Here is a 139,511-nt window from a genome sequence, read left to right as displayed (position 1 = left end):
ACTCCACAGCAACTGCAGCACTGAGAGATGTGGGAGGTGTCACACACGGTTTGCTCATCACCCCATTTACTGCAGAAGCAGCTCGTCACTTCTCCCTGGAACGAAAGAGAAGGACAAGGGCACCTCAGGTAGAGGATTTGTGTGGCCTTGGTGACCTGGGCTGCAGCAGTGGCCACCGTGCCTCTGGGGCCAGCCAGCAGGGGAGGGGAGGCCAGAGCATCTCAGCCCCCCAGCGGCCCAGGACCTTCAGAGGACCACGAGGGGCCGAGGGTCGGTGGCCCAGGACCTTCAGAGCACCCCAAGGGGCTGGGGGTCAGTGGCCCAGGACCTTCAGAGCACCACGAGGGGCTGGGGTTGCTCCTGGTGCAGCTCTGAGCACACCCACCCCACAGCTCACAGCTGAACTGTGCTTGGAGAGCCCAGTCCTGTGTTCTGCAGTGAGCAGGGGGGCTGTTCACAGCATCCTGCCATGAACTGGCTTGAAGTGGCCCCTTGAGCTCTCTCAATTAATTAGTTTGATGAGGAGCTGGGTTAGTTACCAAGCACATAAGCCTCAGAAGCCAAGTTACAGAGCAGCTATGAACTGGTTTGTGCTCCTTGGCCAGCACAACCAGGGCTGCTCTGCATCTCCCATATGCTTCAACAGTCTTGTGCCCTTTTCTCTTTCTTTCCTATCAAATCCCATTCCCTGGGCTGCTCTCCCTCCTCCTCCAGTGCTGCAGAGGACAGCTTTTCCCACTTCCCGTATGGTTCTGCACAGCCACTCACCTCTCCGGGTCAATGTGATCTGTGTTACAGAGACATCAAAGCACAGCATCCTCTGGGAAAAGGAGAGATGAAGGGAGAAGAAAATGTTCCAGAAGCTCTGACAAGCAGGAGTTGTGCTCAGCCCCTTTTGGAACAATAACCTCCCGAAGGCGTGCGGGCACTCCAGCAACGCGCAGCGGGAGCGGCCGGGGCTCTGCGCAGGGTGATCTGGTCGTGCTGTTGGGATAGGAAACACAGCTTCCTGCTTTCCACCTCCTAGGAAAGAGATTTATTATGAAAATCAGGTCCCTGCCTCAGAGCACATAAAAAACAGTTGGCTTCATAACCTTGGGGAAAAAAGATAAATAAAGAAATCCCATGAGACAGGTGTGAGAACTGAGTAAGTATTAAGACATATGTTGGAACATATTGATCCCTGAAAGCCTCCTGCAGCAGACATGAATCTTTTTCATTTCCAGCCCCAGTGATGGTTTAATGAGGATGGTGTGTGCCACTCACCTGGATCAATCATTTTTGCAGATTCCTGCCAAGCCCCCAGCCCAGGCCCTGTCTCAGCACACCAGAGAAGACCGTGCCATGTTTCAGCTGAGCCGTGTCAGACCCCTGCAGGGAGCACAGCACAGCCCTGGCCAGGCATCGTGTCTCAGGCTCCAGGGGCTGCCACCTTCGTCAGGTCAGAGGGACGTCCGAGGACCTTCGATTGACCTGTGGATCAGCATCCCTCCTGCTAGATCTTGTCCATGGTAGTGTCCCAGTGACACCTGGCTTGGTGTGAGCAGAGTGCCTGAAATGGACCCTTTTACGCCTGTGCCAGGTACACCAGATTTTTCCTTCTTCTACTCTCAAAATGTATGTGTAATAAATATAGCACAGGCCTAGGAGGATGAAAAGATGAATCACAGCCATGAAAATATTTGACTATATTTTAAGCAGGACTCCCAGCAGGTACAGTCATAGCCATCTACCCTGACGTGCTTCAGAGGCATCAAAAGACTACTTTTTCCACCACTGAGTTACCATTAATTATTCTTAAAATAAAGTGCTACCATGCAGCATTAATTCAGAAGAAACTGTAAGTTCCTTGCTATTTTCTACAGCTTGTTTTCACAATGAATTAATGGGAGTTAATTTAGCAGTTCACAACAAATGGGACCACTGCAGGAATACAAACTAGGTGTTGCTTCCTGAATTCTTCCTCCCTCTTGTTAGTGCTCCTCTTCAACTTTTTTTAGATGTAGTGCAAAAGGTCTTAGTCTGGCAGAGTGTAAATTTGCTGGAAAGGCAAAAATCAGGATAAAATACTGCATGATTTTCTCCTCCTGTGGACATTAACAGTTTGGCACAGATAGATTGCTCTAACAGTGGAAAAGAATGGTAAAAAATGGGCTCTAATTCATTGCAGTATGTTAATATTAGTATCTGTGAACCGTGTTGGTGTTGTCATGTCTGTGTAACATGTCCTTTGTCCAAGATTGATCCCAGTTTTCTGGAGCAAGAACCATTTCAGCCCACAGGTGGCACTTTGACTGTCAATCACTTTCTCTAAAAATGCAAGAGATTTTAGTCCTCACTGAGATGGAAAACTAAAATAAGCAATTTGGAAAGCATTCTGCATCTTGGAGAGGCTTTCTATAATTTATTCAAACTCAGCTTGAAATAGAGAAATGGTTTTACCCCCAGAAGCATCCAAAAATACATTGTGTCAGCAAGTGCATTGTGTAGGAAAATCAACAACTCTTCAAAAGCTGCAGGTCGAGGTCCCCTGTGCTAACAAAGGGCTCATTTACAGCTGTGGCTCCTGTGGATGCCTGTGCAAGGAGATGCTCAGCAAGTGCTGGGGTCCAGCTGGTGTGTGGCCAGGAGGGTCTTCAACCGTAATGTCCCCACAGCCAGATATGAATTCTGGGATCCCCCTTAGCCCCTCCAGAAGCTGTAGGGGTGCACAGAGGTTCCTTGGGCATTCCAGGAGAGTAGGATGCTCTTGCCTCCTGACTCAGGCTTCTTTCACTGTGGTACCAGAGATGGGAGTTAATTTCTACTGCAGCGGGCATCTGCTCTAGAAGGTCACAAGGGATGGGAGGAAAGTCCCAAGCTGTGTCAGGGGAGGTTTAGACTGGATACTGGGGAGAATTTCTCCATGGAAAGGGTGTCCAGCCGTGAGCAGATCACCCAGAGCAGTGGTGGAGTCCCCATTCCTGAATAGGTTTGAGAGACATGCAGGTGTGGTGCTTAGGGACAGGGTTTGGTGGTGGCCTTGGCAGTGCTGGGGGAATGGTTGGACTTGGGGGTCTAAAGTGTCTTTCCACATCATTAACTCTATGATTCCATAAAGCTGTTGCTTCCTTTTTTTCTTGGAAGGTGCTTCTGTCCTTCTGGGAGACCATGAGTAGAGCAAGTTGGGGTTTCATTTCCATCAGGAACAAAGCAAGTCAGTCCCAGAAATGCTGCCTGTGTGGTTTTAAAGATCTGTAGCAGCAGTTGTAGAGACTGGGGGTGGGGAGAATGGCACACAGAGAAAATTTCATTCAAGCAATTAAGGAATCACCACACTTTCATGATTAACTTCTTGTTCCCAGGCTGAATGCAGAAGCTGTTAGTGGGGGCATTGCTATTCCATACCTGGCACGAACAATGGGAATATTTGTTCTGCCCAGGAGGATTACACCTTCCATTAATCTAAGTTTTATTGAAAGTTTAAATAACAGACAGACAAAATTTGATCAATTAGCAGTGTAATTCCAAGGAGATGTCACAGTGAAATTAAATCTCAAGCATTTTTAATGCAAAGAAACCTAGCAGCTCCCTCCAGTTTTCTTTCTCAGTACGGTGTTTAGATTTTAATTGAAAGTTTATTCTGCTTTGTGCATCTTCTAGTAAATTTTAATTTCAGACTGTAATGAGAACAATTTTCTATTACAGTGTTTGTAGCATTTCACAGATAGACCAAAGATGCCTCATAAATGAAGAAAACAAACAGATTGTGTAGGATCCACTAGCCATGGAAATCTCCAGGAGAAAAGAGATTTATTTGGGGAAAAGGAGAAGGAATTGATGCTGTGGTGAGGAAGGATGCATGGGGGGAGCCAGGTGGCTGCAATTATTGTACCCACGTGCTCAGACCCTGGGGACTCACTCGGGGCTCCTTCAGGTCCCACCAGTGCCACACAGCCAGGGCTGTTCTCTTGCTCACCCCACCCCAGACAAAAGCTGCTCCCTGAGCCCACCTCAGCACTGCTGCTCCTCTGCTTCCCAGCTGCCGTGGTCCCCTTCCTGCCATCCCTCCATTTCAGCTTTCATTTCCTTATATAATTTCTCTGTCCCCAGTGAAGTGTTATTGCCGTCATTACTGCTGCACATGTCTTCCATTTTTCTTATCATAAATGTCATTCTCATACTGCAAATACCAGAAGTGCCACAACCTTCCTGTGAATCTATCTCAGTGCTATCTTCGGAGACATACCTCATCTGAAAAGAAGTAACACTGGAAATAGCTGTATATTTTTGGATGTGTATTTTTGTCTGGATGGATGTCAGGGATCAGCTTATCGGGCAGCTGAAGCAATGCAAATCCCCAGTCTGCACAGGTCTGGTTTGCTTACACAATAAGAGTTTCTGGTCAAACCTGGGCCTTGATACCTTTACAAAAAGCTTCCCAAAAGTGACTCCAGATTTAACAGAAGATACTGGAGAGGAAAGGTTTCTCAGCCATGGTGGAGGCACAGAACACAGCAGCAGGGACTGAGCTGCAGCACACGGCCTGTGATGGCAAATCACCCTGGACTGTTCCCCTGTCAGTCACCATCAGATGAGCAGATAACAGGAGAAACTGGTGCTTGTGAAAATTAATAGACGTGGCTGCACCTTGCTGACGTCTGATTATCTGTAACTGTACCTGCCAAGCCAATCTGTTTGTGAATCCTGGGGCACCAGGCAGCTACAGCCCTGGCTGGGGCACACCAGCTCTCTGTGGCATAATCATGCCTGGGAGGTGAGGATTTGGTGTTTCTCAAGAAGTAATTTTTCTTGGCAAAAGCAGTGATTAACCTTACTTCAGTCACGAGCAGCAGTATTTAAAACAACAACAAAAAAAAAGGCAGCTGAGAGCTGCCTGCAGCTTGGCTCGGGCAGCCGCTCCTCCATATGGTGTGTGAAATGCCAGCACATGAAATTAACTCTCATAAATAAGTAATAGGGACTGATTTGCCCAGATCTGGATGGGCTGGCTTGCTGTGGAACACAGCCCTTAACCGTGGCATCGTTATAACTGCAGGTGTTGGAGGCCACAGGGTTCCAACCAAACGTGTATTCTAGGGAGAACTTGGAAGGAAAAAACCAATTTGGGAAGGGGCCAGGATTCCAGCCTCATTCCAGGATTCTCAAGGAGGAGTGCCTGTTTGTGTTTTCAGAATTGAATGTTTCAGTTTTCTGACATTTTCCACAATGGAAAGGCTCAAGTGAAATTATATTTTGTTCAAACAGAGCCTTTGAAGTAACTGAAATTTTCCCTCTTCCATAGGACTCCTTGTATGGGAGTTCTTTTTCCTCTCCAGAACGTGAGAAAATTGAAATAATTAAACTTCCTCTAAAAAATCAGAAAGATTTGTTCCACATCACATATCCCATGTAATCTTTCACCCACAGTACAGGGGGTTCAGACTGAAAGCCCTATTCCTGCTAGAACAGAAATTCAGGATGCATGAAGGTGGCAAGATTTTAAGTAGAACTCTATGACTTAGAGTTGCCCATCTCTGACAAAAAAAATTAAACACAAATAGTCAAGTTCTCACAGACCCTGGGGACTTGAGACAGTAGTTTATCAGCCCATCTGCAAGAGGCCTTCCCAAGTGCCTGGTGTCCACTTGCAGCAAGCATTGCTTCAGGTTCTGACCCAGCTGAAGGGGCCAAGCACCAGAGTCTGAATCCCCCTGTCCAGCAGCACCATGGGTTCCTGGAGGCCTGATCCTGCAGAAGCGATGGGATTTTTCTGCAGTCTCCATCAGTGAAATGGAAGCAGTGTCCCTGGGAGCTGGGGGTTGATGAATGGACCCTGAAGTGAGGCAGCACAGTCTGTCAGGGCTGAGGTTAATGGGGAATGGAGATAGCCTGAGCCTGCACAGCTGACAGCACCTGCTGAATTAGCTGAAAACCAGCTCGCAGTGTGCTCCTGCTCCTCTCTTCCCTGTCACTGACCCCAGTGACCAGCTGCAGCCTGGCACTGCCTGGGATCCACTGGCAGCTCCTGGGGCCTGTGTGCTGGGCTGGCACTGCCCGGCTCTGCTGTGCCTTGGGCATCACCCGGGGGCACTGCCGTGGCACAGGTCACAGGGTGACCCTGCCCTCATTTCAGTGGGACACCAGGCTTGGCTTCAGTTTGTCTTCAGCCACTTCTGGGGCACAGAGAGGGACTCACAAAAAAGGGGGAGATCCCACTCAGAATTCATTCCCTTGTGTTGACAGAGTGTTGACAGGGGAGACTGTGCATCCCTATCACTTCTCCAGGGTCTGGTTCCTGGTCAGAGCTGGTACCACTGTGGCCTTCAGAAGCAAGCTCTCTCTCCTCCCAACTGGAAGTGCTTGAGAAATGTTCCAAATGCATTTGGTACTCCGCCTGTTCTGGAGACCAAATTAACCCACAGCTGAGAAAATGGAAAACCAGGAATTTTATTGTTTAATGCCTTCAAATCCTTTACTACTTAATTCCCATTTATAGCATAAATCCTGAGGAAAATCAAGGTATTTAAGAGGAAAAACAGATCCTAGTTTCTGTTGATGTCTTGTTCTCACCTTACAGGAAGAAAGGTACATTCAGAGGCTGGGTTTGGCTCGGGAGGCACCACTCTGCAATGAGAGGCTCCAGCTCTTCCCACAGGCGTGATAATTCACGGTTGAAATCAGTTTTTTTCTGTCCTGAAGGTAAAATACAACACTGAAACTGCCAGGAGCAGTTTTTTTGGTTTGTGGTTGCAGCATGGCCTTTTCTGCCCTTTGGACATATGCCATGAATATCGCATTTAATCCCGGCAAGGGTTTTATCTTAAACAGATGCAAAGAAAGATCTGAGAAGCAGGTCAGGGGACATTAGAGGCTGTTTGATTCATTGTGAATTGTGTGCACAGTATGGCTTTCAAGCCTGGAATGTCATTACTTGGATGCAATGAAGCTGTTGTTCTGTTTTAGAAAATAGTCAAGTGGATGGTTAGTAGGAGAAAGGAGAGAGGAGGGACTGGGTTTCAGGGGACCAAACCCAATTTCAAGCAGGAAACCACCACTACAAGCAGGTGCTTGAGCTTTGTGGTGGCAGCAGCCCCACCTGTGCCAGCAGCAGGGACCAGCAGCACCCCAGAGGGTCAGGGTGAGGCTCTGGGGTGGCAATGGGGTTACAGACATGAGAACAGGAGAGCTGCAGCTGTCCCCTCTACTAGCAAAACAGTGCTTGGGGGACACTCCTGAGATCCTTTCCAAAGTACTGATGATATTTTTTTCCCCCCTCACAGTGTTTTACCACCCTGTGTCTGTCCAGGGTGCAGAGTTTTCATTTCTTTTAATGGTTCTCAAGAAATTATTGAGAAATAAAAATGCATTTCAAAGTTATCTTCAAGGCTTACTGTGGTTCAGATGGTTTCTTTAAATCCACAGTGCATATGCTATTTTTCAAAGCTTTACTGGTACCCAAATGATTGTAATGGCATATTGACTGGCTTTACTGGGGCCTTGGGAGTTTAGAAAGGAAAGAAGTAACTTAGCAAGGGAAAACCCTTTAAATATATATACAGGAAAGTTTTTAAAGTTCATCTAATCTGTCTCTAGTTTTGGTATTTATAAACCAGACACTGTCATCAAGGTCAACAGCACTTTCCTGTTCTGGGAATGTTGCAGCAGCCAGTTGACTGGAGCTCCTTCATGCCTTAAGAAAAAGAAACCATCCATCCCACAGGGCTGGTGCACCCCTCAAGCTGCTGAAATCGCTGCCAGGAGCGAGAGCTTGGCCTCACAGCACTTCCCTGCAACTGCTGGAGAGCCTGGGATCCTGAAATGTCTGGGTAACAGCATTGATTCAAGATGGATGTAGCTCCATACCCTGGATCTGCTTAACCTGATAAATAGTTTCAGTTAATGGACAGCAAAAGGAATGATGCTCAGTAAATTTGATTTTATGAGCCTTTCACTTATTTGCTGTGCCCATTAGGTCGGAAGTTAGGTAATGGTGAGTGTCCATTAGTGCATTAGCTCAGTGATGAGGGAGCTGAGTTGGAAAAAAAAGAAAATGGTGGAAAAGCCCCTGAAGCCAGGTGTATTTATTAAACCTTTGTTTGTTAGTGGTGGCTGTAGTGGACACTGAGCTGGAGAGGCATTGGAGTTTGGTTCAGGTGGGAAGAACAGCAAGCCCTGAATCCCCTTCCTGCTCCCACAGCACTTGGTCCATGTTTCTCCTGCTGTGGGGAGCCTGAGACAGCCACAGGGGCTGGGGGGCAGGGATGGGGCTGCTCATGTGCTCCTGTCCCAGGAAGGTCTGTGTGCAGTGCTGCTGTGATGGGCAGCCTGGGGCTGCTCCTTCCAGCCACGAGTACATGACCCAGCTCGTAACAACCACAGCAACCATTTCACTGATAACCCTTTCTTTTACTCACTTCCTTTGAATTTTTTTCTCTGCCCAGGCAAATTAGTTTTTTAAATCTCTTTACCCAATTTCTTCATTACCCTGGGATTATTTACACAGCACACAAAAAGCTGTTTACTCTTCTGGGTAATTCAATGAACATTCACTTGCTTTGAATTAATATGCAGCGTTGTTCCGAGTCCTGGCAATTTAGTGGCAATTGGAACATCTCCTTACTCTGGAAAAAACATCCAGCCTCCCAAGTTAGTTTTCACAAGTGGCATTAATGCAGCAAGAGAGCTAAATTCCCTTGTTTATGTGCTAGCAAGGAAATATGGGGCTTGTTAGCAATTACAAGGGGAATTTTCTTCCCCTGCCTCCTGATGGTGCTTCCTCTGTGGCTGTGAGGGCTGTTCAGGTGACTGGAGCCTGTGTCCCACCACTGCCAGGGCTGGGTGAGTCCCTGCTGTGGTGATTAAGCAGTTTGCCCATGATGTGTTACAGGTGCTGGAAAAGAGTTTGGCAGGTCAGAGGGGTTTGCAGCAGTGTGTGGAGGAGCAGGCCACAAAGAACCTTTTCAGCAGCAGTTTGATCTCACCTGGATGCACATCAGAGGTATGTGTTGTGAGCTATTTGTGAGCCAGGTGAGCCCTGCAGAGAGCTTTGCCTGCAGGATTTGGTAGGGATGTGTGTAATTGCAGAAGCCCTCACTCAGCTGGGGATTGAGTGCCCTCAATAGCAGCGTCAGCCCCCTCAGCAGGCATTTCCATTTCAATCTGCTGGGTGCACTCTGGCCACAGACAGGCCACGGCTGTGATAGAGACCTGTCTGTGAAGCTAACAACCTGACAGACAGAAAATGAAATCTGTTTGCTCTGCTCTGTTGTCTGCTCGCTTCCCTAACTTGGTTCTGCTTACAAAGGCTACTTAGGATGCTAACCCTTCTCCAGGGGTTCCCCAGCAATGGAAACAGCTTTGTTAGGGACTGAAGACAGGGAAAGAGACAGTAAGTTGCATTTGTTCGACACAGTTTTGAGGTCCCAGCAGGAGCACTTTGAATCTGTGCAATCCAAAGTGAGGGTTCTGTGCCTCTCAGAGCCTTTTTCTTTCCTTAAACTTTTCACCCCATGTACAACTTCCTGCCCAGGCAGGACATCAGGCTCTGCCAGAAGGGAAGACAAAATGTTCTGGGGTTAGTTAAACTCCCAGGTAGGGTTTGGTGCTGGATGTGGCTGTGAGAGCAGCCCCCTGTGGGATGACAGGTCTCAGAGCAGCAGGGCCCTCCAACAGCCTCTCCTGCTCTCAAGGCATTCTTTCTCTCATCACATTTACTGTAGAACTGGAAAATGTAATTATGAAAATAGTTTTGTTGATTTTTATGCTCTGCTTTTGACCTGTGAAAATGTGTTTACAACAGGGTTTGCATTAGCACCCTGAGAATAAACAAGTGTGAATATGGCACTGATCATGCTAGCACAAAAATTAATGTTGCATATGCAACATTAAATGCCGCTAAAGAATTTAATTTAATTAGGGAATCAGTCCTTATGGAAGCCAGCAAGCTGACAGCCCAGAGAGCTGAAATCTTCTGGCCATGGCAAGAGCTGAGCACACAGGATGTCACTGGGAGCTGCTGCATGAGGCCCCCCTGGCCCTGCTGGCAGGGGAGCAGAGCAGGGTCCATGTGCTGCCAGCCCTGTCCTTCTCTGCAGGAGCAGGGACTGGAGTTACAGAAACCATCTTTAGGGACCCAGTTTGGGACAATATTCAACTCCACAAATTCTCTGGGTGGAAATGACTCCCAGTCACTAGAACCGACCTGGGGACAATGTGTAAACCCACAATCTAGAGAAGAAATCCTTCAGAACCAATTAGAAGGCTCTTGAGCTAACAAGTACACTCCAGACTCCTTGACACCTGCTCACTGAGGCACCAGAGCTCAGGGGCTGCCAAAGAGGTCTTCTCCATCCCCTCCTGCTCTTCACAGCCCCTCTGCAGGCCCCCAGGGGGTTTGTGGCCCTGTTGGCAGCCCTCGTGCTGCCGTGGTACCGGCTCTCCTGCACGTGGGGTGCCTGCCACACCTGTGCCTGGACCTCAGCCCTGAAGAGGATGTGGGCTTGTGGGCAGTCCCACACAGCTCGGATGAGGAGCTATGTCCTCCTCCCCCCCAGCACAGTCCTTGCTCCCTGAGACTGCATTCACAAAGGGTGATTGATGCAGTCTTCAGGAGAGCACATTGACGGAGACATCCTATTTACTGGGAGCTTCCTAGTGGTGTCCTCGGGAGAACAGGGAGCCAGACAGCATAGTGTGTGTTGTTAGTAACGTAAAAGGAAACTGTTATTTGTATTGCATCGCTGAACTCCATCATGTCTTTTATTCTCCTTGTTTCCAGGACAAATGCAGTTCCCTGTGAAGCCATGACCAATTGGCACCCACTGGCAGGTCACCAGTGCAGGTTTTATGCCACAAAGGAAACAGGCTGCTCTGAATCCAAACAGTGCATGGCTTACAGTGCCACTGACCCAGCATGAACCACCTCCTCAGCTCCCACAGCAGCCCTGGCCCTCACTGGCCTCCCTGGGCACTGCCAGCAAAGCCACCTGAGCTGGCAAGGACAGGGATGCCCAGGGATGGGGGCACTGGCAGGACCTTGCTCTCATGCCAAGGTCTTTTTCCTCTGCCGGTTTTCGGTGGAGCTTTCCCCTTGCCTGCTTGTTGCTAGAGCTTATCACAAGCACGGGGGTCTCTGTTGGTCACTTGGTCCCTGTCTCCTCCCAGAGCAGGTCCTGGCTGTGGGGCCATCCCTGGGGGCAGGGCTGGGACCAGCTCACACACATTCCTTGCAGGTCTCAGGTCCCTTGGCAGAGCTCTGCAAGCAGCTGCTTCCCTCTCTCTCTGCATTAAGATTAATGTTTGAGCAGCAGTTGTCCCATCCATCTCTCTGGGAGACTTCCTCCAAACAAATAGCAGGAGGAGGTGGCATCTATTTGGGAATGACAGGGCTTCAATCTATTTATTCCACAGGTAAGTGCTCTCTCCTGAAATGTCAGATTGACTCTTCATCTTGCAGGAGCTGGGTGCGAGTGCATGTGGCGGGTACGGGCTCGCCTCCCTTCATCTGCAAGGAAAAAGAGTCACTGAGACTGATTGCACAATTGAATATGCAGCATGGTAAACAGTTATTTGGAAATTATTGTTTGTGTTTAATTATGATATACAGAAGTTTAACAGTCATAAATTTTTCATTGGAGTTGGAATGCAAATGTAAGCTTTAACATGCATCAAGGAAAGACACAACGCAGCACTTTCCAGAGCACATCACAGCTCTGGGGGGCACACTGCTCATGGGCATCCCCCTCCTCGGCACCGTGGGCCAGAGCTGTCAGTGAGCTGGGAGTGGCTTAGAAACCAGAGATTGCTTATTTCTGCTGGGTTTGTTCTCTGCATAAAGTCCTTAAGGCAGAGCAGAGGCTGTAACAGGCAGCCAGGGCTTCAGTGCCCCTTACGCGTTTGGGGTGCAGCCAGGGTGTGGGAGGGCCTGTGGGTGTCACTCCCATCCTGACAAAATAGCAAAACTTTCTGGTTTGATGAAAGTGCCTTGTCAGCACTTTTGCTGCTGGCAACAGTTCTTTCCAACAATTATCAGATTCATTTTGCCCATCTTTTCTCTCTTTTTATTCCTTTCTTATCTCTTTCTTCTCCTTCCCCTAGCACATGCACATGGACACATACTGCAGCTCTTGGCAATTGAAGAAAATGAAAAATAGATATGTAGAGGGAAAAAAGTTTAACAGCAAGAAAAAATATGCTAGAAAAGAGGGTGGTAATAAAAGAATCTAATTAAAATGGAAAATTTCTGTGGGAAAAGGAAGCAGTGTTGGGGGAGGCAGAGGTAGAACATTGTTTCTATCCAGCCTGCTCTTTTTGGGGAAGAATCAGCATTTCCCAGCTGATTGAAAACTGGTATGATAATGACAGTTGAGTATTTTTCTGTCTTTGTATTGCTGAAGCAAATCTCTCGTGGGACAAAACACATCACTCAGGGAGTTGCATAATGTTTAATTCTGTATTAGGCAAAGAACAAACTGTGTCTGTATTGTACAGTTCACACGTGAGCAGAAAGGTGAGCACATATTTTCTGAGCACCCACTTGTGCCTCCAGAGACAACAGTTTGGGGAGGATTTTAGGGAGGGACAGGAGTCTTGTGACTATTTCAAGGGTTAGCAGATGGGGTATGGAGGTCTCAGATGTGCAGAAAGGGCTGACCTGCAGCTGAAGGATGTGTTTGAGCAGTGCTGACCTCATCATCCAAGGCTGAGATGAAATATCTCCCCAGACGAGTTCTGTTTATGATGTTCTCAAGCTATTTTAATGACCACATTGCAGCCAGTGGAGCTGTGATTTACTCCACAATGGCAGAGGTGGCCTCGGTGCCCCTGCAGGGTGGGGGAGAGCAAGGGGTCACAGCACCAGGGACGTGCCCTGCGGCCAGTTCATGGCCACGTGTGCTCTGATGCCTGAGCTGTGGCAATAAGGGACTCACTTCTTCCACACAGAGTGGCCCAGACACATCACAGTGGGGCAGGGGGTGCTGAGAAGGTGGATAAATGGCACTGGGCTGTTTGTATTTCTGCATGTTGTGACTCTGTGTAGCTGTCAAATGACCCACAGCTAATCTCACTGGTTTAGGCATTTCTTTGTTCCTTGACTGATTAGGGTGACAGGGGAATCTGTGGCCATTGGGACACAATGAATCAGTTCTGGGAAAACAAATTCTGCAAAGAGGAAACTGTCTGTGGGAAGTTGGGTGGGAGTGCTAAACCAGAGATGTGGCAGTGGGAATGGCTTTCCTGGGCTTTGCCTTAGGATTATTATTCCTTGCTGTCTGTCACTTCTCGGTCCTCTTCCCATGTTCTGGTTTGAAGGACACCTTTGAAATGAGGGATGAGCCATAATGAGAAAATAAACGCAAATTAATCAAAGATGACACTAGAAATTATATGAAAGATAATTTCTTTGTCATAGTGTTCCAACGTAGGGGGGGTCTGTGTGTGTGTGTGTGTGTGTACACAGGCACACAAACATGAGCTGTGACCATTCATCGTTACAGTGCTCACAAAAGACTTTACAAACATGAACACTAACAGCTTCCACACAGAGGTGTGGGTGACCTTCACCTGGGGCTCTGGAGCTGGATTCAGAAGCCATTGGTTTGCTTGCTGTCTGTCAGTTTTCCTTTGTGGTTTCAGGTACAATCATGAGTGGAAGCAGCAGTGGTAGTGACAGCAATTCCCCAGTGAGCAGCAGAGCCTGAGGACCAGGAGGGTAATGGTGAGATACACCTGAGGTGGGCTGGGGCAAGAGGGGGGACAGGAGGAGTAATGTGGTACTCAGGCTGTATAGCTGCAGTGGAAGGGAAATGCTGTTAAAGAACTGGGTGCGGTTCGGAAAATCCAGACTGGGGGTATTTCATCTTGGAATGCAATTACATTCCTGTAAAATCTTTCACTGACATGATGCTGGCTGTGGAGGTGAGCACCAGAGACCTTCTGCCCACGACTTTGCAGAATTTAGTCAGCTTGTGAGTGAGCAGTGATGCATGAATAACCAAGAGAGAACGTGTGTCCTTTCATGAGCATTCATGCTAGATCTGTGTCCTGAGAGGAATGCAATGTTTGGGTCACAGGGCAGAACCTTAAATCCCACGGGAAATAAAAATGAAAGAAGCAGTGATATTGAGAACTTCCCCAGTCAGAGATGGTGTATCACAGTTGTTCTCTGTTATAAACACCACCTTGAGCTCTTGCAGGTCCAGTGAAGAGAAAAGTAAAATGAAAATGTTGTAATGGGTTAGAAAATGCTGAACGAGACAGCTCCATTCAGCGTCAGTCTGCGACATGTCAGAACTGGCAAAATGTTTCACTGTGCCAGTTATTAAAAATGAAGGAATTGTGTACAGCGTGAGGTGTGATGGTGATGGATTGTGTGCTCAGAGCTCGCCAGGTCAGCCCGAGCCAGGGCATTACCCACGCGGTGACACGGCAGGAGCCGCAGCGATCGCTGCCACGCTCAGAACTGTTTTCACTGCTCTGCTGAAATAAATACCTCAGTTCTGCCAAAACATATTAAAGGTAACATGAGTCACCACTAAGACAAACGGAAAGAAAATTCCCTTCAAGGAAGTGAGCACAAACATAACTAAAAGCAGTAGGTTAAAAATTGAAATATAAACTGCAGATGACAGACAAACTTTTTCGTAGTGATTTTCCAAAAGAAAAGCATTTATTGTGTATTTTTCACTGTGCACTGTGCCTTCCCCTTGCACACTTCACACTGCCCTCACAGCCTGAACCCTGAGAGCTCTGAGCCTTTATTTGCCAAAACTCCATCCCCACACCTGCTGGGTGTGATTATACCCATACCCATATAAAATGTGTGTTTCTAGAACAGTAACATGCTTTTGCTTTTTTGTCTTTTTTTGGGGGCGGGGGGGGTTACGTATATGCACATTGCATGCAGTGGGCAGTTAATGGGCTGCCCCTGCAGTCAGAGAGGTGCAGGGTGAGCACACGTGGGCCCCCTGCTCCCAGGGTCACTGGCAGTGGTGGCACTGTCAGCGCCTGCCAACCCCGCGGGCTCCGGCTCCTCTGTGCCATCCTGCCAGGGGAGCCCTGGCTGCTGAGTCACTCCTTCCTGGCTAAATATCAGGGTAAAAAGACATGACATTTTCTGGGCCGTTCTTCTGTATTAATAAGATTCCAACTACAGGGTGACCTTTTCACAAAGGATTTGTAAATGCCAAAAGCTGCATAAAAATCTCTCTTTCTCAGGCAAACAGAGGCATCATAACTTTGCATTTATTTCTTAAATGGTGTTTTCCTGTCTCTTCCTCTTTGATCATCTCTTTCCCCTGAATGGATGTAGTGACAGCTGTACCTCCAATAACAGCTGTGAAAGGGAATGAGAGAAGATCAGTGATTGAATCATTGCCTGCTCAGGGTATCATTCTGCTCAAGGGGCTGAATGAATGAAAACAAGACAGGGATGGTGCCCCAGCAGGGAGGGATCAGTCCCTGCAAGAGAGGGACCACAGAGCTTGGGCTTGGACATGGGGGAACGCTGGGTGCCACTCCTAGTTTGTGTAAGGAGGGCTTACACTGTTTCCTGCCACTGAACCACATTCACACACAGAGAACAGGAAAATCAGTACAAACCAACCACCCAAGGCTTTTATGTTACATTGCGTTTAGGGTATCTGATTTATCAAATAAATGCTGCCTTTGCAGCAGGCTTTACACCCTCTTTGGGTGTTATTTCCAACCTCAGGAAAATAATAACAGCCAAACAAATACCCAACAGTACAAAGGGCTTATAACGTCACGGATGGAAAGCTGAGGCTTCATCGCGGAGCAGGGCACTGGTTGTCACCACCACCACCAGCCTGCATTGTGCCAAAGGCCCCCAGGGCATGGGCCTCGAGTGAGCTTGGAGTCGCCCTGACAAGCACTGCATTGCCTTAATTAATACATTGTGTAAGGAAACTCTTGTACCTTTTTGTTTCACCTCCACGGTTACCTTTTTCCTTTGTCCTCTTTCTGCATTTCTCATGTCTTTTCATCACCAACTAACATAATTTAATTCCTTCTCCCTTTTGCAAGAGTCCAGAGCCTGCACTTGTCACTGGCAAGTGTTCAGCTTTTCCTAAACTGCAGCTTAAAAAGGAAAAATTGAGGCTGGATTTGAGTCAAATGCAAGTTTCATACTTTAATCTTTTATCACCTCAAAATATCATCCTGCTTTTAATTTCCTGAGTGATTCTTGTGCCCAGCTCAGCAAATGCTAATACACTCCCCGATTCCCACTCTGGTTCCTCCCAGGTTTTCTCCTTTACCCTCCCACCTCCATGAGAAGTATGTGATCAAAAGGAGCAACAAACTGTAGGTGGGTTCCTAAGGTATCACCTCAAATATTGAGGGCTGATATGAGAGCAGGAAATATATCCACAATTGAATAGGAGTATATGCCAGGTAGACATGAAATCAGCAAAACCTTATCCCTAACGTACTGGTGAATTGCCCAGAAGTCTGCATCTCAGTTGCCTGAACCCTAGACCAGGTTCTTCAGTCAAGCCAGGACAAACCTTCCCCTGATGACTCCTTCTGTGGTGTTACCCTTGGAATTTTTGCATCACAGTCCAGGTTTCCCTTCAGCAGCACACAGCATTACTTCTTGTTCTGCTGCACTGACTAATGAGAGTAATTGGTCTCTCTCCTCTTCATAATGTCCCTCTAAGTATTTGTAAAGAGTTATCATGGCTCCCTCCAGTACTCTTTTCTCTTCACGTAAAGATTCTCAATTCATTTTAATTTGTCCTCCCTGACCCTCCCTCCCACTCCCACTTTATATATCAAATAATGGAACCCAATTACCTTGCAGACATCCCACATTTGGCAGAGAGAATGGAGGAGGGGACAGCAGTTGTGAGTTCTGCAGTGGCCAGCAGCTTGCCCTGTGTGTCAGCCACTGCTCAGGCTCAGCAGCTCTGTTTGGATGTAGGAGCTCTGCAGCACTTCCAGTCTTTCTCAGGTGCCTCACTGGGCACTGCTGAGCACTCTGTGCCACACCAGACATGCAGCACTAGGGTATGCAGAAACATAAGCAGAGGCCCAGAATCCCCTCCTGCACTCTGTAACATTCAGACGAGGGTTAATTTGGATTAGCAAAATGGAAATGTCACGCTTCATTTATATTCTGGCACCCAGTGTTAATTACCTTTCCCTTTTTTTAGTAACCATTCTTGTGTTCTGTTTCCTCACTTAAAACTGATAATAAGCTGTCCATCTATGTAACCGCTCTGCTGACACAAATCATGATGGATATGGAAAGAAATAAAATGAAAATCTAATGAGACATTGCTCAGAATGAGACAAAAAAAATTGAACCACGTTCTTTAATCATCAATGTGCAAAGCCAACCAGAATGAATCTGTTTCAAGGAGATCTCATTTATATTTAAATGTAAAATATACAGAAATGTTTTAAGAACCACAGAAAACTCTGGATTTTGGATGAAAAGCTAAGTATTAGCCTTGTAATCCCAGCCAAAAAAAGCCCCATACCAACCAACAAACAAATTCAATGCCCTGGTGCTGCAAAGAGGCCAATGGCTTCTCTTTACCCAGAGGGTAAAGCAGAACTCCTTGGACATAAGTTCACTGTAAACTTTAATCACTCATTTGCTCTGCAGGACAAAGACTCATCAAATTGCCAGCAACATCATAAATACTGATAGAAAAAGCCTAATTCTGACCTGATGCTGTTATAAATAAAAATATCATTGCATAAAGTCAATAAGAGGTCATGAGCATTTTGAAAGGTTCAGTCCTCTAGCCTTCCTCCTTCCTTCCCCCTCCCTGTTATCATATTTTCCCCCATTTGTGTTTGAAGCTGCATTTCTAATCACATCCAGTGCAGAATGAGACACACTGCCTGGCTATAGCACCCACTTCACTGCCGTGGTCCAGGTGTTTCAGAGCACATTCCAAATGCTGTATCAGGAAGAGCTAATAAATTTAGAATAATAAAGTGGTCTTTGAGAACAAAGAGGGTCTTTGTTTACCTTCTAAACAGAGGTTTTCAGAACATACTCAGACCTTATCCCTCTTCTTTGGGCATATAAAAGAAAAAAAAATTAAAAACTCATTAAGAAGAGGGAGCCGGACTCCCAGTCCTGTGCTCAGAAAACAAGGCTTTAATAAGCATCAGATGTTGTGGAAGCCCGCCGTGAGATTTGTCTGAGTGGTGTGAGGAGTGTGAGACTGGATGTCTGTTCCTTGTGCTTGCTGCAAGGGGAAGGGGCGCCCCTGAAGTCCCCAGGCACTGTGTAATTAAATGGTGAGCTGTGTGACAGCCAGAAGGATGAATGGGTTCAAAAAGAGATTCAATTAATTCAGAGGAGAAACCTATCTGTGGCTATTAAACCCCTTGTTCCCAGCACAACTCGTGGCTCAGCCAGTCTGTAATCTGCTAATTACTAGAAAATGAGAGCCTGATTTGTAGGCACAGATCTGTCCAGTTCTGCTGGAGACAGGGTACTGGCTAGGTGATTTTAGATGCTCCAATGTAACAGGACTTTTGCTTGGGTCATGTAAAATCATCTCCCCCGAGCCTCGTGGTGCCCTCCTTGTCCCTGCTCCCCCAGGCTCTGAGCCTGGCACTGAGCTGCCTCAGCCCTGCCCCTGCAGGATCCTGTGGCACACCCAGTAGAGCTCCAGAGGATCCCAGCATTATTTTGGGTTTCATTTCATGGTCATCTGCCCTTTAGGTTTTTGAGGGCTATTTTTCCCTTCATGTTTCTTCAATTATTTGGATGATATTTTATCACTGCAGTCAAGTAATTGCACTGGCACGATATGAACATTAACATTTGCAGTGTGAGTTGAGGAAAAACGCCATCTTTAAGCCTCTACAGCAGAAATGCTCCTCAGCAACAAAGGAAGGTGCCACAGCCCAAGCTTCCCTGCAGCAGAAATCCCTGCTTCTCCTCCAGGACTTTGAACTTGAACACCTCCACCACCAATACCACTATCAAACAGCAAAGTCAAACACTTTTTTCTCAAACAGACACCCAGTCCTTGTGATTTCAGATGTGATTTTGTTTCCCGATTTTATCTGCATGAGCAGTTTGAATGGTTTTATAATTTGCCTGTGCTTCCATTTTATCACATCTGTCTCCCATCTGTTATTTTTATGGTTTGCATTCCCATTCTCTCCTAATGCCAGCAGCTTGACTGTAAAGCTGATGGCACATCCTAGAAGCTTATCACCTCTCTCAAAAAAACGTCTTGTGTAGGATGGCATAAGAACCACCTGGAGAAGGAAGGGTGGATTTGCTATTAATGATTTTCTTTAGCAAGAGCCCCCACAATCACTGTACTTGGTGCAGGTGCATGTTCTCTTCTCACTGCACCTTGCAAAAGTCCCACTGAATGAAGAGAAAACAGATGTAAACAAAAACTTAGTGATTCAGGGGTGTTTATCTGTTCTATCCCACTGCACTGGGAACAAAGCAGGAACAGAGTGAGCACTCCGGGGCTCCAAGCTCTCCTCCAAGGCTTATCCCAAAAGACAGGGATCTGTGGGAGCAAAGAGCTGGTCCCAGGGATGTTTCATGAGCTGCCCAGGGCTGCAGAAGGGAGGGGGAAATTAAACACCAGCATCTGGACCCCCAGGCTGAGCAGTTCCCTGTCACACTCAGAAGATAAATAAGTAATTTGGTCACTGTATCATGACAGCCATCCTCCTCCTGAGCATTGCAGGCAGCACTGGGTAGGGATCCTGCCACAAAACATCTTTGAATCAATGTCAGTTTGCTGCAGCTCTCACAGCCCTGGCTCTGGTCTGCAGAGCCCACAGAAGAAATGTGAAAGGGGCTGCAGGACTTGTGCACTGATGCCAGCTTGGCATCAGGTGGAAAAACCATAACATGCAAAATAAATACAGATTTCCCCTAACGTTGTCTCCAATACTCAAAGCTCAGCCTCTGATAAACAACAGATGAGTCCCACACGTGCCACAGGTTTGGGCCAGTTAAAATTTTCACTTATTTGTGGCAACACAGACTTTTTCTCCTTCTTTTCTAATTTTCCAAGCACATGTATAATTGGCTCTGCCCTGCTACCAAGAGGTTTATTAGAGCAGCAAGGGATGAAACTAATGATTGTTAAGAAGATCTAATTCCAAGGATACCGAGTTGTTGATTACACATTTATGGCTGCTAACCAGCAGTTCTCGAATAAGGGCCTGTGGATTTGTTTACCTTGCCAAGGCACTAAGATGTAGCCAGTCACTAAAATTCAGAGGTTGAGGCAGAAATCAATACAGAGCTGCTGAACACCCTCCTTTGCAGCTGGGAGAGACTAATTGCTGATGAACCTATGAGTCCAATAAAAATGTGCATAATTTAAATTGTATTAAAACCATAAGCTGCTAAAACATCAATATTTAAACACCATCCCACCATCCCCTGCAGTGTCACCAGGGATCTTACAGGAAGAACAGATATTGCTGAACATTAAAGCAACAAAGGCGAAAGAATTGCCTGAAATATTTCTTTCACCAAATTTCTGACATGGGTTTGAATAAAAGTGTCTCACGGAAGAATTTGGCCCCGGGTCTTCTTCCTCTTGGTGCTAAGAACAGGTGCTGGAGCTGCAGCTGTAGGAGGAGGCTCACTGAGGGCTGACCCTTCGACAGCAAGGTCCATTCTCAGTCTCTTGACCGTCGTGGCACTACTCAATCCAGAGCTCACCTGCTGAGAATAATGCATTTATCACCAAATTTCTACCTGTCTGTGCTCTACGAGGTGTGCACGTGGCAAACCTCCATCATTTTCTCAGGCACTCTGTGATACATACTATGAAATTTAACAAGGTGTGTCCTATACAGGGCTGTAACACTGCAGCTGTGTGCACTAATTAGATAGCACTCATTATTGTTTGTTCAATTTGCATTTGCAGAGGCGGTGCCAGGGCTGGCTGCCGGGCCTGATTGATTGCTCCCACTTTGCATTCATTAGGAAGGTGGCCTCAGCACAGTGGTTTTACAGCGTGTTTGCTAGCACTTAACTGGATGTGCCAGTCAAATGCCTTGAACTGTGTCTCTTGATTAACAATATTTTGCAAATGCAGTGCAGGCTGTTCGAGCAACCTGACAGGCAGTGGTGGGGCTGGGCAAGCACTGCTCCCACTCCCTGCAGAGCCCCCCTTCCTGCAGAAACACCCCTGTGGCAGCTCACCAGTACATCAGTGTCATCAGTGACCATGTCCGCTGCTCATCCCCTCCACTCAGACGTGACTGACAGAAATAAATGGGCCTGTCAGAGGGTTTGTCTTTGTCAGACAGTGCTGAGCCCATGAAACTGTGGCACACACAGGTCTCAGTGACCTCTGTGATTTCTCCTTCATGTCCCCTCACAGCTGCAGAGCAGGGTTTTCTCTGGTCCATCTCATCTCCCCCTCCACTCCAGGCATCACCTCGGGGGATCAGTGGAGCCAGGGACTCATCTCTTGCCTAGGTTGCTGTAGCAGCAAACATCAGCCTGGAAGCACCCACTGCCCCAGCCCAGGGACCTCAAGACCCTCCTGTCCTCCCCAGCCCAGCCCTTTGCCACCAGTCACTCAGACTGCCCAAAGGAGGACACTGGGCTTGCAGGGAGCCTCCTCTCAGCACATCCCATGACATGGGACAGCTGCTTCCGTGCCAGAGCAAGGGCACTACATGGCAAGGTGATGCCATTCTGCTGGACTGATTTTGGGGGATTTTTCCTCCCGCTCAGTGTTGCTAGGCTGCAGACACACAGCAGCTCCACAGCCAGCGTGTTCAGCAGATGAACTGTCGCTCCAGCTCGTTCCAGGGTGAAGCACTGTCACTTTTCCCTTTTGCATGTGCAGCATGCACTGGGGAGTTCAGGTCTGTGCACAACAGATTTATTCATCAGTAATCGTTTCATTTCTGCAAAGGAAATATGTTCCACTGCAGCTGACAGGCTCTGGCATCAGTTGGAGGCTGAGGCTCCAAAAGGAGGCAGAATATGTTTATGGGATGAACCACAGCTGTTTGCAGTATTCCCCTGCCCCAGCAATTATTTTAATAGAAAGAATTCCTGGAGGGTTATTTGGCTTCACACGGTGCATGTCGTGTTCACAGTCACTAGTTCAGGTATCAGGCAAGAGAACCTCTGTAGACAGTTCTGCTCCTGTAAAGCATTTTTTAAAAAAAGGCAGCAGGTTGAATGCTGCAGCCTGCTCACACACCAGAAAATACTTGCTCCCATGGGTAGCAGAAGAAATGATAGGAAAACTGGTACATTTACATAATCTGCATTATCAAAAAGTTGTTTATCAGCATCACTGAGCTGCCCAGCACTCCCAGGGTGTGAGGAGAGATGGTGCCCAATGCTGTCTAACTTAAAAACACAGAAAAGGTGAGCAAGACACATTCCTGCAGAAAATATGAATCATCTGGCTCCGCACATTTTTCCCTGAGGGAGAAGAGGCAGGAGCTCCCCAACTTGTTCGTGGTGCCATGGTTTCCATGGGTGCCTTTTCTGCCCCTGTGGAGCAGTTCCTGGAGGAAGAGTCTCTGGCCAGGCTGGCTGCAGGAGTGCAAAAGGGAGTGCTTGCTCCACAGCTGTATTTCCACAATAGACTGGAGTCCATTAAAAATTCAGCAGCATCATGTGAACGTGTTGCTGCTTTGCCTCAGAAATAATCAGTCAAGACAGTCCTCAGACACTGCTGCTCATTAAATAAAACACCCGGAGTCCTCCCTGAAGGGGAAGGTTCCTCAGGGACTGGCAGTATTTTAGCCTGCTTGCCATCTGAGGGCTTTAAAATACTTCAGAAGCATTAATTAAGTCTCAGGACATGCCTGTAAGATGGAAGATTAGCATTTACTCAGCAGTGAGCAGCACTGGGGCTGCAGGCTGGGGATGCTGCGGGACTGTGGAAGTTTGGATCTGGTGTTGTGAGTCCCAGAGCATTGCTGGTGCCAGCACAAGGGAGAAGAGAGTTCCCAAACTGCAGCTCCTGCCCTGACCCACTTGTGGGGCCAGGGTGGTGACCTTGGAGAGGAAGGTGAGTCCCCAGGTGGGGATGCTCGGCTCCCACAGCTCCTGTGCCAGCTCAGGTGGCTGCCAGCCTGGCCCTCCCAAGCCTGCAGTTTTGATTAGCACTGGCAAGCATCCGTGTCCTTCACTGAGAGCATCTCACACAGACACTGGGATTTGGTTCAGGTGGCTTAATGAGAAAATGAGTAAATCCCTTCCTCGGTTTTTATGTTCAAACCAGCTGTCCAAAACATGAGATATCTGAATTCCTTATAGCTTTAGGATGTTGGACTCTGTTTTCTCTCTGAAAATGCCCATTTTTCAGTGCACAGGAGAGCTCTAGCTGTTCATCCCACCAACAGGACTTTAGTCACACACTTATGAATGCATAAATGGAAGCTAAATGCTTTAATACTTCTGTGGAAATAGATATAAGAGAGGAAAGCACGAGGAAATAAAATCTGCCAAGTGATGGTTCAGAAAATTGTCCAGAAAAAAAAAAGAAAAACTGAACAAGTATCCTGTAACCCAAAGGGAAAACGGGTAAGGGTCTGTGCCACCAAACAGTACTGTTCACATACAGAAATGCCATTTCTTACCTGGAGATTTAGATGAGAAGCTCAGTGATTTTTATCAGTGCCTTTAGTTTCTCTGCAGAGAATATGAGCACACTGCTACTGACAGAACATCAATAATGAGGGAGGTAAACACTTCCAAAGCGTAAATTCTCTCAGCATTGTGAGATCCAACATATGCATCATCACTGTGCGTCAGTGAGGGATAATGTGAGCAGGCACCACAGTCTGAAACACAACACTGCAATCTGCTTCTGAAAGAGATTTCCATGCGGGAACAGACAATGTTTCAGCAGTTTCCCAAAACAACACCACAGCCCGAACAGCTCCTGGCTGCTGGAATCTGCCTTTGTCACAAACAGCTTTGCAATAAATGCCCCTGGTGTGGATGAGCACAGCCCTATGGGCCAAGCACTCAGTAGCCATGGGAAGGGAAAAGGCAAATGGGAAAATCGAAGTCATTGAGCTATCACAAACCGTGCAAACTCACCCTGAGCAGCACTGGAGGCAGCTTTCCCTGACTTCCCAGGGCAGACCTGCACTTTGGATGCCCCAATCATTTAGGCCTTAAGAATACTTAATTCCCCACTTCAGTGCCAAGTAGCTTTCCCTTACTGCACTTCCTTCACCCCAGAAGGAGGTTAGAGAAAGCAAAATTATCTCCTGGACCATCCTCTGGTCACAGAATGTAGGCTTCTGTTTGGGATCATAGTGTGATCTCTGACTCTCTAAGAGCTGGGGAAGAGATTGAGCCATCTATGTCTCTATCTGTCTTCCATATGTTTATCCAGGACACTACTAGATCTGGGCAAATGATTATGCACAAATATCTCTTAGATGTTTTTTTAGTCTTGACCATTTTCTCACTTCTTTTACATGGGGTTTTCACTTCTGTGAGTTTATTCTACCAGCTCTGTTTAATATCAAAGTATTCACTAAAGCAGCAAATTATACATGATTATTGGAGATTATTCACTGAGAGTGAAGTGATAAATGAATAATTAATTCTCCTTATTAGCACTGTCTCCCTGTTGCTTGAGGCCTCAGTGAAATCAGGACCCCATTGCTTTAGGCACTGTGCTAGCAAATAGGGACAGGCAGTTCTTGCTCCCAAAGGGCTCAGCCTGGAGAGGTGACACAGCCCAGGGGAAGGGCAGAGAGGTGTGCTGGGCTGGGGCAGCATTCCAAAGCCCCGTGGGTCCTGCACTGAAAAGGCCCCGAGGTTCCCTCGTGTCTTTGTGTGTGGGTTGAAGGACGCTGCCCCTCCCCTGCTGAGCCCCACAAACACCAGGACAGCTCTCAATGTCCTCCCACTAACCAGCCCCTCTCACAAGACTGATTTTTCTGTGGCCTTGTTATTTCTTTGGCTTAGAGGGTTTTTGAGCCTCAGCTCCACTTTCTAAGTCGGGGAGGTGAAACACAGGTGCTGAAGCTGCTAGGGAGAAGGCAGGAGGAGCAAAAACCCCACGGGGGAAGAGCTTCCTCCCTCCTGCCAGGGCTGCCGTTTGCAGAACGTGATCAGTATGACGCATAACTGTGGAACTCCCCCAAAGCACACACAAATAAAACAGGGAACAGGCTGTAAAATATGTTAGAGCTAGAAAATGAATGATCTCTGTCAACTATTTAAAAGCAATCCAGTAATGTGAACAATCAGAAGTGAAGAAAAATCAATACACTTTTCATGCCACCGAAATGGAAAATAAGTGGGACTTTACTGTGGTAAAATCCATGCAAACAAACCCAACAAATTAATTCTGCTAGCCAATGAATATGGTCATGTCTTCAGCAGCAACAGCACCTCCCAGAGTGCTGTCTTCAGCCCCAGCACTGTGCTGGTGGTGCAGCAGAAATCCCCACTCGCGTCAGGGGTACATGACAGAGAATTGTGAACCATTGTGTGTTATTCCCAACACATTCAATTTGTTTAACAAATAATTCCTCTAGAAAGGCTTCAAGGAAAGCAAACAGAGCACAGCACACAGCCCAGCCCCTGCTTCTGCACACAAAATTCAGACAAAGCACCAGAGTAAAGCAAAGCATCACAGTCCCTGTCAGACAATTGGTGGCATGATTAGAGTGGCCAAAGTGGCCATTTCTACACTCCAAATGGCAGCCAGCTTCTGACCTCAGGTAACAGAGGGGAACAGCCTTGAGGATACAGGAAGAAGCTCCTGCAGCAGTCAGGAGATGTGGGGGCCCCTCCCAGAAAGAGCTTGATGGGATTTGGAAGGGAGAAGGATCCAAGGGAGATGGATCAGTGGGTGGAGTGAGGTCTTGCAGAGCTTCACAGAGCCACTCAATTTCTCTTGCAGGTCTCAGTGCCAGGCATGCACAGAGATACATCTATTATTTTCCTTTCCAAACTTTCCTCTCCTACCGGACACAAGAAATAGAGCCAGAAACAGCACAGAAATTTAAGACCATGGCTGTAAGAGAGCTGCCAGATGTGCAGCCAGTTTCTGAGCCTTGGCCAGACCTGTGTTTGGCACTATAAACTTCACAGCTATTCAGAAACCTTCCCTCCGCATCCCAGCAGCAAAGGTCGGGGCTGACTCCACCTGAGATGGGACTTGAGGTAACACAGGAAGGGTTTCTAGCAAACCCAACTCATTTCTTCTCATTGGGACCGACGTTCTCTAAACTAGTTGCATTTGGCAGAGTTGTAAAGGAAACACTAGTAGCACTATGAACACAAACACGCCTTTTGCAGCTGAGCTCCCGGCAGCAGCTGCTCCGTCCCTAAGCAGGAGCTGCCGTGAGACGTGAACGCGAGCTCTCCTGCAGCGCCCCCAACACTGCAAAGAAAGAAAGGTTTTTCCCATTTACTCAAGCGTGTAAGCTCTAAGCTCCTACGAGTGCGGTTATTTATTTCCAGGTTACCTCCAGAGCCGACGCTCCGCAGCCTCGGTTTTGCCTCGGCCGCGGCGCTGCCGCCGCTCCGCGGTCCCGGGCGAAGCTGACACACGCCAGGCTCGGGTCCCCTCCCGCCCCTGGCATCGCTCCTGCCGCCCGCAGAGCTGAGAGCGGCCGGAGGAGCCCTTCGTGCTGCCGGTGGGGAGCTGGGCTCGGCTCGGCGCCTGGGCTGAGAGGAGCCTGCATGGAGGGCCCGGCGCAGGGAGCAGGCGGCTCTCGGCGGCGCTCGGCGGCGCCCGGCGGCGCCCGGCGGCGCCCGGCGGCGCCCGGCGGCGCCCGGCGGCCCTCGGCGGCCCTCGGCGGCTCCCGGCGGCCCCCGGCGGCTCCCGGCGGCTCCCGGCGGCGCTCGGCGGCGCCCGGCGGCGCTCGGCGGCGCCCGGCGGCGCTCGGCGGCGCTCGGCGGCGCCCGGCGGCGCTCGGCGGCCTGGCCGGGACCCGAGCGCGCCCGGCTCAGCAGCCGCCGCTCCCTCCGTGGGAGGGGTCGCGCTGCTCAGCGCTCCGTGCTAAGGACTGTCTCTCTCGCCGTCCCGAGCGTTTGAGCTCTGACTACTCCCATCAGAGCCCGGTTCATCTGGGGGGCTCCCGCATTTCAAATGTGTTCTATGGTAACTGTGAGAGACACCTGGTAAATTAACCCTCGGCAGGAGTCAGAACGGGACCTCACTGCCCGAGACAGAGAGCACTCGTGTTCCCAGGTGTTCTGACAGGTGTTAGCCAGACACCAGCCTGTTGGTAAAGGCAAGCAGATAGATGATGACACTTCATTCCTGTATTTCCAGTGCCACCTTCTGTACAGAAGGGGAAACCTCTGAGCTCAGCAGCTCGGAGGAATGAAACTGGAAAATTCTTCCCCCACCCACATGGAAAAATTCAGTCATTATTGAAATTAAACACTGAAGAATTTACATTTTCAGTAGCTCAACAGCACACTGAGTTGTGTGCTAGAGACACCCACAGGTGCCAAAACCTTCTAATTTTACAAAGTAAGTACATCAGCCTCACTTTGTGTTTGTCATAAATTTGTGCAGTTTCTGGGATGGGATGTAATTGGTGAGAGAAATAAACATCCACTATTATAAAAAAAAGTAAAGCATAAGTCTGGCTATAAATATCAAAACCTCATGTCAAATAAATTAATGGGGCTGTGATTAAAGTATATGATCAGGAATAGTTGTTTTTCTTTTCTTTGTCATCCTAAGCCTTTCCCAGATGTTTTCAGCTTGGGACTGCTCTGGGGCTGCAGTGTCCTGGCTGTGCCATGGAACACACCCCTCATCCTTGGAGACCACACTGCATCCAGGCACACGGACAAAGCACTGTGGGAAACATACAGCTTTTTTATATTGCAACATGAGTTTGAAAGCGTTAAATCCAAAAACAAAAACAAGTTGGATTTTCTTGTCCCTAATTTCAATTTCAAATACTAAGAACAAAGCAGTTTTTTACCAGTTGGTGCCTTGCTTGGTTGAGCCGTTGTCAAAGCTGGATCCAGAGCAGCAGCTCTGCAGAGCCACATCCCTGGGAGCGCTCCAGGCCAGACTGGGTAAGGCTTTGAGCACCTGAGCCTAGTGGATCTCCCTGCCCTTATCAGGGGGTGAGTAGGTGATCTTTAAACTTCCTCCTACCCCTAAGCATTCTGTGATTTCATTCGTCCTTCTACTTGCCTACAGTGCCTAGAAAATTACTTGATTACTTGATTAATTACATTCAGGAGGTTTTCCACTAAGCACTATTCAGCATGATTATCTGGTACCTCCAGACTTCCATTAAAGAGACAGACAAGGTCTTATCATCTTCCCTAATAGCTGCCCCATGCTGCCCTGCCAGATCTGATAAGCTCTCAAGATGATTTGGAACAGCCTTAGAACATCCAACCACTTTTAATTGGGGTCAGTGTCTTCACATCTGCAGATGCTCCTGTCACAGAGTGATCAAATCACTCCTCTGTGGCCAGGACAGGCAGTCTGTGCCTCAGTGGGGGTCCCTAGGAGACAGAGAAGGCACTCAGGCACTGAAATCATCCTCCTGTGCCTCTGCACCTCAGGCAGGTCCACTCTGGGCAGCACCGCTGTGTCCCCAGCTCTGGCTCTGGTCACAGCTGCCATTTGCTGGTAGAATCACTTGGGGACGCTGCTCTGAAGGCTGTGGAAAGCTGGAACCAGGTGAATGAAAGACTCTACACTAACTCCTCTGGAACCTGGATTTAGGTTCTTGTTTCCACAACACTCATAGTTTGTTCAAACTGTAAAAGTGAGTGAAGCAATTCTGGCTGAGCAGCCTGTTTTAAGTTTGTTTTCCAGTTGTCTGCAGTATTTGAGTCTCCCTCCCACCAAACTTAGGAGTTCAGATTCTGTGGGAAACTTTCCAAATTCTGGCTGGAATACTCAGCCATTAATTCCTAACTCGCCCATCTGCCAGGTCTAAAAAACATTTCTTTAAATCCTTTAAAACATATGTCTAAACTGCTTGTTTATCTGTCAACATTGTCTCACACTATTTAATTTTAAAGCTTAACTTTTTGAACCTCTCAAGGCTGACCCTGCTCTGAAGGGGAGGTTGGGGTCAGTGGGTTTGCACCATGGAAGAAGTGCCTGTGGCACCAGACCGGCTGTGTGCCCACTGACTGCACACCGAGCTGCTCAGATTCTCCCACAGCAGCCTTTTCCCTAACCCCTGCTAAAACGTTAAAAAAAAAAAAAAAAAAAAGGATTGAAAGGAGGCCGAGGGGCTGGAAAGAGAAAATGCAATTTCCTTGTTAGCTTACCCGGCCAGCCCAGAGGCCTCATGCCCTGAGGGGAGCTTGGCTGGCACAGAATTGTTGCCACATGAGCTGGCTGCTGACAGGAACCAGTCTATATGGAGCTTTATGGGACAGTAATCTCAGTTCTCTTGGCTAAATGGCTGAGTGCTTGCAGAAGAGTGGCTGGCTCCTCCTCCACTGCTCCAGTCCCAGAGCTGGGAGCACCAGCAGAGATTTCCCTGTTTACACATCGCTGTGCTTCAATATTCTTCTGCTTCCACTGCCGGGGAGTTGGACTCCACGGGAGCTCCCCCAGGCTCCCACTGCCACCGCTCATCCCAGTTCCATGCCCACACCTGGTTTTCAAAGGAAAGTTCCCAAAAAAACTCCTCTAAAGCTGCCACTAAATGGCCACACACACAGAGCACATATATGGACACAAAATATGTTATTTATTGTGAATTTTGCAAAGACACATTTAAGCAACAAAATATACATTTGTGAACCTTTAGTTTTATACATAACAATCTGCTACCATAGCAATAAATTAAATATACACTATTTACAACAGACATAGGTCACCAGAAACTACAAAGCACTGCCTCTCTACATCAAAAATAAACTTTGTCAGATACATTTCTCCAAGATTTATTTTCACTCTATAAACTCTCTTCACATTCTCTGCTATAAATCCAGCATTCCCTTTGCAGGACATCGGCAGCGCTACATTCATTGAAGCGAAAGCATGCCGGGGCTGGGGCTGGGGCTGGGGCTGGGACAGGGCCGGGGCTGGGGCTGGGGCTGGGGCTGGGGCTGGGGCTGGGGCCGGGGCTGGGACAGGGCTGGGGCTGGGGCTGGGGCCGGGGCTGGGGCTGGGGCTGGGACAGGGCTGGGGCTGGGGCTGGGGCTGGGGCTGGGGCTGGGGCTGGGGCTGGGGCTGGGGCCGGGGCTGGGGCTGGGGCTGCAGCCGCAGCGGAGCGGCGAGAGCGCAGGCGGGACCCGCAGAGGTGCCGGGCTCTGCCCCGGCTTTGGGGCGGTACCGGCACCGAGCACCTCCCGCAGCCAAGTGATCCCAGCCTCAGGCACAGCCCTCGGTGGCAGAGAGATCCCTAAGCCCCTCGCCTGTCGTTCTTGAAGACCCTCAAAACTCTGGGAAGAAACGGAGTTTGTGCTTAGGATGCCCTGCTTCCCTCAGAACAAGCAACTCCGTGTTGTGCTTTGGCTCTGTGGGGTTTCAAGAAGATGCAAGTACGTGCCAAGTGCTTTCCTGAAGGGAAGCCCAGCCAGGGCAGCGCTCGGGCAGCCCGGGGCAGCTGCGCACCGGAGCCGGAGGGAGGCGATGCCGCCGGAGGGGAAAGGTCCCGGCACAAGGACTCGGAGCCAGCGGCGCCAGGTGTGCAGCTGCACCTGAGCTGGCCTGAGCCGAGGGGCTGCAGCACGAGCAGGCAGGACCCAAACCCGGCAGAGGGGGAGCACCCCAGCAACAGAGACGCCTCTGCAGAGGGGCTCAGAGACCCCCAGCAACAGAGACACAGCGGGGGCTGCCTCATCACCCCCTAAGGCATTTCTGAGCCCCCTCTGCTCCCTGTGCCAAGTCACTTCTGAGGAGGGCAGAAGCAGAAGCTGTATGCATGGAAACAGTGGAATCAGAAAGGAAAATGCACCGCCCAGTACTTCTAGTGTCAGTTAAGGATCCTTTCCTTTATATATATAAATATATATATTTTATACATACATATATATATATATATCCCTTTTATATATGTATAGATGTGTGTCACTTATAAGCACAAAACATTTTGCAGAATATACACAGGAACACCTCCGCCCGCCGCTGGAAGCGCGGAGGTGCCGGGATGTACCACGAGCCCTGCTGAGCCCAGCGGCGCCCGGGGCGCTCCAGGGCTGGGGCGGAGCGGGGCAGCCAAACCCAGCCGCTGGGAGGATGCACAGCGCGTTCCAGGCTCTGGCGAGGAGTGCTGCTGGAAATGTCCCGCAGGAGCCAAACCTCGTGCCAGAGCCCGGCCCCATCACTGCTCCGGCGGGCTGGCAGAGAGACAAGCCCAGAGCACTGCAACTCTCCCTGGGGCTTCACACTGTTCTGCCTGTTAGTCCCATTCGAATAATTCCCAAATCAATCTAGGTCAAAAAGGAAAAGCACAGTTTCAAGTGAAAAAAAAAAAAAAAAAAAGCAACATAACAACCAAAAATGGCAAACCAGCTGACAGTAGCCACTGCATCATCTGCTGAAAGATCTCATGGAGATCAACACCCACGGAATGACAACATCTACAGAACCGAGTGACTTCTCAGAGGGAAAAAACCCAGAGCAGACCCTGGGAGCAAGTCATTGCACCAGTCAGTGTTTCACTGTGCAGCCTCAGGAAATCAGACCAAAGCTTCCAAGAGGAGAATTGGGGGTGGGTTTGAAAGTGCTACTGAAGCATCATCAGACCAGTGCTGAACACAAAGTGTGTGATCCTGAGACACCTACAGCTACAGGCTGGGCTGAGCACACTGCATGCTCCTCTTCCAAAGGAAACTCAAGGCTTAAACCCTATTGAAATGCAACTGGAGGGAGCAGGAGGGAGCATCCCCATGGGAGTTATTGATATTTACTAGTCTCACACAGCACTTAGGGCCGGTGAAACTGTTCCCTGCCTTTTCACAACTGTTCTCCTTCTTTAACCTGGTTCCCCCCTCCATCATAGCTACAGCCTTGCCCCATGGATTAATTCCAGCAGCTGTGTGAACCGGGTTGTAAGGCTCGGAGAGCACCTCCCTGCAGGACCAGGGTGAGCACAGCACGTCCTGCTCAGCTGGGCTCCTCTCTGGCTGGGGAGAGGACAGGGAGGAGGTCAGGGGATGGTTGAATCCTATAAGCACTTGCCCCAGAGAGAGGGGAGCCCCAGCCAGGGCAGCTGCCCAGGGCTGCTCCAGGAGCTGCTGCCCTGCCTCTGAAACCTCTGCCAGGTACTTTGTGCCTCTTGGAGCACCCACTGGGGGAAGGTGGCTTTGGCACTCAAACTCCTGTTTTCAGTAGGAACCACAAACTTGAAGAACTGTGTTCACTTGAGACTTGGAACCTGATTTCATGAGGGTGTCCAAAGGTCACAGGCTGGGGGCACAGGGGGGAATATCTCTGCAGCATCATGGCCTATCTTCCAGAAAATGGGTAAGGGAAATCTATGAGCAACCTGAAATTTACGGACGGGCTTCTGGAAACTTCACATGAAGTTCCATAAAAGAGCAAAAGGATTTCTTGGCATGTTGAGAGAGGTATTTCTGGGAAAGAGCATTATGGGAAAGTTACCTTGCAGAATCTATAATCCTTTCAGAAAAACAAGAGCTTGCTCAAAAGCAGCAGGACAGACTCTGTAAGGGCTGGAGCAGCCTAATGCCTCCCAAATCACCAGAGTTTTATGCATTTGCTTGCCTGGTGATCCAAGCCATAGGGCAAAGCAGACCCCACCAGGTAAATCCCCTCTGGTTCCAGTTCTAGTACTAAGAAAAGCTAAAGCTGTAATACAGCACAGCTTTAGGTCACCTTTCCCAGGCCTGTGCTCAGTGTCAGGCGGGGACAAAGCAGGGAGGATGAACCTGCCAAGGAGGATGAGCTGGCTGCTGTCCCCAGCTCCCCTCCCTGGCCCAAGTCACTCACCTGCCTCTTGTGCAAGAAACTGAGCAAGTCTGGGGCGAGGGGCTGCCTCGGCCCCAAGAGTTTTGGGGTGTAGACAGGAGCTGGGGGATGGCTGGAGAGGCCCTGCAGACTCCACTCCAGGGAGAGCTGCCCAGGACCCCCCCAGGGAGGTTTTGCCCCATTGTCCCCAGAGAAGAGCAACAGCAAATGATGGTGGAGGGCAAACTGCCCCAGAGCCACTACTGCCTAACTTTGGCCTGACCCCCCACCCTGCAAAAAACAAACATAAACCTCTGTTTCCCCACTGATAACTGCAAATAAAGCATGGAAGGACCTAAACTATGTGGAGGTCTCTCCTGCTGACCCTCTGCCCAAAAGGAGCTGCCAGGCAGCCCAGGACGGGGGGAATGGACGGTGCCCACCAGCTGCAGCACCCTGGGCAAGCACAGGGTGACCCAGGAGGGGACATGGCCTGGCCACGTGGGTGCAGCACAGGCAGGGACACGCTCCCCCTGCACGCAGAGGGGGCACAGGGCGTGGGCTGCACAGGGGGACAGCGAAGGTGAGAAGGTGGCTGGTCCCTGTCAGGACAGGACTGCAGCAAGGTGAGAGCTCTTTTCTGGTGTGGCAGGTGAGGGCACCTCGCTGCCCGTGGCCGGGGCCTGCCTGCGTGCTCCCATGGGGGGTTGAAGAGTTTTCCCTTTGTTGAAACATTCTGTGCAAAGAAGAAAAGGATAAAAGTCAGGAGCGTGGAAGGAGAATATTCCCACCCCTGAGGTGATGGCTATGAAGCACCTGTCCCAGGGAGGGAGCTGAAGCCATGGCAGTGCCCTTCCCCAAAAACACCAGGCCACCCATCACTCCCTGGTTGTGGGAGAAGGAAACCCAGTGTTTGGGTGAAAATTGCAGCTTTTTGAGACCCATGCTTTCAGAAATGTAATTTTCTTTCATTTCAGGTTCTGTGGGCTCTTCTGCTCAGTTTGGATCTTCCTAATGACACCCTTAATTTCACAGAACAGAAGGAACCCAGTTAAATCCCACTGAGTTCCCTTTACCTCTGCCCATGAAATCCATCTCGTGTATCTTCCATTTCCCCTTGGATTTTTGGAATGGGTAAGGGCCTGCACTGCCTTTTCACCCCAGTGCTCAGAGCACAGCACAGCAAACCTGAAGATGGGCACCAGTGTTTGACAGAGGTTAACAGGGAAAAATGCAACCTGCTGGGCAGGGGCACCTGCCCTGGGAGCAGGTGCAGGAGCAGGGTGCTGCAGAAAGGAACAGCAGCACGGGTGGGTGCAGACTGCCATGGCTCCCTGCCCTTTCCCTCCCTCCCCTACAGCAGCACCCAAGGTGTTGTAAGGCACAGGATGGATCCCATAGCAGTAACAAGCAGAGTGAGCAGCTGTGGTTGGCTGAACACAGCTGGCCCCCAAACAGCCTTTTTGACAAAACAAAACACACCAACACTGACCTGTGACAAGCTCATGACTTCCTCCTGCTAGTGGCCCTATGTGAAAGAACAGAACACAGAGTGGGTTGCAAACAAAGGGGCAAGAAGTGACAAAATCCCTTCCCTTTTCTCCCTCACGGCCCCGGAGCCCAGACCCCCATGCCAGGCAGGGGGGACACGGCTGACAGCATCCCACCAGAGAGAGCCCTGGCACCTACCATGCTGGAGCTGCCATGGCTGAGCTTGTCAAAGCGAAACTTCAGGTTGGACCTTGGAGAATTTCTGTTCTTTAGATCTGCTGGAGGGAGAGGACAAACAAAGAACAAAAATAATAAACTGTGAACAAAAATATTTGCTGTTGTGCTGGCTGCACTCGCCCAGCTAGGCACTTTAATAGGCTGTCAGGAGTGCTACCAATATTTAGTCTGCCTTGGCTGAATGTTTGGCAAAAGCTGTACATTAAGTGGTTGCAATGGAACAAATTGAGGCTTAATTACATTTCACAGTCTTTCTCCTGGAAATGCCACTGAAAAGGCTACGAGGAATGACTGATCCATATAATGTAAGGGTGGATTTTCCTGTTCTTGGCAGGAAAAATACAAAATAAACACTTCAAGCATTAAAAGGGGCTGGTTTAAGGGTTCAAAAAATCACTAATGAAGTAAGGAGGAGGACCTGTGGAGTGCTGAGACACAAAAAGCCTGCCTGCATGGTCCCATGGTCCCACTTTGCCTGCAACACTCCCAGTTACAGAGCTGTGTGGGTCTATTTGTGCTTCCTGGCTGTTTCCAAAACAGCTCCTCAGCTGACAGTGTGTCTCCACGTGGCTGCTGGTGCCTTGTGGCAGGCTCTCTGTGGCTCGAGGAACCAGAGCCATGGGGATGTGTGGGTGAGGGGTGACTGTGGCGTCCCCCATCTCACTGCACTGTCACCACAGGATGGGCCAGCAAAGAGCTTTTCCTGCCTGTTTGGCCCTCTTGAGCTGCACCTCATTGTGCAAAGCATCCGACTGAAATGGACGGAGTTGGTGAGCGGGTTGGCAGGAGAGGAATGGAGCCAAGACCACGGGAAGCTGATTGTTGATTAAGTAATTGTGAGTCATAGCTCAGCCTCTGGAGACAGAGTTTCCACGACTACTGCACATGCCTGTCAGGGGAGACAGAGGGAACAAAGCCACAGCAAGAGCCACCTCTGCACTCTAATGGAGAAAGGAAACAAATTCCCCATGGAAGTAACTACAGCACATGGGGCCATCTCTGCAGAGGAGCCCTGTCAGGATGGGGCTGCCCCACACCCCGTGGGTGCCTGTCCTGCCAGGGCGAGCACAGCTGCTGCTGCAGCCTGGGCTCCTCCATCCCAGCCCACCACCACAGGGACCCAGGGGCTTTGCCTTGGGGTAGCTGCAGGAGCGAAAGGCAGAGCCGAGCCTGCGGGCTGTGACCCACCTGTGGGGCTCCTGCTCATGATGACCGGCGTGGCCGCGGCCCCCGCGCCGGGGCTCTCGCTGCCGGGCGCAGCGCCGTACACAAACACGTCCTGCTTGAATGGCGACGCGGTGGAGGGCTGGCTCCCCTGCTCACAGAGACAGGACATGGCTTTTCCTGCAGCCAGGTCTTCCCCCACACCCTGCCAATGCCCCACTGCACCCGTGCCCACTGCAACCACTGGCCTGGGTAGAGTGAGCAGTGCCCAGGGCATTCCAAGGCTCAGTGGGGTGCCACAGAATCAAAGAATGGTTCGGGTTCTTGGTTTGGAAGGGACCTTAAAGACCATCTAATCAGACCCTCCCTGCCATGGGCAGCGACACCTTCCACTGGAGCAGGTCGCTCCCAGCCCTGTCCAACATGGCCTTAGACACCTCCAGGGATGGGGCAGCCACGAGACCCCAACGTCCCAGCAGGCACACCAACCCTCCTCCTCCCCACAGCCAGAGATGGGCTGAGCCTCTCCACCAGCAGTGAGGAGGCACCTGGGGGCTGGCAGGCACTTGTCCCCCTCAGAGCCTGGAGGTCTGGAGGCAGCAGGGAGCCCAGGGGAGTGGGCAATGGGCCACAGGGAGGGTTTGGTACCTACCACGCTGTCGTACTCCTCCAGGGTCTCGCTCTCCCCCGCCGTGCTGCTGAAGCTGCTGGTGCTGGAGGAGGAACGGGAGATGTTCGACCGCCCGTTCTCTTTCAGCTTGATAAAAGGCCTAGAGAGAGGCGGAACGGAAGGAAGGGCGCGTGGCTGTCACCAGGGAAGCGTGTCCCTTGGCCTGTGACGGGGGACAGACCCTCCTGCACACCCCCGGAGCAGAGTGCTGCCGTAGGAATGAACCTTTGGGGTGCTTCAGCACATAACCACTTCCAAAGGCGTGGGAAAAGGCATTGGGTGGGTGCCCAGCAGGAAACCCTAGGTGGAGCTGACTTCGCCTCGGCAGGGAGGAACAGGCACAGCAGCCTTCCACGTCCTGAGGATTCGGGCAACCTCGGTCAAACGCTGCTCTTTGCTCTTCTTTGTAAAGACCAAAAGGGAGCTGGGCTCAAGAATCACCAGAATCTTTTCTCCCTTAATATCAAACTTATTTACAGTAAAATTTAGATCTGGTTTTGTTTGACAAATTCCTTGACGTCTGCTGAGCTGTGGTGGAAGGAGGATGGGCTCCTCCCGGCTCACCTGTCTTTGTTGGGGCATATTTCAGGGGAGCTGGGGTTGGATGAGGTTTCAGATTTCATCTCTTGAGAAGAATGTCCCAAATCTGGTGTCTTCTGGGCTCCAGAAACACTGTCACTAGGGCACAAAGAGACAGGTCGCAAGAGTTATACAAGAGACTTAAAAAGGATGGTCAAATTGTACTACCTGACACCAGCTATAACCTGTGAGAGTGGCAGAGGCTCTACAGGCACCAGCACAAACTCACCACCTCGTCCTGCTCTCCGCCTGGCTCTCTGACGTCGTGTGCAGGCGAGGGAACAGCCCTGAGCGGCGCTTGATGGGGCTCCTGGACTGGTTCTTGGCAGCAACAGCGGGGACAGGGGGCTGGGAGCAGAGAACAATCTGGGTTTGAAAGCACAGCTCTCTCCTGGAACTTCAGACACTAAACATCCTGCGAGGAACTGCGCTGCCGGCGCATCTAAAAACCCCATAAGGCCAGAACTTCTCTTCTATCTCCTTTCACTCTGGGGCCAAAACCCCAGGAAGCTGATCTTTGGTTCTTCCACAAAATTAGCCCAACTTGAACGAGGCAGCCAAATCCACAGCCTGCTCAAGTCGCCCCCTCACCCTGACCCTCGCTGCCCATGCAGGGGACTGCCAAGCTGCATCAGCGGCACGCAGTGACCTGTCAGGCTGTGGAGGGGTGGGAAAAGGAAGGGACAGAGGGACAGAGGGACACGTGGAGATGCTCACCGAAAAGGTGGTCTTGGTCACCTCGCCGCTGTTGTGTGCAATGCCCCCGCTGAGGCTGCCTGGGATGCCACTGCCATGGTGCTTCTTCTGGCTGCTCACCATGGTCTCCATGGAGTGGCTGCGCACCCGGATGGCTCTCTGTGGCACAGGGGACAGGGGACAGCAGGTCATCACCTGTGGGGCGCTGTCTCCAGAACTCCTCCCCAGCTTCAGGTCTTCCCCAGGCACAAGGGAGAGCAACCTGTCTGTGCCTCCCCGAGAGCAAGCACACCCCAACAAGAGCACGACTCGTGACAGCAGCCCTGGCAGGTGCAGCTGAGCACGGGCTACTCTCGGGGAGCCCCACAGCCACCACAGGATCAGATTTACTGCCCATTGCTCTGTGACATCAAGGACTCCATCTCTGGGACCAGGAGATGCAGACAAAAGCCCCAAGCCCTGCCTCCTGCCTGGCCACCCTCCCAGACCCCTCATCAGGAATGGGGACCACAGCCAAGCCATAAGCCATGTTTGTGTGCATACCCTCCACAATTCTGCCTGGGCTCAAGAGAGGACAGATCCTCTCCTGCCCTTCTTGCACCTCTCCTGCACCTCTCCAGCCTGTCCCAAAACAGCCCCTGAGCTGGAGGCTTCACAGCCACATAAAAGTGCCTCTGTTCTTCAGCAAGTGACTGCTTGAGAATACATTTAGCCTGAACCCCTGCTGTGGCTTCTGGTTTGGTCTATCTACCCCTGGAAGGGACTGGAGGTGAGCTGTGCAGCACTGGCCCCACGGCAGCCACAGGCTCTCCCTGCTCCCGTGGATCTTCCTTTCTCCACGTCCCTTCCCTCACTCTTCACATCAGCAACCTTCTCCATTCTCCTCTCAGCTATTCCCTAAGCCATGGCTCCTCCAGCCCCTGAATCCCAGCCCAGGCTAAAGGGTAAATGAGCCATGGCAGCCCAAATTCCTGCGGGTGCCAGCACTCTATCTGCAGCATGCAGGCTGTTTGCTGCTGGCTCTGGGGCTCATGGAGCCACAGGTGGACCTGTACCAGGCTAAGAGGAAGCTGCAGCCCTGAACTCTCACCGAGCCTGCAGTGCTGAAAACCACAGCCCCAAGAGCCCCTCCTGCCCAGCCAATAATGAACATCAAGCAAGAGTCCATCAGACTGAATTTATTTGGGTCAGCAGCACTGACATACAATTAGAAGTTGTTCTTATGTAAAAGTGATCAGTTCCTTTGCTGCAAAGCAGCAGCCACAGGCACTCACACTCTGCAGGCTCCTGTCCAGGGCTGTGGAACTCTGTGGGGTTCCCCAACACCCCAGCCCTGAGGAGAGGCTCCTGTCCCCACAGAAGAGGCAAAGGCGCCTCTCACTCACTCAGAGCCCAGCAGAACTGAGCTCTGCTCACCTCTGAGAACTGGTCCCCCGGTGGCCTGGCCAAGGGGATGGGTCTGCAGGCTGGCTCTAGGTGCAGGCAGCGGGCAAAAAGATACGGTGGGGACCAGGTGTGAGCCCTGCAGCCCTCCTTTATGGTGGGGACCAGGCGTGAGCCCTGCAGCCCTCCTTTACCATGGGGACCAGGCGTGAGCCCTGCAGCCCTCCTTTACCATGGGGACCAGGTGTGAGCCCTGCAGCCCTCCTGTACAGTAGGGACCAGGTGTGAGCCCTGCAGCCCTCCTGTACAGTAGGGACCAGGTGTGAGCCCTGCAGCCCTCCTGTACAGCAGGGACCAGGTGTGAGCCCTGCAGCCCGGGCCAGGTGTGAGCCCTGCAGCCCTCCTTTATGGTGGGGACCAGGTGTGAGCCCTGCAGCCCTCCTTTACAGTAGGGACCAGGTGTGAGCCCTGCAGCCCTCCTGTACAGTAGGGACCAGGTGTGAGCCCTGCAGCCCTCCTGTACAGTAGGGACCAGGTGTGAGCCCTGCAGCCCTCCTGTACAGTAGGGACCAGGTGTGAGCCCTGCAGCCCTCCTTTACCATGGGGACCAGGTGTGAGCCCTGCAGCCCTCCTTTATGGTGGGGACCAGGTGTGAGCCCTGCAGCCCTCCTTTACCATGGGGACCAGGTGTGAGCCCTGCAGCCCAGACCAGGTGTGAGCCCTGCAACCCTCCTTTATGGTGGGGACCAGGCGTGAACCCTGCAGCCCGGACCAGGTGTGAGCCCTGCAACCCTCCTTTACCATGGGGACCAGGTGTGAGCCCTGCAGCCCTCCTTTACCATGGGGACCAGGAGTGAGCCCTGCAGCCCTCATTTACCGTGTGTGCTCCCCGTCACTCCCAGAGCACGCGGTGCAGGATGTAAGCCAGCAGGCAGCCCAGCAGTGCGGGCCCGAGGTGCCCCACACGGACCATGGGGCTCACCTCCCACCCCAGCACTCCCTGCAATGCCAAGAGAGCACGGTGTGTCTCCTCACACACACAAAGTGGGCCAGAACATCACTGCATAAGCTCAGCATTGAGAGCCTGACGTGAACGCTGGGATGATGACTGACTGCACAGCAGTGCCCTTCCTACACGTCTCACACTGGAACAGGACACATCTGAGCCTCCACAGAGGGGTCTGGGGAGCTGTGCACCCCTCCTCCCCAGCCTCATCCTCCAGGTACTCATTCACCAGTCTCACTTCTCTGTGCTACAAAAACAGCCATGTCTGAGATAGCAGGAGCTGTCCCAGCAGGCACAGCCAGGACAATGCCCAGACAGTGAGAGCCACCCAGCACCAGCCCCCTCCGTGCTGCAGGGCAGCTGCACCACAGACACCTGGCAATGGTACCCTCAGGTGCTGCCCCTCCATCTCGAAGGGTGTCCCTGCTGCCCAGCCAGTCACTGTCCCTACTGCCAGTGGCTGCTCAGAGTTTCTCCACAGCACTTTACCCATTCCTTTTCCTCCAGCCCACATCACCTGCTTTCCCTCCCACTCACCCAGTCTCCCTGGCACACTCAGCACCACTTCCCCACTCCACACCCAGCACGTTCTTTCTATCTTCTGTTTTAAGTACAATGACCACCACCCCCACCCGCTTGCTGTGGCAGCTGCCCCAGGCACCCCTCCTGATCCCTGCCCCACAGCAGTGCCAGCCAGCAGCCAGAACACGAGCAGGACATGTCCTGCCACAGCAGAGCCCAGCTGCAAGCACACTCTGTGGCAGGGGACTAGGCCTGAGCTGAGACCCCTCTGGGGACACAAAAAATGCTGCAGCACGCTGGTAGAGAGGTGCTCAGGAGCTCCGGAGAAGTCACTCCAATGGGGACACTAATCAACAATGCAACCATGCCAGCTTCTGCTTGCTCCCTCTGGGACCAGCTTGGGCACTTGGCAGGCTGAGCAGGCAGTGGTGGCAGCAGCCCCCACCTCCTCTTGCCACCCTCGGGGGACATCTCTTGTCCCCCAACGTGCACTCTGCCACGCCCAGGTGCATTTTAGCCCCGCTGCTGGCAAGGGCAGGGCTTTACCTTAAAGGACTCCAGGAAGCCTCCATGACCCCCATTCTCCAGCTTGTCCTCCTCGGGCCCCAGCCCCAGCATGGTCTGGGTGTGCCCATGCAGCTCGTCATGGAGATTGTCCAGCAGGGCAGCCCGTGTCCGGTCCTGCGGGAGAGCCACGGCTCAGCCCGGGCTCCAGGGAGGAGCAGGGGATCCACGGCTCAGCCCGGGCTCCAGGGAGGAGCAGGGGATCCACGGCTCAGCCCGGGCTCCAGGGAGGAGCAGGGGATCCACGGCTCAGCCCGGGCTCCAGGGAGGAGCAGGGGATCCACGGCTCAGCCCGGGCTCCAGGGAGGAGCAGGGGATCCACGGCTCAGCCCGGGCTCCAGGGAGGAGCAGGGGATCCACGGCTCAGCCCGGGCTCCAGGGAGGAGCAGGGGATCCACGGCTCAGCCCGGGCTCCAGGGAGGAGCAGGGGATCCACGGCTCAGCCCGGGCTCCAGGGAGGAGCAGGGGATCCACGGCTCAGCCCGGGCTCCAGGGAGGAGCAGTGGATCCATGGCTCAGCCCGGGCTCCAGGGAGGAGCAGTGGATCCATGGCTCAGCCCGGGCTCCAGGGAGGAGCAGTGGATCCATGGCTCAGCCTGTCCTCCTCGAGGGCAGAGCCGCCCCACGGTCACCACGCTCTCATGCCTGTGAGCACTGACCCAGCTCAGCAAGGAAAGGCGGCTTTGGGGAGGGTGGGACAACTCCTCAGAGCTGCTCCAGGCAGGGACACGTGGCCAGCGTTACCTCCAGCTTGGCAAACTTGTCGGACTTGCAGCAGGCATTCTCAGCATTGATGAGCTTGGTCAGCAGGAACTCCCGGAACTCGGGGCTCTGCAGGGACAGAACCGAGGCAGAAAACACCCACCGTTTTAGGACTCTCTGTATCTCTGGTAGTACAGCTGTACCAACCCAAAACACAGCACCTGGCAGTGCCTCCAGGTGGGGAAGCATTGGTGGAAAACCCCAGGTGGGTTTGAGGTGCTCGCCTGCACCAACACAGCGCCTCAGCACCAGAGCTGCTGCTGCTGCCTTGCTCAAGTAATGCCATGCAGTGGTGCACAGCCACTCACCCTACCATAAACACCAGGGGCCTCGATGGAAACCAAAATTAACACAGGTCAGTTCCAGAAGTGCTGTTTCCCCCATGCCGGTGTGCTTGGAAACACCTCGGACACGCCCATCTACATTTTCACAGTCTGGAACACGCCTCCCTCTCAGCCCCTACCTTCTGGAACACCGGTGGGCTCGGCAGGGGTGGCCCAAAGGAGGGAACGTCTTCCCGGGCTGTGACTGACACCTGAGGAGTCAAGAGACATGTTATTGCCACGGGTGCAGCAGGATAACAGGGCTCATGCCACCTACACCCAGGTGATATGTCAGACTGTTCCAAGGCACATTCAAACGCTGAGGATCATCAAAACTCTTTAACAAATGAGCTGTTTTACAAACATATATTTTATGTATTGCTGTCTGTGTACACACACATTATGTCACGGTGCATACATAACACACCTATGTGCACATGTGTGTGTGCTCAGCACACAGGTACAAGTCTCCACCAGGCCTAACACTGACTGCATCGCTGAGCACAGGGTAAGTGCCCAGGGCAACCTGTGCCAGGGCCTCACCACCCTCAGAGGGAAGAATTTCCTCCTAATCTCTAACCCTACCTTTGCAAGTGGGAAGCTGTTCCCCCTTGTCCTGTCTCTGCATGCCCCTGTCAAAAGATGCTGAAGCAAAACGGGGTGGGTGACACTGGCACTGCCCCCACCTTGTACGCCGTATTGTCCGCCTCGGGGTTCTCCACCTGCACCACGATGTAGGCGTGCAGGAAGTTGGAGGCAATCATGTCTGGCACAAATGGTGTGTTCTCCTCTTGGAAGATAATTGCCACAATGTCGTTGCCAATGTGCCTCTTCCTCTGGAGCTGAGCCGGAAGGGAGAACGCTGGGTCAGTACGGCAGGCAGCTCTGCTCCTGCAGGAGCAAGTGCCAGTCCCGTGCTGGGGAGCCAAGAGCCCCGTCCCACGGGGCCAGGGCTCAGCAGGGCCACGGCCCTGGGCAGGGCAGCATCAGCACATCCCCACTCACACCCCTCTGTGCAAGCAGCCCCGTCCCACGGGGCCAGGGCTCAGCAGGGCCACAGCCCTGCGCAGGGCAGCATCAGCACATCCCCACTCACACCCCTCTGTGCAAGCAGCCCCGTCCCACGGGGCCAGGGCTCAGCAGGGCCACAGCCCTGGGCAGGGCAGCATCAGCACATCCCCATTCACACCCCTCTGTGCAAGCAGCCACGTCTCTCTTACTTGTTGTGTGTCTCCTTCGGTAAAAGGCAGCTTTGTAGAGACATGAAACATTATCTCCCTGTCCCTGAACACCGTGTACACAGACTCCACTCCCGTCTGCCCATGGCTGACATCCAGGCCTCCTCGAAAACTGGAGATCAAGGGAGAGGCGGAGAGAAACTAAGAGATGTTAATTGAAAGCTTCACAGAGAGCACCAGAGGCTGTCAGGGGACAGGCTGATGAACAGCCCAGCTCATTTATCTTTATCTAGCAGCGAGCAAACGGGAAAGAACAAACCGTGCGTCATGTGCTGTAACCAGCCACCGCTGCCACCAGCCTGAAACACAGGGTGCACAGAAGGCAAGGCTAGTCAGCCAGGGCTGACCACGGCCATGGGCACGAGCTGTGGCCTCACCATCCCTCACCAGCAGTGGGGGTCTCTGCCTGCACTGTGGCTGCTGCAGGGACTGCACCCATGGCTGAGCCACGACACCAGGCACAGCACATTTCCACAGACTGCCTTCCATCTACGGCTGAACATAGCCAGACTTTATCACAACCTCAAAGCTGCAGGAAAAGAAATTTTTCTCTCTTGGCAACTCCAATTTTTTTTTAACTCCCCCAGCTTTGAAAAACAAGCCAAAACTATATTTGCTTCTGCTCCGCACATCCCGCTCATGAGCGAGATGACTTCTGTTCTCACTCGTAGATATTTTTACATATGACATGGTCTCTTGCTAATGTATTTGTAAAATCATCCTTTTTATTTAACTTACCCTTTGAAGTCCTGGAGAGTTATGGTGTCTCCCAGAAAACTTAAGAAGTTCTTGAAGGCAGTGCTCTCTTCATTATTGCCAAACAGCTCCTCCTCTTGGGTCTACAAAACACAGGGTGCATCTGCTGACAGCCCCAATTTCCCTGCCTGCCCAATTCCCTGCCACCTCCAGCTCCATCCACAGTCCCTGGGGTCTGACCAGCACCTTGTTTCATGGTGTCCTGCCCAGCCATAGGCTGCTCCCCACCTCTGCTCCCCAGCTGGCCCCACCACTTTCACCACCAGCCCCCAGCACCATCCATGGGCTGCACAGCCCGCTCAGCACCCAGGACAGCCTAGGGCAAAGCTGCTGAGAGCCTCCTCTGAGCCCCAGCAAGGACCTTAGGATAATATCCAGGAAACACCAAACCAGAATCCTCTGTTGAAAAATCCCCAATCATCTCCTGCTTGCTGTATTTCAAAACAATGAGACCCTAATTACAGCCTTGCATGAGTCACTCAATCCAACCCAAAATGCAATATGCAGAGTGCCTGTCAGAGTAATTCTCAGTGAGTTCTGAGGCTGAGTTCTGCTCTCCCCATCCTGAGTCCCCCTGCTAATGACAGCATTTTCAGCAAGTGCCTCTCTTCAGAGCCCACAGTCCCTCCAGACAAACGTAGCTGTTTAGCTGTCTAAACATATATCTGATTAAAATACCACGCCTGCTAAAATCCATTTTCACATCCGCTTTTCCCTACAGCAGCTTGTGGGCTGATTTCCATACTGAGACTTTTCAGTCAAATCATTTTTTAATGAGTGGGGAAAACATCCGAGCAAAGAGAAACACAGTCAGTGAGGACATCCCGCGCCACGAGGAGCTGCACATGGCAGAATTAAGGCCAGAGTTAAGCCTGTGCTCATGAAATGTGGATCTCTGGTGCACAGGGACATGCTCCATGAAAGCAGCGTGGGGAAAACTCACCTGCCTGAACTTCTGATAGATCACACCAAACTTGAACGTGTTGTTGACCTCATGCTCATCATAAGACACTATCATCTGGGATGCCTGCAGGAAAGCAAAATGCCAGTTGTTTCATCTGGTGGTTCAAAATGTGATGGCCAAAAGATCCATGGTGAGGGGTGAGGAGAGCCCACGAGAGCTGCAGCAGGGTACAACAACAGCTGGGCAGCATCAGGGGAGTGGAAGGGGGAAAGAAGCCAAATTCCCACATAATTAGGCTAAAAGTTTTCAACAGTGGCCCTGGGTGTGGTTCTCAGTGTCCCTGCAGAACACACGACCAACTTGGGAAAGTTACCTCACCTTGGGGTAGAGAACTGGGTTAAACTTCAGCCCAGAGGCATCATCACAGAAGGCCTGAGGGCAAGGGGAAAGAGCAGTCAGTGCCAGGACCTTGGCCAAAACTTCAGCCACGAATATCTTATAAAGAAACCAAATACAGCCTCCAATAGCAGGAGCTCCCCAATCCACACCCACCACTGGGATGCCCCATGGCCTGGCTGGCCCCAGCTGAGGATGCAGCAAGCCAAGGCCCAGGTCCCTCCATGTCAAATGAGGTTTCCTTGCAGGAAACCAACAGCAGGGCAAGCACACAGCACCACCCAAGTGCCCCTTGGCCTGAGAGCCCAGGCACTGCTGCCCAACACATCCCAGCACTGGCACAGGCTTTGCTGCTCAAGTTCCAGCCCAGCCAGGCAATTCACCTTTGCAATCTGGGGGATACTCGGGAGTTTGCTGAATCCTGCCAACGGAATCCTTTCATGCAATGTCTTCACCTTGGACCTAGCAAAGAAACAGCAAGCAGACAGATATCAGAGAGTGTCTACAGCAAAGCAACACCCACTGTTGGGAAACACAGTTGTGCTGCATTTGTTGGGCCTGGTTAGTGAGCAAAGGCTCTATTTGTCTTCTCATCTCTTAAAATATTCATTGTTTGAGGGAAATGACACAATGGTTCAGACATGCTGGGTCCTGTCAGCTTATGGAGGGATGGTGAGAGAAGTGACTGGTGTTATCCCAGGGAGGATTAAACCCACAGAGGTTTATGTTCAGTTCCAGCAGGTTTAGTGACAGATCAAAGTCTCAGGTTCATTATCAGGTTTAGGCAGTCCCAGCACAGAAGCACAGGGATGCTGCCACTGCCTCCCATCCCACACAGACCCCCTCCACATGCTGCCAGTGCAGCTCAAGCACTTGCTGTAGAAACAGAGCCAGGGACACCCAAAGAGAATATTTTGTTAAACAAAGATTTTTTCTCCTGTACCTGAGTATAACCCTTAAATATTCTGTGCCCTCTGTCTCCTCGCATTTAACAGAAAGGATCAGATTTCCAAGGCTGCTGGCTGTACAGTAGAAATTTAAATGATCCTAAAAATAGAAAACAGCACGTTAGCAGCCGGGAAGCAACTCGCCGATGGCAAGGACACTGCCTGGACCCTCACCTGCCACCCACCACCCTCCCATCACTCACCCTGCACCCCCTTGCCAGGAGCAGGGCTGTGAGCAAGTGGGCAGGGGCTGCCATACAGGCCCCCATGTCTGGCTGAGCCCCAGGGCAGGAGGCTCAGAGCCAACACCCCCACTGGTGCCACAGGAGACCTGTGGGGCCAGGGGCAAAGGCCACAAGTGTGCCATCACTGCCACGCTGGGAACCCACCAGTGCTCCATTCCCTGCAATGAGGGAAATTGTAAAACTTGCCCATTTTGCTCTCAACTGGAGAGTTTTCTTAGTCAAAGGTGTGCAACTTGGAGCCCCGTGGGGCGGAGGAACCCACCTTCCCCAGGAAATGCTTGCGGTAGGCTCTGGCCTCCCCCTTGCACTCCAGCTTGTAGCCATAGGTGCTGGGGCTGAGGTTTTCCTCCTCCTCCTCACAGATGCTGCTGTCAGATGAGGTGGGTGTGCCAAGGTTTTCTGGGTCTTCTATCCAGTATCCCCCAAACTGGGGCAGGATGATCAGCGGGTATGGGCTACCCTTCTCCAGGATCTGCAGAGACACATGCCATGAGAGGCCAGGCAGGATAGGGGTGTGGATGTGGGATGCAGAGCTCATTGCTTCATGTTTTGCCCCCCTACTGCAGCAGACCTCAGCCCTGGCACCAGGAGGGACAAGCCCAGCCCCACTCTGAAACCTCTTCTCTGTCACAGAAGAGGGCACATGCTACTGAGGAAAAGCCAAAAACCACAAAGATAGGGAGGAGGAACAGGCTTTATGTAGCTCCTCTCAGAAACACCACCAATTCCTCTGCCATCAGCAATTCTAGAAAGGCATTCACCAGGAGGTGTTCAGAGGGTTCAGGGCACCCACCTCATCGATGCTGGGGTATGGGATGTAGTCTTCCTGGAAAAAGGAACCAAAACATCATCTATGACCATCTGCTCCCCACCAGCTGTCCCTTAAAACCCCAGCCCTGCCCACCCAACCCAGGGAGCACCTCCAGCACCTGCTGGTCCCTCGCAGGAAGGCACCAATGCAGGCTAAGTCCTGCCTAAAGGGAGTTCCTCTACTGGTGCAACTTCCCAGTGCAGTGGCAAACCCCAAGCCTTTTGCACAGCTGGAAGCTGAAATGCTCTGCTCTGGACATAAAGCTGGATTAGGGATTTACAGGCGCCGTGCTCCCATCTCTGAAAGGCAATTCAATCAGTGCCTTTTTTTAAGATAACATCTAAATCCTTTCCAGCCCTTTGAGTGACTGCCTTTGACAATATCACAACAAACCTCTGAGATGGGGGGGGGACACTTGAAGAGATCCCCTCAAGAAACAAAAATCAACTAACCTTGTGTTTTTGGCTTCCAGACCTCTGTTCTTCCAGTTTTGGTGCCTGTTTGGAACAAAATGAATGCATCAAACAATTTAGATGCTTTTACCCACACAGGGGGTCAGTCGACCAACGTGAGGGTATTTTTCTACATGGAGATCACTCCAACCCAAGTGGCTGGAAGGTGAGGTCTGTTCCTGGGACAGGCCCTCTACCTTTAGGGGCTTTGCTGGGGCCAACGTCCTGAGTTACTGGCATGCAAACTGCTGCTCACCTGCATTTTTTCCAGCATTTCGAAGAATTCTGCCGACTGAAAAGAAAAGAAGGAAATCTACTGTTCGATTAAAGCAGATACAAGGCAAGCCAGTCCAAGCCACATCACAGCAGGGACACTGGACCCCCACCCCGAGCACTTGTCCTGCTCCCTGAATGTGACCAGGCAGCTGGCTCCCACCAGGCCCCATGTGGAGCTCAGCATCATTGCTGCAGCTGCCCTTGCCAGAAGCCCTCGACCCCCAAAAATGCTGAGCTTCGAGCACGTTTCATCAGGGGTCTTGAATCATTTATTTTCTTCATCACAGCAGCACTGGTGAAGCTGCTGCCTGTGGCGCTGGGCTGCCCAGTGCAGGGTTAATCCCCGCTTGCCACAGGAACCAAAGAGATTACTGAGCTGCTCCCGTTAGAATCCCTGTTTGTCTGCCTGGCAGGAGCCGCAGCCACCGCGCACACAGGACGAGCGTCCCTGCACCCTGGGTGACACGGAGGGGGGTCAGGGACAAGAACCCACCAGGGTGGGCACAGCCCAGCATCGCCTCTCGGGAGAGCTGCCAGCACCCGCTGACGGCTGAGCCGCGCTCTCCCTCTGCGACGGGAACTTCAGGTAACCCTGCTCCGGATCCACCTGTGCTGCCCAGCGGGGCCCGTGCGCTGGGGCCGGCGCTCCGCACAGCGCCCGCAGCAGCTGGGCTTGCCGGACAGTCCTGATCCCTCTCCCAGCTCTTGCTGCCGTCAGGTACACACAAACAAACCACCCAGCCAAACTGCGGCTGGGAATGCCGCGCTCCCAGTAAGCCCCTAAGTGGCTTTTCTGGAGGCGTGGCGCCCCCGGCCCGTCCCTTCTCTCTGCCCTCCTTTTACCGCGCCGCGTTTGCTCCCGGCGCGGACCAGGAGCGGCCGGGCCACGGCAGCGCCGCCAGCCCCAGGGGCGAGGGAAAAGCGGGATCAGCAGCTCGCATCCTACCGGCTGCCAGAAACGGTTTGCGGGAGAGACATGCGTGATTTGGGGCCAAAAAATGGGGTCATGGTAACAAGGGGAAAGGCAAGGGGGATGATTTTTAGTGAGCACTTAGAATAGACTGAATTTCTCAAAAGACAAAAAATAAAGGAAAAAACAGGAGGGGATGAAGAAATGAAAATCAAAGGAAAAAAAAGTCGAGAGAAAATTTTTCCTTTAATATTCGTGGTGAGCAAAGGTCGGATTTACAGCACGAGCAGTCTATGGCTGCCAGTACAGGTGGGGCAGCTGTGGCTCACACACAACCCTGGCTGTTTCCAGCTTTAGACCATGCCCCTCCTTACCTAACACACCTGCGGGAGTCAAAAAGAAAAACCCCAGGCTCAGACAGCTCTGTGCCCACAGCGGAATACTCTTTAAAAAAAGTCTGGATTCTGTTTATCTCCAGGTACAAACGTTCTTGGGTAGTTTCAGGTCCTGCTCTACCAGTAGCCAGAGCCAAGATCTGACTCCACGGTGGCACCGGACCCAGCTGCTACAGTGAGCCCCACAGAAAATGCCACACGTACTGAGCAAAGCACACAGTTCTTCAGAGAGCTGTGCACACCTAGAGCCAGCTTTCCTGGGCCACAAAGGAAAGGACGGAAAGAAAACCCTGCACCAGGCAGGAGCGGAGCAGCGGGCAGCAAGCAGAGCTGTGCACCCCTCCCCAGCACTCTCCCCCACATGTCGCAGCCCTGGAAGAAATCTATTACCTTCCTGGCATCGCTCCCCGCCTGCATCAGCCGCACAGCCAGAGCTCCGCACGGGCACCCAGCGGGAGCACCTGCCCGGCCACCCCGCCCGGCCCCGCCTCCCTTCGGCAATGCTTCCTCAAGCCAGGGGCACAGCACGACAGCCCTCTTGTTTTTTCAAAGGGTGGCTCCCCTGGGAGGCAAAGTGCCCGGAACAGGCTGGGCGGGAAGCAGGAGGGGTCTGCGGGGGACAGGCAGGTGCCTGCTGGGACGCGCAGCTCAGGGTGCCCGGGCACAGCGCCTGCCTCATGCGGGCACAGAGCGACCCGGCACGGGGCTGGGGACGGTCACCGGGAGGGAATCACCCTGGGAATCACACAGAGCCACCCGGCATGGGTCTGGGGAGGGTCACCGGGAGGGAATCACCCTGGGAATCACACAGAGCCACCCGGCACGGGGCTGGGGACGGTCACCGGGAGGGAAACATCCTGGGAATCACACAGAGCGACCCGGCACGGGGCTGGGGACGGTCACCGGGAGAGAATCACACAGAGCCACCCGGCACGGGGCTGGGGAGGGTCACCGGGAGGGAAACACACAGAGCCACCCGGCACGGGGCTGGGGACGGTCACCGGGAGGGAATCACCCTGGGAATCACACAGAGCCACCCGGCACGGGGCTGGGGAGGGTCACCGGGAGGGAATCACCCTGGGAATCACACAGAGCCACCCGGCACGGGGCTGGGGACGGTCACCGGGAGAGAATCACACAGAGCCACCCGGCACGGGGCTGGGGAGGGTCACCGGGAGAGAATCACACAGAGCCACCCGGCACGGGGCTGGGGACGGTCACCGGGAGGGAAACACACAGAGCCACCCGGCACGGGGCTGGGGAGGGTCACCGGAAGGGAATCACCCTGGGAATCACACAGAGCCACCCGGCACGGGGCTGGGGAGGGTCGCTGGCAGGGAAGCGGCCCCGGGACCCAGCGCCCTGCCTGGCAGCGCCGCTCGCGGTTGCGTAACGGGAGTGTCGGTGCGGGACGGGCCGGCGCGCACGGCCCGCCACCGCGGGTGGAGAGGGACGGCGTCGGAACAGGCTGCCGGCTGGATTCCAGAAACCACCTACTGCTGCTCCTGTGGGAACAGCCCTAATCCGTGCAGCCGCTGCGTTGGAAGTGCTGCTCCCCAGCAGCCTGGCTTTCCAAACGCGGGCCCGGCCCCGCACTCTCACCTTCATGGTCGGGGGGGCCGTCAGGGGGGGCGACAGGGGCCGCTCCGGGACCGTCACATCCGTGCTGTTCAGCAGCTCCTGTTTCCTGGAAAACCAAACACAGGCATGTCAGCTCCCCCGTGCCCGAGCCAGCGCACCAGGCAGGAGATAAGGGTTATCTCTCTTGGCAAAGCCGTGGTGTGCAGCTGCCTGTACAGTAATACCTGGAATCTGAGAAAAAACCCAGCAGACAGTGTGAGAAGGTGATAAAAGTCATCAGAAGAGCCCGTGCCCAGGGTGGGCTGGGAGTCTCTATGTGTGATGCTGGTGGTGCAGGGACAGCAGGGCTGGGTTCCTGTGACAGGGACCAGCCATCCCCACGGCTTCCCTCCCTCTGGCACCCTCCCCACCTGGGCAGGACCTGCAGCTGAGCAGCCCTCTGGCAGCAAAGGAGGCTCAGGGACACCCCAGCACAGCTTTGGAGGGACCAGGGACCCAGCTGAGTGCCCCTTTGCCAACACGGCACCTGGCACCAGATTTTGAAGGACCAAGAGCCATCACGAAGATGCAAGACCCCAGGAAAGCAGAAAGCAGCCCCTGTGCCACGGAGCTGTCAAAACAGCCCCCCCAAGAGTCCCCCAAGCTTTGGAAAAGTACGGCCTCAGCCCTCCCCTGAACAAAATTCCCATCCCTGTCGCCCGGCGGCTCCCGGGCAGGCAGCCACGCCATCACGCAGCGGCACTGCCAGATGCTCCTCCGGGAGTCAGAAAATCTGAGATTTAATTTAGTTTCCTCTTGTCCCTGCCAGGTTAGGCCTGCAGAAACCGGGCCAAAACGTCCAACTGTTTATCTCGCTGTAACGAGGTTTGGTTCCCATGGCAGCGCGCCCCGGGATGGCTCCGATCCTGCCGGGCCTCTCCAAAACACACAGCTCCTGCCACAGGGTGCACCCCGGCCTCTGCCAGCACTCGCCCTCACCACAGGGGCCCCAGCACCCCGGGCCCTGCCCTCCCAAGCCCCAGGATTTGTGACAATCACCTGCTGGTCATAGGGAAGCGGTGCCTGCAGCCCCTCCTCAGCAGGGCCCACGGAGGTGCTGAGGGGATCGAGTGGGGAGGCAGCAGAGATGCTGGGAAGGCAAAGTGGGACCAGCAGCATCATCCTACTCACAGCCAGGGAGTCATGGCACCCCCTGGGCTGTGCCAGCAACATGGGCTTAGCCAGAGGCACTGGGGGCAATACCCACTGCACTGTGTCCAAATGTGAACCCAGACCGAGAACTGGTGTCTCACATGACATCAAATCAAAGTAAATCTTCTCTCTTTTTCCTATCACAGCTGGTTAAATTTACATTGTTACACCTCATTTGAGCTCCTGGCATCTTCCAGTTTTTCAATGCAAGAAATTAACTGGAGCAATGTGGGGCAATAGCAGGATTCCCATCCTGCCCACCCATACTGTTTATCAAGCCTCTTCCCTCTCTGCTCTCCACAACCTCACCATGTCTCTGCTGCTGAAAAATGCCGAGGATGACAGATTTTCCTTGTTTGCTCTTTGACTTTCTAGGACACTAAAGCACAGCCTGATCTGGAGCAAACCACTCATTCTCTGCTCTCCTTGCTTTGAACCCCGAGCTCTGCCTGATTGCACTCAGCAGCACAGTGGCCTCAAAGGCATAAAACAGATACGACTTTGAAAAGATTAAAGTTACAGGGATGCACACAAATAATTTCATTTGATCTGGGATTTGTAGTGGGTTGCCATAGCATCATATTCTAAGTATTATAAAATCCCCCAACTTAACAACATGTTCCTCTGTCACATGCTGGCTGCTTCTTTGGGGCCAAACTGCTGGAACTGCTCCTGCAGTTCCGAGAGAGCAAAACAAGCCCATCCCCAACGACTGCTTGGAACGGGCCTCTGCGCTCAGAATCTGTTGTGGCAAAGTCCAACCACAGACGCCGATGATTCAGCCCCCCATCAGCGCCCGGGTCAAGGGCCGGCGCCCATCTCCCAAACGGATTGCCCTCGGGGGATGCTAAATGAATCAGGGGGAGGATTAGCACGCCTTTGTCTGTGCACGGGGGCTCACAGCAGCCCCGCTCCGTGACCCAGTCCCCAGCTGGCACCGAGGGCACCATCTCTGCACAGCCTGAAGCACAGCAGAGGTGGCAGGTGCCCAGCCAGCCAGGACGGGCGCTGGGGCAGCTCCCCACGCCTCTCCCTGGCACCACAGGAGACGCGCAGCCCCAGCATCGACAGCCAAAGGCCACAGGGCTGTGTGCGCTCCCTAAGGGGAGCTGGCAGCTGCCAGGGGGCTCTGCCCGCCCCCGATGCCCGCGTGTCCACCCTGGCCACGGCCACGGCCGGGCAGCAGCGCGCAGGATGGGCCAGCGCGCCCTCCGGAGCCGCGCGGCCGGACACCAGCCTCTCCAGAAGGAAACGTGGGCATCGCTGGTGCAATTATTTCTTTGTTTTTCTCATTAGGCAAATTAAGAGAGCAGGAAAAAGAGAGAATTAGAATCCTGCACGCTTAGTAAATCTAATTAAGGAAATACCTTAATGCGGTTATGGCAGGGCCAACTGCAGGGTTTCCGAACGGAGGCTGAGATCCCTCCAGCCATCCCGGCCCCCCGGGACTGTGCTGGGGGGGACCTGTTGCCAGCTCTTAGGGGGGCAAAGCCCACCTGCCAAGGGCTGCTCTCCCGGCTCCTCCCAAAGGGGGAGAAAATGGGGATTTTTCCCCCCATTTTGGGGGGTAACCATGGACACTGGTGAGCTTCCAATACAGCAAGGGCAGGTGAGGTCTTCCTCTTTAAAGCATCCCTGATCACAGTCCTAAAGCACCTTCAAAATAATATCCAGTATTTGGTAAACCCCACGGACATACTGAAATTCTGATTAAAAAGTCCTGTTCAGCACAGAGCCAAGGCTGCCTGGACCCCTGGGGTGTTCCCATCCAGACCCTGACTCCGAGTGCACACTTCCCTCATGCTCTCTCCAGCCAACACCTAATGAAAAACCCCCAATGCATCCACCTCCTCATTCTGGCCATCTGATTTGTTTCCCAGACAGGCTCTAAATCAACACAGTACTTTTAGATAAATCACAGGTGGGGAGGGGAGATGCCAGCATATTACCTGACACGGTGAAATGCTCCACACGTGGTTAGCTCTACCTCTGTCAAGATGTGCAAATGAGATGGGAGCACTGTATGCCTATGCTCAATTCCACAGATCAAACCTGGCCTAAGGAGGTACCAAACTCCTGCAGCAACAAGTTCTGCCTGTCAGATGCCTCATCCTTGAGAAGGTCAGCAATGACTCTCCTGTAAATTAACAGCCTCTATTTTTGGACTCATAATTTTTTATCCTTGATGGGCATCACCTTGCCAGCTGCTTCCTTTTTAGTTTGTTTCATATTCCATGCCTGATCTCCTAAGTTTCCAGAGGGGACTGTGCTTCCATATCACTTTCCATCCTCCCCCTACCCAGGCTCAGCCCTATCCACAGCGGGCAGTGGGGCACAGGCTGCTCGTCCTCCCTCTGGGGGGGCTCCTCTCCATCCCCCACACAACTGGGACTGACCCCTGGCTCCCAGGACACGAGCACCTGCTGACACACCACGCAGAGCAGCATGGCCAGCGGCCCTTGCCAGCTGCTCACAAATTGCAAAAAAAAAAAAAAAAACCAAACCAATACTGTGGGTTTTTTGCAACACAGACAAGGGCACCTTGCTGTGAGTTTACACCTGGAAATCTGCAGTGAGTGCCTGAATGAAGAACCTTGCCCTGACTTTGAGCAGCTCTCCACCCAATCCCAGGATGCCAGGCAGGCAAGATCTCGCTGCATCATCACTCATCCCACGGAGGACAACAGCAGAGGACATGCACTGCTGCAGGCTCCCCCTGAAGTCAGACAGTTGTGGGGCTCCAGAATCCCCCCCAAACATGGGGTGCAGCCCAAGTACTCAGTGCTGCAGAGCTCCCAGACCCTTGGGCAGAGCTCCTGCTATGGAACATCTTCCCTAGAAACTGATTCACCTTGTTACGTCCTGGCTCAGCTTAGCCCTATTCAGCAGGGTTGCCTTCTCACATCGAAGCCTCAGAGTCAGCAAAAAAAAAAAGTGCAGCATTTTCTCATCTACATTTCTTGCAATAAATTACATATTTGCAAACTGCCAGCCTGCACCTGCACACACACAGCATCCTTGGAGTGGGACCACAGCCTTGGCTCAGAGAAAGGTGACATTTAACTGCCAGTGGGGTTGGCTTTAATTGCCCCCCCAAACAGCAAATAAACATTGTTGAACAGTTCAGAGCATCCCGTGCTTGAGCAGGCAGGATCCCAGCTGCCTGCACCGGCCATGGGTCCCTGCTGCAGCACACATTGCCCATCCTGCTGGGCAGGGGGGCCAGCAAGGAGCTGACTCCTGCTTTGCCTGCACCTCTACAGACACTGGAATCTTTCCAGCTGGACAAGGGCTTCCCACTGGGCCAGCCCAGGACAGGACAGCGAGGCTTGATATGCAAAAAAATGGTGAAAAGAAGTTTTTTTCTTTTACAAAATGTGCTGCCTACTCTGCCTTGCAGGAACAGAGAAAGTGGCAATTTCCTGCAGATCTGGGTAAATCAGCCAAGGCACTTGCAGACATTTTCAGACCAGAAGGCTCGTCTGATCCTATTCCTGCCAAACCGGAGCCAGGAACCTCGGGCAGCCGTTTCTGAGCTGATTCAATAATTTGCAAATTGCGGAGAACAGCTCCCAGAAACCTGCGCCTCCAAACGCCACGGCACTGATGCCAAAGGGCAAGGGGAGGCTGTGAGAGGAGAGGTGCCCCACACCAGGGCACCCACCCTCCAGCTCTCCCCTGTGAGAGGACAGCCACCACAGCGTCACCTCACTTGCACGTGGGACAGTTGGGAAAATTAATTTAGGCATAAATACAGTTCCAGATCCCAGGCTTTCAGAGCAAAACAGGAGCAAGGAGGAGCCCGCAGCAGCAGCCACCCCCCAGACCTCCTCGCTCCTCCCCCCCCAGCTCAGGTGTGCAGGGGAGGCACAGGTAAGAAGACTGCAGGTGGAGGGGCAGGTAAGCATCACCCAGCTCTGCCAGGGGAGCCTGGTGTGCTGCACTTTGCTGGGTTGCTAACAAGGAAGGGACATGGGCCACCACAGACTCTGCAGCTGCCACTGATCCTGCCAGGCTTGCATATGGCTCATGGAAAGCAAAATTCAATTGCAAATGCAGAACAAAGACTGAATGTAGGAGGGAAAAAAGCAAATAGGAGCAGGTGGAGGAACAGAGTCCCTTTTGACGATGCCGCTAGCAGTCCCTTCCTTTTCCTGTAGATTATGTCACTCCGGTGGCCCTGGCAGCTTGCATAAGATGAAACAACCACCGTAAAGCACTGCTTGAATTCTTGCAATCACTCCCATGGAGGCTCCTCAGTCCACGGCAGACAGAAAAAACCTCCTCAGGGTCTCCTTCTCCCCTTGAGAAATCTGTGTGACTCTTGTTGCACTCAGTAAACCCTGCAGCAAGAGGCGCACTGAGACGGTTTGTGCACAACACAATACTGGGGGAAAAATAAAAAGGGAAATCAGGCTCAGACATCATGGGGCAGATTCCAGTGCAAGTCCAGAGCCAGGGATTTTCTAATCACTCCAATGTCATGCTGAGCTCATTCATAAAAACCTGGTACCTGGGGGAAAGACAACTCTTTGCCAAAGTCTTCTTTGGTGTGACTAGTAAAGCACTCCCTGCTCTTGAGGCAAATGCAGGATTGGCCAATGAGTTTGAGTGGGCACAACATCCAGAGGGTCATTTGGGTCCCACCGGTGTCACTCTGCACTTGGACAGTCCCCACACACGTGAAAGCAGAGAGAGACTTCAGGTCACCCCCAGCCAGTCCCTCCAACGCTTGCTAGCTGGTAGCTAGAGCCCACGGTCCAAGGGCAGAGCTATGGATACAACAGGCCTGGGCTGAACAGGACAAAACCCAGGGAGCAGCAGCAGGGCAGGAACAGTCAAGCCCAGCAGGAGCCCCAGCACAGAGCACCCTTCATTCCAGGCCAGTACAGGGGACCCAGCCATGGCTCAGCTCAGGTGAGCAGACATTACTGCTGCTCATTCAGGACCTTCAGGTTGGCTTTTTCTAACTGTTCTTCTTTGATGATCTACCTAATACCCCAGCAAGGGAGACAAAAATATCTCAAACCAGCAAGTGACACAGGAGCTCCCCAGGAATGCCAGTGTTCAGTCTTTAGTGTATCACTGACATCCTGCTCTCCATGGCACCAGCTGTCCAAGGCAAAGTCCCAATGCCAGCAGAACTGAAAAATGGGGTACGAGCCCTGCAATCCACAACTGTTGGCAGACAAAAAGCTTCATGCTCAGTTGCCACACTCTGATTTTTCACACTTATAGATTAGAGAGCAGGGGAATATTTTACAATAACGATTCCAAATAATCATTTCTTCATTCATTTTAGTTTGGTACAAAATCACAAATTGAACCAAGAAAAAGAAAGAAACAAAAAACCCCTCAGCCTGCAGCAGTGCCCATGTTGCTTCCACCCTGAAACAGAGGTACACACACTGTGAGGTTCGGGTGCATATTTCTGACTATTTTTAACACCAAAGTTGCCAGAGCAGCAGAGTCCTGGAGGAGAAAACTCCCTGCCCGGGGAGGCCGCATAGATCAGCGCGGGGTCAATCTCCGAGGCCAACAGCGACTCCCGTGCGGAGCGGGGGGAGCGGCGCCCGCGGAGCAGATGCCAGCTCGCCGGGCGCTGCAAACAGGCCATTTCCTCCGGCACAAAGTTGAACACCAAGTACAGCCCGCGGCTTCGGCAATGAAAGATGAAACCGTTTGTCAGCTGTTCCCGCCGCAGACAAAGCTGCGGAGCCGAGTCACAGCAGATCCGCGCGGGAGCCCGAGGGGGCCCCGAGGACCGCTGCTCCTCCCGGGGCGGCGGCAGCGGGTGCCGGGCTCACCTGGCCCGGGCGTGCGGGCCCTGCACACACGCACCGACCGGGCGGTCGCGGCGGTGCCGGTGCGCGGCTCCCGGCACCCCGCACAGCGCCAGCGGGTCACGGTTACCCGGCGCCGGCTGCCTGGTCCCCGGCACCGCTCCGGCGCACAGCGCACACCGCGAGCGGGTCACGGCTATCCCGGTGCCTGTTTTCCAGCTCCCGGTACCGCCGCCGGCACCCCCCGCCCAGTAATTCCAGCCCGCCGCTCCCGCCGCCGGCCCCGCGTCCCCCCGCAGCCCCCGGGCTCTGCCCGGCCCACGGTACCGAGCGCTCCCCGGCTCCCCGCGGCGTCACCTTCTCTCGCTGCTCTGCCGGGAGCGGTGCAGGAGCCCGATCAGCACCACGGCCGCCCGCACCCCCGCGCGCCGGGACCGCGTCCTGCCGCCCGCCCGGGACATCGCCGCTGCCGCCGCCGCCGACCGAGCGCCGGCACCGGCGGGGGCGGCGGCGCGTCCACGGCCGCGACCGCCCCCGCCCCGCGCCGCCCCGCGCGCGCCCCGCGCCGCCGGTAACGAGCGCGGGGCCGGTAACGGAGCCCCGCGGGAGCGGCTGCGGAATGGCGGCAGCTCTGCCCCCTCCCCGCAGGCCGGGGGTGTGTCCGCAGACCCCCGGACACCCCCGGGCCGGCGCTGCGGGCGGGCGGGGCTCTGAGCACGTCACGGGCGCGGGGAGCGGACTGTCGGCGGCACAGCCCCCGGGTCACTCCGGTACCGAGGCTTTCCCGGCAGCCGCAGCCCGAGCTCCTCAAGGGGCGAAATGCCAGCGCAGCCCCTTCAACCCCCCCGGAGGGAGGACTCGCTCCTGCCCCACAGACGTGTTCCTCACCGCAGCACACCCCGCAGGAGCTCTCGGCGGGTCCCAGCCCGGCCCTGCCATCCCTGTGCCAGGGCCGAGCATCCCTTCCCCCCGAGCGCAGGCTGCAGCAGCGGGACAGCACGGGACCTCGAGCCTGTCCCTCACACCGGGAGCTGACACACAGCTCCCTCCAGGAAATGAATTCTTTTTTTTATTAAGTAAACTGTAAATTATCTACTTCTCACTTCAGCACCTTTCCCTGGAAGTCCTTGTTGCCATGGTGATAAAACACCCAGGTCCCTCTGCCCCCCTTATCTCACCTCTCTCCTCTGCCAGTTTAATTTTCACAGGAATTAGACACAGGACAAGCTACAGCTCTTTGAGGTACTTCCTAGTCTAAGGGATGGAAGCACCATCCCTGCTGCCAGCAGGTGTGGGATCATTCATGAGAACATCCCCCCAGCACAGGACAGGACACGGGCACCTGCCCAAACCTGCTGGCTCTCTGTATCCCCGCAGCCATCAGGAACAGTCAAACAACCCTCCTGCATCTGCTCCAGCCACTGCCCAGGGTGGTATAACCAGCCTGGTCTTAGAGCAGGGAGGGCAGAACCTCTCTGGCAGTGGCACACAGGGCCCCTGGGGCAGCTCCAAGTGCCACAGCCAGCTCAGGGGTTGGGGCGACCCTGCCACAAGCAGGAATCTGTCGGGGGGCACACGCAGGCTGCAGGCAAGCACATCCACCATCCATTCGAGCAGGACCTGAGCAACTCCCGGGGAAAGATGGCCAGAAAGGCCCCCTGCTCCCACCCACAGAGCAAGAGCCCAGCACAGAACAGGAGCTGCCTGGAAACCCCCAGCTGGGGCAGTCAATCATTAACAATGCATGGGGCTCCCCTGGCAAAGCCTGTAATAAATGTGTTTGCTCAGGAGAAACAGCTTGCAGAGGCCACAGACCACATCTGGCAGGGAACAGCCGCTCCTGCTGCCTCGTCCTGCCTGTCACACTCCTGCCTCACCCCCTCCCCTGCCTGTCACCCTCTTGTCTACCACCCTTAAGGAGATAACATAACCTCAGTTCTGGCCTTTTCCATCCAAATGTTTCAGCAGAATCTCTAATCAGGTGGATTCCTTAAATGCCACAACAACAAAACCCCTATCATTGCTGTAATCTCTTTCTGTATCCTACTGTAAGTCAGATAAAAACAGGTGTGATGTTATTTTTGTCAGCACACCACATGAACTCACCCCAGATGAACCAGACAGCATTTCAGTGTCACCACAGCACCCATGCCGGCCTACACCGTGCACATGGAGCACTCCAGAGAGCCAAGACCCAAACTGAAACCCAAGATCAGTATTCCTGTGTTTCACCAGACCTCGAGGTCCCTGGGGAGACTGAGGCAGCAGCAATTCCAGCAGACAAGTGGTGAGGTACCCAGTTCCCCTCAGGAAAAAGTCCAACTCATTCTTCAGAAATTCCAAAATGCATTTCTGTCTCCTCAGAACAACATCAGATGATGCCAAACTCTGAGTGGTGGTGAGAGAACATAAGTGGGTAAGAGGAGTGAATCTTGCTAAAGATGCTACCTGCACTGCCAAGCCTTTCAATCAGGTTTTGATGGACCAACAGATCTCTTCCTGCAGAAAATACCTGTCTGCTTTCCTTCAAGCTGAAGCTATCAGTCTGACAAATTCCTCAAGCACAGAGAAAAAAAAATTAGATCCTATTTCTGTGCCAAATTACACCAATTCTCAAATTCATTTTCAATTAATGGAGGGGGAGGGGGTTAATTTTAAATCTTTTAGCTCTCACATTAAACAGGCAGATTTGAATTTCATTGAGTCTCCCTCTCTGGAGACATTTTCCACATCTCGCCTCCCCTTTTTCAGACAAGCTAAGTATTAATCTCCTCTTGGTTTAGGCTGAAGTGGTTTTGTATTGATTTTTAAAGATGTTCAATTCTCTCCTATTTGGAAATAGACAAACACTTTGAGCAGAAACTCAGGTTCCCTCTCTACCCAAACACAGCCCAGCCCACAGTGGAATAATGGCAGCTGGACTCCCTGCAGCTGATTTGTAATTTATAGCCTGAGGGCAAGACAAGAGATGGTGAGGGGCTGAGGCGGCCTGGGGGCTGTGGGCTCCTAGGAGGGCTGGGGGCTCACACAGGCAAAAGGAACCAGGACCTGCTGCCCCACAGGACACCACCTCTGGCTGAGCCAGGCCCTGCAGAACCTGCCCTGTATTTCTTGGGTTCTGCCATCTGGGAGCTGCTCCAGGATGGACCAGGGCAGGATGACAGGGATGCCTAGGAGGACACACAAGGTGGCAGGGCTGGTGCAGCTGAAAGCTCCTGCCCTGCCTGTGTTCCCCATGCCTCACGCCCTCCAGCTCCATGCAGCCTCCTGTTCCTGCAGTGATGCCACCCAAGCATCCATCACCTTCCTGAGTGTTTGCAATAGGAATACCCTGTCAGGGCCAGCACCCCCAGAAGCTCTCCAGATGTCCCAAAGGACATCTCCTAAGAGAGAATGCTGCAGCTCAGGACATTCCAAGTCTCCATCCTTCCTTTAAAACACCAGTACCACCCTGTCAGTGACTAAATTACCCCCAGAGAAAGTAGTTGCCCCTGTTTTTTGAAGAAATATATATCCCTTGAAAATGCCCTGACATTTTTGCTCCAGACAAAGCAGTTTGGCAGTGAACCAGGAAGCCTGAGGGGCTGGAGGGAGTGCAGGACAGGCCAGGACAACGGCACACTGTGATTAACACATCACCTGGCAGCCGTCTGGACACTGCTGGGACAGAAGCACCTGAAAACGCCAGACTGGGACAAGATTGAGCCTCCATCCCTAGGAGTATTGACTCTGCCATGAATAAATGACACTATTAATATTATTATGAAGCCATTAATTTATGTAATAACTTTGGCTTTCGTACAGATGCTGCTGTGAAACCCCCCACAGCTGAGCAGCCCATCAGTCTTCCTCAGCCACCTGCAGGGGCCTTTCCACCTGCAGAGGACCCAGCTCACACCTGAGCTGCAGCCACAGCTGAGCCCAGCTCTGGTGACTCAGGGTTTCTCTGGCCAGAGCCACAGCGCTGCCCCACCAGGCAGTGCAGGATTTGTCCCTGTCACCCTCCGTGCCTCCCTGGGCAGGAGATATTTCTGGTTCCCTCGCTCACGAGGGACAGTGACAGTGCCAGAAATACACGAGCTATGCCAGGCACGGCCAGCCCATCCTGCCTGAGCTGCAGGGGCTGAGGGGAGCCCAGAGATCTGCCCGGGCCCTTTCCCACCACCTTGAGACCCTTCCCCACTGCCCCAGGAGCCCCCCTGGGCACTGCCTCCCAGCAGAGCACGGGCACCTGCCCTGCCCAGGTGGGAGAGCTGAGATGGGGCAGCTGCGCCAGCACCAAGGACCGGGAGCCAGGGAGGAACAAAAGGAGACAATGCAACACGGCCCAAAACCCAAAAATAGTAACTGCTTCCCTGCAAAGGAGCAGTTACATCCTGATTTCCCTGGCATGGCAGAAACAGATTTGGGAGCTTGCAAACGAGGGAGAAAGCGATTATGGTGCTTCAACTGGTGCTGCAGGAGGAGGATAAGAGGGCATCCACTTTTACAGAAGTATCACAAGAAATGGAGCTTTAGATTACATTACATCCAGCCCCAAGTAATCTGATTAGAAATTTATTTTATGGCTTCAGTTAGAAAGACATGAAGGCAATCCCAGGAAAGCAGAGAGGCAGCTCTTCCACGCAGGCAGTGAGAGACAGAGCACAGTGAGCCTATCTCCCCAGAAATGGTGTGAGATGGGTGTGACATGCCACAGCCACCCCGACACCATGTCAGTTCTGAGAGACTGGATTGACGTGTGCCAAGGCATGGGGCAGCCCCAGCTCCCACCCCACACGTTGGCAAGCCCCCCAGCACAGCAGTGCCCCAGCCCTGGGGCCCTGTGCCCCAGCACTGTGGCTCCTGTCCAGAGGAGCAGAGCTGAAGTGCAAGAAAGGAGAAATTTACCTGCTGAGCTCTAGGAGGAGCACACAGGGATGGGCTGGCCCTGTCCAGAGCCAACCCCTGTGACAAGTGCAGTCCAGCATCAACCTTCTGCCTGGCCTGAGGCCAAGCAGGGCCCAGGAGTGTCCACCTCCCCAGCACAATTTCCAACCCTCCCAAGCAATAGGAGGTCAAAGCCACAACAAAAGAACAAAAACTCTCACTGCAGAAAGCAGCTGAGATCAGGTGGGTCTCGTCCCCCTCACCTGGGCAGAGGGGATGCTGAGGAGCACAGCTAAGGAAGATGCTGGGAGCAGCCCCTCCCTGTGCCCCCCAGGCTGCCCTGCTCGAGGGCACAGCCTCCAGAGCAGCCCAGTGGAAGGTGGAAGGGCTCCTGGCTGCAGCGTGTGCAGGTGACACCGAGCACCGTGTGTGACAGACACACTCAACCAGACCGGCTCCAGAGGGGGTAGGGCCTGAGCCATAGCCAGAAAGAGCAGTGACCCAAGAGCAATCAGTGACAGGAGCCTGGAACCCTGACCATGCCATCAACACACCAATGCACGAGTGGGTGGTTTTCCAAGACTCATTTATCAAGGCACAAAGCAAGCTATGGGTACAAGGAGTCTCCTGTACACCTCTCCCATCCATTGTGTGACACTGGCTATGAACCAAACACTATTCTGTAATTGAGACAGCCCAAGTGAGTCACCTTTGGGCTCTTCCTGCCCAGCAGCCTGGCTCTGTGGTGGCAACTGGGGGCAGCATAAGCCACAGCACAGCTGACAGAGAACAAGGTAGTCATGGCCACGACAGCAGCACAATTACATGGAAATCGTGTTCCTGATAATTTGGGGTATTTCTCCCTGTGAACACAGGCCTCCTGAAGAGATGAGCTCCAAGATTTCAGCATCCAATTAAATTAGATCAAATCAGCAGAGGAAATTAGTCTTTACAGCATGAGAAGATCCTCTGAATTTTACTAGTAAATCAGTGAGCTAAATGTCAGCATTGATCATTGACATCACCAGTAAACCAGATTTGGGAGGCACAGCCACCAACATGTGCCACTCACCCAACGCTTCCAGCACCTCCAGCACCCTGCTCAGCCCCAGCCCTTCCCGTGCCAGGGCAAAGACCATCCCTGGAGCCTTTGTGCCATCCAATCTCCACTGGAATCCTGCTGGGAAGCTCAGGATCAGGCCCAAACTTTAGCCTCAATGGAGCAACGCCCGTCCCGAGGGTGCTGCAAGGGACGTGGGAGGAGGAGGAGGTGGGCAGGGAGGGGGTCATGGAGGGGTCATGTGGCATGGGGCAGGTCCCCGTGCCACAGGGGTGGCAGAAGGAGCAGCAGCAGCACCTGGGCCCCAGGCACTCTTCTGGAGATGACACCATCTCAATTACCCGCCTCCCTCACACACCTTGTTTGATGTGAAAGCATTAAAAGACATATAATTTGTGGAGCTAAAACACAGGTATTATCTCTGACACATCCATACTACAGGGAACGTTCTGAAGTCAATCACATTCAGAGGTTCCTGCTGCTCTACAGATTTTTCCTTGCCTCTTGCTCCAAATAAGAAAAGATGGAAAATGAAGCAGTTTTTAGCTGCAGACCCACCATCTTCCTCTTCCAATCACCTCACACTGTGCAACCTCATCAGTGATAAGGAACAGGAGACCCAGATCAGCTTGTCAGGGATTTAGAAAGTGGAGTCTGCATTCCAAACTGGAAAGGATTAACAGTGTATTGTCGGAGGAGAAAGGCACTGTCATGGTCCCTGGTGTGACACCAGTAACATTTGGGAGGAATGAGACAGGACAGAGCCTGAAAGGACTGACCTTTGAGACTTCACAGAGACTCAGAATATAGCTCTGACCTATTCAGTACCTGTCAGGCCTCTACATGTCTCCTCTGGGTGGGAGCCTGAGATGAGCTGTGTTTTCACAACGGGCTTTGGAAGACGTGAGTTCCTTGGGTATGGTATGGGTCACCGAGAGCATCACACGCCGCACTGGAACAAAAACAGGGACGAAAAGCCGAGATGGAAGGGCCATTCCCGAGCAGGACCATGGCACGGGAGTGCCGCTGGGGGCCGTGGCCGCCCGTCCCTGCCGGAGCGCGGTGCCGGCCGGCGGCAGGAGCCAGGCCCTGCCAACTGGCAGGAAAAGCGACAGCCGGCGGGAGCGGCACAGTAATTAACAAAATTATCATCAGGAACAAACCACAGGCTTTGGCAGAATGCCTGCGCTGCCACACCAGCACTGCCTACCCTGCTCTGGGCTCCTTGGCCCGGCCGACGTGGGGCTGCTCACGGTCCCCAAATCACACCCGCCCTGGTGGCAAGTGGGCACGTGGCCACGGCCGAGGGGAGGCCAGCAGCCACCCCGAGTGGGGCAAGAGCCCCTGCAAGCCCTGCCTGGGTGACCTCAGGGACTGCTGCCGACAGGGAGTGAACCCAGGGCAGATGGGGCCTCAACCACCGCAGCCATCACGGCTCCCTCCTGCCATCAGGACAAGATTTGCCCTCAGAAGGTGGCTGCTCCCCCAGCAGCCCCCTCCGGCTGCAAACAGCTCCCAGCCCGACAGGCTATAAATATGGCAGGAGGGAAAACCAGCACAGTTTATTAGTTCTGAGACAGAGCTAAAAATAGACCCATGTGGGGCTGCTCAGTCCTCTGGGCAGATGTAATTGTGGATAATCTAGCTTTAAATATGGGAAGGCTGTCTGACAGCAACAACAACATTTTAGCATACGGACGGGGCGGCACTCGCTGCTGCGCCTCCTCCAACGTCACCGGGGAGCGGCGCCTCACTGCCACATCCCAGCCCTCCTGCTCCCTGGCTGGGCTTTCTGCAGGAACAAACCCTCACATAAACCCAAATATCCACACCTGGCCACTAAGAGGAAAGCATGGAGTCAAGTACCAAGGGGGAGCATCAGTGGAGCTGTGCCAGCACCTATTCCCCCAGCCTGAAATTTTATATAGCTAAGGCTTACCAGATTAAATGGCTGAAACACTCCAAGTCCTCAGAGCTGACAGCACCTTCCTCCTCCTGTGAAAGCTTCCTCTGTCCCAGGCAGGCTGTGAGACGTGCTGGGAGGATGCTGTGTGGGTGCAGGGCTGGGTGTGGGCAGGCAGCCAGGGCGATAACTGCCCTTCCACGAAGAGGGAAGCGCTCCCGCCTGCCTGCCAGAGATAGCAGGGAGACGTTGGGACTGGCTGGATTTTGTAAATCTCCCACCAGTCCTTGGGCCGATGGGGAAGGACAGACCATGGCACTGCCACCATCCTGGCAGGCAAGTCAAGCAGCTGATGGCGACCAGGGCTGATGGCAGCCACCAGCCGTGGCAGCAGCAGAGGTCTGTCACCATCCCTGGGCACACACCTGCAGTTCCCTGGCACTGCAAGGGGCTTCATCCCAGCAGGAACGCAGCCACAGACCTGCTGCCAACACAAGGACTCATTCTGCCTGGCATGCCATGCCCAGCCATGGCTCTCTGAGCTGCCACAGCCCTGCACTCCGCTGGTGCACAGCTCACACCCATCCAGCACTGACCCATGGAAAGAGACAGCCCAGCCTCCAGCTCAGCACTGGTTTTAACTGAGTTTAAAGTTTCCTGCAAGTCCAGGGCATTCCTTGCACCCTGGCCCTGCACGCTCAGTCCTTCCCCAGGCACACGGGCAGGAGGGGGGCACTGCCAGGCTCCAGAACTGGGATAGCCGTGCAGGGCATGCTGCTGGTGGGGTCATTGCTGGGGTTTCCATGGGCTGGCTCCACACCCGTCAGCAATGGAGAGGAGCAGCTCCAAAGACACGGAGATGGGAAGCTTCCCCCTGTGCTGCAGCTGGCTGCTCTGCAGTAGTTTTGACAGCATTTCCTTTGCATGTGCTTCTCCAGCTAAATATAATTGCAAAACATACATTCACATGCAATTATCCATTTATGAAGTGCTAATAAGTCAAAGGAATTTACTTAGATGCAATCTGCTCGCCAGACCTTGTCCTCACAGACCCAAACCTCCAAGATCAGTGCAATAGTCAGTGCAGCCAGCTCCAAGATGCTAAATCATTCCCACATATTCCTACTAACTCAGCTCCAGCCCATCAAATAATAAAGAGCCTCAAGCCTGGACACAGCTCTTCTTACGAAGGTCGAGTCAATCTTTCATCTCTTCCCACCTTCATCCTCCTGCTCCCATCAGCAGAGGAGCATCACATGCTCTTTCATGTGAGTTCTGACTGCACACACACTGACTCCCAGTAATTGCCGTGAATGGCTCCTCCGTTCCACAGAGACGTGATTATTTTGGTGCTATTTTTGCTCTATAAAGCTAAAAGAAGAGGTGACTCTGCCTGAAGGGGGGGGCTTTTTTGCTGATTTGTTTTTGTTTAACACTCTGTGGTTTCTCAGTACACCCCATCAATACCAGTGAGCAAATAACCAGAGCACAAAGGCTGAGGAGCTGTCAGCAGGTAAAGGGCTGGCGAACCCCCCAGAGGACATCACCCTACCAGTTTGTTCCACAGAGAAGGAGGAAGGGCCCCACGAGTCCCCATCCCGCTTTTCCACCTCCAGCATCCCCAGTACAAGGATTTTACAAGGCCAGGGATGTTCGAGGGTCTCTGCCTGCTTTCCTGGGGACTCCTGCACTTGCTGGGCTGCTGTGAGAGGCAAGCAAACCCACCTGGCTGGCTCACCTGGCCAGAACTGCTCTTTGACATGCAAAGATCCTTTGCAGGCTGATGTTTTCCTCCAGGGTGACCCTCCCACCAGCGAAGCAGCTTAGCTGCCATCTGGCTAAGGTCTTCCTTTCCCGGCAGCACAGCCTGACCTCAAACTCCCCATGTTTGACCAGGACTGCATGGAGCTGTGCCCCCAGGAGAACCAAGGGGACCCCAGGAGCCTGGAGACACTTCCAGCTCCCTCCAGAGACTTCATGTGAACTGAGAAAACACCAACACCAAGCCAAGGCTGGGGAGCTGCTTCTGGACACGATTCCCCTTTTGCCAGCCCAGAGGATTCAGCAGCTCCAAGCGCTTTCCCCTGAAGTGAGTAAGGAATAAAAAATGTAACAGAAAAGTAGGGATCACAATGGAGTTGGTCCAAACCAAACCCAGGGTCCGCAAATCCCATTTACTGCCCAAGTGTCTCGGTCTCCATCCCACAGCTCCCTGGGGCCAGCCCCAGTGCCAGCAGCTCTCAACAGCCCCAGCACCCGAGCACAGCAGCACCAGTGCCTGCTTCCACCCTTGGGGACGTGCACCCCCAAAAACAGTCAGCAGAGTATCCCCAAGCCTCTCCCAGACTCCCCCTCCCCCAGACACTGCCTTTGGGCAGGAGCACATCTCAGCCCCCCAGAGCAGCCCCTGGCTCCCCACGGCAGCCAGAGGCTCAGCTTCCTCCTGCAGGACTGGGGGCTCCAGAGCCAGGGCTGGCCCACGGCCAGGGCACTCAAACCCGAGGGGTGGGACGGGCACACCAGCTCCTGGCTGGGCGCCGATGCTCTCGGGTTCCTCTGCCCGGCAGGCACGGGCATGGCTCAGCTCCCTGGGGCAGAGCCAGACCCAGGCTCCAGAGCTGCCGGGGCGCTCACCGAGCCGAGCTGTTTGGCTGCAGCTGCCCGGGAATGCCCTGTACAACACCTTCCCTGCCCTCCTGCAGCTCTGGCACCTTTGCCTGTCACCAGAGGGGTCAGCTGGGCCCTGCCTGCGCTGCCAGGGCTCCCCACCATCACCTCTCCCGACACTGCCCCTCCGCAGCGCCTGCTCATGCTCTCCGGTCCCTCAGACACATCCACGGTTACCATAGGAACGAACGAAACCCGAACTGAAGAAGAAAACAGAGAGGCAGGCAGAGGGAGAACTGCTCTGGTGCCCCAGCGCCACCTGCGTGGGTGAGTTTACCCTGCCTGCGTGCTGCAGTTTGTCCCGGGGAGGACAGGCAGGCCGTGCCCTGCGCCCCTCGCCCTCCCACCCCAGCCGGGAGCGCCGGGCCGGGCTCGCTGCCTCTGCCCGGCAGTGCCGCTGTCTGCACAGCACGAGGCTCCCTGAGCTGCTCCAGGCCATGCGGAAAGCAGCTCCGATTTTCGGTAACTTGTACAGGGAAAGAAAACTTCCCATGCCTGGTGCCGCTGTGACACGGGTTAAGCCAGGACACTCCGACAGAGGCTGCAGCAATAACAAGAGGGCGCTAAAAACCCCAAAGTTTGGGTTTATGATATTTTTATAATTTTAAAAGCTTTTACAAATACGAAACGTGGCTCTGGCTGAGCCCCAATTACAGAAACACTTAATGAAGCAGCCTACCCACAGACAGAAGCACCACGGGCTATGGGAAGCATTAGCTGCAAACAGCAGGGGATGTTCATCAAAAGCTCCAAGGAAACTCCCTCCTCTGGCCAGGGCAGGAAAAGTAGAGATAGAGGGAGAAACGCGGCCCCGGATCCTCACCCTGCCCAGGCAGGAGCATGGCAGCATGCCCACACACTGGCACAGCATTCCAAGCTGCCTGGCACGGCAGAGAGAGGAGGGTACCGGGGGTTCTGCTGCGGAACTGCTGCAACAGCCTTTGAAAAAAATCAGGGCATGGTGTACAGCAGAGTGCAAAGAGAGGCTCAGTCCTTATCAGCTTCATGGAAAAAGGAAAGTCTGCAGAGAATTCCCTCCACTCCCCAAAGTGGTAAGCATTGATTTAAACTTCTCATTAGTTCAGCACAACCTGAGCAATGAGCAAAGTGCCAGCCATTCTGCTATGCCATTTACAGCGGGCATCGGGCTCGCTCAGGCAGCAGCTCCCCCAGGCTTTCCGGATACTTTTCCATTAATGAATAATTTGCACGATGATTATAGAGGGAAACCACATGAGCCATCACCCTATGCATTGCCTGGAGCCCAGGGGAGGCTTGGCCAGAGCATTTCTGCATCAGCACAGGGTGTAGCTGACAGCACTGGAGCTGCACATGTGCTCACGAGGGGGAACCCCGACCCGGGGCTCCAGGAATCCAGGATGCCCTACAGCGGGAGGGAAGGGATCAGTACCCAGGGTGTGCAGCCAGGAGGACAAAGCTGTGGGAGCAGGAGGCAGGTCCCAGACGGCCACGAATGCTGGGGGAGCAGAAAGCATCAGTGCCACCACTCCCAGACCTTCTCCACCTTCTCTTCCCCATTAGCCAAGGACACACCCCAGCAGGGATGGGAACCTCACACGGCTCACTCCATCACAGCACAGGACCTGGCCCAGCTACCACCTTGCCAGAGCTGCACAACCCACCCACCCACCAGTGTCCAGCAGTGTCCAGCAAGTAGTAAATCCACGATGGACCCACCAAGCAACACTGTCAGTGCACAGACTCCCCAGCAGCATCTCCACCCCCTCCAGAGCCCCTCAGCAGCACAGGAGAGCAGCTGGGTCACCGGCCTTCACTGTTCCACTGACACTCTCCAGATTGAAAAACAAAATACAAAACCTCCAGACTTCGCTGGATTTCCACCCAGAAGTTCAGTGCCAGCCTGACCTGCTGGTTCCCACCCCCATTAGCCCCGAGGCAGAGCTGTGGGTTGCCCCATGCACACCTCAGCCCACTGATCTCCCAGCGATCGTGTCACCGTGTTTGCTGCCATCTCCCAGTGCCTGATTCACTCCAGGCTTCCAGGAGAACAGACTGTGGGACACGCACGAGCGCGTGTCCTGGAGTGGGCGGACATGGCTGGACTCCACTGCACCAGCTGGAGCCCAGCTCCCAGGAAAGCATCCTCCACACACCGAGCCAGCTCCAGCCCCCACCCCGCGGGAAAGCACGGCACCAGGGAAGAGCCAGGTACTCACTTGATCTTCAGGCTGGCCAGCATTGTCTTGTCGATCCTGAGGAGAGAGCAGAGGAGGGTGTTACTGCAGGCACGGGGCTCCAGATGCAGCTGGGAGGGGTTGGGGACTGGGGGCTGCTGCCAAACACGACCTCAGCACATCATTTGGAGGTGCCAGCGCCCCGGCTGACACAACAATCACCACAGAAAGATTTCATTGGAAAACAAAAGCAACCAAGATTTAACCCAAAAGGAAGCCTGGCAGCAAGCAAGAAAAGACCCCCCTAGTTCTTTCCTGGTGCAGAACTGCTGCCTCCCAGTCTGGAATGCCAGAGGTGAGCTGGGAAGCAGAGGAGGGCACTGCCTGTGTCCCAGCTCTCTCCAAAGCACAGCTGCCACAAACCACGTATTCACAGATATTGGACCTGTGGCAGCCCTGACGGGCTGGGAAGATCCCCCCAAACCCCACATATTGCAACCCAGCCCCAGGCAGACAAAACACAGAGCAGCCCCATCACTCCCAGCCCTAGCTGGCTCATGTGGGACCAGGAGCCCCAGTTGCTTCACTCATTTCCCTGGCACTGGTAATGAGTGCTCATCTCCTCAGAATCATTGTGGTTACAGTCGTATTAATATTAATTAATGCAAATCATAGTAATGTCTCAAAATGCAAAATAATGTCTTTTGGCAGTCACTGAAAATGCTCTGTTATCTGCCACATGGAATTAATTCCACGTCTCAAAAAAAGACCAAAAAGCAAAATAACACCCCCAACACCCTCCTGTTTTGCACAGTGATCACAGAGAACACAGAAATACAGCTTCCCCCCACTAGCAGCTCTACCTTGTCCCCCCCAGGCTGGGCACTGCTGTCAGGAGGGGGCTGCCCCCGCGGGTGGCACAGGGGGCTGGGTCCTCAGCACTCTGTGGCACAGGCTGAGCCTGGCAGGCACTCAGGCACAGGCACCATCACCCTTCCCAGGGTCCTCACTTGCAGCAGCCTCACTCTCCCAAAACCCCATGGCCACGGGAGCTCTGTTCCAGGCATTTCCCCAAGCATCAGCTTCCATGCTCTGCTCTGGAGAAGCAGCATGCTGCTGCTCCTAAAAATAGATCTAGGGCACCTGCTATTGTGGCTTAATACCTTACAAGCCTGCCCAGACCTTGGTGATCATTAAATCACGTTGAACACCAGAGCATGTTGGGGAGCAGAGCTGTTTCCAAACTCAGTGGCAGAGGCAAAGCAGCCAGGGGACAGTGGGTGGCTGGGGCAGGTCCCATGGGACCTGTCCCTGAGTGAGGGCTGCACCAGTGGCTCCATCCGGAGCCACGGGAAGAAAAAACAGTTGTTGTTATTTGGCCTTTTAGAGTGAGAAGGGGAGAAACAACAACAACAACAACAACAACAACAACAAAGAAAAAAGGGAAAAAAAGAAAAAAAAAGAAAAAAAAAAGAAAAAAACCAACCACACAGGAAATAAACTGCCATGTTTGGGAAACCGCAGCTGCAGTGTGACTGTGAGAGCCGTTTGCCTGCCCGGCCCTGCCCTGCTCCAAAGGCGGCTAAATGAAACTGCCCACACCCCGCGGCCCCGGGCTCACCGCTCCGGGGGCAGCGCCAGCCCCGGGGCAGCGCTCACAGCGGCTTGGCTCACCATGTGCATCCCTACAGCCGGACTGGGGCCACCACGTCTGTGCCCCAGGACGAGCACACTGCTCCGAGACCTCGCTGGCAGCAGATGCAGCTGGAGGAGATCTTAAAAACCAGCAATTTCCAGCCCAGCAGAGGCTGGAAATAGCGAGTGCAGCCACAGCAGGAGGCGGCTGGGTGTGCCCAGGCACCTCACACGCAGCCCCACAGGAAGGGTGGGTCGGCCGGGACCGTGAGAAGAGGCAGGTGCAGGTACGGGGCTGTGGCAGGTCCCTCCTTTTCCAGTGCACGCCCAGGGAAGGGCTCTCGGGCAGCGCACTGGGCCTTCCAGGCGGCGCCTTCCCCGGGAGCCGGGGAGCAGCGCACCGATCCCTTGGGAGCAGCTCCCAGCCCACAGCTCGTAGAGAAGGGGTCTCCCCCGCCGCTCTCACCATGCAGATACTGGCGTGGTCTCTAAAGGAAAGCCCCTGTCCTGTTCCCCCAGCCCAAACTGCAAGCACAGCCCCCGAGAGCCAGTGCAGCCCCCCAAAAGCCGCCTCAGCCCCCAAGAGCCAGTGCAGCCCCCCAAAAGCTGGCAGAGCCCGTTTCCCTCAGTGACTCTCCAGCTCGTGATTTTCTTTTCCCTGCAACTGCCAAAGCACAGCAAGGAAAAAAAACAAAAACCAGAGCAGAGCCCAGCTGGCCCTGGATGCCCTGCCAAGGAGGGTCACGGCTCTGCTCCACCGCAGAAGCTCCTGGGATGGCCCCGGGCAGCCAGGGCCCCAGAGACACTGCTCTCAACGGGATCGTGAGACAGAGCTGCCAAGAGCTGCGATTTGGCCACCCCAAAATGAGCCCACATATCACAAAACTTATTTGTACAGAAGTCTATCCAAGTGCTCCCTTTGCCTTTGTAAGTAAAGAAAACCCAATCTGGCCAAGGCAGCTCTCTTGGCTTCAGCGAGGCTCTGCTCCATCCCAGGGGACCCTGCCGAAAGCCTCGGCGCTCCAGCTGTCCTCCCGGTGCCCTCGCAGTTACTCAGCATTTCCCCCAGCCGGTCTCGGGCAGCTCCACGTCCCCGGCACCACATCCCCCTCAAAGCCCCGGGGCTGCCACTGCCCAGTGCCTGCAGCCCCTGCGGAACGGGGAGGGTGCAGAGCAGCCTTTTGCCCCCCACACCGCCACAGCCTCAACACACTTGGAACAGGCACAGAACACCTCGGAGAGGAGACCTGACGAGAGGGCAGAGGGAGAGCCGTGTGGTTTCCTTAAGCTGTTTCCCTACAGATGAACACCTCTCAGAGAGAAGAGAGGAGCACACAGTCCCGCTGAGCTCGGGGTGCAGGCAGCAGCCGTGGTGCTCTGCTGAGGACAGACAAGGAAAGGATGACTCCTGCGGGTGCCAGGAGCCTGCCCTGGACCAGGAGGGAGCTTGCTGCGCACCCCAAGGCGCCCAAAGTGGCTGCAAGCATCGCTGTCTGAGTACGGGCAGGGCAGGCAGCAGGGAAAGTAGCGAGAGAAAGGCGCGGGGGCAGCCACTCCTGCAGGTACCGTGCCCACAGGAGCCCCCGGGGCGCTCCCCTCACTGCCCGTCAGCCGCGGAGCTCACGGGGTGCTGCTCAAGGGCTGAAGCTGTGCCAGGCTTGCTGCGGGCACTGGGGCAGGAAGGTCCTTCCCGACCCGCATGGTCGGGCTGGCACGGGCCGAGGGCAGGGCTCTGCCCGAGGGCACCGCGCCCGGTGATTCCTGCTCCGACAGGAGGGGAGGGAAGCGTCCCGCACGGCTCCCAGCAGAGCCAGGGAGGCAGGGAGGAAGGGGAAGGCACCCACCAGCCGTAGCCGCCGAAGGAGACGCTGCGCTTCCTCTGGAACATGTTGGTGGCTTGGTGCTGCCAGGGCGCTGCGGGCGTGGGGACAGCGGGGACAGGACAGCCGGGACGGGACAGCCGGGACGGGACAGCGGCAGCCGAGCGGGCACGGCCGGAGCGGCGCTGTGCCGGGCGGGGGGATCCCAGCACGCCCCGTCCGCCGCCCCCAGCGCAGCAGCGCCTGCACACGCGCACACACCAACACCACAAAAAAAGTCATTTCCTTTTCTTTTCGGGGCCACAGGCTTTTCGCAACCTCACGCTGCAAATATCGTATTTCTCCTAATGGCGGGACCACCAGCAGTGCCGCACGGGCAGCGGGGCTGAGCCACGGCCACCGTGTCACCCCCAAACACCGTGCCCTGCGGCTGCCCCGGCCACTAAGGCCCGACCCAGAGGGTCTCTGGTGGCAGCGCGGTGCTCTGCCTCTTCCTCTCTGTCCCCGAAACGGCCGCGCTGCAGTCACAGCACCAGGCTGGCTCCCTGGTAGGGGAACCCCCACCCAGCCCTCCAGTGCCCCTCAGGGGACATCCCACCGACGGCACCAAACCTCAGTAAGCAAAACCCCATCACTTCATCTCTCGTGGCAAACAGATCCCACCATCCCAGAGCCCAGCAAGGCATCTCCCCTTAGCTCCCATGCAGCTGCTGCCTGTGGCACAGGTTTTCCATCCTCTGGTTCCCTGGCAGCTCTGAAAGGCTGAAGTGGCATCTGCAGCCAGACCACCACCCGAATTCCCCTGTCCTTTAACAGCCACGCTTCAGAAATCCCACAGGAATGGAAATGCTGACATCTAGCTGGGTATGAGCTCCCACCCATCACAAATTCCCAGAAAACAGATGCTGCTCCCTGCACCACGCTTTGGGCATCGTAGGGCACAGCAGAGCTGTGGGGAGATGAGCCCTGTTGCGGGGGTGGGCATGGTGCTCAGAGGCTGAGTGAGGTGCCCAGGTGTCCTCACACCTTTCACCTCGCCAAACCAACCAGCAGTGCCCACCTGCACCCACTGAGAGCTGGGCTACCCCAGGGGACCACCACCACTGCAGCTCAAAGGCCAGAAAGAGCCTCTGACTGCCAAGGTCCAGCCAGATCACTCACCTCCTACCCCGGTGAGCCAAGCCAACGCCTGGGGTGGACTCACAGCATCCCCTGCCCTGGCACTCCACGCAGTGCTGGCTCCGGGGTCAGAGGCAGCTCTAGCCCAGCATTCTCACACAAGCACCCAAAAGCTTTAAATTGAGAGGCACTTGAATTCTATCTGATGTGTGAAAAAAGGGGTGGAGGAGAGAGTGCATAGGGAGCTGGAGAGAGAAATCACTCAACTCCAGGGAAAAAACTTGGACTGAAATCCAGCTATTTCAACTCCTACTTTCTGCCCACAGCCTTAAAGGGATGAAACGATGGAAATTCTTTTAATTTTAGAGCTCTTAAGGACATTAGTTTAAAAAAAAAAATGCTGCAGGCTTTGAAGCCATAATTCAGGTGCTACAAAATATCTGGAGCAGTCATTTGCTTGGAACACGTTTGTTCTTGGCCTGCATGATCTGTGTCAAAGCTCTGCACCAACAGCAGTGTGACGTTATCCTCTCGCTTCATCTTCCCCCAGGTCATGTCTTCCTTACACTCCTCCCAGTTGATTTTTGCCCAGCTCTACTGAGCTGCTCACAATTAAAATGTCTGAAAACAAAAGCTTTGGGTGTAGCCAGGCTCTGCCACACACTGGAACAGGACCCAGTGTGGCTGCTCCAGCACAGCCCTGCGTGCAGAGGTGTGGGACACGAAGTGACAGTGGCTGTGGGAGGCACTGACCTTAGCTGGTACCACGCCAGGAGCAACTTGGAGAGCCCCAGAGACACGGCCAGCTTTAGACCTTTCCCCTTTTCCCCCTGCAGCACCATCTGCTGCATCTTGTTCTGCTGCTTCAGCCCTGTGGGAGCTCACCTCGCCGGAGGTGACACGGACACAGGAAGGGTGGCAGGGACACGCACAGCAGGGCAGGACCTGGTTCCCCTTTGCCTCAATCAGTAGGTCATTGTCACTCCTGCAGCTCTTCCTCATGTCATGCCAAAGCACAGGGTAACCCCCCATGCCTGCCCCAGGATGTCAGAGCACAACAGGGCAGGACCCTGCACAGCCATAGGGAAGCATTCCCATTTCCTGCTGCCCAGGAGGGAGCGGGGCAGGACCCTGGACAGCCATAGGGAAGCATTCCCATTTCCTGCTGTCCAGGAGGGAGTGGGGCAGGACCCTGCACAAGCCCACCTCGCCCTGCTCCAGCACCTGGGGATACCCGTGGCTGGGAGTGGTGGAAGCGGAGCTCTTCCTGCTCCCCACATAACTGGCAGCCCCCCAGGGCCACATCAGCTACCACAGATCCGGTGGCACGCTGCATTTCAACCAGGCAAAGGTTAAAAATGCAGCAGGGGCCCAGCCTCAGCTGCCCCGAGGCCACCAGCCTCCCTCCCTGCCGGGTACCACACCACTGCCTGCCCAGCACCATCTCACCCGCAGGGGCGTGCCTCCAGAAATAGTCTCTGCAATGACATTTTCTCACTTCCCCTCTTCCCCCCGAGGTATTTCACGCAGGCTCAAAAACAACAAGGAGAAAACCTTCCTACTTTCAGAGCAGGCACAGGCAAATCATAACCAAGCAGCCAAAATTAGGGAACAAAACCCTGGGGGAGGACGACTCCTCAGTACCATCTGCACCAGTCTAAATTAACATCTCCCAGGGGCCTCTGACAGAACCAGGATCCCACTGCTCCAACCAGCCTGGTGAGCAGCCCCTGCCTGCTGGGAACAGTGCCACACTGCTGGTGACACCGCAGAGCAGGATTGTGCCTAGCAAGGCCAGCATAATTCCTCCTTTTCTTACTGGGATTGCATCATTAGTGCTTTAATATTGCCTGCGGCACTCTGAGGGCATCCAGCTTCCTATTATAATTCTAAAGAAGGCTGTGGGCACCCAGAAATATTAGATTTTGTCCTGACAGGAAGAACATGCTGTGCGCATCATCAGCTTGACCTACAGAGCAAAGGAAAACAGTGTCCAAATTACCTCTGACTCAGTTCATGGAATATTTAAACACTGTTTTCTCCCCTTTATGGTACTGCTGAAGTGAAAAGAGAAACTTGATGTCTTAAACGCAGCTTCCCACAAACCCAGCTTGCTCTCAGGGGTGGCTCTTCACTGTTCAACAGCTTCAGACCAGAAGGACTGGGAGGCTCCTTCAGCCACCACGCTGGGGAGGGGAGGCTGTGTGTCACCCAAGGGGACAGCTTCAGACAAAGGATGGGAAGGCCAGAGCCCTTCCTGAGCCCAAGGCCATGCGCAGCTCAAGCTGCAAACCATGCTCCAGGTCCTCTTCCACATTCTTGAGAAACCACTGATGGCTCATGGACTCATCCCTATGTCCAAAGTGATCTGACCACTCCTGCTTATTTCTGTGGAAATGGCTGAGAAACAGATCCTGGAGGGAGCCACCACGTGACCTGCAAAGCATCACTTCTCAGGCAGCTGGCACAGAGGGATACTTACACCAGGTGTGGCAGCACCAGCTTTCTCAGCAGCCCAGGAAGCACCCAGCCCAGAGGAGAGAAACCCAGGAAACCAACAGGTGCTGGCTGACAACCTGGCCCCCATGCTGGCCAGGTGCCTGTGACCCCCAAAGCCCCACTGCCTCTCCCACCATCACATGAACCAGCTCTTTGCTGCAGAGGGACACAGATCGTGTCTCATCACAGCCCTGTATGCAGAAACTCATCACACGGGCTCCCAGGCTCATTGAATTCTTCTCAGCCCACTGAATTTACTGTACAGGATTGTTTGTTTTCTCAAGGCCACCCATTTTAGAGTCCTGCCTTGATAGCAAGGGCATGAAATTCCTCTCTCCTGAAAAGGCTCTCTAGGAAAAGCCTGATCAAGCACACAGATTTTCTGTGCCTGTTTTCTCCACCTCTTCCAACCACCCCCTTCCCATGCCAGTGGAGCCTGAGGGAGGATGCTCCAGGGAAGCAGCAGAGGCTCCCATCCTCATGCAGCCTGCCTCCCCAGGGCCCGGCAGGAAGGTTGCTCTGGGCATCCACGCCATGCCCACATGGGTGCCCTGCACAGGCTGCTCCAGAGACAGGGCAGCACCACTGCCCCCGCCATGCTCCTCTGTGCCTGTGCCATCCCTGCTGCAGGCAGACAGCAGCTGCCATGCCAGCAGCAGGTCCTGGGCGCTGTCACCATGGCTACCTGCACATCCACGGCACATCAGTCCCACTGCCTGCAGGAGCCCAGCGCTCCTTCGCCCAGGCAGTGCAGGGGCTGCTGGAAGGAGGATGCACTGGGGCAAACCTCCACAAAAACCTGCTCCCAGTGGCAGGCTGGCACTGGCAGCTGCGCCAGGAGCTAGAGGGTGTTTGGCCCAATTCACACAACAAACAAGGAGCAGGGGGGTGGCTGCAGCCAGTGAAGAAATTGTGGAGAGACAGAAAAAGAACAGCTTAAACTGAAAACCAGGGCTGGGAAAATGTGGGGGCGGGATGAAAGCATGGGAATGAGAGAGACCTGAACATGCTTTGGCTGGAAATTAGGAGGTTTCTAATTTTCAATACAATCAATCTCTGGAACAGTTTCCTAATTATGGAAACAAAGGAATCAAAAATACCCCAACCCCCTCATCGAGACTCAGAAAATTAAAGATGTTACACAAGATGATAAATTCTAGTGTCCCTGTCCGTAGGAGGGGGTTTGGAACTGGGTGACCTTTAGAGTCCCTTCAAGCCAAACCATTCTGTGATCCTGCAATGCCCACAGCAGCAGGGCACTGGGCTCACCAACCCAGATGTGTCCTGGCACCTTCCCCTGACCAGGGCTGCTCCTCTCAGACACCCCTGCCCTGCACCCCGGCCTCAGCAGCAGACAGGGAACCTGTGGCTGCCCAAGGCTGAGCTGCACTGGCACAAGGTCAGACCTCAGCAGCCGGGGCTCAGGTTTGAGGCCAAAGCCGTGCGTGGACACTCTGAACATTGCAAACAAGCCACATGGGGCTTGGGCTCGAGCTTTTCCAAACCCTGCTATGTCTTGCCAACATCACCTCTATTTTTCAACCATTTTGGGTGGATTTTTCAAGAGCCAGGCTGAAACCAAATCACAGTTAAGCAACAGTCCTTCTGGCATCCAGCTTGGAGGCAGATGTTAACTCCAAGCAAGGATTCATCTACCCCCACAAAACTGCAAAACTGTCTGTGGAGAATGAGCTGTTTTTAGCCTCTGGAAAAAATGTCTCTCCTCCTGTTGCTGCTGAAGTCCTGTTCCTGTTTCCACAGCAGCAGCATCCACCAACCACCAGAGCATCTGACCAGGTACCCGACAGGCAGCAGCAGCAGCAGCAGAGGGCCTCTCTGAGCAGCCTCAGGACCCTGCTACCACACAGACATGCTCAGGGATGAAGGGAAGGAAGGACGATAAAACAAACAAGCAAAGAAAAAGGCATTTTTTTGCGATGGTTATCCTCTCTAGTGGGAGGAACCGGCAGCAGAGGGAGAATGCAGTATCTGTGAAACGTGGTGTGTGCAAGCGCGAGCCGGCTGCCTGCAACCACACCGCGCGTTGGATCTGAATTCAAACTCTTTGGCATGATTCCAGCCTTCAATAAACTGTGCTTTGTGGACAGATATTATGTCCCCTCTGCTGCTAAAACAACAAGCAGTCTTAAAAAAAACAGCAGAGCCTCGAGCGTGTAGAAGATGACACAACCTGGCAGGATCCATCTCACAGCCTGCATTCGCCAGGGATGCAAACAACATCTCACACAGCCCTCACAGGCTCTGTGCAGCTCCACGCCAGGCACATCGGTGCTCTGCCCGTGGGAATGAGCGGGATGAAGGGAAACGCTCAGCCTGGTGAGCAGACACTGCACCACTTTCCTGTCAGGGATGAGCTGCAGCCTCGCACAGGGACGGCGGTGTGGAGGATCGCCCCAGCGGACTGGCGTGGGGCACGCAGGGAGCCTCAGACGCTCCTTTTCTGTGCAAACACCTGGGGCTCCCAGGTGCCAGGAGGTGCCCGGGGGAGGCAGGACAAAGCCACCGGCATGACACCGGACCCCACCACCCTGACCCCCGGGGACGGCAGGCAGAGCCCCGCACGGACTGCTGGAAATCGCCTCCTCGAATGGTTAATATTTTAAGAGCGGTGCTGGCAGCCACTTCACCGTCCTCCCACACATGGGTCCCGGTCCACCGTCCCCAACCCTGAGCCTCCGTACAGCCCCCGGCTCCCGGCCCCCAGCCCTGGCACCGCGGCTGCCAACGCAGACGGAGCAGCCGAGAGGGCACCGCGGCCGCGGGGCTGCCCCGCCAGGAGCACGTACGTACCGCCGAGGATGGAGCCGCAGCCCCGCGCCGTGCCCGCCGCTCGCCGCCTGCGGATCCCGCCGCGGTGGCGGAGCCGGCCCCGCTCGGGGCGGGGCGGGGCGGGGCAGCACGGTGCGGGGCCTTGCGGGGCGGGGCCGAGCCGTGCGGAGCGGGGCCGAGCCGTGCGGAGCGGGGCGGCACGGTGCGGGGCCGTGCGGGGCCGTGCGCGTTCCCCGCCCGCCGCCGCGGCCCCGGCAGGCTGCGGGGCAGAGCCTGGTCCCGCCGCCCTGTCCTGCCAAAGGCAGTAACACAGCCCCGCCGTGGCTGCCTCCTCGCTCCCTTCCCGCCGAGCAGCCGCTGCAGCGGGCGGCCCGGCCCGCAGCGTCCCCGTGCCTGTCCCCGCGCCCCAGCGGTGCCCGCGGCTGCTCCTGCCGAGCCAGAGTTTACACCTGGGCTGCCTTGGGAGACAAACATTTTACTCCAATGAGAGAGATACACACACCACTCATAATTGGTCGCTGGTGTCTACAGACTCTCCAGACGGCTCCGGGTAACTTCCCAAGGGAAACTTCCAGGTAACTTTTCCTCTGGGAAATCAAACGAATCCAGGGGAAATTAACCCCGCCGGGAAATCAAATGAATCTAGTGAAATTAACCCCAACAGCACTTAACATTAATTATAAATGATGTTACATGCATTCCAGTTGCACGTGCCAAATGAAACATGCACATCAGGCGCGAGGCTAACACAACCTCTGAAAGCAATTTGCAAAAATTAGTTAAAATCAATAAACAGCACAGTCATTCCAGTTTCTGGAAAGCCTCTCCAGCGGCAGGCAGAGGAATTCCCATCGCGGGAAGCAGATGGCAGCAGCAAGCGTGTGTGCCGTGGCTCCTGCCGGGAGCAGCTGCACCTCCCTCGTGCCCCTGGAAGTCTCTCCCAGGTGTGAATGTCACCTCCTTCCCCCCCACCCTGCCTGCCCTGCGTGAAGAGCACCCACAGCCCTTCCTGTCCTGGGAAATCCAAGTCTTTTGGGCACCTGCTTCCTCTGCAGCCACCCTCCCACTCTTCTCATCCATGCAATTCCAGGCAGATAAATACTTCAGGGCTTTAAGGGCTCTTGGAGCAAAACTGCTCCTGAAACAGAGAGGGAAGAGCTCTTAGTGCCACAGCCACTCAGGGACTCAGCATGTTCCCGAGCTCTTTGCAGGCCAGAGAGCAGATGCTGCTCTGTGTGTGTCTGGAGGCCCATGAGGCTTTTATGTTAATGGTGTTTTATCATCAAACACGCGGTGGGCACCGACAGCAATGCATATGCATCAGCAGGGAGAGCCACAGCACATGACTGGGATGTGGTTCCCAAGGGGAGAGTTTAAGCACCGACCAAAATCAGAGGATCAGAACAGGGATCATTTTCCAATGATCACTGCTGCTGGGGGAAACAGCCCCTGGCTACCATCTGTTTTTAAGTAAATCTCAAGTGCTGCCCACATAAAGCAGATCCTCAACCAAAACCATGGGGACGGTTACAAGAAGAGTTTGGGCAGACAGGTGATAATTTGTCCTTTCCACTGCTTTAAACTAAACCACGCTCTTATGTGGTGTTTGCAGCTCCTGGTGCAACCGCTGCACCTGGCACTTTATTTTAAAGCAAAGCCCAAGATGCTCATGTATCACAGGGCTCCTGGACAGGCTCAGAAGGCCCGTATCAAAACCACAAGGGCTTGTGAAAGAGCAAGCAGCAGGGTGTGCCAGTGCCCCCCAGAGTGCCCAGCCCTGCGGCCCGCAGCCCCCTCACCTGCTGGGGGAGCCCAGGTCTGCCCGGCTGACGATGCGGTGCTGCTGGGGCGAGTAGAGCCACTGGAAAGCCGTCAGCGTCCTCTCCTCAACGCGAAAGCGGCCCTCTCGCACGTACCTAAAAATAAACCCAGGGAGACTGAAATATTCATCAGCCCTGGATTGCGGGAGGGAGCGCAGCACGCAGGAGCGGCTGGCTCCACACCACCACGTTCCTCAGGGGCAGCAGAAAATCCCTTTACAGCCCCTTATCTGCCTGATCCCTGTGCCACCCCCACCCTCACTGCCCCCCAGCCCACGCACCCACGGCCATGTCTGGGACAGGGCATCCCTCGAGACTGACCCCCAGGGAGGGGTCCCTGCACCCTCCTTGGACATCTGTGGGGCCACTGCCAGCTGCAACCCCTGTACAGCCCCAGGGAACAGAGCCCCCAGCCCACTCAGGGGCCTCGGAGCAGACCCACAGGCCCCTGTGACTGCCTTGTGCACAAAAGCAAAGCACAAACATTCCCAAAGCAGCACAGGACATTGCCCTGTACAGCCCCAGGGGAGGGAGGTACAGCACCCCCTGCTCAGCACCATCATCTTGGGGTACAGCCTGCCCCCAGCACCCACCCACCCCCAGGCCAGCCCCGTCCCCAGGCTGACCCTGGCTCCAAGCCTTTTCTAGCACCACTTCGAATGCCAGGCCAGATGTTGAGGCTTATCCAGTAATAGTCAAGTGAATTGATGGTTATGAATTTTATTAGAAGAGTGTGGGTTCCCTGTTAACTGAGCAAAATTCTGATAACTGCAGTTGTTTCCATCTTTTGGAACAAAATCCTGCTGCCTGCTTCCATGCCAGCAGCCAGCTGCACTTCATACACACTCCTCTGAACGTGAAATTTCATCAGCAAGCAATTAATAAGTTAAAGCCCCTGTAGTACTGATTGGAGGCACACACACACAGCTGCAGCAGCCATGAACCTCAGCCAGAGCTGGAGAGAGCTCCTCTCCCTTCCTCTGCATATGGATGCTCCAGGAGGTTCATTCCCAACGTTAACCCAGGGATGTGCCCACACTGTCTGGATGGGGCTGAGGGGAGGTTCCACTGTGCCATGAGCTCCCCACATGCTGCTGCTGGGCTCTGTGACCTGCCTGAGCCCACCCAGCCCTGCGGGTCCTGTGGTGCTGGGGGCAGTGACAGTGCAGGAATGTGACTTCACACTGCAGCTAAAGGAAACACAAAAGGCTCCCTGAGCATCCCCAGACCAGAGTGACCTGCCAATTTTCTAGTTAAAAGCAACCAAGCACGGTTCGATGCTAGTGCTCCCTGCAGCTCTGGGATATGATAACTGTGCACAGAGCAGAGGCAGGGCAGCCAAGGTGTCCCTTGGGAAGTGGTGGTGAGGCAGTGGGGATGCAGAACAGCAGGGCCACCCAGCTGCTGTAACAGTTTGTTCAAGTGTGTGAGGGAAAAAAGTGTCCCTTGCTGAAAGGAGCGGGGAAAAGGGAGGGAGAGAAGAAGAGAAAAATATTCAGCGATTCCCACTCTTGCCCTGGTTTGAGGGGCTCCCAGCTACAGCTGGGGCACTGGCGCCCAGCGCCGGCCTGGCTCGGGCTCTGCTCCCGCCCGGGGACCAGCCCGGGCCCGTCCCAGCGCTTCCATCAGCATCCCCAGCAGCCGCCCAGCCACAGCCTGGCATCGCCGCAGCGCCCTGCTCAAAAGTCACAAGCTTCGGACGTCACAAACTGCACAATTCAACATAAAAGAACACAAAGCTTGTTCTCAATGTCAGCCCGTCCCGGCTGCTCCGGGCACAGACACTGCCCTGTTCCAAGCCCCATCCCCGCACGCCAGAGACCGGAGCAGCCTCAGCACGCCACGCGAGTCCCGGGGACTCCCCCGGAACGAGGAGACCTCGGCATCCCGGCACGCTGCCGCTCCCACGCTTCCTCCTCAGCGGCCAGCACCCTTTCCCAAGTGCAAAGTCTTCGGGACCCGACTCTCCTACTTCTGCCAGCGATCCCCCTCCCAGCACGGACCCGCCCCCTCCCTGCGCCCCGGTGTGTCCCCCCCAGCTGGAGCAGACGCCCCGCCGGGTCCCCCGCTCCGGCCGGGACCCCGCGGCGCCCCTCGGAGCGCCCCGCAGCATCCCAGATCCAGGGCGAGGTCCAGTGTCCCCTCAACCCTACCAGGGGGGTCCCCCGGGCTGGGAACATCCCCACGCCTAAGCCCAGACCTCTCGCAAGCTGAGCCCCTCCGGTCTCAGGCTCGGGTGCTCCTTGCCGAGAAAGCCGGGACCCCCGGCCCCCCCGCACTCACCAGCGCACCAGCTCCCACCGCCGCTCCCCCGCCGCCTTGCCCGAGGCCATCCCGGGGGTCCCGCCGGGCGGGGGGAGCCCACAGACCCCGCTCGGAGCTGGCTGCGGCCCCGGGGCTGGGGCGGCTGCGCCGGTTCCTGCGCTCCCGCCCCCTCCGGCGGCCGCGGGACCCGGGGGGGCCTGGCCCCGGGCAGGTGCGGGGGGGCCGCACCGCTCGGCCCGGTTATGTAAAGCGTTATGCAACGCCCCCACCGGGGCGGCCCCGAGGGGCACACAACGCCCCCGGTACCTCTCTGCGGACCCCGGAGTCTCGCCCCGACCAGCCGGACCCCGTCCGGGGCTCCAGGAAACAAACGTTTGCCAGCCTCTTAAACACTCAGAGCAAGTCGCGCTGAGCATCCCAAAGTGCCTCGGGAACAGCCACCGGGGCAAAGAACCCCCAGGACGGGGCCCTGGCACCCCGGTGCTCCCCGAGCCCCCCACTCACCCAATCCCGCTCAAGTGCGCAGGGGCGGGCGGAGGCCACACCTGCCCAGCCGGGGGGGCTGGACCCCGCCCCTGGTCCTGTCACGGTCCTTGCTCGCTGTAAGAGCACCCACCCATCCCACCTGGCAGAACCGGCAGGACTATTCTCCCATAAATCCAAAGTAAAACCTGCCCGAGCCGGAACTTTCCTCCCAGAGCCCCTGGGCGCTGCAGGGGGCTCAGGAAGCAAACCACACGTGCAGTCAGGTGTTACTGCAAGGAGCTTTAAACCACCCAGAAAGCTGTTTCCTAAAAGTGGTATTCTGGCCCTAAATCCTCACTTTTCTGATCTTTGAAAACTTAATTTCACAGCTCAGCAAACCCAGGTGCTGCATCCACAAGCCAACAGCTTCATTTAAAGCAAATGTTGTTAATTACTCAAGTAAATTCCCGTTATTGGTAATTCTGCTGGTGTTGGGTACAAACACACCTGAAGGGCATTGACACCTCCCCACAGCTGGGGAGCAGAGGTTGCTTAGCCATGCTATCTGGAGAGGCTGTGCCTTGCCTGGGCCGCAGAAAGGGAACTCAGATTCTCCCAAATCTGGGCAGTGGCCTGCCCTCCACAGGGGCTGTCATCTCCTACAAGTCATGGGCTGAAGGCTGGAGAGAGCAACCTGGCCAGAGAGAACACGTGCACGTGCCAGGTGGGCAGCTGGCAGAGGGCATCCCCCACGGGAGCCCCGCACTGGCCCTCCTGTGTGTGCCAGCTGTGGCCAGGAAACGGCTGGCACCCCACATTCGATGCTTCACCATTACAATTTTAAAAGACCTAGGAGATCTAAAAATAAAAGGAACCTTCATTAAAAAAATTTAAACAATGAGAAAAGTTAAAAATTAGAGTGTTCACATATCATATATGCACTAACACAGAGGAACAAATTGCATTGCTTAGCTCAAGCAAATATCCTTACGAGTAGATATTTTTCAATCCCTGTGGAAATGTTAAGCTTATGTTAAATTTATTAAAATCCTCCAGCTTTTAGCCTTTAGACTTTAAGGAGCTTCTTATTAGTTTCTTCAAAGCAATTAGAAAGCACACACACACTACATTTCAATTAGGTTGAAAAATAATATCTGAGGCAAAGTTAAACTCATTTATAAATTAAATGAAAAAATCCCCTTAATAATTAACTCGGGGGTGGCAGGGGAAAGCTCTGGTCTCAAAGCACTCTGTAGCCACCCTGGAAGGGCACAGGATTCAGGCTAACTCCAGTGCACATGGGATGCAGCTCCCATTGGGAATCAGCTGTTTGTTCCAGGAATCAGTCACCACTGAAGGGACCTGGGCTTACCCAGCACAGGCCCTTGGCCACATCCAGACCTGCCGGCAGAGGCTCCATCCCTCAGCTCCTCTGGCAGCCCAGGAAGGAGGGATGGTGGCAGAAGCAGCCCCAGGTGCTGCCCGGGGCCTGTCCCTGCTTGCTGACTGTGGCACGGAGCGAGACTTGGGGACCTCTGAGGACAGAGCGAGGCCGTGGTGCCCAGCACCCTTTGCCCCTGCAGGGCAGCACAGCCCTGGCCCTGCCCAGCCCTCCGGGTGCGGCGTGTCCAGCGCGGCCACAGCGGGAACGCAGGCGGGCACGGCCCCGAGGCAGGGACACGGGCACACAGACACACACACACACGTGCACACACTCATACACACACTCATACACACACTCATACACACACACAGACACACACACACACGTGTACACACACAGACACACACACACATACACACACACACACACACACACACACACACACACACACACACTCATGTACACACACAGACACACACACATGCACACACACAAACACACACACACACACACACACACACTCATGTACACACACACAGACACACACTCATACACACACACACAGACACACAGACACACAGACACTCATACACACACACACACACACATGTACACACACACACACATGTACACACACACACACATGCATACACATGCACACACATAGACGCACGGGTGCTGCCTGTGCCGGTGCTGGTGCCGGTATCGCTTATCCTTACCGCAGCCGGTGCCGCTGTCTCCCGGTGCCGGTGCCGGTGCCGGTGCCGGTGCCACTAGAGGTCAGTGCCGGCACGGAGCAGCAGCGGCGGCGGCGCCGAGCCCAGCCCCGCTCGGAAGAGCTGCCGCCCGCAGCCCCATCCGCAGTGCCCGCATCCCGCATCTCTCACCCCACGGCTCCGCATCCCGCAGACTTCATCCCTACATCCTCACATCCCCACATTCCCCATCCTGCATCCCCCAGTCTCCACCAGCCTCGGACCAGGGGAGAAGCCACGTTGCTGCAGCAGAACCCGGGGCTGGGGCACTTGGTGGGTGCCCGTGAGCAGGGGCTGCCAGCGCTCTCACAGAGGCACATGGCAGTGAGATGTCTCCAAGCTGAGGTATAACAGGCAAGGAGCTGACTGCCTCTGCCCAGCAGGCTCTGGAGCTCAGTCACGCATCTGAAGCGGCAGCAGGGACCTCCAGTTCCTCCTGAATTGGTATTCCTGCCATTTTTGCCTCCCTCGATTGTAACCTCAGACTTGTTTGAGCAGGAACTCCTGTTTCTAGGAGCAATCAGGGAGTGGGGAAGAGATGCAGCATAATTGCAGCGCAGGACATCACAGTGGCTGGAAGCATCAGCAAAGGGACTGCCATGTCATGTCCTGCTCAAAAAAGCTGCCAGCGAAACCAGTTAATTTTGGTGATGGGAAACGTGAGCAGCCTGTGTGCAGCAGAGTGACCCCAAGTTGCCAGGTGATGGCTGTGGAGCAGCCGACATTCCCCGCGCCGTGCTGGGTGCAGAGGATGCGCTGCGCTCTGCTGCTGTCCCGCCAGCAGGCTGCATCCCGGAGCGATGACCTCATTCACAGAGCAGCTCTCCGTCCCTGAGTGCCTGACCTTGACTCTTTGCAGGCTTGTCTTTTATCCAGTGGAAAATCAATGAAAATTGTACAAACCGTGTGAAACATGATGCACTCAGACGTTCCCCCTCTCTCCTCCCCCCACCTTCCGTCTGTAGCTCACTGCTGCTCAAGTTAGCACACAAGCTGGGGGAAGACACAAGGAGACATTAAAAACACCCCACACCCCAAACATGGCACACTGCCCCGAGAGGGACAAGTGACACCTTGGCAAGTGTTGACCTGAGGGTCACAAATGGGCGAGGGGGGCTCCACGTGAGACAGTGCTGCTCTGAACGGCTGCACTCTCCCCCTTCACACAGGCATCTGTGACCTCTTAAAATTTCTTGCTTCAAGAAGAACTCATTTTTCAGAGAACACAAGTTGAGAGGAGCCCACAGAGCAGTTGGCATGATGGGGCGAGCATTGGGAGGCCCTGAAGCTCTCCATTGGGCTGTCAGGGGCTGCAAGCAGATCTGTCTGAATAACTTATTGCAAATGAGCTTCTTGTGTGTGCATGTACAGACCTTCAGACCACGCTGCTCATCTTTTCTCCTGATTCAATGATTTCTTTCTTTGTATGAACTAAACTTAGTCTCCATAGATGAGCCCTAACACCAAGCACAGCCTTTCTCAACGACCAGAAACAGGCCAGGCTGGACCTCAGCACTGTGCATCAGGTGAGGGTCCAGTCCTTGGCCGTTACTGTGCAGAGATGTCTCAAACCTCCTGTATCACACCTGGAGCATGTGCTTTGCTGCAGGCACAGAGCAGTCTATTGGCCACAGCACACCCTTGCTGGATCTGTGGAGCACCAACACTCACCCAGAGCCTGGAAGCATTGAAGGGGAGGGAAGGATGTGGGATGGCAGAATGGTACCACAGACCACGCTCTGTGAGCTCCCCTACAACTCCCTGCGTGCTGGCTGCACACCAGGATTAGCAGGATTGCAGCAGTTTTAACAGGAGACGGCAGCACAATTCAGCATCAGAGCAGGAGCACGGCACTCTCTAGGCACATTTGGGTTCAAGGGAACGGGAATCAGCAGACTGTCAGCTGATGGGGAGGACGCTACCATTCTGCTGTGCCGTCACCGCCGTGCAGCATGGAACAGGCCACCGCATCCCAGCCTCCCTGCCGGAGCAGAGGCGCAAAGGATTGAGTCATCCTTCAATGTGAAGCTCCAGCTGGTCTGGGTACCACAAACAAAAGGCATGAAAAATCAGTAACCACTCGAGTAAACAAGTTTTTACCACCATCTCTCTGACCACAGCTCCGCTGGTTTGACGGACCAGTTTCCCGGCTGCAGACGGTACCGGCCCGCATTTGAGTCGCATCCCCCCGAGCGGCGGCGGCACTGCAGCCCCCGCAGGGACACACGGCCGCCGCCTTCCCCACAGACACAGAGCCCCCGCTCTGACCTCCGGGGCTGCTCGGGGGTCCCTGCGCCCGGGGCTGAGCGGGCGGCGGCCGCGGGACCCCCGGGGCAGCTTCGGCCTCGGCCTTCAGCACCGCGGACAGCGGCGGGGAGCGGCGGGGTGCGAGCCCCGGCCGCACCGGAGGTCCCGGGGAGCGGCGCCCCGAGAGCCCCGAGGAGCGGGACCCGGCCTCAGCGAGGGTCCAGGGGAGAGGGGCCCCGAGGGTCCCGGGGAGCTGAGCCCCGCTTCGCCGAGGGTCTCGGGGAGCGGCGCCCCAGCTCCGATGCGGCTGCCCGGGCAGCGGCTCGCCGCGGCCCGGCCCCGGGGCAGGGTCTGTGCCCGCGCCGCCGCCGCCGCCCGGCGGAGCTCCCCAGTTCCGGTCACGTTGCCGCCTGTTTACGGGCGGCGGGGCCGGGCCGGGCGAGGCGGGGCCGCCGCAGGCAGCGCGGGCAGCGCGGGAGCCGGCGCGGCCCCGGCCCGGCCCCGGCCCCGGCCCCGGCCCCGCCGCTCCCCCCATGACGCCCAGCGGGCGCCCCTTGGGGCCCCGCCGCTCCCCCCAGGTAAGGCACCGGCCGCGGGGCGGGCGGGCCGGGCGGGCCGGGCTGCGGGGCGGGCGGGTCCCGGGGCTGCGGGCCGGCCCTGCACAAGTTGCCCGCAGCCCCGCCGTGCCCGTTCTAGAAGTTGCCTCTCCCGGTGCGTGACCCCGCCGGCGCTGTGGTGCCCCGCCGCCGCGGCTGTGCCGGCGCTCGGTCCCCGCGGCCCCCCCGAGCCCGCCGGGCTCTGCCGCCCGCTGCGGAGCGCGGCGCCAGCACCGGGCAGCGCCGCTGCCCAGCCCCTGCGTGCGGGCGGCACCGCGGGTTCCCCCGCCGGGAGGAGGACTGGCCCGGAGCGGCGGTGAGGGCCCGGTTCCGCTCCCGGAGCAGAGCTGGATCCATAGCGAATTCCCTCGGAGCCGGGGAGAGAAAGCACGGACTTGCCTCCAGCCTCCGCAGCCCCCTAACAAGCGTCATCGGGGCTTTTCCTCAGGCGATTGTGCTCAGAGAATTGCAAGAAACAATAATTTATAATCACCATCTGTATTGATTTTATCTGCAAATAGATACTGACAGATAATGAATAGCAAACAGCACTTCAAGTGTAATTCTGCCTCTGCTGAGATCAGGGAAGGTTTCCCACTGACTTTCCCAAGGCCAGGATTTCACCTCTGGTTTCTATTCCTGGCATCGCCACTGCCTCTGTGACCTTCTGCAAGTTTCTGAGCTTCCTGCTTGCCTGATTTCCCTACATTTAAAGATACACTAGCTTAGTGGCACTGCTGCTGTTTATATTTGAGCTGTAAATACCAAGCACTGTGGATTTCTAGTGTATATTTGTGTTTATTCCTGCGTATGTTTCAATGTGATGGAGAAGGGGTTGCTGGCAGCCACAGCAGGACAAATTATCGACCTGTTCCTGCAAACCTCATACCCCCTGACTCCCAGCTAATTTGCCATTTATGGGGAATAATAATCACAGATGAGGGCCAGAGTGTGGTGTGACTCTGCTGTGTGTACAGAAGTACACAGATATGCAATACTGCATGTCCCTTTCAGACACATCGTTGGGATGGAGGGTTTTTCTTGGGTCACAGCTCTGGGATTCTGACTTACATTGAACAGCAGACTTAAGCAGAGTTTTGCCCTGGAAGCAAACTCTCAATCAACCTGTCTGTGCAAAGGAAATCAGCTCTTGGTAGACTTGCAACTGAATTGGTCATTGTAGCTGCTCCAAGAGGCTACTTCAGTCATTTTGGTTTGTGAAATAAGAATTTGATAAATTGGGATGAAATTGTAAATTTCACTGGGGTTTTCCACCAGCACTTTGACAGAAGCAGCTGAGATCAGGACTCCCAATATCCTTGTGCCAAAGGTCATGGCTGCATAGTGAAAGGATATGAAGCATGGAAAAAAACGTGTTTTAGAGGCAGGTGCACAGGAAGGCTCAGCAGTTGAGACCATGCCCACGGTCACTCCCCGTGGGGAACTGGAGGGGGCTGAGCCCAGTGCCACCTCATCAGTTCTGTGCTCAAAATCTTGGGGGATCAGCACAAGAACCTCATTCCTGGAAAGCTCTCAGTGGTGGAGCAAAGCCTGTGGATGTCCAGTCCCCAAAACTGGAGAGACCTGTTTAGCCAGAGCTCTGCATGGAGCAGGGGCCAGCTCAGGCTGTAGGTGTCACCTTTGAATAGGGGCAAGCCACACTGCTCAGCTGACTGCTGCCTCCTTTGCTGCTGTGTGTGCACGTGTACAACTCTCAGAAGCCCAAGGGCACAGAGCATCCTTCAAGCTAAAGAGGACTACTATCACTTACTCTTGGCTTTTATTATGAATGACATTGTATACATAACTCGTCAAAATCACAGAGTACAGTCACTGTGAGAACTTCCACCACCAGCTGCCTTGGGATCCTAGAACTAGTCTGGGAAGGAGAAGTAATGGCTACAGCAGCAAGGGAGGGATCAGAGTGGGGGTACCAACCATGTCCCTACTCGCTGCAGTACAACCATCCTTTTGGGAGCCACTCACCCAGCTGGGGCAGGAGGAGCGGTGGCAAGGGCAGCCCACTCACCATGCTTTGGCTCTCCTGCTTGTGGCACAGGGGGAAAGTTCCTGCTGTGGTTCACTGCACAGGCTTTTGGTCATCACCACTGTGGGTGTTCTGAAGTATCAGCACAGGGAATTCAAACCCACTAAGGATTTCCCATTGCAATTCTGGAGACAGACTTCTCTTCCCGCATACACAGGTAAATTATGACGGCTCTTTGCTTCCAAATCAGAGACAACAAACAGATCTCAAGTCCAGATTTTTTTTCTTTGACTTTTTTGCAGCTTGAAATCTATCAACTATTTTTAAAGGAAAACATTTTCATTGGTTAAAAAAAAAAAAAAAGAGCAATTTCCTACTTAAGGGGAGAAGGGAAAGTTCAATGGAAAATTTGCAGCCATTTCTACTAAAGACATTTCTACTAGACAGCACAAAGTGCTTGAAAATAGAAGTACGTGTCCCCTGGGCTTTGGCCAACCTACTTTCTGATGTTTCCTGAGATGGGGAACACAACTCCCATCAAGAAGCTCAGCCCACCATGGCCAAGGCTGCCAGGAGGATGTACCCATGGTGTGGTTTGCATTCCTGGTCTCTGGCAGATGCCAGATAACTCCCATAACTCTTGCACTGGCATCAGGACATATGGCCCTCCGAGGAAGATGGCCTGGCCAGACCCAGCCCCCTGGCACAGCTGGGTTTGACACCTTCCATAAGGACAACTACAGAACAATGCATTTTGGATCATTTCTTTACCAGCAGGCTGGGTGCTCAGCTGCCCCCAGCCTGCACCCCACACCTCATCAAATACAGGAGACCTGACTGTAGAGTTGTCACAAATCTACAGAGCCTTTGGCAGGAACAAAGCTTTGACCTTGGGGCACTGCCAAGACCACTTACTGAGGGATTGATCTTAAATGCATTCCAGTGCAGGAATTGCAAAATGCCCTATGTGACCATGCCAGGCGTGCTGGAACAGTGAGCCACAGTGCTCCCTTGGTTCTGCAGTTTCTGTACAGAGAACACTGGAGTCAGATGTGGAAGCAGTTGCCCAGGGACAGGATGATGCACTCCACCCCTCAGGCTTGTGGCACAGCATTTCCCCATAGAATCATTTAGGTTGGAAAAACCTCTCAGGTCATTGAGTCCAGCCACTCTGCCAGGTTACCTTGATTTGCTGCAGCTTCCCTCCCTCTGGGCTGTGTGTAGGGAGCAAAGACAGATTCCACACACCACAAAATGGTATTTCCTGGGATAAAGGGCTCTTTCAGGGGCTATTTTTATCTCTCTGTGCAGCAGCACAGGTGGGCAGCTTTTGCAGCTGCTTTGCCATGGCTGTTGATGATGTGGGGATGGACCCCCAGCCCAGCCAGCTCGGCTGCCTGGCACAGCCTGCCAGCAGCTCTTGTCTGCCAGGCAAATTACCAGGGAAGATGTTACTTCTCCTGGAAGACAACGTGACTCTCCTAGCCATGCAGTGCTGATCGGGTTAGACAGAGCATATTGTATTTTTCATGTGCTGGATCGCTCGCTGCAGTTGCTGCTGTGTAACGTGGGGCTTGTCAAGTGAGAGCCAAAATCGTCTCTGGTGCAACTCCCACCTGGGGACGACGAGGAGCAATCTTGTCCCAGATGCATCCTACTCAGTGATAAAGTATTTCCTAGGGCCAAATTCGGAACAGACATGCATGCTATGATGCCAGGGTTCATGCAGCAGGATTATCCTGCCTGTGCAGTCTCAGAGCAGGCAGGACAGGAGCTGGCCCCAGAGGCACTGGAAGGTGAGAGGGCTGAGGCCATTCCCTGGCCATCAGCTGAGCAGGGCTGGCTTTGCCCACAGCCACAGTCCCCGTGGAGAGGGTTGAGGAGAGAAGGCACCACCCTGCACCTCTGTGAGGGGCCTGCCCCTCACAAGGGCTCCAGGGCTGGGGCTCGCAAGCCCAGCGCACTGCTGCACATTTGATCACCAGCCATCTCCACTCCCTGCAGGCCTGGACTGTGAATTTGGTTGCGATGGAGACCGTGTCCCTGGAGCACCAGATCCAGAGTGTGCAGCGGCACATCGCTTTCCTGAAGAAGGAGCAGATGGAGCTGCTCCATGACCTGCACCTGGAGATCCTCCGCTTGCAGAAGCACTGCTCAGGTGAGCGCTGGGGCGGCCGCAGTGGGTGGGGGCTGAGTGCTCACGGAGCTCCTTGGGCAGGAAGGTTCCTGCTGGCAGCCCGGGGTGCTCACAGAGGTGCTCGGCAGGTTGCAGAGGAGGCGAGTGCCAGGCTGCAGCGCGAGGCTCGGCGCCCTGCACAGCTGCCCCCTGCTGCAGCAGGGTTGCACTCCCCTCCAGCCACCCCTGCAGCAGTGATGGTTGCCCAGCCTTCTGCCACCACTGCCACTCATTCCAGCTTGTGCTGCTGCTCTCATCAATAATTCAGCCATAGCTAATTACTCCTCGTCTTCCAGCCTCCCATTCTCCTGGGTTCCTGGGAAACAAAGAAACGTCTGCACTGATAAAACTGGCTAGTTTTCCCCATCCTTTCTGAGCTTTTGCTGTTCTGTTTCATTGTTTTAATGGTTTCATCTACTGCCTCTTCAGGCAGGCAAAACAGTGGGGTTCTCCTGCATAAATCAAACTTGGGGGGTCTGACCCCGCTGGCTGAAATGAGCCCACTGCACAGGTGATCTCCCCTTCCCAGTGTGACCCAAGGACAGCCATACCTGACCAGAGAGTTCCTGTCCTCATGGGTGAGGTGTGTGCTTCTGCCAGGAGTGCCAGGAAACCTCTGGGCAGTTTTAAGGAGCCTTTCTTGAATTTGAGTGTTGTTATCTGGGGAGCTGTTTGCAGGAGGAGAGTAGAGTCTTAAAGTCAGTTTTTCTTCAATGTGGCCCTTTGGACCCTTGCCTGCTGCCTTGGCACTGTTGTTTCAGACTTTTTCACTTTCCTCTTGGTCTATTTGAGGTACCCCTGTGGGAAAGGCTCTCCCTCCCACAGAGGTGGTTCTCAGCTGCCTCTCAGGGGTCATGGGGATGGTACTGAGGCAGATCAGCACCCGCACCCCAGGTCCAGCACAGAAACTGGGACCCCAGGCTGTGTATCAGCCCGTCACTTGCTCAGCAGGGTGATGTCTTTGGAAATAGGCAACTGCTTTGGTTTTCATTTGAAATATATCTGAGACTCCAAACCTATTATTTTAGCTTCAGAAAAACAGCACAACAATGGCCATTGATTCCCACCAGGGCAGTCAAGAGTGCTGAACGCTTTCCAGAAACTGCATTACGGTCTCAGGTACTTCTGCCTCCTCACTACAGATTTGTTTTCCAAGACAGACAGGCAGAGCAGCCTGAGACAAGCATTTGGTTTCAGAAGGATGGCAGTGATGAGGATTAGAGTCAACACAAAAGCAGATTAAAAGAAAAATGTAGGGCAAAGATTAACCATTTGAACTCATTTTCCGGGGAAAAAATAGCCTCCAAACAGCTGAATGCTGCTGCTAGTACTCTCTTCCTCTGCTCAGGGCTGTTAGTGGTTGGGTGGGCTGTGATAATTAATTCAAAAGGGACTGTCTGTAAGAGTGCAGGGTAAAGTGAACTCCAGAAGGTCTCTGAGCTGCACTTTGTGACCTGGTGCTATAGCCTGGGGCTAGGCAGCAAGCAGGCAAAGGGCAGCAGAGAGGAGGCAGCATGTTGGGGCTGAGCAGGCAGGTAGGTGCTGCAGCTCCTGAGATCTGGAAGGGATTTGGATGCTCCATGTTGCCCTGGAGCAGGGCAGCATCCTTCTGCAGGCACATCGTGCTGGGACGAGGCTGTCCCTGCTTGTGTCACGTGTAGAGGCAGTGATCAGCCTGGAGCAGTAAATTATGAAATGCTTTGGGTGGCAGCTTACACTTTGGTCTATTTTCAATCCATTGCTCTGCTCTTTGTCCTGGTTTACAGCACTGAAAATGGTTCAGCAACTCTTTTAGAAAAAGGGAAGGCACAGGAGCATCCCATGGACAATGTCTCGGCCATGAGGCTCCTTAATAACATATAAATTGCCAGAATTGCCTATTTTTATCTCAGCCTGTGGCTGGTGCTCCTAGATGGCCACACTCCCATGAAGGCTGGGCAGAGATATCACTACAGCCACAGTGATGTCCAGTGCCCCAAAGGGAGCAGAGGAAGACATGGGGAGCACAGAATGGGTGGGACACTCCTCAGTCCTGCTGGATTTCTCTTCCAGAGCTCACCCATGACCTGGAAATGAAGGAGCTGGAGGCCCGCCAACAAGGTAAGAGCACAGCTTTGGGCACAAGATAAGGGGGAGCAGGTGTGGGTGCAGAAGAGTCTGCGGCCAGAGGGGCCCATCAGGACTGCAGGGGGGCACAGGGACCTTGCCTGAGGGGGCAGCTGGGCCGAGGGCAGGACGTGGAAGGCAGCGTGCACAGCCTGCTGGTGCTGCCTGGGAGCTCCGCGGCCGGCAGAGGCTGCTCTGGGAGCAGCCTGGCTCCTCTCCTTCCTCTGCCCACAGATGAAACTGAAGCTCCTCCCTGGCATTGCCTGGGCACAGTCCCTGGCACCAGGCCCCAGCCTGTGCTCTGTCCTCTGTGCCAGGACAGCCGGTCCCAGGGTGGGTGCAGGCTGCTCTCACTGGGGCCAGCGGGGTCCTTGGCACCCTCACAGAGTGCCATGGCTGGCTCCATGGCAATTCCAAACTCCCAGCCCCTCCCATGGAGCCAGGGTCCCTTCTCTGCACCCGAGGGCTTTGCTGGCAGAGGGCCTGGTGCCCAACCCACCAGATGCCATCGGGGTGTCAGCAGCCACAATGCAGCGAGTCTCATCCATGGTGCCTGCCCATCCTTCAGCCTTTTAGAGCTGCACAATCACTTTGCCACATTTATGGGGCAGTACTTCATTTACGATGCCATCAAATGATTGCTCTTCTAGTGCCGTTCATGCAATAATTACTGCCTGCAACTCCCTCCCTAAGACCTCATTATAAAGCTGCAGAAACACTGAGGAGCTGAGGCTGTAAGTGGCTGCCAATCACATCATAAAAAGCAGATTATTGCAGAAGATGGGAGCAGGCCTGGGCAGGCCTTGGAGCGTGGGCAGGTGCCAGCTTGCACCCTGCCAAGGGCTGGGTGCCGGAGCAGGCAGCCAGGGCTGGGGTCAGGAGTCCTCAGCCCTCCCATTGCCCACTGAGCTTGGTTCCAGAGACCCAAGCTGCGAATTCCCCAAGCTGCCTGGCCATCCTGCCCCAGGACAGCATTCCCCAGAACTCGCTCCCTCGTCCCAGGATGGAGGTTCCTTCCCTGCTGAGTGCAGCCCAATTCCTCTGTAATTGTGGATTAGCATCTCCATCCTGACTTACCAGGCTTTAGGATCCCAGGGCTTGAGGCCAAAAGTCCCTCCAAAGTTGGGCTGATGGTTTCTCTGCACCATTTCCTTTTCTCTTCCAGCCCATGTGCTCCCCCCCACCCTCTGCACACATTCAAAGTCACTTTTAGGGTGAAAAGCTACTTACCTAGGGAAATTTTAAAACTGCAGCAAGGTAGAGGCAGCAGGTTCCATAGCAACAACATCCTCCACTGGAAGGATGCCTTTTGCTGTCACCTCACATTCGGGTGTTACACATGCCGGGGTTCCTGTGCCTGTGCTGGCAGTGAGCCCGTGCTCAGGCAGCTCACAGGGGTTTTTTTCCCGGCTTCAAGAAGCACTCAAACAGCCTCAATGGCACTGCTGGGACACGCTGGCACCACGGAGTGCTCAGCAGCCACATCCAGCCAGGAGCAGCGCGGCTGAGCCCCCGCTCCCCCTCCTGACCCCTCTGTGCCTTGACCCACAGATGTCCTGGACCGCGAGCTGGAGGAGAAGTGCCGGGCGATGGAGGCCCAGCTGCAGGAGAAGGAGAAGGACAACCTGGAGCTGCGCAAGGAGCTGCAGCACAAGGAGACGCTGGTGGCTGCGCTGCGCTCCAGCCTCCGCAGCAAGGAGCGCCGGTTCCTGGAGGAGCTGAAGCGTCGGAGCCACCGCGTCACCATCCTCGACACCGAGCTGCAGAAGCAGACGGAGGCGGCCGCCTACCTCTCGCTGCAGCTGCACGCCACGGCCCAGCGGCTGCCGGGCCCCCGGGCGGGCGGGCGGCCGCCCCCCGAGCAGCCCCCGGCCGAGGCTCGGCCCCGGCGCCGCGGCCACAGGGCGCCCGCCCGGCGCCCGCCCGGGGACGGCGCCCGGCCCAGGGACCCCGTGCCGGAGGAGCACGATGCCATGCCCGACCCGGCGCTGTTCCTCTACACGCCGCGGCCGCACGGCCCGCAGCGCCCGCCGCCGGAGCCCCCGGGCCCGCCCCGAGCCTCGGCCGGCGCCGCCGCGGCCTCCCGGGGCCAGCGGCCCCCCCGGCAGGAGCCGGCGGCCAGGGCCAGGTCGGCCAAGGGCGAGCCCAGCAAGAGGCAGGGCTCCGGTGCCCACGGTGCCCACGGTGCCCACGGTGTCCCCCGGGCCCAGGAGTAGGCGGCGAGGGCACGGCGCGGCCCGACCGGCCCGAAAGGCCTGAGCGCGGCGGCACCGGGCGGCGCCGGCCGAAGCTCCTTCCCCATCCCCTCGGTGGAGAGGAAGGGGCGGCCGCAAGCGGGGCCCTGCACGCGCCTCCCACCCACCGGCAGCCAGCGAGGGTCCCCGACAGGTCTGAGCCAGCGATGTCACCGGCAATGCTGCGGCACAGGGGAGCATCCAGCACCCGGGCTCTGAGGGGCACACGTCCGAGCGCCTGTCCAAAGCTTGCAAGGAAAAAAGAAAGAAAGAAAGAAGAGGAAGCATTTTTGAAATGAGATTTTCCTGCTGCTGCTGCCCTCAGAGTGGGCGCCGGGTTGCTTTCGCTGTCCCGGGGTGCTGGGAGCGGGCACAGCAGCAACAGGCTGTGCAGCACATGGCTCGGCACCGCGGCCTGAGCCCAGCCTGGCCATCCCCGGCACCGGGCACACCGCCAGCAGGGTTCTCCAGAACGCAGGCAGCTGAACGAGGTGGATCCTGTGGGTGACGGAGGGATCCCCTTCCACATGGACAGTGCTGCTGTGCTGGCCAGGCCCTGTCCCACGCTCCCTGTGCAGTGGTTTGGCTGTCTCCAGCACGGATTTCCCCTCATCACGGTCGCACGCAGGACTCGGACAAGGCAGCTGGACGAGTGCTGAGACTGGCCATCCTGCTGGACACTCCTCAGCCGCTGCAGCCGGGCTCCGCGTGCTGCTGGAGCAGGGCTGCACCCTGTGCTCTCCTCAGCACCAGCACTGTGGTTCTCAGTCACATCCGCAGCCTGGTCTGGGCTTGCTGCTGAGGGCTGAGCAGCCCCCGGTCCTCCCGTGTTGCCTCCCGTCCTTCCCAGCACAGCGGCCATACACAGCTGCCTTGCCCCATTTCCACCAAACTGTCAGCTTTACAGTCCCTCCCTGGGTGTTGTGAAACACCATTAGGAGGGGAGGGCTCTGCCGGCCAGGCAGGGCAAAGGTCACCCTGCTGCGGTGCTGCCGGCCCTGTGCTGCTCAGGGCAGCTCAGGGGGCAGGTTTCACCCTGGCGTGTGGGTCGCCAGCCTGGCTGGCCGGCCGGGACCGGCCCCTGCCTGCAGCCTCCCGCAGGACCTCACTGCCCCCGCGGCAGGAGGGAGCTGCAGGGTGACATCACACCCTATTTCCTTCCAATTCAGTTTGAAACCTCTTAAAAGACATCACCCTCATAGACTAGCGAGGCTTGGCCTGCCCGCACTCACCCTGTGTGCTCATGCAGTCAGAGCTGTCTATTTTTGTAGTTCAATATTTATATACTCTATTAAAATGCTTTATGAGATTGACAGCAGCAGTCGCCAACCAGCTCTTTAGTAAAAACAAACCCCAAAGCATATGAGCTGCACTAGCAGGGCAGAAATTAGTGGCTTTTGTACCTTTTCTTTGGCTGTTATGTAACTAGCCAGGCTTTGGAGGGCAAGACCCCTCGTGCTCTCCCAGGGCACCCCTGAGGGTTGGGACTTCCCAGCTGCTCCCGTGCTCCCCAACACACCCCTGGGTTTGGGAAAGAGCCCAGCAAACCACGCTGGGCAGGGCCCCCCTCACAGTGCTCAGGCAGCAGCCTGACTTCAAGCCAGGCCGAGGTGTGCAGCTCCTGGGGCACGGAAGCTCTAGTGGGAGATGTGTGCAGCCCCCGAGGTATCTGGAGCTGCTGCCTCGGCAGTGCAGAGCCCCGGGAGCCCCCAGCTCTCCTTCCAGACTGTCACAGCCGTGGCAGGCTGCAGGGAGCCCGGCAGGGTGCTCACAGGCCACCCCTGCCGAGCTCCACGTGCCCAGGTTGCCCGCACAGGCTGGGCAGGTGCGGGGCAGCACGGGGGCTCTGGTAACGCCCGCTGGGCTCTGAGCACCAGGAATTGTTACATGAGGGAGAAAAGCCCTGAGCTCCCTGGCATCCCCCTGCTTCCCTCTGCACAGTGACCCAGGCAGGCTCTGCCAGGCCCAGCTCAGGGTGAGCTGGGTGTGCTGGGGCCCTGCTGTCACCCACCCACAGGGGCACGGAGGGGAGGTCTGTGAGGGGAGCAGCCCCAGGGCTCCAGCAGCGCAGTTCCGGGAGTGTTGTGCCGGTATTGGCCTCTGGAAATCGCTGTTTCTCTAGGGTTCTGAGAGGTTCTACTGTGGATTTGTGTCCTCTGGTAGGGTGCAAGAGGCGATGCCTGTCCCTGTGTACTCGGCTGTTGCTGCAGCTGTGGTATGCACAGCTCCTTCCCGTCCTTCCTAGACAATCCTGATAGACACAGTGTGTTGCATCCTTATTACAAACTTCTTCATGAGATCATGGTGTTTATGACTGAGCATTGAAAAGTGGAGGGAGAAGTATGATCCTTCTCCTGTGTAAATACCTTCCTAGCAATCATCATCCGTAGTGCCTAGTATGTAAATTAAGCAACCCTGTCTGAGCTGCAGGGCCCTTTCCTCTCCACCAGTAATTAGCAGCTTGCTCAAGGAGTTGATCTCATTCCAGTCCCCCATGCAGGTCCCTCCCCAGCTGGGCAGGTCTGGCAGAGCCGCCTGCAGCAAGGGGGGTTCCCCAGGGGATGGAGAGCCAGCACCCCAGTTCCCCCCTTCATGCCAATGTAATGTGCTTGGAGATGAGTTGTCAGGGTGAGCCCTGCACTTTTCCTTGGGCACATTTGCCTTGGAGCAGGAAGGATCAGCTCTTGCGTGCTGTACCTGCTTCAGTCACTGCTGCTTTTCGTAGGGGGGAGGGAAGCTCTAGAGACACTATATATACACTTTGATATGTGTGTGTGTGTATATATATATATATATATATATATATATATATATATATATATACATACACATACATGCACTTGTTTTGAAGGGAAAAACTGTATGATTGTAATAGAAATAATGTTGAGATAAATTATTTTAATCTTTGTATTTATATAAAATGATCAAAGAGAGCAAAATGATAAAAAAAAATTCAAAAAGTCGGTATTCCTATTTTTTACTGAGAAGGCTGCTGGGGCCACCAGGAGCCTGAGAGCCAGTGGGGCCCAGGCAGGGCCTGCCCTCCCCTCCTGGAGTGGGGGGCTCTCGTAGACTCCCCTTTAGCCTGTAAGGTGTGACAGGGATCTGTAGGTGCATTTAGTCTGTGCTCTGCACTCCTCGGGAGTCCAAAGGGCGCACCCAGCTCCGACCTGCGCCACGCACCTGAGAGCACAGGCTGAGGAGCACAGCCACCCACACCGATGGAACGGGCAGGGTTTGATGTTCTCTTGTAAAGCTTAATGATTAGACTGGAAATGGAAGCATAGCAATAACGCTCGGTTGTTAAACAACGTCTTGTGTGTGTGACCCACCATGTGCTGAGAGCTGTCTAGAGACTAACAGCCGGGCTCCTCTCCTCTGCACCCCCTTCCGCTCTGTAGCTCTGCAGAGGCTTATGGATTTGATGTGTTTGGTTTGCTAATATCTCTTATTATTATTTTTCCTAATGCTATCTGAGAAAGTGATGTCTCAAATGCACTAGGTGTGAGGTGAGCAGTGGATGTGGGAAGATGCACCTGCAGCACTCGCTGTGGCAGAGCCAGTCCTGGCAATGGGGTGCGTGCTCCCCTGGACTTATTTAACCCTGGGCAGATTAGTCAGGAAGTTCTTCTTCTTGACCCTGTTAACTAAAAAGCCATATTTTCTGAATGTGTTTGCTGGGACTAATCTAAGTACTCCCAGCCATGTCCTTCCCATCCCCACTAGGCTCCCAGCTTTCCCACTGCATGGCTCTGTGCTGAGACAGTCTGAACTGGGCCAGGCCCAGGAAAGGAAGCTTTCTGTGAATCGCCTTATGGCAGGCCAAGCCAGGCTCATGGCCCAGCTGATGGGTGCTCTGGAGGGACTGAGGGGTGCTCTTTCCTGGGTGCCCAGGAGAGGTGGCAGTGGCTCAGCAAGAAACATCCTGCCTGAAGTGGCTGGAGCCAGCAGTGTGAAGGGAGTGCTCTGCTTTTCCGAAGTTCTCCCCAGGCTTTCCACACTGGGAAGGTAAATCAGCAGCACAACAAGGGACTTTCATTGTTGGGGGTTAGGTGAACCTTTCAGAGTCTTTGTGTACAGCCTTGTGAACTGGCTCCTGCTGCCCCAATGAAGCCACACCATCCTGCCTTTCCTAGAACAGCAGCCCCGATGAGCCCGTCTAGCTGTAGTGACGCCGCAGCTGCCTCGCTGCACGCCTGTTCTTGTCACCCTCTTGCACTGCCGGTGCCTGGCTGCCAACAGGACGGGAGAGAACTCCCTTATGCCTCTGCATTGCCTCATGCAGGCATCTGAGATCTGTGGATGAGATCAGCAGTGCTGAGTGCCGGCTGGGTGAGCAGGAGGAGCTCAGGATCGATGAGCACAGCAACTGTGGAGGAGCCACCAGACACCATGGCCAGTTAAAGCTCAAGGATCAAAGCACCGTGTGCCCTCACCATCAGAGCTGCCCTTTTCTCCCCAGGGCCCCATTTCTGCCTCTGTGTCCTCCTTGCCAGCTCTGGCCCTGCAGGGACGCTGCTGTCCCAGCCCCCCGGAGGGATGGCGCCTCTGGGCAGGACATGGAGGGTGTCACTCGGCACGGCCACCACATCCAACCCCTTCATCTCACCCTCCCTCTCCTCGCACCTTCGGGCAGGAACAGGGGGCGAAGCTGCCGGGGTGTGTGAGAGGTGCACCCAACCCACGCCCAAACGGTGCCTGGTCCTCCCTGGCCAGGGTGTGGTTATGCCTCCTGGCTCTTGCCAATAGATTTCAGTCATCTTGCAGCTTCCAAGAAAGCTCCCCTTTCCTGTTGCAATTTTCGCAGGAATTAGACTACCAGGCCCTGGGAATGCCCCAAATCTTTGCATGTCTGAAGCAGCAGGCCCTTTGTGCCCAGGGGCTGTGGGTACAGCACTGAGTTGCAGCCCCCTCGGCCCACAAGGATGAGCCCTGTCTGTAAGATCACTGTCACCTCAGTGGGGTGGGGACATCACCTCTGCCTGGCCAGAGCTGTGCCAGGACCCCTGCGAGGGCTCAGGCAGAGAGATGAGGAGGGCAGCACTTCTGGTCTCAGCTCCCCTGGTCCCAGAGCAGCTGTGGTTTTGCTGGAGCAAAAATATTGTCCTTGGCTGAGTTTGCGAAGCTCAGTGAGAACAATAAACGCCTGTGCCTCGTGCTGGGGAGCGCCGCCGCAGAGGGACAGATGCCAAAGGTTCGACACTGCTCTGCTTCATTTGAATGTTCATTTTGCTACATGTCACCATTTTTTGCCAGGATGATATTCTTGTCGACTTTGCTTTTTAACCAAGTGCTTTTCAGAATGTGTTAACGCCCAGAGACTAGAGTATGGAGCTGTACTTTAGAAGTTGTTGTAATACTCCTTTTTCTTAATAAAGAGACTGAAATCTGCAGGGTGGTACTGTCCTACCCCAGAATGCAGGGCCTCCAGCCACAAACCAGAAGCATCTCTGTCTCTGTCCCAGGACTGGATCCTACCTCACTCCCCCAAAGCTCTTCCACAGCTCTGGGGAGTCCTCAGAGGGACATCCTAGTTCTTACAGGGGGCCTGCAGGGAGATGGGGGGATCACTATCAGGATCTGGAGTGCCAGGCCAAGGAGGAATGGCTTCCCACTGCCAGAGGGCAGGGTTACATGGGATATTGGGAAGGAATTGTTCCCTGTATGCTGGGGAGGGCTGGCACAGGCTGGCCAGAGAAGCTGCAGCTGTCCCATTCTTGGAAGTGCTCAAGGCCAGACTGGACAGTGACACAGAGAAACGGGAAATAAATTCTCCAATCAGTTTGTTTGGTTAGAAAGTTGACATTTTTCAGCGCTGGGTACATGAGGGATTGTTCCATCTAACATGTATGGCAATTATCAAAACTTTTAACAATTTATACATTTTAGCAGACAAAGGAATTAGTGTGCATTGGCTACAAATTACATAGTTCTCTTATTAATTAGTATTCTCTATTGGTTCCTCGCATCCCATGCTGATTAGTCTTTCTCTTCTTTTGGGTCGGTTGATTTCTAGCATCAGTGGTATGTGGGTTGAGGGCCACAGACCGCCCCTACCAGAATTACCTTCGACCCATTTGGAGCTGATTTCAGCACAATCACTGAGTCAGTTTTATTAGTTATTCCTTATCTTGGGAGTCCTGCCAAATGTCCTTGTGGCCCATAAATTCTGCACTCTTTGTGTCCATTATTAGTGGAAATATCCTTCTTCCCAAGCTATGTTAACTTCCTCCCCCAGGTCTTAGATCACTGAATCATGTCAAGCCCCAAACTTTGTTTTTCTAACACATGGACATCGCTTACAGCTTGCTTGTTAGCTACTATGTGTTTCGTGGATTAAATATCCCTTCTTGTTGGTTAGACTTGAAAGTTACAAAGATCAAACGTTAAAGAACATCCTTTCTTTGTTTGGTTAGAATTTTTGTTTTGTTTTGGTTGGAATTTTTGTTCTTTTTGATGTTGTTGGTTTTGTTTGGTTTGGTTTTTGTTTGGGTGGGTTTTTTTAACCTATCACCAACCATTATTTGTTACAATTAAAGATTTTCCCAACATTTCCCGGCACGGCTGCAGACTCCTGTTTAAAGAAATAGAACCTCTTGGGTAGAGCGGGGCTCGGAGCTGCCTGCGCTGCGGGAAGGTGTCCGTGCCCACAGCAGGGAGTGGAACCGGGGTCCCTTCCAGCCCAAACCGCGCTCTGCTCTGCCCCATGCCCGCCCCGAGCCGTGTCCGTGCCCGCTCGGCGGGGCGCGGTGCTGCGGGGCGGACGGGCCCGCACCGCCCGCTCCCGGCTGTGCCCCCCGGGCGCGGGGTCACCCCACGCGCGGTCACCTTGCGGCCCCGGGCAGGGCGCAGGCGGCCGGTGACCTTTCCCGGGGTTTGGGAGGGTCTCTCTGGGCCGTACCCCGAGCGGAGCGGGGCCGAGCGGAGCGGGGCCGAGCGGAGCGGGGCCGAGCAGGGCCCGGCCCGGCCCGGCGCGGCGGGCGGTGCGCGCGGGCGCGGCCCCTTTAAGGCGCTGCCGGCGCGCGGGGGTTGGGCCCTGGCGGGCGCCGTAGCGGCGGCGGGGCCGCACCACGTGGGCGGGCGGACGGCGCTGTCCTTCGGCGGGCCCATGGTCATCCGAGCGGGCGAGATGCCGCCGGCTGCCGTGCCGGCCGCGCAGGGCGCCGAGCAGCAGCACCCGGCACCCCGCGCCAGCCGGCCCGCCGAGACGCAGCAGCGCCCCGGTAAGGAACCGGGCCGGGGCCTGCGGCGGCAGCGCGGGCCGGGCTGCGGCGCCGGGGATGCCCGTCCCGAGGATGCCCGAAGCAGCGGTGCAAACCCGCCGCTCCCTCTCCGGCGCCGGAGCTCTTAGCGCCCGCCGGAAATGTCGCGGGGGTCTGCGGGACCGGGGCCGGGGCCGTGGAGGGGACTGTTCCGGCGGCTCGGGCGGCTCGTCCTACGCGGGGCCAGCCCGGCGGAGCGGCCCGGGCGCGCCCCGCCGCGGGGCCGTGCGCGCACGGCCGGGGGCTCCGTTCCTGCGGGGAGCCGTGCCGGGGCCCCGCGCGCCTCGGGAAAGCTCCTGGCGGCCCCGAGGCTGCGCTGGCTGCCGAGGCCGGAGGCCGCAGCGGGGCCGGGCCGCGCGGTTCAGGGTGCCGTCCCGTGCCGCAGCCGGGCCGGGGCCGGGGCCCGGGGCAGCCGCGGGGTCAGGCGGGGCCCCGGGCCTGGGCGGGCCCGTCCCGGCGCAGCGGGAGCCCCGGGCCCGGTGAAGGTCACCTTCATGGGGCCGCTCCACCGCGCGGCCGCGGGGGGGGCCCGGGCCGGGAGCGCCCGTGCCCGGCTCGCGGGGAGCGGCCCGGCCCCGTGGGCCGCTCCCGGGAGCCCGTGGGCAGCGGCGGGCGCTCCCGGCGCGGGGAGCGGGAGCGGAGCTCGTTCCGGGCCCCGCGTGGCGCTGCCCGCGGACGGGCACGCGGGTCCCGGGGGTGGCGGGCAGCGCAGGGCTGGGTCCTCCTGCAAGTTCGGGCTGCGGCCGCCACTGACATGTTAGAAAATCCTCATGAGCAAGAGCTTTCCTGGAAAGGGCAGAGGCTTGTTCGACATCTCAGCTGGAAATTGCAGGTTTAACTAGTTATTTGCTGGCTGTTCTTGCTCTGTGCTGGAGCCTGAGTGGCTCAGGCCAGGCTCAGGGACAGTGTGCAGCTCCATGTCCTTACTGCTCTCAGCGCCAGCTCCCGGGCTGGCACCGACCCTGAGATGCCTGCACCTGCCCTGGGTTTGCTCCGTTTGGTGTTTGTACCTTCAAGACCTTAGGAGCCTGAGCACCCATCTCCGGCTCAGCTCTTTTCTCTGGTCTCTAAAGCAAAAAGCATGGAAGCAGCGTGGCTTGTTGCCGGCCTTCGTCCCGAAGCTCGTGAATCCCCTGACTGACCCACACATCGCTTCCATCCCCTGCTGGTTTTATGGTATTGAGGTGGATTTTTGAAGTTTGTCACCTGAAGCAAAGTTCACTGGTGTTTGGTAGTGGAGCAGGTTGGATGCAGTTCAGGAGTGGGAAGCTCAGTGCTTGTAGCCTCCCCCTCTCTCCTGCGCTGGATTTTGAAGCAAGCATCATGCCTGCAGTGCCAGCAACCGGGTTAAAAAGTTATGCAGTGTAATCTCTGCCTCTCCAGCCACAATTAATTGCTGAGGGAGGATGGAAGGTGGAAAAATCCTTTGTGTGTTTCAGTACTGCACGTGGAATCTGGGGAGGAGCAGAGGAAGGTCTCACCTGGGAGCGGGGCCAGCCTGGCCACCTGGGCATCGGCCTCACAGGCTCTGGTGTTCCCACTGCTTGTGTGCCCTGCAGAGCACCCTTGTAGGCAGGCACTGGCTGTGTCTGGGGGCAGCTCTCGGTACCTGGAGCCATGGGCAGGCTGTGAGTGCACTCAGGGCTGCAGAACCCCCCCGCCCCAGCTGTGCCAGGCACCCAGGCTCGGGTGCTGGGCTCTGTGCCAGGCGAGAGGGCTGATGGCTGCTGCTCTCTTCCCCCAGCCTGGAGACTGTTGAGGCTACTCTGACCTCCTGAGTGCAGAAACTCAAAAGCATGGACAACTGGGGTTCCTGTAATGATTTCTGATGGGCTCAGTTTTGGGTTGTTACGTTTGCTATCAGCTGGTGTTTCTTGGATTGTTTTTATTCCCACAGTCTTCTCTGCCTTAGAATAAGTTTCTCATGTACAAGTTTAGCAGTGTTTCTAGCTACTGTAAAATGCCTTTCAACCTTGCCTTGCCCAAATCTGTTTTCTCCTGGCTCAGTCCCTCTGTCCCCGAGCTCCCCAGACATCTGCTTTCAGATGTGCCTTCTGTTAGAGCAGCGGAGAATGCAGGTGTTAATGGAAAACTGCTGTGGAGGCAAGTGTAGCTGTGCATTAGCAACAAGGTCAGAAGGCTGAGTCTTAATCTGGGGATCTGCTATCGCTGTCTGTTGCCCAACCTTGGAGGTTCACTGGTGTTTTGGAAAGGACTGAATTGCTGGCAGTCGGGGTTTTTAATACGTGGCTCTAGCAGGCTTGGGGGGGACAGTCAGAGGAAAGTTGTGCAGGAGAAATCTGATCACTGCTACAAGGTTAAGAAGAGGAAAGGAGTGTGATAACACAGCATCTGCATGGCAAAATGAGGGATGGGAACCCGAGGGGATGGTGTTCGGGGCAGTTCTGTCACTGGAGTAAGAGCTGAGCTCCCACTGGAAGCTCTCTGCTCTGCCTGAGCAGCCTTGCTCCTGGGTTTCCCAGCTGAAAAGTGGAAGTAAGTAGGTCAGGAACACGCACTGATATAAATCCACCTGCAGACTCAGAACTGCCTTGTGCACAGTAAAACCAGCACCATGTTGCAGAGTCCTATGTTTACCTTCATTGTCTGTACATGACTAAACTTGGCAGCACACCCCTCTTCTGGCACAGCTTCCCAGCACTTGCTTTACTTTCCTGCATTGTGCTCCATTGGTTGTGCTGGAAAGTTGTTATTTCTAGAAGCTTTACAGGTCTGAAGTTCATGCATTTTTTTCTTTGCATTTGAGAAGCAATGCCAGTCCTTGGGGCAGTGCTTGGACAGTGTGCCAAAGATGAAAACCAGCACGTGGTTCCTCCTGTGCTGTCATTGGCTGTCACTTTTGGCAGTAGGTCAGGTTTTTGCCGTAGTAGCAAGGCTCTCTCAGGATTAGCTGTTGGTTGGCATGTTTTTCTAAAAAAGCATTTCCTTAGTTTGTCTTTCACTTTAAAGAGAAAGTCTCTACCACAAGCTGTTGAAGAGGCTGCAGGCTCAGAGAGGTTGTATGTAGTTATGTCCAATGACATAAAACTGCAGGATCGTGAATCTTGCCCAGAGCTTCAGCGGGTTGGATTAGCCTGAGACCAGCCCTGCTTCCCAGGCAGCCAGCCTCCTGCCCTTGGGGTTGGATGAGACCGGGAATGGTAATGTGGGTCCTGGCTGTTAGCAGGCCGTGCCGCGCCGAGTACCCTGCGTGCTCTGTCTTTGCTGCTGGTGTCCCTGGAGGCTCAGCTGCAGGCTGGGCTGTGGTGCCAGCTGGGGTCAGGGCACTGTGCAGGCCTGGGTGGGTCACTTGGTGTGCCTGGCAGAGGGGTTCCTGTGGGGCTGCAGCTTTCCCAGGCTGCTGCTTGCAGCACTCTTGCAGAGCTGCGGGAGCAGCCGCCTGCTCCTGTCCCCAGAGCCGTGTGTGGCCCGAGTGGCCACAGCTGCACTGCCGGGCAGCTGGAGCTGCTGAGGCCATCACAGCTGTCAGACCTCCCCTGCAGAACCTGCCCAGAGAACAACAGGTTGGTTCCCTGCTCTTGCTGTCCCAGGAGCTTTCTGAAACTGAGGTATGCGCAAGAGTAAAACACAGGGACTTGGAGGATTGTTGGCTGGTACTTGGTTTCTGTCTGAAATACAATTCCTTCCTTCGGCTCTCTTGAAATTTGAGAAGCATGCTTTTCCTGACACAGTTAATGTTTTTGTTGGTGCTGGTCTTTGCACTTTGCATTAGTCCTACTCTTTGTGCCTGATTTCTGTGATGTTTGAATTGCATGTTATTGTAGCAGGGTCACCCAGACAGCCAGTTTCAAGGCTAGGTTCATGAAAAGTTTTGGCCAGATAGAAAGTTTACAAATGAGTTTAAATGTCAATCTCCCAGATGTGGAGTGCAGAGTGGGTAGCTCAGGGTGCCCGATGCAAAGCACAAGGCATTTCAGCACCTGTAAGTGCCCAAGCCAGCAGCTGTGGGACCCTGTGGATATCCTGGGGCTTGGCCCTGCCCAGAGCACTGCAGGCTGCAGCCTCACCATGCTCTTCTCTCTCTGAGCCAGTCTCAGTGGTGTGAAGCTGCTGAGAAATAAATGCAGAGCTTATACCTCTGCCCACAGACATCTTATAACCAATTTGAGTTTAATGATGGCAGTAGAGCAGCTCTAATGTTTTACTGTGGGCTCTTATTAAAAGAAGTCCTTGTTGTACCTAACATGGGAAGCTGTGGTTTCCGCAGGGGAGGCAGAGGGAGGCACCTCCACATGTCTCCCACTTTCCCTGATGGGATGTCCTGCAGAAATGTTTTCATTAGGGCCATCTCTGGAGCTAATGCCTATTCATTTAGTAAATTTATTTGGATTCATTAAACTATTTACTTAGCTTCATTTATTATTCAGCTAAAATTTAATTTGCATTTGCTGTACTGACACCAGCCTTCGCAGGTTAGAGCTAACACATACACTCTTGTGAGCTCTCGTACACGTGTGAGCTTGCTTTGGCTGTAGTCAAAGAAATGCAGCTCAACTTCATGACACCTGAGCAGGTACTTCTAGGAGATTCCTCCTCTTCCCAGAGCTCTCTTCGTAAGGAGGAAGAGTTGAAGCTATCAGTACATATGAAGTCCTTCAAAAATCACAAATCACAAGAGAAACACAATGCTCATGTGATCTGAAAGTTGGTGCTGGCTCATGGCACTGAGGGGTACCCAGGTGTGAGGCTCCAGAGCTCGGAGGCCTGTCCTGTGCCAGCGATGGAGGGTGAGGAGCCTGCGGCTGTGGCACGGCCTCGCTGGAGGCGAGCAGTGGCCTACTTGGCCACAACCTCCCTGGGCCGCCTGGTGCTTGGAGAAAGCTCCAGCTCCATAATCCCTGCTTCAGTTGCCATGGTTTTCTTTAAGTAGCATGGAGAGAGGAGAGGTGTTCAGGGATTGTGTGTGTGGTTTTGTGGTTTGTTGGTGTTTTATATGTCAGAGCTGCATGAGAGGAGAGAAAATTCGTCTAGAAACTACTGACTGGTTCACTGCCTGAATGCTTTGTGCTCGCCTGCTTAGTATGGATGGCTGTGCTGGGCCCGGGCGTGCCATAGTAACTGCCCTCGCCTTGTAATTCAACGCATCTCACTTGCTCGGGTTTGGCACGGCACTCGTCCCAGGCTGCACTGGTGTGGCACTCGGGATCGGGCTATTTATAACCGCCCGGCCCGGCCGGCATCCCCCGAGGGCTGGGAAGCCGTGTGAGCCCGGCTGTGCTCGGGACAGGAGAGCGGAGCCGCAGCTGCGGGAGCCGCTCCGCGCCCGCCGAGGCGCCTGGGGACGGGGCCGGAGGCGGGCCATGCATGAAGGTTCCCAGGCAGCACTCGGGGGAAACTGCTGCAAGCCCAGCATCCAGTTCTGAGCACACGGGACGTGGGATCCTGCGTGGAGTCAGCTGCTGCTCCTGTGTCCTGCCACGCTGGGGCCACACAGGCATTCTCTTGGGAGAAAGCACCTGACTGCGAGAAGGCAGTGGAGGGCACGGGCTGCGCGTGGGACTGCGCCTAGTGGGGACTTCAGTGTATGTGTGGAACACAGCTGACTGTTCTGATCCGGTGCTGCACGACCCAGGCATGGGAAACAGCCTTTTTGCAAACTGCTGCAGGCAAGTCACCGATCTCCTCTTCCAGCCACGCAGCTCTGACTCAGCCGACGAGAGGTCACCCCTCTTGCCAAAGTCTCCCGCAAGCTGCACTGTCGTCCCGGAGATGCCAGAAGCTGCCCAATGTGCTGGGCTGTATCCAGACATCATCCCCAGTGAGACAGTGACTGGAAGCCTGCAGAAGAGCACTGAATATGTCCAAGACCTCTCTGAGACCAAGGACAAAGAAGAAATGATGACAGTTTGTGATAAGAGTGGTTTGAGACCTGGTGTTGGCACAGTTGGCCTGCTCCAGCGGACAGAGGCATCCCATGCAGTGACTGTCCTTCCAGCCGACCTTGGGGACAGGCCGCCAGGGCTGGTTGATCATGCTCAGTCACTTGAGGCCTGCCAGAGCTGTGTGAAACTTGAGGACAGCAGCTTAGCCCACAGATCCTGCCGCCGGGAGGAGCACGTGGCAGCAGCTGACGGCGGAGCGGGCCCTGGAGCGCAATCCGCTGGCCATGGCCACGGCAAGGGGCGAGCGGCCGTGCGCCTGCACGCAGCCTTGGTGGCTCCCGACAGCGTGCTCAAGTGCAGAGCTCCTGCTCCCTCCCCTGGGAGCCCTGGGACACCCTCCTCTGCTCTGCCATCAAGTGCAGGGAAAACCCTGCCAGCTCAAAGTGCACTTGTGCTGCCTGTTCTCCCTGGTGAGGTGTCACCTAAGGCTCAGAACACAAGTGCTGGTTTTGTGACAGAGCCTACTGCCTGCCCCAGCAGAAGGTCGAGCTGCGATGCTGATTTCCAGGCCCAGGTTCTGCCCTCAAAGCAGCAGCAGCAGAAGAAGAAGAGGAAGAAAAAGAAGCTTCCTCTCCCAGGTGCTCTGTCCTGCATGGAGCCACCACACCGTATACCCCTCACAGGGGTGGGTGGTTGTGTGTGCCTGTGGGATGGGGCAGCACAAAGAAGAGGGGAGGGATGCATAGGTGATGTTTTAACTTCACAGGTGAAGGAGGAAGGTGACAAGGTATCCCACCTGCGTGTGTACCACAAAGGGACCTGTCTGTGCCTTGTTTGTGTCAGCAGAGCAAACTTAAGGGGATTTTGCTTGTCTTTTTCTCAGTTCATAAGCTAAATCCCTCTTTTGTTTGTGACTGCAAATGTGGTCCTTGTAAAGGATGGGAGTGGATCTGCGCAGCCCAGCCTGCAGCAGCTTGGGTGGAAGTGTGCAGCTGTGAGGACCAGCACAGGGAGCCCTTGGCTTCCTTCAGCTGTGTGCAGGTTGAGGACAGGCCTGAGCTGCAGGGCTGGACCAGCTCCATCAGCTGTGCTGAGGATGGAATGTTCCTTCTCTTCCTTCACCCAGTGCATTATTGCAGTGCAGTGAGGACAGTGGGCCCCAGCCAGGTGGCCCCTCAAAATGATGCTGGAGCTGATAATAGGAAATATATTCCAGAAGTTGGTGCTGGTAAAGTAGGGGATTTAATTTTTAGTTTTGTCCCTCTAAGAATTTCTCCAGTTACTAAATGTAGGGAAGGAAACTCCCCCCTGACAGACCAGTCCCTGCAGGCTAACTCCCAGCAACATAGTGTTGCTGACTTTTGGATCTGATAATCTTTGAAAAGGATTTGTGTCTGACTTTGGTTTAGAAGATTTGTTTGAACATAAATCAGTTATTAACTAACTGTCCCCAGGATCTGTGCTGTCTATCGCTGTCTGCAGCCAGCAGGTTTTGGGTTCAGGTGTGCTCCCTCCCTCATGCCAGGATCTTTGCAGGGCTTTGCCAGGTGCCACTGCCACAGCCTGGCTGTAAATAGGAAGCATGATTAAAGTAGGCCCTGTCACCTTGGCGTGTGAACTCCTTGTCCAGGCACAGAGATGAATCCTGTGTCTGATCTTTGTGCCAGGTGTGAGCGCAGACAGGCGGTGCGGGTGGCCGCCCGGTGCGGCGGTGCCCGGCCCCTCTCTGCTCCCCTCTGTGCGCAGGGATCGCTGCGCTGTGCTCGGGCAGCAGTGAGAACATCGTGTCCATCGTGTTCTCACCGAGAGAACACCGCCAGCCAGCACGGGCTGGAGCTCGGCAGCCCCCGCCGCACCTCGGGTACGAGTGCAGGAGGAGGGTCCTTGCTGCGGCACAGGCACATCTCTTGCAGTGACAGGGGAGACCAGAGGTGACAGCCCTTGGTCGAGACCACAAACCTGCGTGTCGAGGCCGACGTGACCCGGCAGGGATCTCCGTCTGCAGCAGGAGCAGGGCGGTGAGCGGGAGGAGCGCCGGGTTTGCCCCCGGAGCGGGTGGAACCGCTTCCCTGTGACTCAGACACCTTCCGTGAGCCATCTGGGGTGCAGCGAGAGCCAGCAGCCAGACACAGCTGCCCACCTGTTTGGGGCTTGAAGTGAGAGCAAGGAGTGGGAGAGAGGTCTCTGCAGGTGTCCCTAAGGTGTTCCTGTGCCTCCTCCTGCTGTCTCAAGCAGGCTGAAATCCTGTGAAATCCATGAGTGCCCCATGATGTACCTCCCTCTGTGCCGGCGCTGCCGAGGCTGTGGCACAGTCGGGCTGCAGCGGGTGGGAGGGACCAGTGACCCACTTTAAGGCAGGTGGGTGCAGCTCTGCTTCCCTCGGGGAGCACATCAGGTGAGTCAGCACCCAGCAGGCAGCACGGCCTCCAGGCCAGCTCATGCTTCCTTGAAACATACCCATTCTGTAGAGCACCTCTCTGGAAAGCCTTGCCTGGCTCACATCCGACAGTTAACCTGATGCACAGCAGATCTTTCTCAGTCCAGACTTAACTTTCATTTTTAAACTTAAGACTGTGCTGTCTGAAGCTAGATCCTCTAGCATAAGGAGACATGAAGGTGTTGCCTCTACATGTCTCTTGTCACAAAGTGCAGAGCTGTGCCAGCCCTGCCTTCACTCAAGTAAGGAAAAGAAGGATGGAAGGTGTGAACGTGTGTTGTATTTCTGCAGACTAGGAGCAGCATTCTGATTTCTGAAACACTAGGTAGTTTGGGGATCTTACACCACTGAGCAGTGAAAAGCAGAAGTGTGGTTCTGGCTGGTGACTTTCCCTAGCTGTGTTCAGATTTTCCTGTCTCACTTGGCTTGCTGCTGAAGGTGTTTGCTGTTCTCCAGACTGGTGTGTGCATGGGTTGCAGTACCAGCCTTCCTTTCAGCCAAATTCTGTCTCCTTTCTGGCTACCACAGCAGGAACAGAAGTTGAGTGATCCTGCCCTGCTTGGGTGGGCAGGGGCTGGGCCAGGCCTGGCAGGTCATCCTGTCTGCAGTACCAGTAGCCCCAGGTGTAGCATTTCCCTGGTGATTTGTCTGCACTCCCTCCAGATCCCCATGTGTTCAGGCAGCCCAGGAGTATGGCTGTGCTGGCTGCAGGGTGTGATGAGGGGCTCTCCCCAGCCCTTTGGGCATGGTGTGGTTTTTCTGAAACCACATCTCTTGAGGCACTCTGGCATGGAGCTTTTCTTCCTCCTTTCTAGCATGACGGCAGTTTGCTGGAGCCAGAGCCAGGCCTCTCATCTGACTTGCCCATGGCTTCATCTGTCAAAGAAATGAGCAGCGAGTGCTGGGGACATACGCACAGTGACAGGGAACATGAGCATCAGCTGTTGAGCTGCTGAAGACAGCTAAGGCTGCGTGAGGTAGCTCTGCTACCTGCTGCATTTCAGAATGGGTCTGCTCTCATTACGTTTTTGCCCTTTCACTGTGTCCTAAGTCAGCCCTGACAGTCTTCTTTGAGGGTTTGCCGTTGGCAGTTGTTGTCTGAGGCAGGGACGTGACCCTCCAGGGGTGCTTTTGCAGGGCTTGTTGCTGCAGCCTCATGTGCTCCAGAGGTGTGCAGGGGGATATGGTGTTGCCATCCCTTTTTGCTTTATTGTGAAGGCTGGATGACTTCTCTGGGCTGCAGGAGCAGTTGGGGCTGATGGAGAAGAACTGGCTGTGACAGCTGTAGGTCCTCAAGCCACAGCACCAGTCTATGAGGTGAGGGAGGCTGAGCTGTCATTTCCCCTGGAGTGGGGATTGCTGGGAGGTGAGGATGAGGAGAGACACCTGCCAGATGGAGCTGGCTGCAGCCTCGATGCATTAGCCTGGCTTGCAGCTGTGCTGACCCTGTGCAGCCTTTCAGAAAGGCTGTTTCTGCTGCCTGGGAAGGCACCTCACCTGCTCCATCTGTGCTGCCTGCAAGGGGGTGCCTGAGAGCACCAAGCTGGCGCTGCTGCATGTGACCTTGGGGTGCAGCTGAGTGTGCTGGGCCAGCCTGCTGGGAGCACAGCCTGAGGGACATGATGCCAGCTGTTCTCTAGCACCCACTGCCCTGGATGTGCGGGCAGGGGTGGCGCCCTTGGGGCACCAGCCTGGCACACTGGGGGCAAGGGGTGCTCTGCCATCTCCCAGAGTTGCTATCAGCAGCTCTCTCTACTCTTCCAACTTCTCCTGGCAGCCCCTTAGTCCTCTTTAGTGTGGTCCCCAGCCTGGTTCCTCTAGGAGACTGGCAGCTTCCTAGATCTTATCAGATCTCTGACTCTATCCAGCTCATTGGAAAAGAAAACAAACCATTGCAGAGCTGTGAGGTGAGTGCAGAGAGCTCCCCAGCCCTGTGATGCATCTGTCTAACGAGCGCTTAAAATGTCGTCACCATTTTCTTGGATAAAAGTGCTTAGGCTTAGCCTCGCCCTGGCACCATGGGATCTCTGCGAAGTATTTTGGAAATGCAGAGGGTGGCCAAAGGCGGGCAGGGCCGTGGGAGCTGTTGTGTGCCTGTGGAGTAACCGGGCTGCCACGTGAGCGCAGTGGTGCCGGGCAGCCGCTGGCCTCCCTCTCCCTCTGCTCTCTAACGTGTTGGTGCAGAGGTTACAGCTGCCTCCAGGCCACAAAGCACCACACACCCTTTTTTTTTTTAATTAAGAGGCTTCTTAAGACAGCTTAGTGTGGTGCACACTGACCCATCCTTCCTGCTCTCCTTCCCTCCCCTCTCTGCTCATGGTTTGTGGAAGATGCAAACACCGCAGGCAAGTGAGAGCACCTTAATTATGCTGTGAGGAAAGGGAGGGAAGGGCTTGGCACACCTCTGTCTAGTAAACAGCAAGTGCAGAATAAAACCCTGCCTTTTAGCCCCTGATTAGCTCGGGCTTTGCAGTGTCCAAGCCAGTCTCTGCAGCCCATTGGAGAGGACCTTGTCTAAACCCCTCTGTCCTTGCCCAGAGCACCCGTCCGGCGTGGCACTGATGAATGGCAGCGGCCCGCATGACAGCCTCAAGGGTGAGAAGGATGCCAAGCAGAATGGCCACGAGGAGGCTGACCCGGGAGAAGATGGGAACGACCAGGAGGTCATCGTCATACAGGACACGGGATTTACTGTCAAGATCTGTGCACCAGGGATAGAGCCCTTTTCCCTGCAGGTATCTGCCCTTGCCAGCTGGGGAAGGGAACAGAGGTGGTGGGGAGTATTTGAGCCAGATCCTTTTAGCCAGGCAGGCAGGGAAGGAGGCAGTGCCTGGGAAGGCCCCAGTTAACCCTCACAGTCTGGGCAGGACCTTCAGGCTGCTCTCAGCTCCCTGACCTCTCTATCTTCTGACCAGGACTAGGTGGGGAAGGAGGCAGCAAAGGATGGAGGGTGCAGGAGACTGCCTGGCCAGTGCCTTGAGAGAAATGAAGGAAGAAGAGACGTGAGCAAGAGGCTGCTTAGCCCAGGCCTGCCTGGGCATTGCAAGGGCAGGGAGGGTGTTTCATTCTGGATCCCAGGTGTGGAGCAAGGGGAAGGACAACTCATTGTGGTGTAGCTCTTTGTCTGTCACAAAGGGGCTTGGCTGTGGAGCTGAGCACAGGGAAAATGGCCTTCCCACTTCCGGGCTGTTCTAAAGCAGTGTTGTGAAAACGGGATTTCTGGGCCTGACTGAGGAGGGGAAAATCCCTTGCTTGCTCAGCAGTTATGACATGATGCTCCTTCAGGCCAGCCTGGGTTTGGTACAGTGACAGGTGCTAACACAGCTCAGGGAGCTCAAGCCTGAAGACCAGGGGAATGATGCCGTTCCCACTTCCCTCTGCATGGAGAGCTCTGCCTCATGTCATGTGGACAGTGATGTGCTGCCAGGCCAGGATGGGCTCTGATGGCCTGGTTCATAGTCCCATTTAGCTTTATACTTCACCAAAAACTATCTGAATGAAGTATCTCTTAATTTTGGGGAGAGGCATCTGGAATCAAAACCCACTGGGAAGTTCTTATCTCCTCAAGACTGGCAGAAAGTGCAGCAAAATCCCATCCCCTGTGGAAATAGCTGCGTCTCAGACTGGCTTTTTGTCTCCTTTAAATCCCCCTGGCTGTTAGTTTTAATAGGCTAATAATAGCAGGCCACGTTGTTTACAGCAGCTTATGTAAACTACCCTGAGTCCTCTGGGTTTTCCAGCAGTGTTGGTGGTGCTGGAGCAGAGCAGGGAGGTGGGGGAGCAGCCCTGGTGCTCAGGGTGGGTCTGGCCTCCCCTGAGCCGTGTGGAGGTGTGGCACTGGCGCAGGCACACCACGCATGGGGAGGAGGAGCTGGGCTGTTTTCCATGTGCAGCATTCAAGGTCTCACCACTAATCTGGTGTGAACAGATAAGGGAAGAACCCCACTTCCCCCACCACCTTCTATTCCTTCAGTGCCCTCTGTCACCTCTGTCCCATGCCAAGTGCTTGGTGCAGTGCCTGGCTGTTACGTCTCTGGGTGCCAAGCCCCGTGGGTGGAACTCGGGTGGCTGACCGGCCAGAGATGACACTGCCCTCCCAGCAGGAGCAGAAGTGACCTTCCTGGGAGGGGAGGTAGAATCTGCCTTTCCAAGCCTGGAGGGAGAGGTCCGAGAGGTTTTTGATACTGCAGCTGAGGGGCAAAGTTTAGCAAGAGCATGTGGGAGGGTAAACAATAATTGTCTGTGTTCTTACCTTCTTAAGGTTTCTCCTCAAGAGATGGTGCAAGAAATCCATCAGGTTTTGATGGACCGGGAGGATACCTGCCATAGGACCTGCTTCTCCCTGCAGCTGGATGGCAACGTCCTGGATAACTTTGCTGAGCTGAAGACAATTGAAGGACTGCAGGAGGGTTCACTGCTGAAAGTGGTGGAAGGCAAGTCCCTTCAGACTTGGGAAGGGCATGAGTGAGGGTTTTCTTAGGGAGTGATTTTGGCCACCTGTCAGCTCCTTCCTCTGGTTCCATTTTGAGATCTGTGTGCCAAAGGAGTAAGCAACTGTCTAATTCTGGTTTCTTTCCTCACTTTGGTCATCAGAGCCATACACAGTGCGAGAAGCCAGGATACACGTGCGCCACATTCGGGACCTTCTCAAGAGTCTTGACCCATCAGATGCTTTCAATGGCGTGGACTGTAACTCATTGTCCTTCCTGAGTGTCTTCACTGAAGGAGACCTGGGAGGTATGGGTCACAAAGACTTCTCTGGTGTGGTCAGTGATTTCATTCCCTGACTCCTTGCTTAGTTAAACACACAGTAACAATCAGCTCTCCTGTGTCATTCAGGAGTGCAGAGAATACTTGGAGTACTTCTGCATCCCTCTTTGAATGATGACTGGGGGAGGGAATGCTGCACTTTTCAGAACTGACTTTATGTCTCTGTCCATTCTAGACAGTGGAAAACGGAAGAAGAAAGGTACCGAAATGGAACAAATTGACTGCACCCCTCCTGAACATATCCTGCCAGGTAGCAAAGAGAGGCCCCTGTGTGCCCTTCAGCCCCAGAACAGAGACTGGAAGGTAGAGTTCTCCTGTGTCAAACAGCTGCTGGCATATTCCTCACAGCAAACTGGTGGTCAGGGATTAAAAGCTGAGCTGAAGTGGACTTTGGGATTTGCTCTGCTTGGTGCTTAACAAGAGCTGGGATAGCACTGCTTAGCCAAAAGAATAAAGTCCAGGAGCTGGTGTGCAAAACACTGGATATGGAGTCTGGACATCTGCAGAGTGTGGAAGGGCCAGGCTTGCTGGGATGGGTGGCAAAGAAGGGGAAGCAGCATTCCTCTGCAAAGTCCTGGAGACAGGATCTGCAGGTCACTACAGATTGCCCTTAGCTTTCCCATGCCCTCCCACTCAGATTCTGGCTTAGAAGCTGCCATTTGAAAACAAGTACAGCAAGAAATCCATACCCTGTGCAGCCCAAAGGCCCAGGGTGTCTGCTTTCACCCATGTCTCGTGGTGTGAAAGGCAAACTAGTGGACTGCAGAGGGCTCAGGAACTGTGCTCGGGAGACCAGGTGTGTTTGTAAGCTCTGTTTCTGCAATCGAGCAAGGGCAGCAGGTAAAAGGGATCTGGCATGTACATTAGTGACTCTAACTCGAAGAAATGAATTCCTGCTGACAGGAGTTGCTTGTGTTGTGTTCTGCTGTAGCCTTTGCAGTGCCTAAAGGTATTGACGATGAGTGGCTGGAACCCTCCGCCCGGTAACCGCAAGATGCACGGGGACCTCATGTACCTGTACGTCATCACCGTGGAGGATCGGCACGTCAGCATCACTGCCTCCACTCGGGGATTCTACTTGAATCAGTGAGTAACTGAGATTCTTCCTGTCCTGCCCTGCAGCAGCCAACTGGAAAACAACTCATAAACAAACAGTTGTGGCTTTTTTTTTTTTTTTCTTTTTTTTTCCCCTGTGGCAGAAACAGCCTATTTTAATTCACTGCTCACATGGGTTTGTGGGAGTTGCTGTACTGGATTGGGCTGTTCAGTTATGCCTGGTACCACTTCTCCACAGTGGCTAAATGCCTGGTGCTTTAGGGAAAGCTTAAACATCCCATAATGTCATCAGCTATTTAGAGCATTTTGAGTTGGGAGGAAATTCCTCCCTGACTATTGCAACTATCTCATTTTGCCCTGAAGCAAAAGCACAGCCTGTCAGAACTCCTTGAGCTGGGTGCAGATTTGACTAAAAATAATTTCTTTTTTTGTTTTTTTTAATAGTAACTGTGAGAGGCTGTTGTGGCTATGCCTGTTGGAGCGGCTGTGCTGAGGGGTTTCTCTGTTAAGCAAAGGCACCTTTGGTGTATTTGGGAAGTCCTGTGAAATCAGTCCTTCCCAGCTGTCAAAATAGAAGCCTCTCTTGATCCTGGGGATGGCTGAAAAAAGTCTAAATTAAAAAACCATCAGGCCCAGGTACAGGGTTACTGGGGAGACGGGGTAAGGTCCTTGCTGCCCATCTGCCTCTTTGCCCCATGGTCTCTGTCCCACAGGCAAGGCCTTTGAGACTGTGCATGTCTGAAGAGCTCTCAGTCATGTTCCACATTCCTAGGGTGTGGAAAGTTTCAGGTATGACAATGGCTTTTGACTGTTTCTTTTTTTTTTTCTCTTGCAGGTCTACTGCATACAACTTCAATCCCAAACCTGCAAACCCTAGTTTTCTCAGTCATTCCTTGGTGGAACTACTTAACCAGATCAGCCCTACCTTCAAAAAAAATTTCTCTGCTCTGCAGAAAAAACGGTAGCAGTGCTTCTTCCTCTCTAGTTCCTTGAGCAGCCCAGTGTGAGGTTGGGGAGGCTCAGCTGGTTCTGGGGAGCTGGATGCCACTGGTGCAGGGATTGCAGTGTCTGCTTCTCTGAGCTCGTGTAGTGGTGGTGGTTGAGTCATGCAGTGGAAGATGCAGGGACCACAGAGAACCTGACTGAACAACAGAGCAGCACCCTGAGGATCTCCCTGATCCACAGAAGAGACTGAGGCATAAATATCAGTGAAATAACACAAGAGGGCTTTGTGTAGGCTTACAGTGGCGAGAGGTTGGTTATTTTAAACATGTCTGTGCATGTTAATATTCTGTAATTTCCTCTAGCTCCTATAATAATAACACAACAATAAGGCATTGTTTGATTCTCCCGTCCTTGCTGCAGGGACCATTTATTCTGCTCCAGGACAGTGGGTCCTGTGCAAAAGCCTGTCATTCTTCAGAGTCACTTAATGAACTACCTCGGCTCAGCAGGGTGTGGATTGATAGGCACATTGTGTGGCTTTTGGGAGCACTGCTCCTGCTTCATTAAGGAGTTAAAAGTGGCTCTAGATGAGGGCTGAAATTAGCAGTGGCCTCCAGCCACCACTGTGACTATCTGGCCATTTAAAAATGGGTGTAGTGTATTGCTTCTTGGGCCAGAAGTAGCTACAGATGAGCCCCCAGCCCCTGCTGAGAGCAGACAGATTACACGAGAGACCTTTGGCAGTGCTTGGGTTTCCACTGCGTGCCGCTGTTACAACGTGACCTGTAGGGACCAGTGTGAAAGCACAGGGAAAATTCTCTTGGAATAGAAAGGATTCTTCCTTTATAAATGTTATTGTTGTTTCTCCCAACCTAGGGTTCAGAGACACCCCTTTGAGAGGATAGCCACTCCTTTCCAAGTGTACAGCTGGACGGCCCCGCAAGCAGAGCATGCCATGGACTGTGTCCGGGCAGAGGATGCCTACACCTCCAGGCTGGGCTACGAGGAGCACATACCTGGACAGGTACTGGTCTTGCTTTGCCTGATGACACTGGCAAGAGTTTTGCTGCCAGCTGTGCCAGGAACAAGTTAACTTCCAAAAAGTAACCCTGTTATTTGTAGGAGGGTTTTGGTCATCAAAGGAAAACTTGCAGGAGTCCTTGTTCTTCACAGGGCCCTTGGCTACAGGGGCTGTGCTGCTCAGGCTGCAGCTCCATGAGCACAGAAGTGACTGAGAGGAGCAGCTTCTGCTCGGGTGCTTATAAATTCTATGTCCCTTCTCTGAAGAGTGCCACTGTACAGGAGGCAGACCACTCCCTCATGCCAGTCCAGCCTGGAGTGGCTGAGCAGGCTGCTCCAAATGCTTCAGCTGCAGCTTTCTAGCACAAAGTGGTGCAGGGCAGCAATGGCCAACTGTGGGCAGCACGTGCCTGCAGTGTGCCCACAGCACTGGCTAATGACACCTGCATCATGCTGCCCCTTCAGTGCCCCTGCACTGGCTGGGCTGATGCGAGATCTGTACCAAACTGCTGTTGAGTAAAGTTCCACTCTCGAGGTGTGTTCATTCCTGCTGCTAAGTCACTTCCTCTGAGCCCCACAGCAGCCTGAATTCTTGCCCCTTCCTCTCCCTTCTCTCCCAAAATGCCTTGTGAAGCAGGAATGCTGCCTTGCCAGCCCCTTCCCACACAATGCATTGCATCCCACAAGGCTTTCCCTCCCTCTTTCAGACCAGAGACTGGAATGAGGAGCTGCAGACCACACGGGAGCTTCCACGCAAGAACCTGCCTGAGAGGCTGCTGAGAGAACGAGCCATTTTCAAGGTAACTTGGGGACATGCAGGCAGCTCCTCACACAGCCCCTTCTTTGCTGCCTGTGTTCTGGCTCCTGGGACCTGTACTGAAGCCACTAGGCAGGCTCACAGCAGTAAAAGCCAGTGACCTGCCTGCCTGCTGAAAGGCTCTTGGAAGGAGAGGAGCAAAGGAAAAATTTGCAGGGAGCTTTGAGAGCATGGGAGGCCATCCTGACCCTGCTTTCTCTCCATGTGCCTCCAGGTTCACAGTGACTTCACTGCAGCAGCAACACGAGGTGCTATGGCTGTCATTGATGGCAATGTCATGGCCATCAACCCCAGCGAGGAGACCAAGATGCAGATGTTCATCTGGAACAACATTTTCTTCAGCCTGGGCTTTGACGTCCGTGACCACTACAAGGACTTTGGTGGAGACGTTGCTGCTTACGTGGCTCCTACCAATGATCTCAATGGTGTGCGGACCTACAATGCTGTGGATGTGGAAGGGCTGTACACGCTGGGGACTGTCGTGGTGGATTACAGAGGTTACAGGGTGACAGCTCAGTCTATTATCCCTGGCATCTTGGAGCGGGAGCAGGAACAGAGTGTCATCTATGGGTCAATAGACTTTGGCAAGACAGTTGTGTCACACCCCAAGTACCTGGAGCTGCTGGAGAAGACCAGCAGGCCGCTGAAGATCCAGAAGCACAAAGTTCTCAACGACAAGAATGAGGAGGTGGAGCTGTGCTCCTCAGTAGAGTGCAAAGGCATTATTGGCAACGATGGGCGTCACTACATCCTGGACCTGCTACGCACTTTCCCTCCAGATCTAAACTTCCTGCCTGTTGAAGGGGAGGAGATGCCAGAGGAATGTAAGAAAATGGGGTTCCCCAAGCAGCACAGACACAAGCTTTGCTGTCTCCGCCAAGAGCTTGTTGATGCCTTTGTAGAACACAGGTGAGCAGAGCTCCCCCCGTCCTCTACCTGTATCTGGTCATGGTTTAAGTCAGGACCTTGCTGCACTGTCCTGGGAACATCCCAGCGGAGCTCCCAGAAGTGAGCAGCTAATTGCCCTGTTGCTTGGCTGTGTTAATGCAGTTACAGGAACTTAATTAACAAGAGGTGAAAACAGTAGGGATTTGGACAGGGAGCCAGGGAAAGAGATAGTTTGGGTTTTAGTGTCCAGATCTATTATTGTTAATTCCTGTCCAAGCATCTAGAAGTTCTTTCCCTGCAGGTGTCCCTTCCACTTGATGGCTAGGGAACAGGAAAGATTTAAGGCTTTCCCAATGTCCTGAAAGTTATGTTTGTTTCTAGAGGCTGGAAAAAATCCTGTGGGCACTGCTGCAGGTGTGTTTGTGGTGGGATGTTTGGGTCACTTGGTGCTGGCGAGGCAGGGGAGCTCAGGGAGTGGGACATGTTCCAGACATGTGGTGCTCTGGGATTCTGCTGTGTTGAACTGCCCTTTCCCTTTGCTGCAGGTATCTCTTATTCATGAAGCTGGCTGCACTGCAGCTGATGCAGCAGAAAGCCAACAAGCAGGAGAGCTCAGCTGCGCTGGAAAATGGTGCCTCTGCAGAGAATGGCTCTGCAGACAGCGAGAGGCCTGAGTCAGAGGATGGGAAAATAGACGACAGCGTGACTGGGCTTGATCAGGTGAAGGAGCTCGCGGAGACCATCGCGTCTGACGATGGAACAGGTATTTCATCCTCAGCACCAGTCCCTGGTGGGCTGGCACTGGTGGGAGCTGCGCCAGGCTGGGGGTAGTTGGGGTGACTGATGGTGGTTGAGCAGGACAAGCACTGGCTGCCTGTCAGTGTTGCCTGGCCTCTTTGTTAGAGCTGCTCACACCCTGACCAATGACTCGCCCCTGCAGGCAGGAGGACTGAGGCGTCTGAACCCAGCAAGGCCACCAGCCCCTCCACTCTTCCCTGGGAGCAAGAGCCCGGCCTGGCCTGTGGAGTGCAGGGGAGGGCTGGGACCAGGCAGGAGGCCAGCAGTGCACAGGCACCTTTGGGAACCCTAGGCTAGGATTTCTGAGTGCACGTGCTTGGAGGTGGAGATATCCATGGGGTTTTTGGGTTATCTTATGTGCTCTTATCCAGACTTTGCAGCCATTCTCCTTTGCAATCAATTGTTTTTATAATGGATTTCTTCAGAATGTGCCATCTTTGCTGTTTTTAGTAACAAAACTTAATTTATTAGCTAGGTCTGTCATTTCCTGAACTCCACATTCATTTTATTCTGTTTTTCTTCCTGCTCCAGTGGATCCCAAAAGCAGAGAAGTGATTCGGAATGCTTGCAAGGCTGTAGGCTCCATCAGTGACACATCATTTGATATTCGGTTTAACCCAGATATTTTCTCACCAGGTACGTGTACCCAGAGCTGGGACCAGCCCTTCAGAGGCTGGCTGTGCCCAGCCAGCTGCAGCAAGCACTGTGCTGCAGCCAAGACTTGCTGGTTCTGTTTGGCTGGGCAGGGTGCAGGGCCCTCTGTGAAGCACAGAGATGCAGAAGAGAGGAAGCAGCAATGGATTGCAGTGCTGGAGCTGCCAAGGGCAGCCAAGGGGAACGTCTCCCGCCCCCGGGGGAGCGCTGTGGGTTGCTGCCAAGAATCCTCCTGTGATTCTCCAGCATCCCAGCTGTGAGACCACGTGAAAAGGAGCAGAGGGAGGGAAAAAATCAAATTTGATCCGCATGTAGTAGTTTACACAAAAAATAACACTTGTAGTTGAACGACTGATGTTGGGACCTCAGTGAAGGGCTGGGTTTGTTTTAGTAACATTTCAGTGAGCAGTCACAGTGCCCTTTCACATGCACACATCAGGCACAGGCATGAATTTCCATTACTTAGAGCCATATTTTTTACTGGGAAATTGAGAAGCTCCCAGAGTGTTTCTTGGATAGAATACTGGGGCAATGTGCAGGCACATGGCAGGAGAATGGCCAAACCATTGAGTCTGAGCAGCCCAGCCACTGCCTGAACACAGCAGCCAGTGCTCTTCCCATCAAAACATTTATAGTTTGAGATAAGTTTTTGAAGCATCCAGTATTCCAGGGAGACAGCTACGTTTCTGTGAGTTGCTGTGGTTGATGTTTTTTCTCTTTTCCTCTCCCAGGTGTTCGCTTCCCGGAGTCGAGCAAAGAGGAGGTGCAGGATCAGAAGCAGCTGCTGAAGGATGCTGCTGCATTCCTGCTGTCCTGCCAGATCCCAGGCTTGGTAAGGAACCCAGAGCCAGTAGTGAGGCTGCCCTCAGAACTTGTCTGCTCTGAGCAAGCAGTGGCCCTGGTGACCTCTGGGACAGCAGCTTTACCTGAGCAGCTGCAGGCTCTGGCACTGCTGGGGGACAACGCCATGAGCATTGTGTGCAAGGCACGAGGGGTTTTCCTTTTCCCATCTTACATCGTGGCACAATTTTCTCACCTAAATCCAACAAAAAATTTTTGGCACTGGTAATTAAAGCTATTGCTAAGAGTTTGGGACAATAGACACCACATAAGCCATCCTCCCTAGCCCTGGGCATCCTTCACAGCTTATTGTTTTAGCTGACCCTGGCTGTGATTCAGTCAGTGACTAATAATTTGAAGTGACTGCTATTAGTTTTAACTAATAGCAGTCATTAAAAACTCCTTCTGTAAGTCTTAAGCATTTTGGATGTTACCCATGCTCCTGGCCACGTAAGAAATCCCAGTTTCTCCCTTCTTGGGATGCTTGCTGAATTGATGGCTAATGCAGCTGTCAGAGCAGGCACTGGAACTGGCAGGGCAGAACTCATGAGCTCTATTCCAAGAGGTCCAGGAGTTGTTGGTTTTGTCTTACAAGAGGGTTTTCCTTATTGGAAAGTTTCTTCTGAACTCTAAATCCACTAATTCTGTAGTCAGCACAGCCTTCAGAACCAGCTGTTCAGTCTTTATACAAAAAAGGAGGGGAGTGAGTCAGCAAAGGGCTTGGTGATTGTTGATACTCCAGTATATAAACCCAAAACACTGCACAGGCCTGTGTGAGAGCAGGTTGCAGACCAGCTGCTGTAGCAGGTAGTCCTGTGCATATCAGAGAGGAGCTAGTGTTACTCCGTGACGTGAATTAAACAACTGTTTATCAGCACTGCAGCACAATTTAACATGCAAGTGCCATTTGTCCTTATCAGCTATGTGTGCACAGCTCCACGTACTCTTTTAATTGGAAATGGCAATTAGTGACTGTGAGGCCCTTAAAGAAGGGTCAGCCTGCTAGTTGCACAGATGGGAGTTGTTTTGCCTCTGCCTCTGAGTGTAGTGCTGCTCCTTCCCTGATGAGACAGAGGAGTGAAACTGGCCCCAGTGGCAAGGACCTGGCCCAGACTGGGCTGGCTACTGCAGGTGTCCCCGCTGCCTGTGTTACCATGGTGGTCCCTGGTGTTACAGCAGGTGTTACCCACCAAAAGAGTCTTGTTTGGGGTCAGTGCCTGCTTTCAGGGCAGCCCTCAGCCCCAGGTAAGGAGGTGTCTCCAGTGACACTGGGGAATGCCTGTCCTGCCTCCTGGTGTGGGTTTTTTGAATGGAAGTTCTTTCCTTCGTGTTTGTCCTCAGTAACCAAAGTCAGTATGTGCCCTGCAGGTGAAGGACTGCCTGGATCACACAGTGCTCCCGATGGATGGGGCAACCTTGGCTGAGGCCATGCACCAGAGGGGCATCAACATGCGTTACCTGGGCAAAGTGATCAACTTCATCACCAAGACTCCTGGCCATGCACAGCTGGATCACATCTTTGTAAGCATCAGGCTTAACATCAGACACTTCAAACCATTCTGGCATCATTTGTCCCAAGGAGATTCCCACTTGGCCAGTTGTTCTCTCTGTGTAAAAATAAACAGCTTCAAGAACGGGGGAGGAGGGAGGAGGACCTGTAAGTGGTGTCTGGGGAGGATTTTTTCCAAAGCCTTAATGGATTTCATAATGTTAGAACTGTGACTATCTTTTGGGGTAGAGAATTGCTTCAGGGATTCCCAAATGTAAAAGTGAGTAACACAGTTGGACTTTCAGCCTGCATTTTTTAAGCCTCTGAGACACATCTGGGCTTTGGATCAAACTCTGAAGTATTGTGAGCGTGGCTGCCCAGGAGCAGGCAGAGGCTGGGCTGTGGCAGCCCCTGAAGCACTGCTGGAGGTGTGCTGAGCTGCACCCGTGGCTTGTGGGCACAGAGGTGCCAGGGGCTCCTCACTGCCTTCAGGAGGGCTGTCAAATGCTTTTACAGTTCTGTGCTGCAGGGAGAATAGTGTATCTTCTGTGGATCTTGCTAAAAGACCATTTCAGAAGCCCAGTGTATTTTTTGATATTCTTGCCAATGCACTCAGTCTGTTCTTTATTCCTTTGGGTAGAAAATTGGAATCAGTGAATTGATCACTCGATCAGCCAAACACATCTTCAAGACGTACCTCCAGGTATGACCTGCAGTCTGACCTCTTGCCTCATATGTCCTCCCTAATGACTTTTTTCCACAAACAGAGCTGTTTGGGGTTCTCCTCTCATTAGGCAGTTCCTGGGGGTTGCATGGCAACAAGAAGTACAAGCTCATTAGCAGTGAAATAGGTACAGGCCTCTATGTAAGGGAAAACAAGCTCCCACTTGAAGAAAGCTTTCCCGGAGAGCAATCATTCATGCTTTTCCTCCCCAGATCCTCACTCATTATGTTGGAGGCTTTTAAAAGTGAAATCACAGCTTGTTTTCTTTGTAATACTTTTTCCTCTTAAACAGTGTTGCTTTTCCCCTACTAAGAAGCCTTTTTAATTGGCTCAACACTACACACAGCCTAGCAATACACCTGGCTTGGTTCCAGCGCCAAAACCTTCTTTGCACTCTCTGCTCTCTGCCCCAGGTAGCAGCCCCAATGTATGTGCCTACACTACATTTCTGTGTGTAGGCACACACTCAGTCCTAGGTCGCTGTAACTCTGTGCTAGTGCCACTTGTACATCCTGCCTTCCTGTCCCTCTCGTGGAAGGTGCCCTGTCTCGTGTAGGACCGGGTGTGTGTGAGGCTCGGGGTTGGAGCAGTGCTGTGGATGGCAGGTGTCTCTCCTGACTGACTCTGGTGTCTCCCTGTAGGGTGTGGAGCTGTCAGGTTTATCTGCTGCCATCAGCCACTTCCTCAACTGTTTTCTGAGCTCCTTCCCAAATCCCATTGCCCATCTTCCAGCTGATGAGCTGGTCTCCAAGAAGAAGAATAAGAAAAGGAAAAACAGGAACCTTGGCAATGCTGATAACACTGCGTGGGCAAGCATGACCCCTCAGGAGCTATGGAAGAATATTTGTTCAGAAGCAAAGAACTATTTTGATTTCAGTCTTGAATGGTAAGTGGAGCAGGTGACCCTGGCTTGTCCCTGGATTCACCAAACTTCTGTAGCTCTTGTTCATTAACAGGACCTCCCTTTTTTATTTGTTTGAATAAAATTTGTACCCTTGAGGGACTTACACAGATCTTTAATGGAAAAAAATTGGGCAAAGAGTAGGAAGGGGGAAATGAGACTTTGAATCAGATGAAACCTATGATGCAAAGGCAGCCATGAAAAGCAGAGGAGGAAGGGAAACCTTTCCTAAGGTTTCAGAAGGGATCAGAAGGTGAGAAGCAGAAGTAGTATAGTCAGAAGATACTTGTCTATTTCAACAGTGATTTAGGCTGAAGGGAGCTTCTGCTCCAGAAAAAGGACAGCTGCTCCTGTACATGAGCAGAGATGGGGAATAAGGAAGGGGCACATTGTGAGTGCTAAACTGGAAGCACCAATGAAGTGGCCCAAGAGAAAAGCCATGGCTAGTTGGATAAACCAACTTTTGGCAGTTGGAAAGTGATCATCCCCTGATCATCCCCTCGTGACAGGGACTGCTCGCTCCTCACCAAGAGCTGAAGGTACTCTGCCCAAACACTGCAGTGGGCTTTGAGAACACACCTAGGATTTCTGTAAAAGCACTGCTGTGCTCTGTAGGCTTTCACAGACTGTGGGTGAACTCTGCAGTGTTAGTCCTTGGTTTGGGTTAGACCTGGCTGTACAGGGACCTGTGCCTCAGGTACCCACAATGGAGCAATGGCCTTGAGCAGAAACTCCCCTGAGAGCTGAAGCTTGTGTGTACTTTCTGCAGTGAGAATGCTGACCAAGCAGCTGAAGTGTATAATCTACAGAAAATCACCCTGCTCCGTGAAATCTCCCTCAAAACTGGAGTCCAGGTAAGATCCACATCCTTCCTCCCTTGTCATCATGATCTGTATTGAGGAACATGAAGAGTAAGTGCAATGTGTTTTGCAGGCACAGCATGAGCCCCAAAAGGTCTTTGTGGTGTTCTTGTTGGAATACAGGTTCCAGCTTTGAGAAACAGATTTCTGATCCAGTTTCCTCTTAGGGTAAACTGGCTGGCATGTCCCTTGGAAGAGCAGCTAGCCTCAAGCACTGCCTTCTCGCTCCTCTGTGGGCTGTGGGACAACAGCTGGATGAGCTCTCCTGTCACGGGTTTAGTGTTGTCACCGCGGTGCCATTTTGCCATGTGCAGGTCGTGGTGCACACCTACATCTGACCTTGGAGAGTTCTGTCCCAGGTCATGGTACAGCAAATGTTTTGACTGTGATTCCTCATTCAGAATTTTGCCCCTTTTCTTGCCAAGTGCCTATGGAAGTGGTAACTGTGCCCTCCACTCTTTTTGGTCCCTCCAGATCCTGCTGAAGGAGTACAACTTCGACAACAGGCACAAGCCCACTTTCACAGAAGAGGATATTCTTAACATCTTCCCTGTAGTGAAGCATGTAAACCCCAAAGCCTCCGATGCTTTCCACTTCTTCCAGAGCGGGCAAGCAAAAGTTCAGCAAGGTACAGACCCCATGTGCCTCTGCCTCTTGTGATGATCCCTGATAATGGGAAGAGCAGGGTATGTGGGGCATGGCTACCAGGACACTGTGCCAGCTCTGGTTTGGTAGAGAATCCTGGTGTCCAAGACCATCTGGAACACTCCTGCTATAAAGCCACCAGCAATGAGCAAGGGTGGGTCAGGGCAGTGATGCCCTGCCTCCAGGGCAGTGACCTGTGTCTGTGTATCCCATCACTGGTCTCACTTCCTGTCTCCAGCAGTGTCAGAGGTTCTTTTTTTTAATATATATATATATTTTTTTTTAAATATCTTTTATAACCTTCTTTTCAGGTTTCTTGAAGGAGGGCTGTGAGCTCATCAATGAAGCCTTAAACCTGTTCAACAATGTGTATGGTGCTATGCATGTAGAAATCTGTGCCTGCCTGAGGCTGCTAGCTCGGCTCAACTATATCATGGGAGATTACTCAGAGGTAAGCAGGGGCTCCGAGGGGATTTCCTCAGTGCTCTCGTTCCTTCCCCAAGCTTGCTCAGGCTCACAGCGTGGTGTGACCTGCCCTGGCTTCTGTTCTGTTCTGTTCAGGCCTTAAGCAATCAGCAGAAAGCGGTGCTAATGAGTGAGAGGGTCCTGGGCATTGAACACCCCAACACCATCCAAGAATATGTGAGTATGGGGGCTGGGGGAGCAGCAGCACCTCGGGGGTCTGGCTGCAGTCTGAGCCTTAGTTCATGTCTGCAGCTGGATAACAGTTGCATTTTCCTCTCTTCTGTAGCTTTCTTTCCAGAATTCTCCACTTCATCATCTTTTATGATCCTGCTGAAAAGCTGTGTGTCCCCTGCATGCTCACTATTTGTCCTGCTTAACCTAGGTTTCTAGTGTTTTTCTGCTGCATATTTATTTAGATATATTAATTCTCCTGGCTTTAGCCCTGGGCTTATGTCAAAAACAAAAAGAGGAAAGAATCCCCCCCAAAACACAGTCAGAATATGACATACATATGCAAATCAGGTTGGAAATATTCTGTGAGGGATATTAAGAGAAACTGAAATAAAACACACAGCTTCCTCCGTGCTGTGTCCTCAGGGACACCTCAGTGGGACTGTGCATCAGCCAGCAGGGTGGACTTTTCAAAGTGACTGATGTCCTTCAACCAGTGAGGAAGACTTCTTATTCATGTGCAGCTAAGGAAAGGTGTGGAGAGATTAGTTTCCTTTAGAGTAATGCTGGGTCCCTTCTCTTGTCCTAGATGCACCTGGCTCTGTACTGCTTTGCAAACAGCCAACTCTCGACAGCACTGAACCTGCTGTACCGTGCACGCTACCTCATGCTGTTGGTATTTGGGGAGGATCACCCAGAAATGGCACTCTTAGATGTAAGTAATTTGTTTAGGAGTCTTCAGGTTCCTAGTCTCTGAGAAACCTCTTGGCCTTTAAGATGCCCACATGATGGCTGTTAAAAACAAATATTTAGGCAGTGCTTTTCCTCCCTGGTTGTTGCTGGTTGGTGCCATTAGATGAAGGAAAAAACCTTTAGCTGGGAGGGTCAGCCTCTGTGCTGAGCTCTGCACTGGGATACTGCAGATGGTTTTGAGGCCCTGTAATCCTTAGGAAAACTCCTTTGTTTATGATGTTCTTGTTGTGCTGGCACAAACTGGAGAGTTTGTTACCTCCCTTGTGCCTGGATTGTTTGGGCCGTGGGGGAGGACGGTCCCTGTCATGTGTTACTGCTGCAGGGACTGGCCAGGGTCACAGCCCTTCTGGCAGTGACCCTCCTGTGGGGTCCCACTGTTCACAGAGCAGGAACTGCAGTGTCAATGTGTCTTTTCCAATGCCTGCTTGGCTTCTCTGTACAGAACAACATTGGCCTGGTGCTCCATGGGGTCATGGAGTATGACCTGTCCCTGCGGTTCCTGGAGAACGCCTTGGCCATCAGCTCCAAGTATCACGGCTCCAAGTCTTTGAAGGTTGCACTGAGGTGAGGCAGGGTGGGGTGTGGGCTGGGTCACTGCTGTCAGCGAGCACACTCACTGAGCACTCACATGGGAGGGTCTGGGCTTGAGAACTGCATATTCAGTCTTGTCCCAGAGCCAAGGTCATGGTGCAGTATCCAAGTTTGTTATTTCAAAAGTTGGAGATCTGTTCTTAAGTTAACTGGATCTGCTGGGATGCTACTTGCTCAAAAAAATCTGTCAGGATAAGCCTGGTCCCTGTGGACTCTCAACAGAAAATTGTATGTGGGAAGTAAAGGTTGGAGAGCCTGTAAGGGAATTACACTGGGAGCCAGGCACAGTATGTTAAATGCTCGTGTTTAATTGTTCCAGCCCTCAGGGAGGGATCTTTGAGAATCATTTTATGTGCTTTTGTCTTTTGCCATAAAATTCTGTATTTTAATAAAAACCCTGAGTGGCTTCTGTGTTCCCAAGGGACCTGGGACTGGTGACACCTGCAGGATCTGCTTCCAGTGCCCACTGCTGCAGTGCTGGATGCCCTCTGTCCTTCAGTGCAGAACTGATTCTCTTAGCCAGGCGTGGCCCACTCCCAGTTTTTGCTGCCACATTGCAGCCATCTGTTCTCCATCAGGCTGCAAATCAACCTGATTAAACACCTGCAAGAGCCTGCCTTGTTTTCCAGTGGCTGATGAATGTGCAGGCTCCCAGAGAGTCTTCAGCTGTCCCTCAGTGGCACTGGGATGCTTGGAGAGACCCATCTCCTCCCACAGAGAAACACTGCCAAACCCAGCAATTTCTTTTTCATTCCAGAAGCACCAAGGCCAACAGTCCAAGCCAAGTCAGCTCTCCCAGCTGGCAAGAGCCCAGGGGACTCAGGCCTGGCTCTGCCTGAGGGCTGAGGGCTGCAGCCTTCCTCTCCAGTTAATAAATCCAGCCCCAAGGTATTCCCATGGATGTGCCTCTCCCTTCAGTTCACTGTTGTGGTCTTCAGCTTTCCTGGATGCAGAACAAAAGATGCCCAGCTCAGTCTTTACCTCTTTAAGTCACTTCTCAACATTCCAGTTAAAATCCAACCTAATTAGTGTAGTATTTGAATCCTCAGCTGGGCTGGGAAGAGGTGCTGCATTCAGTCTGCTTTGACACTCGTGTTAAGACTTTCAGCCCAGACACTGATGGCACAGTCACGCCTGCTGCAGCACAGAAATGTTTCTTCTTCAGAGAAGTGACTCAGCCCTTTTCCTTCCCTCAGCCACCACTTGGTTGCCCGAGTGTACGAGAGCAAAGCAGAGTTCCGGTCGGCTCTGCAGCACGAGAAGGAAGGCTACACCATCTACAAGAACCAGGTGATGAGTGGCCCCACTGTGCGCTTGTGAACTGTCACTGCAGGGCCAGAGTTGAGCAGTTCCACTGCAATCCAGTGCCTGGCCTGGGCCTTGGGGAGGCCTTTCCTACAAACAGCTCTGAGCTGATGCCAGGGAGTCCTTGTAGGGCCAGGGCAGAATTGCTGCCCTGTGCAGTAACTGCCCACTGCTATGCCAGGAGTCTTTGCTCAGCTTCCTGCAAATGTGCCCGTGCTCTACCCATGGCTGTACAAGCACCTCTCTTGTGGCATGGCCCCACGTTCTGGTGGGGCTTGGAAAAAACTGGTCTCTCTTATGTTTTGTGCCACTAGTCTTTAAATACCAGCTCCAAACTGGTTTGGTAGTGAGCTCTCAGCCTGGCTGCTGCTCAGTGAAACTCCTGCCCCAGCCCGGGGCTGTCTGAGCACGTCTGTGGCTGCACGGGGTGACTCAGCTGAGCTGGCTGAGGGCACAGCCCAGTGTGGGGAATGCTGGAATACTGGTCCAGGTGGTGGGGTGCTGGGATGCTGCTCCTGGAAGAAGAGCCCAGTGCTGGGAATGCTGCTCACCCAGCAAATACTCTCCCACTTGATGAAAATGCGAAATGTTGATATGAAGGCTCCCAGAGGAACTGTTTTACTGGTTTTGGAATGCCAAGGCAGGTAAAATCCATTTGGCTGAGTTGCTGTAGGGATGCTAAGCTGGCAGCACCCGGGTGTGTTCCCTGGGTTGGGTCCTGCTCTCACTTGTGATGTTGAACCTTTTCTCCCGTTTCCCATCAGCTCGGTGAACACCATGAAAAGACCAAAGAGAGCTCCGAGTACTTGAAATACCTGACGCAGCAAGCGGTCGCTCTGCAGCGCACAATGAACGAGATCTACAAGAACGGCTCCAATGCCAACATCATGCCCCTGAAGGTAACCCAGAGCATGGGGATCATGCTGTGCCAGATGGAGATGTGTCCAGCTGCTCCCGAGGGACACGGACTGTCAGGAGGGAGCAGCAGTTGTCCCTTCCCAGGCAGGAGGCCTTGCGAGGGCAGTGGCTCAGACAGTGTGGTGTCACCTGTGTGGATGGAGCACAGCATTGCAGGGTGCCTGGGGAAGCAGCAGGGTACAGGGAGAGCTCCTGGGGTGAGAGCCTGGCACACCTGCACACAACCCTGCCCTGCTGCTGACTCACTGCCAGGCAGCAGGTTGCTCAACCCAGAAATACTTCAGTTTCCTCATCCTCAAAAATGCTGTCATCTTTTACCAGATGCTTTGTTCTCCTTCCAGGGATGTTGTGGTTGGGGAGGCTGGGCAGGGAGCGCAGAGGGGCTGTCAGGTTTACCTTACATGGAGCAGCAATGACAGGTCTTCCTGGGCCAAACCCAGCTGCTCCCACCTGCCTCCACACCTGGCAGAGTACCCAGCCTGAGCCATGGGCACTCTCCCTGCCAGGCTGTACTCCAGCAGATTGGGAAAGAAGGTTCCAGCTGCAGGGAGGACAGAGTGGGACAATGCTCTATGTGTGGGTGTTCTCCCAGTGGAGAACTGGCAACAGACCTGAGGAGTGCATGGCAGTGAAGGGAGAACAAGGACCTTGAATCAAATTCCAGGGAACTGTGGCCAGTGGAGAGGCTCAAACCCATGAAAACAGCACTAAAGGGTTTACCCTTGTTAAAATACTTCAAGGAGGCTAGGAAACCCAACACATTTTGGAACTGGCACTGTGATGCATTTAACTGAAGTCCTGCAAGGTTCAGCAGGAGCTCCCTGTGGGGACTGGTGGGAAGCTCTAGATGGTGCTTTGCAGCTTACGGATATACAGAGGTGGATAATGTGTAAACAATGCTGTTTTCTCAGTCATTGGTAAAGAGACATGCTTAGCACTTCAGAGTCCTCTCTAGGTTCTTAAAACTTCTTTTCCCTTGTGATGTAGTTCACAGCTCCCAGTATGGCCAGTGTCCTGGAGCAGCTGAACATTATCAATGGAATTCTCTTCATTCCACTAAGGTACAGTGATTCTTCTGGGTTTATGCCTTTAGAAATCAAGTCTGTATTATCTTAGTTCACAAGAGAGCACAAACCAGCTCCCCAGGATTTGTTTGTGTTAGCCAAGATCCCAATTCAGGCCTTGATTAGCATTTTCAAGACCTCTGCAAGCAGTAGGACTATTAGATTATTTTATTATTATTATTATTGTTATTATGAACTGTCTTTTATACTTCTCGTTGAAAATTTGATTGGGATGATGGTGGAAATAGATGACCTGAGCCAAGACCATTGTTCTAAGGCTGCAAATAATCATTGGTGGTAAAAATGCAGTATCAGCAGCAGGAGGCTGCCTGGCCAGCAGCGAGATGACCCCCCTGCTCTGCCCCAGCCCCACTGAGAGAGCAAATCCTGGTGCCCCTTTGTTCAAACCCAGCCAGCAAACTGGGCCCTGGCTGTGCTCAGGCATGGCTGAGCTGTGGGGGAGGGAGGTGCAAGCAGTGTTCCCCCACTGAACAAGGCCTTGTCCTACTTCACTATTCCCACAGCCAGTCTAATGTCTGCTCCCCTTCCTGATTTCCCCTTCAGCCAAAAAGACTTGGAGAACCTTAAAGCTGAGGTACAGCGACGTCAGCAGCTCCAGGAAAGCATGAAAAGTGGGGAACAGCTGGAAGCAGAGGAGAAAGCTGTGGAGGAGAAGGAGGCTGAGCCGAGCATGCCTTCTGCTGCCATCCCCTTAACACAGAGCTCTGCTTAACGTGTACCTCGCTTTAAAAAAAAAAGTTTAAACCACCCTTTTCTGAATCTGGCCCAGGGCCTTAGCTGCCCTCGGAGCAGCTCCTCCTTTTTGACAATGTTATTGCACTGGTACAATTAATACACAATGCAAAGAACTAATCTGAGCAATGTAATCTGTCTGCCCAAGCTTGTGTCTGCCACGCGAGGGGAAGTGGCCGGAGGCAGCACAGACCCGTCCTGGCGCGCGGGGCCCTCCTGCCGTGTGTGTGTCCGTGTCGTGTGTGTGCGCAGCAGTTACTTCTACTTTGTACATATGAATTCCAAATGAACTGTCTGGAGGAATGTAACATTTCTCAGGTCATTTTTATGTTGACTAAGGACACTGCTTTGCTAAACCAGTAAAGAACCAGCCCCATCACTGCTCCACGTTCTTGTAAAACGTGGATTCCAAGCCAAAAGATTGATTTCCCCCAGTCACTATTCAAGCTTGGGCTGAGAACAGCCGTATTTGTGTCACTGAGATGACTGAAGCCTGTGACATGTGGAAGTGGGGGATGTACAGCATTTTCTACATCAGGATATAGCCATGGGATCCCTTTAACCATTTTTTTCTATGTTTGGTTGGCAGTTTGGCAATTCAGTGGGGTTTTGTAACATTCACATTCTAATTTTCAAGGTAAAGATATAGATAGATATATATATATAGATATATATATATTATATTCACCGTTCCACCTCTGCCTCTGCTTGCAGCTGAGTAACTTGGGATACTGTATCCAAAGAGTGAGGGCTTGATCTTTAAAAAAGCGCACAAACTTCATTGCAGTGGAAACCCCAGTGCCTCGGTGAGGTGGGAATGCAGCAAATGAGGGCTGAGCTAAGGGGAGTGAGGAGGGAATCACAGCCCTATTTAAGGGCAGGAGAGAGGGGAGGAAAATTCAGAAACAGACCTGGTATCATTTGCAACAGCAGCTGTTGACACAGAGCTGAGTGCCCTGAACCTGACAGAATCATAACCAGAAAGTACCAAGTTTTGGGTAAGGGGTTTAAATAAAACTGAAGTTCCCCCAGCACTGAAACCTCTGGCAAATACCTTTGCCTCTGGCATTTTTGCACACTGGTTTTGGGACTGGCGCTGGGAGCTGCCATTGCTGGCAATGGACGGTACTGAAGGGCAAGTGCCACTAAAGAAATCCTCCTGTCCCCTCCCCTCCCACACACGTCCTGTGGGGTTGTCACTGCCCTCAAGCAGGTAAGATGTGGCTGCTGCAGGCCCTGGGATGCCGACAGAGTTGAATGTCCCGTTTTCCAAGCAGATCAAGCTGTGGAAGAAGGGCGGGCTGGCCGCAGCCCCGCGCTGCCAGCGCCCAGCCTGTCCCTGCCTCGCGTTGTCTGTCCTGGATCGTGCCCCGTGCTAATGCGTGCTGCTGCTCTTACTGACCCGTGGAGCCAAGTGCTGTCCCTGTGCTCTGTACCCTCGGTTTCCTGTCTGACCCTACAGCTATCTGTAACTTGGGGCTGGGCGGGGGGGAAGGAGGGAGCAGCCTCTGAGGTGCTGGAGGCAACAAAGCAGAGTCTTCACTGCAAATGAATTTGCTCCTATTAGAAAAATTCTGAATTTCCTGGAAAGCAATCAATAAATAACTACAGTGCATCTTTCCTACAAGATTTTTCTTTTACTAGTGTCTTACAGTCCATTAAAAGCTTTTTAAACTCTTGCAGGTATTTTTTTGGTTTCTTTACTGTTTGGTGCAAAGTGTTGGTACCAGCACTGGAGCCACCACTCCTGTTCCTTTGACCAGGAGTGAGGGGGGAGAGAACAGGACCAGCTGACCCGGAGGCTTTAAAAGCTGTAAATCAGTACCAGAGCCACAACCCCAGCCCAGAAGGGGTAGGACCCACAACCGCTGCTGTTAGAATCCATTTGTGCTCAGGGAGATGAGTCACTTTGCCCTCTCATCCCAGGGGAGATGTGGGAGCAGGAACACAGCTTTGGGGATGTTCTATCCATGTGAAATGAAGCTGAAGAAGACAAGTCCTGGTTACTGAGGCTCCACACCTAAGCAGCTCCAAGGGCAATGCAGGCTGGTAAGTAACTGCATTTGCCAACATCTGTGTGTACCTCACTACCTCTTTTGGGTTCTGGGGGTTCTCATTACTCTGTTCACAGGTTCTTAAAACACGAGTGTAAAAATTGATTCAAATGGGCCCTGGGACTCAGCTGAGCTGGAGGTAGGCAGGTACTCAACCTATTCACTGAAAAATGTGCCAGTGCCCATCAGTGCTGGGACTGGAAACACCTCAGAGCTGCTGTCAGCGCAGCACTTGCTGCACGAGCAACAACTCACCCAGCTAAGGAGGAAAATTAAATATAACTGTCCACACTGCTCTTGGCAACTCACCCGAACCTGCCTTGCGCTCCCTGTGAGAAGATCACTGCTTGTGGACATATGAGGCTTGCCTTTCAACCCTCACCCCAAAAACCACTTCTGTGCCACCCTGTCACCCCATCCGGGATAGCCCATGCATGCACTGGCTCTGGCAGAGCCCAGACTCAGGTTTTTTCCCAAATGCAAGTGGGTCTCATCCAAATGTCCATCCTGTGTCTGTTCCCACTGCAAAGTACCACCCTACCAGCTGCTCCCACAGACCTCAGCTGGCAGGAGGGCCCTTTCATTCTCTCCCCATATCAAGCTCATGAGCACATCCGTGCTCTTCCATTATGAAGATGTGCCCATTCCAGTTCCGGCCACTGACCCAACTCTAAACAGTACTTGAGGCAATTGGGGCCAAATCACAGAGAAAAATTAAACCAAAGCACACATAGGCACAAGACCTTAACAGCAGAACAGACGTTGCCAGAACCACCCAGTGCCTTTCCAGCTGCCCAGCTGCCTGTGCTGCCCCAAAGCCGAGAGCGA

General features: G+C 54.0%; 3 protein-coding genes and 2 long non-coding RNA genes across 12 annotated transcripts; 2 read left to right on the top strand and 3 right to left on the bottom strand.

Annotated features, from left to right (window-relative positions):
- Positions 1-17,286: 17,286 nt before the first annotated feature.
- LOC132337411 (uncharacterized) lies at positions 17,287-26,418 on the bottom strand. The gene is made up of 2 exons (XR_009489176.1): positions 23,575-26,418; positions 17,287-20,677 (listed from the first exon to the last, which is right to left on the bottom strand). It is a non-coding gene; the product is annotated as an uncharacterized LOC132337411 (long non-coding RNA).
- A 4,470-nt stretch (positions 26,419-30,888) lies between these two features.
- RAP1GAP2 (RAP1 GTPase activating protein 2) lies at positions 30,889-74,386 on the bottom strand. Of its 6 annotated transcripts, none has more exons than XM_059865830.1 (25): positions 74,242-74,386; positions 70,805-70,840; positions 51,155-51,239; positions 48,228-48,263; positions 47,972-48,016; positions 47,502-47,534; positions 46,971-47,180; positions 46,460-46,563; positions 45,900-45,978; positions 45,499-45,552; positions 45,160-45,243; positions 44,199-44,299; positions 43,443-43,572; positions 42,909-43,064; positions 42,363-42,434; positions 41,882-41,968; positions 41,120-41,254; positions 37,684-37,821; positions 37,196-37,314; positions 36,952-37,065; positions 36,370-36,487; positions 35,742-35,868; positions 34,515-34,594; positions 34,318-34,353; positions 30,889-33,561 (listed from the first exon to the last, which is right to left on the bottom strand). In XM_059865830.1, the coding sequence occupies exons 1-24, from the start codon at positions 74,283-74,285 to the stop codon at positions 34,345-34,347; spliced, it is 2,196 nt and encodes a 731-aa protein (XP_059721813.1). In that variant the 5' UTR covers positions 74,286-74,386; the 3' UTR covers positions 30,889-33,561; positions 34,318-34,344. The 6 variants fall into 6 exon arrangements, with proteins under 6 accessions (XP_059721813.1, XP_059721815.1, XP_059721816.1 ...); XM_059865832.1 differs by having other exon boundaries at positions 34,515-34,591; XM_059865833.1 differs by having other exon boundaries at positions 36,370-36,430.
- A 15,659-nt stretch (positions 74,387-90,045) lies between these two features.
- On the top strand, positions 90,046-104,051 carry CCDC92B (coiled-coil domain containing 92B). Its single transcript, XM_059865791.1, has 4 exons — positions 90,046-90,139; positions 94,149-94,302; positions 96,373-96,420; positions 97,978-104,051. The coding sequence occupies exons 1-4, from the start codon at positions 90,095-90,097 to the stop codon at positions 98,640-98,642; spliced, it is 912 nt and encodes a 303-aa protein (XP_059721774.1). The 5' UTR covers positions 90,046-90,094; the 3' UTR covers positions 98,643-104,051.
- On the bottom strand, positions 91,921-97,982 carry LOC132337325 (uncharacterized). Of its 2 annotated transcripts, XR_009489150.1 has the most exons (3): positions 97,657-97,982; positions 94,872-94,988; positions 91,921-94,636 (listed from the first exon to the last, which is right to left on the bottom strand). It is a non-coding gene; the product is annotated as an uncharacterized LOC132337325 (long non-coding RNA). The 2 variants fall into 2 exon arrangements; XR_009489149.1 differs by lacking the exon at positions 97,657-97,982 and having other exon boundaries at positions 94,872-97,616.
- A 1,674-nt stretch (positions 104,052-105,725) lies between the features above and the next one.
- On the top strand, positions 105,726-138,308 carry CLUH (clustered mitochondria homolog). Of its 2 annotated transcripts, none has more exons than XM_059865872.1 (26): positions 105,726-105,883; positions 116,741-116,937; positions 118,464-118,635; positions 118,796-118,939; positions 119,148-119,275; positions 119,904-120,058; positions 120,864-120,989; positions 121,850-121,997; positions 122,701-122,793; positions 123,025-123,719; positions 124,244-124,461; positions 125,028-125,132; positions 125,882-125,982; positions 127,359-127,511; positions 128,120-128,182; positions 128,845-129,089; positions 129,874-129,958; positions 130,439-130,592; positions 130,921-131,060; positions 131,171-131,251; positions 131,835-131,960; positions 132,441-132,562; positions 133,786-133,879; positions 134,659-134,793; positions 135,800-135,873; positions 136,441-138,308. In XM_059865872.1, the coding sequence occupies exons 1-26, from the start codon at positions 105,769-105,771 to the stop codon at positions 136,607-136,609; spliced, it is 4,038 nt and encodes a 1,345-aa protein (XP_059721855.1). In that variant the 5' UTR covers positions 105,726-105,768; the 3' UTR covers positions 136,610-138,308. The 2 variants fall into 2 exon arrangements, with proteins under 2 accessions (XP_059721855.1, XP_059721854.1); XM_059865871.1 differs by lacking the exon at positions 105,726-105,883 and adding an exon at positions 109,296-112,403.
- The last annotated feature ends 1,203 nt before the right edge of the window (positions 138,309-139,511 follow it).

This window comes from Haemorhous mexicanus, chromosome 22 (assembly GCF_027477595.1).
Source record: "Haemorhous mexicanus isolate bHaeMex1 chromosome 22, bHaeMex1.pri, whole genome shotgun sequence".
NCBI classification, from domain to species: domain Eukaryota; kingdom Metazoa; phylum Chordata; class Aves; order Passeriformes; family Fringillidae; genus Haemorhous; species Haemorhous mexicanus.
Note: the sequence above shows the minus strand (reverse complement) of the source record. Positions and strands in the feature narration are given on the sequence as shown.

Coding starts and splice junctions, on each gene's coding strand:
- CLUH (XM_059865871.1), top strand. CDS start 111,518: ATGGGAAACAGCCTTTTTGCAAACTGCTGCAGGCAAGTCACCGATCTC. Junction 125,133..125,881: donor CCCAGATATTTTCTCACCAG/GTACGTGTACCC, acceptor TTCCTCTCCCAG/GTGTTCGCTTCCCGGAGTCG. Junction 132,563..133,785: donor TCTTTGAAGGTTGCACTGAG/GTGAGGCAGGGT, acceptor TCCTTCCCTCAG/CCACCACTTGGTTGCCCGAG.
- RAP1GAP2 (XM_059865828.1), bottom strand. CDS start 58,568: ATGTCCCGGGCGGGCGGCAGGACGCGGTCCCGGCGCGCGGGGGTGCGG. Junction 43,573..44,198: donor ACTCTCCAGGACTTCAAAGG/GTAAGTTAAATA, acceptor CTTGATCTCCAG/TTTTCGAGGAGGCCTGGATG. Junction 37,822..41,119: donor GCTTCCTGGAGTCCTTTAAG/GTAAAGCCCTGC, acceptor CCTGTGCCACAG/AGAGCCATCCGGGTGCGCAG.
- CCDC92B (XM_059865791.1), top strand. CDS start 90,095: ATGACGCCCAGCGGGCGCCCCTTGGGGCCCCGCCGCTCCCCCCAG. Junction 90,140..94,148: donor GGCCCCGCCGCTCCCCCCAG/GTAAGGCACCGG, acceptor CACTCCCTGCAG/GCCTGGACTGTGAATTTGGT. Junction 94,303..96,372: donor CTTGCAGAAGCACTGCTCAG/GTGAGCGCTGGG, acceptor TTTCTCTTCCAG/AGCTCACCCATGACCTGGAA.